The 138,971-nt window shown below is 42.0% G+C and overlaps 4 protein-coding genes across 4 annotated transcripts; all 4 read right to left on the bottom strand.

Annotated features, from left to right (window-relative positions):
• Positions 1-31,687: 31,687 nt before the first annotated feature.
• On the bottom strand, positions 31,688-38,281 carry LOC139475486 (uncharacterized). The gene is made up of 6 exons (XM_071258687.1): positions 38,278-38,281; positions 36,345-36,507; positions 35,181-35,293; positions 34,438-34,534; positions 32,445-32,557; positions 31,688-32,065 (listed from the first exon to the last, which is right to left on the bottom strand). The coding sequence occupies exons 1-6, from the start codon at positions 38,279-38,281 to the stop codon at positions 31,989-31,991; spliced, it is 567 nt and encodes a 188-aa protein (XP_071114788.1). The 3' UTR covers positions 31,688-31,988.
• A 3,283-nt stretch (positions 38,282-41,564) lies between these two features.
• On the bottom strand, positions 41,565-54,712 carry LOC139474741 (uncharacterized). Its single transcript, XM_071257857.1, has 4 exons — positions 54,608-54,712; positions 43,998-44,106; positions 43,103-43,218; positions 41,565-41,814 (listed from the first exon to the last, which is right to left on the bottom strand). The coding sequence occupies exons 1-4, from the start codon at positions 54,642-54,644 to the stop codon at positions 41,738-41,740; spliced, it is 339 nt and encodes a 112-aa protein (XP_071113958.1). The 5' UTR covers positions 54,645-54,712; the 3' UTR covers positions 41,565-41,737.
• A 15,051-nt stretch (positions 54,713-69,763) lies between these two features.
• LOC139474208 (uncharacterized) lies at positions 69,764-94,150 on the bottom strand. Its single transcript, XM_071257115.1, has 6 exons — positions 93,969-94,150; positions 85,211-85,319; positions 82,598-82,710; positions 81,896-82,052; positions 79,698-79,810; positions 69,764-70,758 (listed from the first exon to the last, which is right to left on the bottom strand). The coding sequence occupies exons 1-6, from the start codon at positions 94,003-94,005 to the stop codon at positions 70,682-70,684; spliced, it is 606 nt and encodes a 201-aa protein (XP_071113216.1). The 5' UTR covers positions 94,006-94,150; the 3' UTR covers positions 69,764-70,681.
• Positions 94,151-115,749: 21,599 nt separating this feature from the next.
• Positions 115,750-119,554, bottom strand: LOC139474334 (uncharacterized). Its single transcript, XM_071257310.1, has 4 exons — positions 119,445-119,554; positions 117,694-117,814; positions 116,883-117,001; positions 115,750-115,918 (listed from the first exon to the last, which is right to left on the bottom strand). Exons 1-4 carry the CDS (start codon positions 119,479-119,481, stop codon positions 115,839-115,841), a joined length of 357 nt encoding a protein of 118 aa, XP_071113411.1. The 5' UTR covers positions 119,482-119,554; the 3' UTR covers positions 115,750-115,838.
• Positions 119,555-138,971: the final 19,417 nt, after the last annotated feature.

Genomic DNA, 138,971 nt, shown 5'->3' on the forward strand with positions numbered 1-138,971 from the left:
ACTGTCTTTGTTATCAGTACCCACAGATACTGCTGTCTTTGTTCTCAGTACCCACAGATTAACTGTCGTTTGTAATCAGTACCCACACATTCACTGTCTTTGTTATCAGTACCCACACATTCACTGTCTGTGTGATCAGAACCCACTCATTCACTGTCTTTGTTATCACAACCTACAGATTCCACTGTCTTTTGTATCAGTCCCCACACATTTACTGTCTTTATTATCAGTACCCACACATTCACTGTCTTTGTTATCAGTACCCACAGATACCGCTGTCTTTATTCTCAGTACCCACCCATTCACTGTCTGTGTTATCAATACCCAGAGATACTGCTGTCTTTGTAATCAGTACCCACACATTCACTGTCTTTGTTATCAATACCCAGAGATACTGCTGTCTTTGTTATCAATACCCACACATTCACTGTCTTTGTTATCAGAACCCACAGATACCGCTGTCTTTGTTCTCAGTACCCACCCATTCACTGTCTGTGTTATCAATACCCAGAGATACCGCTGTCTTTGTTATCAGTACCCACACATTCACTGTCTTTGTTATCAGAACCCACAGATACCACTGTCTTTGTTATCAGTACCCACCCATTCACTGTCTGTGTTATCGATACCCAGAGATACCGCTCTCTTTGTTATCAGTACCCACACATTCACTGTCTTTGTTATCAGAACCCACAGATACCGCTGTCTTTGTTCTCAGTACCCACCCATTCACTGTTTGTGTTATCAATACCCAGAGATACTGCTGTCTTTGTTATCACAACCTACAGATTCCACTGTCTTTTGTATCAGTCCCCACACATTTACTGTCTTTATTATCAGTACCCACACATTCACTGTCTTTGTTATCAGTACCCACAGATACCGCTGTCTTTGTTATCAGTACCCACACATTCACTGTCTTTGTTATCAATACCCACACATTCACTGTCTTTGTTATCAGTACCCACACATTCACTGTCTTTGTTATCAGAACCCACACATTCACTGTCTTTGTTATCACAACCTACAGATTCCACTGTCTTTTGTATCAGTCCCCACACATTTACTGTCTTTATTATCAGTACCCACACATTCACTGTCTTTGTTATCAGTACCCACACTTTTTCTGCCTTTTGCTGTCTGTAGTCACATATTCACTGTCTGTGTCCTCAGAACCCACAGATACCGCTGTCTTTGTTATCAGTACCCACACTTTTTCTGTGTTTGCTTTCTGTAGCCACACATTCACTGTCTTTGTTATCACAACCAACAGATTCCACTGTCTTTTGTATCAGTCCCCACACATTTACTGTCTTTGTTATCAATACCCACTCATTCACTGTCTCTGCTATCTGTAGCCACATATTCACTGTCTTTTGTAATCAGTATTCACAGATACTGCTGTCTTTGTTCTCAGTACCCACAGATTCACTGTCTTTGTTATCAGTACCCACACATTCACTGTCTTTGTTATCAGAACCCACAGATACTGCTGTCTTTGTTATCACAACCAACAGATTCCACTGTCTTTTGTATCAGTCCCCACACATTTACTGTCTTTGTTATCAATACCCACTCATTCACTGTCTCTGCTATCTGTAGCCACATATTCACTGTCTTTTGTAATCAGTATTCACAGATACTGCTGTCTTTGTTCTCAGTACCCACAGATTAACTCTCGTTTGTAATCAGTACCCACACATTCACTGTCTTTGTAATCAGTACCCACACATTCACTGTCTGTGTTATCAGAACCCACAGATACTGCTGTCTTTGTTATCACAACCCACAGATTCCACTGTCTTTTGTATCAGTCCCCACACATTCACTGTCTTTGTTATCAATACCCACTCATTCACTGTCTCTGCTATCTGTAGCCACATATTCACTGTCTTTTGTAATCAGTATTCACAGATACTGCTGTCTTTGTTCTCAGTACCCACAGATTAACTCTCGTTTGTAATCAGTACCCACACATTCACTGTCTTTGTTATCAGTACCCACACATTCACTGTCTTTGTTATCAGTACCCACACTTTTTCTGCCTTTTGCTGTCTGTAGTCACATATTCACTGTCTGTGTCCTCAGAACCCACAGATACCGCTGTCTTTGTTCTCAGTACCCACCCATTCACTGTCTTTGTTATCAGTACCCACTATTTTTCTGTGTTTGCTTTCTGTAGCCACACATTCACTGTCTTTGTTATCACAACCAACAGATTCCACTGTCTTTTGTATCAGTCCCCACACATTTACTGTCTTTGTTATCAATACCCACTCATTCACTGTCTCTGCTATCTGTAGCCACATATTCACTGTCTTTTGTAATCAGTATTCACAGATACTGCTGTCTTTGTTCTCAGTACCCACAGATTCACTGTCTTTGTTATCAGTACCCACACATTCACTGTCTTTGTTATCAGAACCCACAGATACTGCTGTCTTTGTTATCACAACCAACAGATTCCACTGTCTTTTGTATCAGTCCCCACACATTTACTGTCTTTGTTATCAATACCCACTCATTCACTGTCTCTGCTATCTGTAGCCACATATTCACTGTCTTTTGTAATCAGTATTCACAGATACTGCTGTCTTTGTTCTCAGTACCCACAGATTAACTCTCGTTTGTAATCAGTACCCACACATTCACTGTCTTTGTAATCAGTACCCACACATTCACTGTCTGTGTTATCAGAACCCACAGATACTGCTGTCTTTGTTATCACAACCCACAGATTCCACTGTCTTTTGTATCAGTCCCCACACATTCACTGTCTTTGTTATCAATACCCACTCATTCACTGTCTCTGCTATCTGTAGCCACATATTCACTGTCTTTTGTAATCAGTATTCACAGATACTGCTGTCTTTGTTCTCAGTACCCACAGATTAACTCTCGTTTGTAATCAGTACCCACACATTCACTGTCTTTGTTATCAGTACCCACACATTCACTGTCTTTGTTATCAGTACCCACACTTTTTCTGCCTTTTGCTGTCTGTAGTCACATATTCACTGTCTGTGTCCTCAGAACCCACAGATACCGCTGTCTTTGTTCTCAGTACCCACCCATTCACTGTCTTTGTTATCAGTACCCACTATTTTTCTGTGTTTGCTTTCTGTAGCCACACATTCACTGTCTTTGTTATCACAACCAACAGATTCCACTGTCTTTTGTATCAGTCCCCACACATTTACTGTCTTTGTTATCAATACCCACTCATTCACTGTCTCTGCTATCTGTAGCCACATATTCACTGTCTTTTGTAATCAGTATTCACAGATACTGCTGTCTTTGTTCTCAGTACCCACAGATTAACTCTCGTTTGTAATCAGTACCCACACATTCACTGTCTTTGTAATCAGTACCCACACATTCACTGTCTTTGTTATCAGTACCCACACATTCACTGTCTGTGTTATCAGAACCCACAGATACCGCTGTCTTTGTTATCACAACCCACAGATTCCACTGTCTTTTGTATCAGTCCCCACACATTTACTGTCTTTGTTATCAATACCCACTCATTCACTGTCTCTGCTATCTGTAGCCACATATTCACTGTCTTTTGTAATCAGTATTCACAGATACTGCTGTCTTTGTTATCACAACCAACAGATTCCACTGTCTTTTGTATCAGTCCCCACACATGTACTGTCTTTATTGTCAGTACCCACTCACCCACCGTCCCTGTTGTCAGTTCCCACTCACCCACTGTCCCTGTTGTCGGAACCCACTCACCTACTGTCCCTGTTGTCAGTAGCCACTCACCCACTGTCTCTGTTGTCAGGATCCACTCGCCCACTGTCCCTGTTGTCAGTCCTCACTCACCCACTGTTTCTGTTGTCAGTTTCCACTCACCAACTGTCTCTGTTGTCAGAACCCACTCACCCACTGTCCCTGTTATCAGTACCCACTCACCCACTGTCCCTGTTATCAGTGCCCACTCACCCACTGTCCCAGATATCAGTACCCACTCACCCTCTGTCTCTGTTGTCAGTCCCCACTCACCCACTGTCTTTGGTGTCAATCCCCACTCACCTACTGTCTCTGTTGTCAGTCCCCACTCAACAAATGTCCCTGTTATCAGTACCCACTCACCCACTGTCCCTGTTATCAGTACCCACTCACCCAGTGTCCCTGTTGTCAGTACCCACTCACCCACTGTCTTTGCTGTCAATCCCCACTCACCCTCTGTCTCTGTTGTCAATACCCACTCACCCAGTGTCCCTGTTGTCAGTACCCACTCACCCACTGTCTTTGCTGTCAATCCCCACTCACCCACCGTCTCTGTTGTCAGTCTCACTCACCCACTGTCTCTGTTGTCAGTTTCTTCTCACCCTCTGTCTCTGTTGTTAGTCCCCACTCACCTACTGTCTCTGTTGTCAGTCACCACACATCCACTGTCTCTGTTGTCAGGATCCACTCACCCACTGTCCCTGTTATCAGTGCCCACTCACCCACTGTCCAAGATATCAGTACCCACTCACCCTCTGTCTCTGTTGTCAGTCCCCACTCACCCACTGTCTTTGGTGTCAATCCCCACTCACCTACTGTCTCTGTTGTCAGTCCCCACTCAACAAATGTCCCTGTTATCAGTACCCACTCACCCACTGTCCCTGTTATCAGTACCCACTCACCCAGTGTCCCTGTTGTCAGTACCCACTATCCCACTGTCTTTGCTGTCAATCCCCACTCACCCTCTGTCTCTGTTGTCAATACCCACTCACCCAGTGTCCCTGTTGTCAGTACCCACTCACCCACTGTCTTTGCTGTCAATCCCCACTCACCCACCGTCTCTGTTGTCAGTCTCACTCACCCACTGTCTCTGTTGTCAGTTTCCTCTCACCCTCTGTCTCTGTTGTTAGTCCCCACTCACCTACTGTCTCTGTTGTCAGTCACCACACATCCACTGTCTCTGTTGTCAGTTCCCACTCACCCACTGTCCCTGTTGTCAGTTCCCACTCACCTACTGTCCCTGTTGTCAGTACCAACTCACCCACTGTCCCTGTTGTCAGAACCCACTCACCCACTGTCCCTGTTGTCAGAACCCACTCACCCACTGTCCCTGTTGTCAGTACCCACTCACCCACTGTCTCTGTTGTCAGGATCCACTCGCCCACTGTCTCTGTTGTCAGTTTCCACTCACCTATGTCTCTGTTGTTAGTCCCCACTCACCCACTGTCTCTGTTGTCAGTACCCACTCACCCACTGTCCCTGTTATCAGTACCCACTCAGCCACTGTCCCTGTTGTCAGTACCCACTATCCCACTGTCCCTGTTATCAGTACCCACTCACCCACTGTCCCTGTTATCAGTGCCCACTCACCCACTGTCCCAGATATCAGTACCCACTCACCTATGTCTCTGTTGTTAGTCCCCACTCACCCACTGTCTCTGTTGTCAGTACCCACTCACCCACTGTCCCTGTTATCAGTACCCACTCACCCACTGTCCCTGTTATCAGTGCCCACTCACCCACTGTCCCAGATATCAGTACCCACTCACCCACTGTCCCTGTTGTCAGAACCCACTCACCCACTGTCCCTGTTGTCAGTACCCACTCACCCACTGTCTCTGTTGTCAGGATCCACTCGCCCACTGTCTCTGTTGTCAGTTTCCACTCACCTATGTCTCTGTTGTCAGTACCAACTCACCCACTGTCCCTGTTGTCAGAACCCACTCACCCACTGTCCCTGTTGTCAGAACCCACTCACCCACTGTCCCTGTTGTCAGTACCCACTCACCCACTGTCTCTGTTGTCAGGATCCACTCGCCCACTGTCTCTGTTGTCAGTTTCCACTCACCTATGTCTCTGTTGTTAGTCCCCACTCACCCACTGTCTCTGTTGTCAGTACCCACTCACCCACTGTCCCTGTTATCAGTACCCACTCACCCACTGTCCCTGTTATCAGTGCCCACTCACCCACTGTCCCAGATATCAGTACCCACTCACCCTCTGTCTCTGTTGTCAGTCCCCACTCACCCACTGTCTTTGGTGTCAATCCCCACTCACCCTCTGTCTCTGTTGTCAATACCCACTCACCCAGTGTCCCTGTTGTCAGTACCCACTCACCCACTGTCTTTGCTGTCAATCCCCACTCACCCACCGTCTCTGTTGTCAGTCTCACTCACCCACTGTCTCTGTTGTCAGTTTCTTCTCACCCTCTGTCTCTGTTGTTAGTCCCCACTCACCTACTGTCTCTGTTGTCAGTCACCACACATCCACTGTCCCTGTTGTCAGGATCCACTCACCCACTGTCCCTGTTATCAGTGCCCACTCACCCACTGTCCAAGATATCAGTACCCACTCACCCTCTGTCTCTGTTGTCAGTCCCCACTCACCCACTGTCTTTGGTGTCAATCCCCACTCACCTACTTTCTCTGTTGTCAGTCCCCACTCAACAAATGTCCCTGTTATCAGTACCCACTCACCCACTGTCCCTGTTATCAGTACCCACTCACCCAGTGTCCCTGTTGTCAGTACCCACTATCCCACTGTCTTTGCTGTCAATCCCCACTCACCCTCTGTCTCTGTTGTCAATACCCACTCACCCAGTGTCCCTGTTGTCAGTACCCACTCACCCACTGTCTTTGCTGTCAATCCCCACTCACCCACCGTCTCTGTTGTCAGTCTCACTCACCCACTGTCTCTGTTGTCAGTTTCCTCTCACCCTCTGTCTCTGTTGTTAGTCCCCACTCACCTACTGTCTCTGTTGTCAGTCACCACACATTCACTGTCTCTGTTGTCAGTTCCCACTCACCCACTGTCCCTGTTGTCAGTTCCCACTCACCTACTGTCCCTGTTGTCAGTACCAACTCACCCACTGTCCCTGTTGTCAGAACCCACTCACCCACTGTCCCTGTTGTCAGAACCCACTCACCCACTGTCCCTGTTGTCAGAACCCACTCACCCACTGTCTCTGTTGTCAGGATCCACTCGCCCTCTGTCTCTGTTGTCAGTTTCCACTCACCTATGTCTCTGTTGTTAGTCCCCACTCACCCACTGTCTCTGTTGTCAGTACCCACTCACCCACTGTCCCTGTTATCAGTACCCACTATCCCACTGTCTTTGCTGTCAATCCCCACTCACCCTCTGTCTCTGTTGTCAATACCCACTCACCCAGTGTCCCTGTTGTCAGTACCCACTCAGCCACTGTCCCTGTTGTCAGTACCCACTATCCCACTGTCCCTGTTATCAGTACCCACTATCCCACTGTCCCTGTTATCAGTACCCACTCACTCACTGTCCCTGTTATCAGTACCCACACACCCACTGGTCCTGTTATCAGTACCCACTCACCCACTGTCCTTGTTATCAGTCCCCACTCACCCAGTGTCTTTGCTGTCAATCCCCACTCACCCACTGTCTTTGCTGTCAATCCCCACTCACCCACTGTCTTTGCTGTCAATCCCCACTCACCCTCTGTCTCTGTTGTCAGTCCCCACTCACCCACTGTCCCTGTTATCAGTACCCACTCACCCACTGTCCCTGTTATCAGTACCCACTCACCCAGTGTCCCTGTTGTCAGTACCCACTCACCCACTGTCTTTGCTGTCAATCCCCACTCTCCCACCGTCTCTTTTGTCAGTCCCCACTCACCCACTGTCTCTGTTGTCAGTTTTCTCTCACCCTCTGTCTCTGTTGTTAGTCCCCACTCACCCACTGTCTCTGTTGTCAGTCACCACACATCCACTGTCTCTGTTGTTGTAAGCTATGTGATATGATTTTGCCCACAGAATATACGGCGACTTCAAAAATTGTGTATTAGCCCAAAAAGACTGCGATCTGACTTCAAAACTGAAAACTACCGAAGATCAAATGAAGCGATCTGGTTTTGATTTGGAATCATGTAAGTACTATTATATTAGCTTCACAAAGTTTTATACATAATATCAGAGGAACCAAAAACAATTTCTTCCTCTCTTCATCAATTACAAGAACCATCTTAGCGGGAGGTATTCCGCGAGTTAATTGTCCAAATATCCTGTTACATTGTCTCAAAAGCAATCTTCTAAAGTCCCCATTTCCAAACCATCAACGTGTTTTCCTGATTTACCAGGAGTATTTGTCAATAAACGGTGTGTAGCGGAACAGTGCTAGTCCTTAAAATATGGATCAACACCAAACCTAAAAGCATACTTACGTAGTTTTCAAGTTTTTTTCGACACATACATGTGTGCGTTAGTGTATGTGTGTTTTTGTTTGTGTGTTTTTGTTTGTGTGTGTGTGTGTGTGTGTGTGTGTGTGTGTGAGTGTGTGTGAGCGTGTGTGTGTAGCGCTTTCCCACTAAGATTGCTGCCGCAGTTTAACTTGGAGAGTTTAGCCGATCTTTCCCGATCTTTCTTACTACATTCATCAGCTTCTGTTTGTTTTTGCTCCTACTAGGTGCTGGTGGTGCTGGCGGTGCTGGCGGTGCTGGCGGGGGCCCTGCTGGTGGAAGTGATTGCGACTTCCTAGCTCTCGGGGAATGTTCAGAGATACTAAACAAAAATCAGGGGGCAGAAGACTCTGCAACGTTATGCAGGTAAAAATTATAAATCAAATACACCCACTGTCTTCTGATGTCAGTACCCACCCACCCATAGTCCTTTCGGTCAATTACCCACTGTCCCTGTTGTCAGTAGTCACTCACCCATTGTGCCTGTTGTCAGTATCCATTAACCCACGGTCCCTGTTGTTAGTACTCACTCACCCACTGCCCCTGTTGTCAGTACCCACAAACCCTTCGCCCCTGTTGTTAGTACCCACTCACCCACTGTCTCATTTGTCAGCACCCACTCCCCCACTGTCCATGTTGTCAGAACCCACACATCCATTGTCCATATTGTCAGAACCCACTATCCCACTGCTCTTGTTGTCAGTCCCCACTCACTCAGTGCCCCTGTTGTCAGTACCCACTCACCCACTACCCATGTTGTCAGTACCCACTCACCCACTGCCCATGTTGTCAGTACCCACTCACCCACTACCCATGTTATCAGTACCCACTCACCCACTGCCCATGTTGTCAGTACCCACTCACCCACTACCCATGTTGTCAGTACCCACTCACCCACTACCCATGTTGTCAGTACCCACTCACCCACTACCCATGTTGTCAGTACCCACTCACCCACTGCCCATGTTGATTTTGTATTTTGATGTATATCAGTTTCGTTCATGCTTACTTCTTATCAAAACATGATTTAGAATTAGCTTCAAACCCAATTGTTTCATGATATTGGGAGATGACATCAGCAGAAGATGTAACTGTCAGCCGACTGTGTGTATATGTTGTGTACCCCCTCTGATTCCCTTACAGAGTCTATGGTGAATACGAAGGTTGTGTGTCATCGAAAAAAGGCTGCGATATTGATTCAGTATTGAAAACTATGCAACATAGCATGAAGAAAAGTGGTTTTGATTCCAGTACATGTAAGTATCATATTACTTTCATGTGGCCATGCGCCATGACTCTCTACAGCGCTGTATTACCCCATTCTCCATCCCTGTCGCTCTGCCGAGCACTTTATTCATTCCGCTCTCCATCTCTGTCCTCTGTCTCTAACGCTCTCCTGAACGTTTTATTCATCCCACATTCCACATATTTCTCTTACGCTCTGCCGAGCACTTTATTCATCCCGCTCTCCATCCCTGTCTCCAACGCTCTGCAGAACACTTTTTTCATCCCGCTCTCCATCCCTGTTTCCAACGCTCTCTCAAACACTTTATTCATCCCACTCTCCATCCCTGTCTCCAACGCTCTGACGAACACTTTGTTCATCCCGCCCCCATCTCTGTCTCCAACGCTCTGCCGAACACTTTATTCATCCCGCCCCCATCCCTGTCTCCAACGCTCTGCAGAACACTTTGTTCATCCCGCTCTCCATCCCTGTCTCCAACGCTCTGCCCAACACTTTATTCATCCCGCTCTCCATCCCTGTCTCCAACGCTCTCTCAAACACTTTATTCATCGCGCTCTCCATCCCTGTCTCTAAGGCTCTCTCAAACACTTTATTCATCCCGCTCTCCATCCCTGTCTCTAACGCTCTCTCAAACACTTTAGTCATCCCGCTCTCCATCCCTGTCTCTAACGCTCTCTCAAACACTTTATTCATCCCGCTCTCCATCCCTGTCTCCAACGCTCTCTCAAACACTTTATTCATCCCGCTCTCCATCCCTGTCTCCAACGCTCCCTCAAACACTTTATTCATCCCACTCTCCACCCCTGTCTCTAACGCTCTCTAAAACACTTTATTCATCCCGTTCTCAATCCCTGTCTCCAACGCTCTCTCAAACACTTTTTTCATCCCGCTTTCCATTCCTGTCTCCAACGCTCTCTCAAACACTTTTTTCATCCCGCTCTCCACCCCTGTCACCAACGCTCTCTCAAACACTTTATTCATCCCGCTCTCCATCCCTGTCTCCAACGCTCTCTCAAACACTTTATTCATCCCGCTTTCCATCCCTGTCTCCAACGCTCTCTCAAACACTTTATTAATCCCGCTCTCCATCCCTGTCTCCAACGCTCTGCAAAACACTTTTTTCATCCCGCTCTCCATCCCTGTCTCCAACGCTCTCTCAAACACTTTGTTCATCCCGCTCTCTATCCCTGTCTCCAACGCTCTCAAACACTTTATTCATCTCGCTCTCCATCCCTGTCTCCAAAGCTCTCTAAAACACTTTATTCATCCCGCTCTCCATCCCTGTCTCCAACGCTCTCTCAAACACTTTGTTCATCCCGCTCTCCATCCCTGTCTCCAACGCTCTGCAGAACACTTTATTCATCCAGCTCTCCATCCCTGTCTCCAACGCTCTCTCAAACACTTTGTTCATCCCGCTCTCTATCCCTGTCTCCAACGCTCTCTCAAACACTTTATTCATCCCGCTCTCCATCCCTGTCTCCAACGCTCTGACGAACTCTTTATTCATCCCGCCCCCATCTCTGTCTCCAACGCTTTGCCGAACACTTTATTCATCCCGCCCCCATCCCTGTCTCCAACGCTCTCTCAAACACTTTGTTCATCCCGCTCTCCATCCCTGTCTCCAACGCTCTGCCGAACACTTTTTTCATCCCGCTCTCCATCCCTGTCTCCAACGCTCTCTCAAACACTTTGTTCATCCCGCTCTCTATCCCAGTCTCCAACGCTCTCTCAAACACTTTATTCATCCCGCTCTCCATCCCTGTCTCTAACGCTCTCTCAAACACTTTATTCATCCCGCTCTCCATCCCTGTCTCCAACGCTCTGCAGAACACTTTATTCATCCCGCTCTCCATCCCTGTCTCCAACGCTCTCACAAACACTTTATTCATCCCGCTCTCCATCCCTGTCTCCAACGCTCTGACGAACTCTTTATTCATCCCGCCCCCATCTCTGTCTCCAACGCTCTGCCGAACACTTTATTCATCCCGCCCCCATCCCTGTCTCCAATGCTCTGCAGAACACTTTTTTCATCCCGCTCTCCATCCCTGTCTCCAACGCTCTGCAAAACACTTTATTCATCCCGTTCTCCATCCCTGTCTCCAACGCTCTCTCAAACACTTTATTCATCCCGCTCTCCATCCCTGTCTCTAACGCTCTCTCAAACACTTTATTCATCCCGCTCTCCATCCCTGTCTCTAACGCTCTCTCAAACACTTTATTCATCCTGCTCTCCATCCCTGTCTCTAACGCTCTCTCAAACACTTTATTCATCCCGCTCTCCATCCCTGTCTCCAACGCTCTGCAGAACACTTTATTCATCCCGCTCTCCATCCCTGTCTCCAACGCTCTCTCAAACACTTTATTCATCCCGCTCTCCATCCCTGTCTCCAACGCTCCCTCAAACACTTTATTCATCCAGCTCTCCATCCCTGTCTCCAACGCTCTGCCGAACACTTTATTCATCCCGCTCTCCATCCCTGTCTCTAACGCTCTCTCAAACACTTTATTCATCCCGTTCTCCATCCCTGTCTCCAACGCTCCCTCAAACACTTTATTCATCCCGCTCTCCATCCCTGTTTCCAACGCTCTCTCAAACAGTTTGTTCATCCCGCTCTCCATCCCTGTCTCCAACGCTCTCTCAAACACTTTGTTCATCCCGCTCTCCATCCCTGTCTCCAACGCTCTCTCAAACACTTTATTCATCCCGCTCTCCATCCCTGTCTCTAACGCTCTCCCGAACACATTATATTCATTCCACTTTCCACACAATTATCTGACGCTTTCCCACACAGACACACTGTACTCAGAGAGACTATACAAAAATATGTGAGAGGCATTACCTTTACGAAAGCAAAATTCTTAATCTGCAAAAACAACATATGAAGTTAAAGATCGTGTACCTGCAAGAGACATATATTTACAATGTTAAAATCTAAGGGTATGATGTTGAAGTCTTGACGAAAGTCAGGTCAACGAAACCTAGAGAAACATATCATTATTCATTCTTGGATCACATGGGTTATTTGTATGGTATGTGATTGATGTTCATGTATACAGTCATGTGGACGTTTCTCCTCTATTTACAGGCTCCTCCGCTGGGATGGTTCAAGTGTCCATTGCCTGTGTCCTCCTGGCCCTCATTGCGTCCTTCTTTACGCGATAATTACACCCACTGAGTGCCTTAGTCAACTTTTGTCATCTACTTTTATGTCACCCCATTACTGTTAGTCAACATGTTTACAATCCCACTTGTCAATTACAATTTTCGTGCACAATTAATTAACGTCGTCCAACTGTCTGTCAATATACACGAGAATACATTTTTTTATAAATATTTTACTCTTGTGTCTACAAGTCTGTATATTTCTGCTTGACCACCTCTCTCTCCTATGTGTGCCACGTCCCCCGTAGGTCGCAAATTACTCCCAAATTATTACGAAGAACCAATATTTATTTCACAATTCTTAAGAAAGAAGGTGTTTGAATGTTATTTAATACAGCAGGTAGCAGCCAAAAGGAAATATAGCAGTGAATATTTGTTTGGGTCACTGAAAATCATCGAGGACACCAGGTGTTCCTGAAAAGGGTAAACTCTAAGCCCTGCCCCACCGGAAGCTCCAGCCACTGGCACAATGTGCACAATGACGTAGGATGCCACACAGCAGCACTCCTGCCATACGACGGCTCCCGCAAACAGTCGAGTCTTGACCAGACAATCAAGTGATGGACCAAACAACCCAGTGACACCATAGCGCATCCACCGATTTTGTTGAATCTAAAGACGATATACTAATTTTGAACGTCTGTCGTGTACAACTGTATTGTAAACAAACCCTAGTTTCTACCAGGAATATCACCAGGTGAAATATTTTGTCAAAGACGAGGAATTTGTCTGAATCCCCCTAACTTGTTTTCTTGCCTTAATCAGAAACGAAAGCACCGAGCACCGAATGCATCACAACGACAAGTATAATCATCAGCGCTTCCTTTAAAACTAGTCAAGTCAATGCTTTGTACCCTGCTCCTGTGGGTGTTTATTAACAATAAATTATTCGTCTTCCTCTTTTCCTTACTCTCATAACCCAATCGGTGCCTGTCTGTTGTTCTCATTTCTAAGTCGTACTTCATACCGCGCATCCACTTCGGGATAATGCATTTAGAGCACCCACCTGCCACCGTTCTTTTAGAAGCCTCCGCAACTCGTAGTCGTACTAATTCGTGTACATGACATATTTACACAAAACCTATACGTTAAGGTAAGATATTTTTTATTGCACAAATACCCGTATGGCAGGGTGCAAAATGTCTCTACTGTAAACAGGCAATAATATATAACATTTGATTAGACACAGGTAAAAGAATACTGTGAGTGAGTCTGGTTTAACCCCGCCTTTAACAGTATTCCAGTTATATCACGGCGTGTCTGTTTAATGTGGGAGGAAAGCCCGAAGTGATGCAGGTCAGACGTTTACCTCATTGGTGAAACCCACGAGCACGGGTATGGTGCTGACAAACCTAAAAACATAATCGGGGCGAATCGGGATTCGAACCCACAATCATAGGTTTCTGGCGTGCCCAAAGGGACGCAACTCTGCACAGCGAATTGCGGCGCCTTAGACGACTGGGCTACCCGTGCCCACTATAAGAATACAGAACATAATGTAATACGCAGATTGTAATCATGGATTCCACAGAGGAGAGACCCGTGTTTGAGCTACAACTTTGGAAATTAGAGATGCAGAACATGCGCAGGGGTTTGATAGTATCTTCAGATTTTCGATATGACTATTATTGCCATTAATAAAAATAAAAAATAACTTGTCTTTCTGTAGTGTAACGAGAAAAGAGCCTCAGGTCAATTCGTGAATATACATGTACATGAATCATTAAATTATGCATTCTATCTTAACCTTTACTCTGAAGGGGTAACGGGTGGCCCAGTCGTCTGAGGCGCCGCGATTCGCTGTGCAGAGTTGCGTCCCTTGGCCAAGCCAGAAACCTATGATTGTGGGTTCGAATCCCGGTTCGCCCCGATTATGTTTTTAGGTTTGTCAGCACCATACCCGTGCTCGTGGGTTTCACCGAAGTGGTAAACGTCTGAGACCTGCATCACTTCGGGCTCTCCTCCAACATTAAGCTGACACGCCATGATATAACTGGAATACTGTTAAAAGCGGCGTTAAACCAACTCACTCACTTCACTGTGAATGTCAAAGGTATACACAAAAACGATGAATTTATAAACTTACTCTACACCTGAACACAAAGGGCAAGAGTGGTCGGTGAAAAGGAACACGGGTGTCCAAGTCAGAGACCACTTAAACAAAGGGCAGGAGTGGTCGGTGAAAAGGAACACGGGTGTCCAAGTCAGAGACCACTAAACACAAAGGGCAGGATTGGTCGGTGAAAAGGAACACGGGTGTCCAAGTCAGAGACCACTTACACAAAGGGCAGGAGTGGTCGGTGAAAAGGAACACGGGTGTCCAAGTCAGAGACCACTTACACAAAGGGCAGGAGTTGTCGGTGAAAAGGAACACGGGTGTCCAAGTCAGAGGCCACTTACACAAAGGGCAGAAGTGGTCAGTGAAAAGGAACACGGGTGTCCAAGTCAGAGACCACTTAAACAAAGGGCAAGAGTGGTCGGTGAAAAGGAACACGGGTGTCCAAGTCAGAGACCACTTACACAAGGGGCAGGAGTGGTCGGTGAAAAGGAACACGGGTGTCCAAGTCAGAGACCACTTACACAAAGGGCAGAAGTGGTCGGTGAAAAGGAACACGGGTGTCCAAGTCAGAGACCACTTAAACAAAGGGCAAGAGTGGTCGGTGAAAAGGAACACGGGTGTCCAAGTCAGAGACGACTAAACACAAAGGGCAGGAGTGGTCGGTGAAAAGGAACACGGGTGTCCAAGTCAGAGACCACTAAACACAAAGGGCAGGAGTGGTCGGTGAAAATGAACACGGGTGTCCAAGTCAGAGACCACTTAAACAAAGGGCAGGAGTGGTCGGTGAAAAGGAACACGGGTGTCCAAGTCAGAGACCACTTACACAAAGGGCAGGAGCGGTTGGTGAAAAGGAACACGGGTGTCCAAGTCAGAGACCACTAAACACAAAGGGCAGGAGTGGTCGGTGAAAGGAACACGGGTGTTCAAGTCAGAGACCACTTACACAAAGGGCAGGAGTTGTCGGTGACACACACGGGTGTCCAAGTCAGAGACCACTTACACAAAGGGCAGGAGTTGTCGGTGAAAAGGAACACGGGTGTCCAAGTCAGAGACCACTAAACACAAAGGGCAGGAGTTGTCGGTGAAAAGGAACACGGGTGTCCAAGTCAGAGACCACTTACACAAAGGGCAGGAGTGGTCGGTGAAAAGGAACACGGGTGTCCAAGTCAGAGACCACTTACACAAAGGGCCAGAGTGGCCGGTGAAAAGGAACACGGGTGTCCAAGTCAGAGACCACAATTCGCTGTTCGTCGATCGTGGAAATCTTCGATCGTGGGTTCGAATCCCGGTTCATCCCGATTCTGTTTCCAGGTTTGTCAGCACCATACCCTTGCTCATGGGTTTCACCAGAGTTTGAGCTTTCCTCCCACATTACGCTGACTCGCCGTAATATAACTGGAATACTGTTAAAGCGGCGTGCAATCCAACTCACTCGCTCACCATGGTAAGAACTATCGTTGCTGGTGTTACTCTCACAACATGGATCGAGGCGCTGGCCGTGTCAGTGTTGTATCATGCCAAATTCAATTGAGCGATTTAGTCAGGGAGTTGAGTGCAACACCGCCTTGGACGGTATTTTATTTAAATACGATATACCACTTGAATGTGTGATACAACCGACGAATATTATATAAGCATTAGTATGGTGCAGACAGACCAAATGATCATAATTTCTGGAATTCGAATATCCACACTGGAATATCATTGTAGCGTAGTACCTAGCTTACACCTCTGGGCCACCCGTTTCAGGATAACGTGGGAGAATCCGGGATTCGAACCCATGATCTTCAAATTTGGTCACAGTGAGTCAACTGGGCCTAAAGTTTGTGGAAGAATTACAAGGACGTTGATATATTAAATCCTCTTTCACATTTCCTGATTTAACTATATGTATATAAAGGTGAACATGATACAGGCGTTCCTCACGAAAGTCATAGAGTTAACCCATTGTGTTGTAGCCGTTGTACATCCTGTTGCGATGCCCTCTCTGCAAAGATCTGAGAGGGGAACTAAATTCATCATCCACCAGAGCCCTTTGCAAAAAGTATCTCTAATTTCATTCACAAAATGTTCAGGCAACGAAAATCTGCATCTCCTCCCAAACAATATAATCATAGCAATATTTGTATTCTGTTTTATATGTCAAAGTTTTAATTAGTCATGTTCATGTTTTGTACCCTGCCCCCCTGTGGGTGTTTATGTACAATAAATATTCCTCTTCTTCTTCTTCCTATAACATATGGCCGATGGTTCCAAACTTAACATGGCAGTTGACTTTGACGCGGTGGTTTTGCGAAGTAATATAATCTCAATGTGGCCTCAAGATCACTCATCCTGACCTCTCTCTTCAGCCTGTTTGGCCACCCATCGCCCTCCTATGTCACAATATCATGTGGTATTCGTCAGCCGTTGAAGTGTGTACTTTTAAACTAGGCTAAATCCTCTGACAATTGACAGTGGAAATACACAGAGCATAATGCTAGACTATATGGAACCATTTCTTATAAACAAATTTCAAATGTGATGGAATTTTTATTTTAAAACACTGTAGCTCAAAAAAAGAATTAGCCCTCAGTTGATTTCATCATATGTTTTATTTTCAATCGGAAATAGCTTATATTCAAAACATGAATGTGGTGGCGCTCAGTCAGCACTCGAAGGATACTTCTTCATGGTTTTATCGTTTAAAATATGATTTGAATATAAAACTTTTCAAATTTACAAAAATCGCATCTTACACAACCGCTTGTGGGTATCTTAAACATCTTGTCTTTGAAAAATCAATGTTTTTTTTTCGGCACAAATTTACAATATTTCAAATATGGTAGGGGCAAATCCATTTCGTATCTCAGTCTTCATTGAACCAACTTTTGTTTACAGAAAATTACCCAGCCACAGAATATTTTTCACAAACTGTTGTAGGATTGAGTGATGGTTAAATAGACATAATCAAATTTAAGAACAGATCTTTCATTTTTCAATTACATAAAAAAAGATCTATGTATACTTTCTTTTGCTTCTTAGTTTATCAATGTTCAAATACAAATAATTTCATACTTTAAAGCTTACACTGTTTCGTTCATGCTGAATGGCTGAATGGGTGGTCACCTGATCTGATATTTGGAACTACTTTCCGGGGTTTCCCCAAACTCTCGGTGTTAACAATGAACTCGTTTTTCTTTTTTCTTTTTTAATCCCTGCATTTATCAGCATTATAATTAATTTAGTATTTTAGCCTGGCCTCGTAACATTTTATAGGACTTAAACATAAAAAAAAATATTTCGTTCTGGCGTTGGTTGTCGTATGATAAATGAAACAAAATGGATTGTCCTTACGGTGATATTGATATGGAAGGGCCATCTATGAATACTGGCACCACAAGTGAAGAAAATGAAATCTTGAAAAATTACTGAGGTGAACGAAATTTATTTGTTTGTTGTTTAACGCCGCACACAGCCGCACACAGCCGCACACAGCAATATCCCAGCTATAAGTCGGCGGTCTGTAAATAATCGAGAATGGGCCAGACAATCCAGTGGTTGACATCAAGAGCATCGATCCACGCAGTTGTAATCGATGACATGCATCAACCAAGTCAGCGAGCCTGACCACCCGATCCCGTTAGTCGCCTCTTAGGACAAACATAGTCGCGTTTTACGGCAAGCATATGTTACTGAAGACCTATTCTACCCCGGATCATGTACTTCGGCGAAATCAGAGAACTTCAAAGTAAGCAACCATTGTTGCGATATTATTCAGCGAGACCAGTTAACTAACAAATATGAACTTAAAAAAATAGAACGTTCCCCAAAAGAAGGGGCCATTCAAGGGCTGGATCAAACATTGGAGGTACCACATGAAAGTAAGTGTAAATGAACTGGTTCATCTCACAGAGTACAGAATGGGCCACGCCAGACAAATCGTCCTCTGCATAAGGCCTGCCAGACACCCCCAGAGAGGGTCCAAAAATTTGGGCTGGGTTAAACAATGGAGGTACCACATGAAATCAACATAAAATGAACTATTACACTCTACAAAGTATAAAATACCCATTGCCAGACAAATCGTCTGCCGCATAAGGCTCGCCAGACACCCCCAAATGTTGACCCTTAAGGCACTCAGTGGACACTCTGGTAAAATTTGACTAGAGTATACATTCAAAGTACCAGATGAAAGTAAGTTTAGATGAACAGGTACATGTTACTGAGTACAACACGGCCCATACCTGACAAATTTTCCTCTGCATAAAGTCCGCAAGACCCCCCAGAGAGGGTCCCAAAATTTGGGCTGGGTTAAACATTGAAGATACCACATGAAACCAACATAAAATGAACAATTGCACTCTACCTATTGCACAATACCCATTGCCAGACAAATCATCTTCTGCATAAGGCCCGCCAGACACCCACAAAAAGTTGACCCTTCAGGTATGCACGGGTAAAATTGGTCTGGAATATATATCGATTGTACCACATTAAGGTACGTTTAAATGAACAGGTTCATATCACAGAGTACAGAATGGGCCACACCAGACAAATCTTTCAGAGGTAATCTTTTAGTCCATATTTGTCATTTATCCGCCCCAGATGTCGCAGCTTATGGTTTACACCGGTTGGAATCTGGTCAGTTTCAATGAGATAAAGATCTTCAAACTTTGATATCAGGCTTTTGGAAAATTGCTGAGTGGGATACGATAACATGCATCAACCAAGTAAGCGACCCTGACCACCCGATCCCGTTAGTTGCCTTTTACGGCAAGCATGGGTTGCTGGAGACCTATTCTACCACGGATCTTCACCGATAGTCCAGTAATTAAAAGGACCAGGTTCAACAAAATTGACGGAAAAGGTTTATTGCTGGATTTTGGTGCCTTGGCACCTATACATTAAAATAAAAAATAGTTTACCAAAATAGGACATGGGGAACCATCCGAAAATAGGTCAAATCCAAGATGGCCGCCAACAAAAGTAATAATAGTCATAAACGTGGAACCAATAACAAAAAACCCATTTATGATGAGTCTATCTATATTAGCTTGCCAGGATAAATGGAAAAGAATGTATATTTAACAATTTTGAAAGGAAAATTCACATAGAAATTTAAAATAATGCTTCAAAATGACGAAGAAGTAAATAAATTTGTTAATATCAGTAATTCTTGCAGAACATGAACCGATTTATTATTATGTTGACGTTTTGCATATAAAATCATGCAGTTTATTGTCTTCACGTAAATAATCAAGTTAGAAACAAATATAATTGAAAAAACCCAAAGTATTCCCTTCTTCAAAATGGCGGCCGAGCATACAGTGTCTTAAAGATAGACCTCAAGAACATAAAGGTATGTATAAGCTATTTTTCTTTTATAGCTAAAATGAAAACTTGTATGATATATAGTTGATTGGCTCTAGAGAGGAATAACTGATGAAAATATGAACAAATATAAATATAAAATTTGAAACAGAGCCTTAAAATTAACATCAACATTTGTTTAAAGGAAAATCAAGGGAGATAATCCAAACTCCGGGAAGCAGTTATTTTTCTCAAATGGTATTAGCTTCTCAGAAACTTTACTAAAAGTTAATTCAGAAGATATAATCAAGACATTTAGCACAAAAATCATTTGCTATAATCGGAAAAGCAACATTTGTATCTGGACACATGTCAACCATATTTCTATCAACTGTTACTATTCGCAGGTGACTATTCTCAACTGAAGGTGTCCTATGTAGATCACAGATGGCGACTTGTTTGCTATGTATGGAACCAGTTAACCTGGACAAACCCCAGGATTATGTGAAGTTGACAGCAAAATGCTGCTGTAAATTCGATGCACCAGACATCATATACAACTGTAGCCTGTTGGTACACAGACAGTGTCGAAGTATGCATAAAAATTCAAAGGCAATCAAAGTAGCTGAAACCTTTTGATCATATGTTAAAGCCTTAAATTTTAAAACTCACTGTTTTCTATGTAGTACTTGTATTGACCAGGATGTTGCATACAAACATCCATATAGAAGTGTACTTCAGCCCTGCGATGGCTCTTCAGTTACTCAACATATGTCTGCAACATACTGTGTCAACAGGCAAGATGATTGGACCAAGATGGTACAGTCAAGTATTGTGCCCATATACAATCTACCAGCTGAAGAAGCTATCCATCACCATGCTTGTGATAAGAATTTTCGGAGAGGGACAAGTATACCTGCAGCATGTATTGAACATGGGGAGGCTCCACCAAAGAAATGGAGACTTGGTCGACCGAAGTGTATGTCCTAGATGACAGCATTTGAGATTGCCATTTATTACTTGGAAGAGAATGATGATGAAACGATTCCTTTGGACAATTTGCATCACATTATGAAGTCAATGAGTGCACTGAGTGATAATCAACTACACACTACATCTCAGCTGAAAAGGGAATTCATGAATCACTATGGGAACAAGGTATTCATAACAAATCAGGCAACAACCTAACATTGCATCTCTTACGGCATATGAAAATGTTGCAAAGGTAGACAAATCCGACATGGACAGTTTGATTAAAGTTGGAGGAGGATACATTCATACGCAGGTAGAGAGCATGTCGAAAAATGTTGATGTGTATCTCGACAATGAGCAGATGGCATTGATTGACACCAATCTTGATTACCTCCCACATGCATTACGCATCCTCCTTCAAGCTATCATCAAGAGCTGAGCTGCGTCATTGGGTCAGGCAATAATGCATTCGAAATGTCCCCATCATTTCTGCCTCCTCGACAAGTTTGACAAAGTATCACACTATAACACATATATGGTCATCGTAATTTAGTGGATATGATAAGCCAACTCGGTTTCAGCTCCTCGTAAATTTAGAAAATTCTCGGTGACCACTCATGGTGTTCACCTAATCAGAGACATTGCAGATACATTCGTGCAATACCAGGCTGGTTATATAGATCATGCCAGCAAAAGGTTTGATGGGACTGGCTCAATCCATGCTATGGGCGAGATGGTGAGACGGAGGGTACCAAGAGTTAAGGTGGACTTGGATGATGTTAAAAAAATCAACAGTGTCAAACCATTCTCACAAAGAAATCCAAAGGCAGTGCTGGCGAACATTATCTATTCACCAATTGGTGACTTCTGTCGTGATGAAAAGAATAGCAAACTAGATAATTTGTGGAGTGCGCCACTTCTGTGTGTGTTGACCACTGTGTTCCGGTTGCATGCAGTTGCTCCATTCTGACATTCCATACCCCAGGAAGAGCTCTGAGATATTCTTGTTGATTATCAACGTGACACCATGTGACGAATCCTGTGTCAGATCAATGCTGGAGTATGCCAGAAGACATGGAATCACACCGGTTATTACAATCGACCAGCAACTTTGGTGAATTGCATACATGATCTTCGAATCACGGCCAGCTGAGAGCCCCTTGCATCAAATAGCCCTGGTCTTGGGGGGATTCCATACTTAGATGAGTTTTGTGGGTACAGTTGGGAATCTGATGGCTGGATCTGGGTTAAAGGAGATCATCACTCAAGTATATTCAGAGGGTAGTACAGATCAGATGTTGTCCGGCAAATCTGTGTCACAAGCTGTGCGGGCTCATTTCTTGAGGAACCGCTTCTGCAATGCTTTTATCGTGTTTGATGGTTATTGAGGTGTTTTTTTTACCAAGGATGAGACCCATCAGAGAAGAACTGGAGGCCATCTTTCTTCAGACAAGTACAAAGATCACTGACATCTTCATCCTACAGATGATCCTTGATCCTAATCTCAGCCATTCTTTGCTCTTTGTACATGCATTGTCAGGGACCGACACAACATTGAGGCCATATGGCATAGGGATGGTCTCAGGAATATTCAAAGGTTTTCATGGTGACAGGTGGAAACCATGCAGAAATCGAGCAGGCTGGTAATCAGGCACTTGCAATCCTCTGCGGCTGTATGCCTGGCTTGGATTTGAATTCTGAACGTGTGACAAAATTCACTGAGAAGGTATCTATCAAGCTCAAATTACCTAACCCTTCGACACCTTCCACCGACATCAGATGCTGCCAGATTGCCCAGCCAACGAGTCTGACTCCAAGTGCAGACCTGGCTAGGCAACAATATGTATGCGACAGAATGGGGCTGGACGTTTCACAAGAGCAACAAGGGCACTATATTGAAACCAATCACAAGGCACCAAGCTGTCACTCCTAAATTTCTGTTGAAAATAATCAGATACAATTGCACTGGAAAGTGTGATGAAAACACATGCTCATGCAGAATTTTTTTGTCTACAATGTACCTCAGCATGTGGTCAATGCAAAGGGATGACATTTTCAAATGGACCAAGTCATGACTTCTCTGACATTACTGAATAATCGTCTCTTCATGTCCAATATATGAGTGTGACTGTCTTGAACTTTAGACATTTAAATTGATTGTAAGTTTGACTTGTAAACTGTAGTATTGCAGGGTTATTCCCTCTTTGCTCATGCTCATGCAGAATTTTTTTGTCTACAATGTACCTCAGCATGTGGACAATGCAAAGGGATGACATTTTCAAATGGACCAAGTCATGACTTCTCTGACATTACTGAATAATCGTCTCTGTGTGACTGTCTTGAACTTTAGACATTTAAATTGATAGTAAGTTTGACTTGTAAACTGTAGTATTGCAGGGTTATTCCCTCTTTATAAGGCCGTGTTAAGTATTTTGTAGTCCGATATGGAACAATTGCATTTTTTTCACATTTCGGGCAGCCGTAATTTATTTCTGTGTAAGATTTCACTTTAAAATTGTTAAATATATATTTCCCTGTCTTAATCTTATGAAGTTGATTATAAATAGAGTCATCATCCGTGTTTAGATTTTGATTGATTCTTTTTTTTTTACTTTTTCGATTTTCGTTTGTATTGATGGCGGCCATCTTGGATTTGACCTATTTTGGGTGTTTCCCCAAGTCAAATTTTGGTAAACTATTTTTTTTTTTAAAGTAGACCTATCAAGGCAGTGAAATGTGTTAAAAAACCTTTTCCGTCAATTTTGTTGAACCTTCATGAAAAATAAACCTTTAATTACCGGACTACGATCCAATTTCCATGTGCAGTGTTGCTACGTACTGGAGCTCCGCCATTACCAGCGATGTATCCATGCCAGTGCTGAAGTAGAACTCTGTTAAGGATCCATATAATCCCTTCCCCTCCCTCCCTCCTTTCCACCTTCTAACCTCAGGTGTTTTCCCCTGAAATCCTACATCCCATCCCTACAAGCATCCTATCCCCTCTGTTTCTTCGCAATCGACTTCAATCTTCTCCCTTCTCCACCATTAATTTTTGAACCCATTCCCCATCAATTCCTCTGCTCACTCCGTACCAGTCCCACCACAATTCTTTCCCCATCTCTCAATTTTTCTTCTTCGCCTGTGAAGTTCCCTTCCCCCAATCCTCCTTCCCTTCGTTAATTCATTCTCGATTTTTTTCTTCTCTCCACCAAAATTTCCTACTCTCTCTCCCTCTGATCCATAAGCTCTCTTATCTCAACCCTCCTTCCCCCTTTCAATTCCTTCGCCCCGCATTCCATTTTCCTCTCTCTCTCTCTCTCTCTCTCTCTCTCTCTCTCTCTCTGTGTCTCTATCCCTCCTTATTTGTTTCTGTCTCTGTCTCTCTCTGTCTCTCTCTCTCTCTCTCTCTCTCTCTCTCTCATGTCTAGCCTAATCCTGAAATTAAGGATTGTTCTGGGATCCATCTGTATTTTATTTTGTTTCCATTGTGTAGATCAATATTTTAAAATAAAATAACTTTATTTCTGGGACTAAGTGTCAGTCTATCCGTCCTACACAAAGTCAGTCAGGTTGATGTATCTGTACAGATTATTTATCGTGCGGTCAATAAACAAGGGTTGCCTGGTTGGCCAATCTGCCGCAGCAGCAAAGACGTCAGCCAGTGCAGAATGTGGAGGTTAGCGAACGTATCATCGTAGCTTGGAATCACAACGCATACATTCCGCGTGGCCTACATTCTTCAACACGCTCTTCATTGACGGAACATCTCATCTTAGCTACAAAATCCCTGCTCAATAGTGACACGTTTATTCCAGACAATACACAAGTAATATTCAATACGCTGTCTGCATATATTCAAAGCTGCCTGCCCGTAGGTTACTCTGTTTGCCCTGTTCGCGGGAAACACATCCTCGTGTGTGACAGACAAGTGGCGGGACATACTGTGTGGTTGCATAATACGTATTTATACTTCACCGTATCGCTATGTCCTTGGCTACAGTATTACTAGTCTTGTAACGCTCTCCACTAATTGACAGTGGCAGTGATTTGTACACAAGTTCCCTGTGCGTCGTTATTCTTGCTGGCGTCATTTGGGCTAAGTCCCTTAATGCTGTAGAGATCTACATATTGTATTTCCCGTTCAGACACTTGTATAGGGACCAACAAATGTGAGCACGACAGTAGCTGTTTGTTCTTAATATTCCACCAATGTTTCTTCGCCGTTATATGGCTGGAATATTGTTGAGTGCCGCGTTAAACAAACAAACAAACAAACAATATTTCGTCATATACGATCAGATTTAAAATGTTTAGAAAGCTCGACCTATAAATACGATCAATATATCTACCAATGATTCTGTCCAGGGCTGATGGGACGGCTGTATTCCATCTGCATGGCATTGTGTAATTCAGGACATGTCAACGTTTTTGATTTACTTCGTCAATGATTACAAAGATGCTTTATTTTCTCACTGAGTCGACAAAACCCAGATGGTCGGTCCTTTGTGGGCTGTTTTACATGAACACGGTGTGTGGATTGAGCTCCTGTCTAAATTTATAATTTTGCCATCCCCAGATGGAATCAAGTTATGGAATCAGCAGTTATATCTGTTATGAAATGTTTTCAGACAAGTTACCCGTGTATGGGAGAGCGAACAAAAAGCAAAGAACAGGGCCACAAAGCGATAATAACTCTACGAGTGCCTAAGTTAATGTATTGGAGCTATGTTCATCTTAGCGCTAAGATCGCTCAGTGGAAGGGAGCCCTGGTAATTGATGAATATTCGTACAAGATATTGTTATCTTGCTATCAGATGTGTCCGGGCTAAACGCAAGGCATGCGGTACATTAGGCGTTAAGGCATTTCCCGTATCAAATATGTGCTATCCCCTAAGTACGTAGTCATGTCACGGGATTCGTCATAGGGCTGCGAGTACTGCAGCCTCCATGGTGAACATATTCATCTCAACCTCTTGATGATTGACGTTTGGACCTCTCTGGAATTACGCAATTAAGTACACAGACGTTTAGTGCAAAATGATCTCCATTTATTTAGGTTCATATGTGGCAATTAATGCCAAACAATTATGACAACTCAGTTACATATTGTGTGACTCATATCCAAATCTAAATCCATTTTTCATGTAATTCTCCGTCATTATCTAGATTATAGTGGACAAGGGTGGCCCAGTGGTGTGTGTACTCGCTTTAACAAGACATGGTGGAGGGTTCAAATGCCAGATTTGCCCAAGTTACTATCATTGGTCTGTCTGTGTCATACTAATGGCGACTAACGGGATCGGGTGGTCAGGGTCGCTGACTTGGTTGATGATGCATGTCATCGTATCTCAATTGGTGGATCGATGCTCATGACGTCAGTCACTGGATTGTCTGGTCCAGACTTGATTATTTACAGACCGCCGTCATATATTGCTGAGTTATGCGCTAAGTAACAAACGAACAAACTTACAAACAAACATACTTATGGTTATTGGTTTAACCAAAGTGTTAATGGTCGACCGTCAGCGCTATTTTTGATACTACTCAAAAGTTAGTTAAAATCCGCTTTATGCCATGGACAGATTAACTATAGTAATATGAAAGTATCGGGTGTTCTTTAACTTCTAATAATGTTCCCCACTATTCGGCTGTCACTTCGAAATTAATATGGAATATAGTTCGAAGCGGTGTTTCAAACTGAATCACTAACTCAATGATATATACATTGGTATGGTATGATACAACTCGGATAAGGCCTGCTGGTGTATGTGGAAAGGATTACACCACAAACGATAGTTCATACTATTTAGTTTAATGGACTCTCCCTGACCTTTTATAACAGATTCTCGTATCTTTAAAACGTTATGATAGACTTCGACATCCAATAACTTCTCAGGATGTATGCACACAGATGTATGGTTGAAAGGTTTAGAGTAGCTATATAGAGTTCCTCAGTTTCAATATTAATAGTGAGTGAGTTTGGTTTTACGCCGCTTTTAGCAATATTCCAGCAATATCAAGGCGGGGGACACCAGAAATGGGCTTCACACATTGTACCCATGTCGGGATTCGAACCCGGGTCTTCGGCGTGACGAGCGAACGCTTTAACCACTAGGCTACTCGACCGCCCCAAATATTAATAGGACAGAAAAAGGTTTATCGTAAATGCATGGTTTTCATTGTGATTCAATGATATATTAAACTCTATACGTACACAAATTTCGTGGATAGGTAGAGAACTTCTATATTTTCTATCGCTAAAGCGTAAACATGTAATCGCAAACATGATATTATAGAACAAGTTCATAATTGAGTGTAAGTATACTCTGAATATATTAAGTATAAAAAGATCATTAAGTTTGAGTGTCAACATATCATTTATATATTATTGTAAAAATATCATTGATAGACTAGGTGGAAATAGATCATCAATAGATCTTTTATATCATTTATAAATAGTGTAAATAGATTTCTAATAGATTTAGTGTAAATATACAAATTTTAGGTTTAGTGAAAATATGTCATTTAAAGGTTTAGTGTAACTTTATCATTTAAAGGTATAGTTTAAATTTGTCATTTTAAGATAAGTGTAAATATGTCATTTATAGGTTTAGTATTAATATATCTTTGATAGGCAGAGTGTAATTTCGTCATTTACAGGTCTAGTGTAAATATATCATTTATAGGTATAGTGTAAATTTGTCATTTTAAGATAAGTGTAAATATGTCATTTACAGGTTTAGTATCAATATATCATTGATAGGCAAAGTGTAATTTCGTCATTTATAGGTCTAGTGTAAATATATCATTTATAGGTATAGTGTAAATTTGTCAATTTAAGATAAGTGTAAATATGTCATTTATAGGTTTAGTATTAATATATCATTGATAGGCAAAGTGTAATTTCGTCGTTTATAGGTCTAGTAGTAGTAGTAGTAGTAGTAGTGATTTATTTCAGTAAATCAGGCCACAGGCCCATTTTACAATATATATTCAAGCATTCAAACATGTTGCGCCACAAGTGCAGGTAGTAATATCAATACATATCAGTACAAGGGTATCTGAGACCATATACATATGGTGGTAGAATTAGTAGTTTATATAATGGACAACTGCTTGCTCCTCACTTTAAGAGCAAAGAATGTAAACTTGGCAAGATTGGTCTAGTGTAAATATATCATTTATAGGTTGTGTGTAAATATATCATTAATAGGTTGAGTGTAAATAGAGTATTTATGGGATTAGTATACATTCATGAACTATATGACCTGGCTGTGTGTCGACCGCCAGGACGTACCAGGTATGACGTACACGTAGTAAATAAATGGCAAAGTACAGCACCGTCATGTAAGGGGCAGTTACCGATTACTTAACCAGAGCAATGATATATTATGGACTATCCTACGTGAGCGCTGGTGAATCGTTGTCTGTATCCTCGATGAAAGGAAAGGTTGTTCACTCTGCCTGTGGGATGTGTACTCGGTTGTTAAGGGTCAGAGAAAAGCAGAAAAAGGCAAGAAAGCAGGTGTTGGGACGTAAGCCAAATTCCTGGTTCTGAAATATTTACATCTAATCCCTTCGGGTTACGTCAAATATAAACCTAGTACGACTTGGAATTGTTTATACGGCAGATCTTTCGATGCGAGGAAATATTTACTGATGACATATATATGGACAATACATGGCATGCAAACAGCTACTTAGACAAAGCGACTAAAAATCATTTTCCATAATTATAAGACATCTCTGTACGGTTGTAAGATTACGACTGATTAAGTTTAAAATGTCAACGCCAGAGAATAATCACTCTCGACTGTCTGCCGAAACAGATTCGATTGGGCACGTCATAAACACATGCAAAGGCAAAGTCAATTGTTCAATTGAAACAATACAGGAACGTATGGTAAAGTCAAAATTGAGAACTACATCGGGCCTGATACGTCACTGATGCGTCAAATTTGGAAATATCCACTGCATGTCTACCATAAAACCTTTTGAAACCGTATCTTAGGCCTTGAATGTTTACACTAGGCCTATAACCCTGCTAACACCCTTTATCCAAGAATCGTATGACGCTCCTTAAAATCTTATAGATTTTATATCAATGAGTGAGTGAACATATAAATAATCATTTAGTACGATTTGGGCCATAAAAGGAATTACAGACAGGAGACAGTTTTATCAGGTTCATGTACAGTTTATTCCCAATTCTAAGAGGGATCGATTACGACCAGACGTCAACCTTCCATTCATTGGTTATGCTTCCAAAGAAACCTCTTTTACCCCTAAGAAGGAGAAGAGACAACTTCTTGCCAGCCAGAAACCGGTTAACGATTATCACAATGTTGTTTCACATCTGTGGACTGTGAATTATGTAAATGGAAATGTTAAATGTGATAATACAATATTTTATACAGTGCACATTCTTGTTATCAATTGTTTATTTGATATTTTAAAGTAAACGAATGCTGGAGGTACGGGTGTATGTTAAACATTATTACCAACGTGGTGAAGATACAGGTGGCAAGATACTAAATCCGTATGTCACACGTGTGTCGTACAAGGGTGACCTTGTTTTATTCTTTTTGATTGGATAACCATGACCGCTGTCACACCGGGACTACTTTTTTCATTCATAAAAAAATCGCGAAACGTCATTCATTTTGCAAATTCAAGGCAGAACGGAAGCAATCTCATGAGAGCGAGAGATATTTACTAACACTCTATTAAACCAAACAAGATAGTCACACCCGATAGTCACAAGTCAGTTTAAACTATATGGACATATATCTAGACTTGCTTGGGGTGATCCGGTTGTGCCATCAGTGCCCCCTTCGAAACGTATTTTGTGGCACTGTTTCGGGAGTTGTTGACGACTGCACGAAACAAAGTGAACAATACCGATACAAATTATTCGATGTCAGAAGTGTGCCTGGCTTCTGATTATGTGGCCCAAAATATCCCAAATGTGAACAATAACATTCTCCAGCATAAAATGTGTGAGTAGATCACGGTTGTCTTTCTTATTCCGGTGGTGACCTTGCCCTTCGATCGTTCGAAGCTGTCACTGACATGCAAGCAGACTGGACTTTGTTGATTTTCACGTCTTCATGATCAGTATAGGGTGGTGCAGTTAACATGAATGTGTTTGACGAAAACTCTGATTTCCCTGTTCCAAACTGGTACGGACATGGTATAAATTCAGCTGATAGATCAAACAAACCGAACCATTTTGATTGCACTGACGGGACCCCGGCAGTGCGAGTGACCGACTGTTGGTTCGAAATTCAAAGCGCGGCGCTAATGTGACTTTTCAAATTTTCTTATAGGTGTCCTGCGTACTAACAACATGGCGCTTGAATTACCATTACTTGAAGAAATTCTTCCAAAAGGATCTTTAACGTCGGTGCTGCTTTGTTTGCAAACACAACTGCAGGCGCATATTGTTAATGCTTATGCACAGAAATGTCAACAATGCCCATATTTGGGCATATGCCAGTAATTCATGCGCAACCAGATTTTGCAACCATTTTCAGTTTTGTCTGTCAACGAACGAAAGGTGTTATGTTTTTACACTTGAACATGTATATAACGTCGGTAATAAATAAAATACCACACTCATTCTCGTTAGTTAACATTTTTACGAAACTCGTGAACTTTCTATGGAGAGAAAGCGTGGTCAAAAACCATAGAATGACCACTCGTTTCGTAAAAATGGTATCTAACGAGAATGAGTGTAGTATTTGTCTATATAAATAAACAAAGCTGGACAGGTAGGAAGTTTATGGTCCCCAAATAGGATGTTAGCCTTAAAAAGATCGTTACAGACATTAGATGTTATTTTAATTATTCACAATGACAAGATGAAACATCGTTTCACACATTCAGCAATGTAGGCAATGTTATCTTTTGTAGACTTAACAGAAATAACAACACTTTCAGATTGACCGATTCCTGACGCATCCGTTATGCTACCGAGCATCACAAGGCGGCCAAAATATCAGACAATGAAGACAATTGTCACACATTGCTGCACCGTTGCGCCGGTGGCTTAAATCGCGCCCTCAAATAGTTTTGTTTGGGATTCTGATTACGAAGCGTGTGATTTCGACAATTACACATAGACATTTAAATACGTTCTACGATCTCTTGGGAATTGACTTCATATAGCTGCGACAATTGATATTCGCAACACGATCGCAATAATTTTGTTCACTATACTTGCCTTTTAAACAATATTCAATCTACTTAATGGTTGACGCGTGGAGTCCGAGAGGAGAACAGACCCTAGCATTCCACTACTTTATCAGTCACGTGGCTGATTGTGCGTCATCGTGCCCCAATGGCGAGAATCCTTGCTCATAGTTATATCACTGGCTTACAATACACCGGAACATTCCTGTCACACATTCAACACACAATAGAGGTCGGGTAGCCTAGTGGTTAAAGCGTTCGCTCGTCACGCCGAAGACCCTGGTTCGATTCCTGACATGGGTACAATGTGTGAAGCCCATTTTTGGTGTCCCAGGATATGACTGGAATATTGCTGAAAGTGGCGTAAGACCATACTCACTCACTCAGTCAACACTTAGAAGAACAGTCTTATAAATGCTGTCTGAAGAAGGTGACATTTGTCATCCTTTAATCGCCATTTATGGCACAACGTTGGATACAGAGGGAATTAAGCCTTTATAAAATTTGGCTATCATTGTTCAAATACATACACATATCAAACTTATACACATAAACACAAGAGAAACACATTCATATAAAAAAGATGATTTATTTCGGTGTATGCTGACATTTAGAGACCGTTAGTGTGAGTTTAGTACAAAAACTGTGAAGTGACATTGTGAACATGTGGAATAACAATAATGGAAGTGACAAGAAAAAGTTGACTTAGACACTCAGTGGATGTAATTATTGTGTATCGGTTTATGCTAGTGTATGCTGATATACATTTCGACAACGTTACTTTGTTGAGTAGAAGCAGTTTAACTGATCACTGACATAGAAAGTATGTTGACTAACATATATGGAAGTGACATGGAAGGACACAGCAAAAGTTGACTAAGGCACTCAGTGGGTGTAATTATCGCGTAAAGAAGGACGCAATGAGGGCCAGGAGGACACAGGCAATGGACACTTGAACCATCCCAGCGGAGGAACCTGTAAGATAGAGGGTTAAGTTCACATGAACATGATTCAGACGTGCAACATATATACAGTCGGCAGCTGATCTACATGCATCTGGCAATTACAAAAATGCATGACTTTATGACTGTTCCACAATTTTTCATACATTATAAGTAACAGAATAGCCGTTGGCAAAGATAAATTCACCAAAGACACATATAATGCTTCAGTGGATATAGTTTATCTATTTATGTGCATGTGATACGTGTCATACAAATATTAGCATCGTTCCCCATATGGCTGTTGGAAAAGCAGGCTTATATTTACCTAGACATCTATACACCATGTACATGTTTCTATGGTTGATAAAATGGTATTAAACCTTGGGAAGTCAACATAAATTAATACTTACAGGTGTTTAGATCAATTCCGATTTCCTTCATGCTATCTTCTAGAAGTTTCAAGCCCGTAGAAGTATCACAGTTTTTCTGTTCCGAAAGACAACCTTTGTACTGACCGAAGACTCTGTGAGGAGAATATGCAAGACGTTAGAAAGTATAAGACTTCTCAATACAAAGTGTATATTCACTTGAAATAGTTCATTATGCAGACCAAGATGGATATGCTAAATACATCTGCAAAGGGTAACAATATTGTATACGACTCAAAGGAAGGACGACAGATTCACTATAGTAATATGGAAGAATTGGGTGTTCTTTCAGTGAGTGAGTGAGTGAGTATGGCTTTACGTCGCTTTTAGCAATATTCCAGAAATATCACGGCAGGGGAACACCAGAAATGGGCTTCACACATTGTAACCATGTCGGGAATCGAATCCGGGTCTTCGGCGTGACGAGCTAACGCTTTAACCACTAGGATACCCGACCGCCCCGGGGTGTTCTTTCACTTCTCTTGAGTAGTATACATATCATTCTCAACATACATGTACTTCTGTATGCAAATCCATAAAGTAAGGTATAACTGTTTATACACAGGCAATAATTCAAGTTAAGTTCTTCATCCAACTTCAGTATGTAAGATTTTATCCTCAACACACTTCCTTACATAAAGTTTGTTTGTTTATGTGTTGTTTAACGCCACACTCAGCAATATGCCAGCTATATGACGGCGGTCTGTAAATAATCGAGTCTGGACCAGACAATCCAGTCATTGACATCATGAGCATCGATCCACGCAATTGGGATACGATGACATGCATCAACCAAGTCAGCGGGCCTGACCACCCGATCCTGTTAGTCGCCTCTTATGACAAGCTTAGCCGCCTTTTACGGCATGCATGGGTTGCTGAAGACCTAATCTACCCCGGATCTTCACGGATCTCCTTACACAAAGCCCATGTTAGGTGTTAATTCTATAAATCAAGAATGTAAAATGTCACGCATAACAATCAAAACATGAAGGCTATTCCATAGATTCTACAATTTAAATACAGAATAATAAATTCAAGCGAAAAAGCGCTTTCCATGGTCATACAAAAATGAGGAACACTTGAAGTCCTCAAGGCATCGCCATCTGCAAGAGACATCAGGAAATAATAGTCTGTCGGGACAAGATCTTGACTGTGGTGGGGATGACGGAAGTGTTCAAAGCCATACTCCTTTATAACAGTCTGTGCCGCTGTGGTTTTCAGTGTCTTGCAACAGCAGAACTCCACTCCTCAATTCAGACAATAACGTTGGCATTATATTGACCTGTCATTTCCGTTTTGTGGGGTAGATAATCTACCAGTACCACCGCCTTCGAATCGCAAAATAGTGTGGCCACATTTTTCCCAGCCGGGGGTGGAGTCCGAACGTCTTAGGTATAGGAGTTCATTGCTCAGATTTTGGACGCCCATGATGGCCCATTTTTCTCCCGGCTATCCGAATTTGGTACAAAGTTCTTTCATGTTTATTTTGAAATAATCGAAATTACGAAAAAATAATTGAAATAACGAGAAGAAATTCGAAATTTCGAGTTTTTAAGATAAACTTTTAAGATAAACCTCGATGTAACGAAAATAATTATTGAAATAACGAGAAAATAATTAAAGCAACGAGAAAAACTCGATATTTCGAGTTTGGGAAATAAACTTGAAATTAGTAAAAATTACGACACAAACATCAAAAGTAACTAGAAAAAGATTGAAATATCGAAAATGTAATAGTTGTATCGAAAAATCGAAATTTCGAGAAAATAAACAAATTATTGAAATAACGAGAAGTTTAAAAAAGTGGCACCAATAGGCCACTGTGAAGCTTTTGGTAGAAAAAATAGTTAGCTGATGACGCAAACATGGATGCTAAGTGTGGACTGTTGCTGTAGGGGGCAAGATGATGCTGATGAAAGAGGGCTAGTCATTGCCACTAACTGCGACAGTTGTTGAGTTTGTTTAGATATTTTACCTGCATATTGTGTCCTTGTCTTGTGATCCTCCCTCGTGTGCTTGCATTATCTCTGAGCATTTCATGACGCTCTGGAAGTCGCAAGTATTCTGGTCACCTATGAGAAGTACGGGACATGTAGGTCATGACCGCATGAATATTTTCACCCCTACCATACAATCCATATAAAATGTCAACGCCAGAGGGTAACCAGTCTCGATTATCCCCCGAAACAGATTCCACTTGGCCTAAAAGGCAAACGAGCTGTGACAATTATATGAATGGATGCTAAAAAGTGCTTGTGGCGTCCAATGAGTGACAACTCTCATTTGACATATGCCAACTCATTTTTGCCTGGTCGTAACATTGTGCTCCAGTTCTGATCAAAGCTTTTACCAATCTCGTATGTATCACACATTGGCAGTCTTAGGAGGATGTTTAACATGGGAAGGTAACTCTAGTTACTTTAGTTAATGGGTTTTGTTAACTCTCCAAAGTATTTTCCATGTATCGTGTTTTGTTATGCTTCTTGCATTAACGTTTGCTCAACCAGCACCACAGTCTCTTGTATTTATTCTTTTTATTATGTTATGACAAAAGGTTAAAATTCCATTTCTAAAGTTCCAAGCAGCTTGGACAGTTCTTCAAACAAGAAACAAGAAACACATCATATGCATATGGACAAACTGAGTTTTGTGAAAACGCGACATTTCATCAACATGTCATTATAATTCCTTGCGATGGTGATGTAATGTAATACTCACAGGCAGTTAGGTCCAAATTATATTGCTTCGCAACATCGTCCAAAGTTTTGAGTTGAGCAGAGGTATTACAGTTTGGCTGAGCAGCTAAACAACCTCTGTACTCACCGAAGACGCTGTAAGATAAAGACATTGGCAAACATGTTAGATTTATAAAGCATATTTCCTACAGTGGGATACTAGTAGATAATTATGTAACCAACTTGCTTAAATCTTATACACAGAATATGTTTTGATACGAGGCCAGCATGTCCGATCCTAAAGTCAATCATTACTGGATTTTTATCATTTCTAACACGTTTAGATCATGACATCAGATTACGTTATAAACTGGTAAGTGGGCAACATGGACACAGGGTGAGTCGGTACTGCTAACAGGGACAGTTGGTGAGTGGGTACTGATAACAGTGACAGTGGATGAGTGGGTACTGATAACAGGGACAGTGGGTGAGTGGGTAATGCTAACAGGGACAGTGGGTGAGTGGGTACTGCTAACATGGACAGTGGGTGAGTGGGTACTGATAACAGGGACAGTGGGTGAGTGGATACTGATAACAGGGACAGTGGGTGAGTGGGTACTGATAACAAGGACAGTGGGTGAGTGGGTACTGATAACAGGGACAGTGGATCTAGGGAGCACTGACAACAGGACAGCGGACCCAGGGATACTGACAACAGGGACAGTGGATCTAGGGAGTACAGACGACAACAGGGACAGTGGATCCAGGGATACTGACAACAGGACAGCGGATCCAGAGATACTGACAACAGGGACAGTGGATCTAGGGAGTACAGACGACAACAGGGACAGTGGATCCAGGGATACTGACAACAGGACAGCGGATCCAGGGGTACTGACAACAGGGACAGTGGATCCAGAGATACTGACAACAGGGACAGTGGATCCAGGGATACTGACAACAGGGACAGTGGATCCAAGGATGCTGACAACAGGGACAGTGGATCCAGGGATACTGACAACAAGGACAGTGGATCCAGGGATGCTGACAACAGGGACAGTGGATCTAGGGAGTACAGACGACAACAGGGACAGTGGATCTAGGGAGTACAAACGACAACAGGGACAGTGGATCTAGGAAGCACTGACAGCAGGACAGCGAAACCAGGGGGGACTGTGGTCAGATATGTTTTTTTCAGTTGCTTCACCTGCATAACTTTGACATGTCTGGTTCACCTCCCTGGGTTCTTGTAAGTATATCTGAACAATCCAAAACAGCTTGAAAGTCACAAGCTCCACCAGCACCACCATCAGCACCGGCACCAGCTCCACCAGCAGCACCGGCACCAGCTCCACCAGCAGCACCACCACCTATCAGGACAAGGAAACGTGTAGCGGAGGAATGTAGACATTCTTACCTGACAGGAATATCTATGAAACATATGCTGATAAAACAGGTGGAACATTTTTCCCCATTACCGAAAAAAATCACATTATAATTACACCTGTGCCTGTGCAAGGTGCTGAGCATTCTTCTGGATATATTGAAGGCAATGCTCAGGGTGCAACGGTGACATTATAATCTTTGTAACTGTTGTGCAGTTATAATAAATAATGAGCATGTTTAACCTGTTTGTGAACGTATGAGTACTATATCGGCTTCACACAATGTACCCATGCGGGGAATGGAACACGACCATCCCCGTGACTGTCTGTGTGTTGTTTAACGCCGCACTCAGCAATATTCCAGTTGTAAATAATTGAGTTTGAACCAGACAGTCCAGTGATTGATATCATGAGCATCGATCTATGCAATTGGAATTGACATGAATTAAACAAGTCAGCGAGCCTGACCACCCGATCCCGTTAGTCGCCTCTTTAGACAAACATAGTCGTCTTTAACGGCAAGCATAGGTTGTGAAAACCTATTCTACCACGGATCTTCACGGGTCCTGTTATGCGAGTGCGGAGATAGCAAAGACATTAAAAACAATCGTACATATCCACAAAATGCACGGTACCTTGTCCATATCTAGAAAAGCTTATTACTGCATTATTTGTAGGGTTCACGTTATTTAGGGTTGTCGATATGTTCGATCATGATGTTAGCGTGATCCAGCGTGACTGGCGAAAGCTATCACCAGTAAGCTACCCGGTGACCTGTTGTTTTTGTTATTGATTCTGAATGGTCGTTTGCCTGTGGCATTTGAAGTTACATTTAAACCGGATGCGTTTGGATGAAGCTTACCATGTGAAGGTCATGATGGTGTAAGAGGCGACTATGCTTGTCGTAAGAGGCGACTAACGGTTTCTGGTGGTCAGGCTCGCTGACTTTCGATTTCATCGTATCCCAATTGCGGGGATCGATGCTCATGAAGTCAATCACTGGATTGTCTTGTTCAGATTCGATTGTTTACAGACCGCCGTCATAAAACTGAATTATTGCTGAGTGCGGCTTTAAACAACAAACAAGCAAAACATAACCTTTTCAATATTTGTGATAACTGTATATCATTTTACATAACACTCACTTCTAGATACTTACTGATAGGATGCGTACACATCCATACAGTGAACTCATCGTGGTATCATGACTAACATGTGAGTTGTCTATGTTTCTAGATTTTGGCTATTTTCCACCAACTTGGTGATGTAGCTGTTGTGTTAGGGAGTGACTTCAACGCTCATACTGGCACGGACAAATATGCAGTTGAAGATAATATAATGAGATCTGTGTAAATTGATAATTGTGACTAAATCCGACAGTATGGAAAACTCTGACTTAATTTAAGTTCCGTATTGAACTTGAATATTTTAAATGGTCGTTGTGGAATGGATGTAGTCTGTCTGTCAGACCCTTAAGAATAAATTAAAACTCGAATCAAACTCATGTCTAGAATGATCTGGCACGTCTAGAATAAGCATTGGTCTGAGTTTGTATTTTGTAGATATATATTTTTAAATAATTATAAGATACCTATATATCTTGGAATAAATGTTAATCTAGAACGTGTGCATCAATTGTTGATGTTACACTCCTCGTATGAACAGGAACAATTGTTGTTGACTGAATCATCGTGTCAAGTGATTTGTTTTCACAGTGCTCAGACTTTGAGACCGGATCTCGGACTGCGAACTTGCCCATCCCTCGTTCCTTTCAATCACGTGACTCTGAAATCCGAACTGGCGCTGCACGAGATTCACGCTCTCACGGGGATTGTTTCAAACTTATTTGGGATGTATACTTAACGGAGAAAACATTCTCTTAACATATATATCATCTATGTATGATGACTGCTGCGTTTTAACATATATATTAAAATTGATAAATTTATTCACTGAAGCCATTCAATTCACCACGTTGCGGACTTCATGAAGAAGATGACCCGTGAAGATCCGTGATAGAATTGGTCTTCAGCAACACATGCTTGTCGTAAGAGAAGATCAACGGGGCCGTGTGGTCAGGCTCTCTGACTTGGTTGATACGTGTCATCGTATCCAAGTTCCGTTGATCGATGCTCATGATATCAATCGTTGGATTGTCTGGTCCAGATTCGATTATTTACAGACCGCTGTCACAGAGCCTGAATATAGCTGAATGCGACATCAGATCGTTTCAGGTGCAAGGAGTACGAGAGGCTATTTCGAGTTGAATGCAGCGTTAAACAACAAATATATTAACACACAAACAAAGATGAAGAAGAAACACCATGTAGCAGTGATATCTAGTGTAATCTAGAGGTTAAAGCGTTCACTCGACACGCCGAGAACCAGGGTTCGATTCGCTACATAGGTACAAAATGTGAAGTCCAGTTCTGGTGTTCCCCGACGTGATATTGCTGGAATATTGCTAAAAGCGGCGTAAAACCATACTCACTCACGATGATTCGACTTCCTCGGTATCTCTCTAACTACGCTAACGGTTATTGTCTTAGTATAAACCTCCCTCGCTGTCTCTCCAGGGTCCACTTGCACAAAGCGATCTTAGCGCTAAGATGATCTTAACTCCAATACTTTAACATAGGCTTACAATAGTCTTAGCGCTAAGATCGTTTTGTGCAAGTGGGCCCTGGTCCCTCTTTCTCCCCTCTGCCTGTATTTATCCTTTCGAATACACACTGCATCGTATCCCAAAACCGTGCTCTGATTCATTTATACATAGCGTTCAGTGTTATGTATTGCATTCACAAAGTTTATAGTGGTTTGAGTAGGACGTATATTCGGGGTTGGCGTAAACGTTGATATTTATCACCGGATGTCTCCGGAAACAAGGGTGCTTTGGCTTGAGAACTATGCACAGGTCCATTCACCAATGGATGAAACCGTCTTCACGTGTTGTAGGGAGTGAGTTGGGTTTAACGCCGCTTTTAACAGTTTTCCAGTTATATCACGGCGTGTCAGCTTATTGTGGGAAGAAAGCCCGAAGTGATGCAGATCTCAGACGTTTACCACTCCGGTGAAACCCACGAGCATGGGTATGGTGGCAAACCTAGTAACATAATCGGGGCGAACCGGAATTCGAACCCACAATCATAGGTTTCCGGCGTGCCCAAGGAACGCAACTCTGCACAGCGAATCGCGGCGCCTTAGACGACTGGGCCACCCGTGCCCTCTCACATGTTTGATATTATATGCAGTCGATAAACAAGAAGCAAGGTATATATCCACCCTGACCCATACCGTGATACCCAGGAGCATTAGTTCAAATCAGCCATGATTGCGGATGGTCAGGCTGGGTGACTTGGATGATTTTGTTTCATCGAATCCTGGAGCTCATAGTTCCAAATACTAGTCTGACTGGTGCATATTTCTGACCCATTTCCGAAGGCGATGATGGATCAACGACTGTCGTACGTTTTGAATGAAAGTATGTGTGAGTGAAAGTGAAGGTTTTTAGCACGAGTGTCGTATCGGTATAGTTTGTGGTACTCGTAGTATACCCTTTACTTCTATTGAAAATCATCTTTCTTAAACGTATGTAGGGTCATCGTATGTCACTTGTATTTATTTTCCAAATTGGTTTCAAATGTCAAATTTGACATATTCATATCGACATTGTTTTAACATACATTTACGTTAATATTTTGTATAATTTGATCATTTGAAGTAGGAATTAGGTTTCATCGCAAGGTGCTGTGCTCCAACCCACCCCTTTCTCCCCTCCAAAATACATTTTATTATTTGTTTTCTTTACAGATAAAAAAATTGTATGTTTTAAATCAGTGAGATAAAAGATTATACACTGAGCGGTAAACATAAACCCAGTTAGTTTTTTAATGAAATCGAAAATTGAAAGAACTGTTCTTAAATTTGATAATGTCTATTTAAATCATTCCTGCAACAACTTGTAAAAATTAATATGTGGATGAGTAATTACGTGTAAAACTAAATTGTTTCAGTGATGATTGGGTTAAGAAATTTGCAACAACAAGACCCCTTCCAAGAAATGTAAATTTGTGCCGACAAAATGCAAATTTAATGATTTTCAAAAATAAGCTGCCTAAGTTACCCAATGATCAGTTGTGTATTGAGCGAAAAAATATTTTTATTAATTTGTAAAAGTTTAAAATCAAATTTGTTTTAATCATACTCTTAAAAACATATTGTAGAAGTATTCACTGAGTGCTGACCTGGCGCCAGTACAGTTCAAGGTCAAGGTTAGAACTACAACGCAGCCATACAATTGTCTACAATAAGCTGCAATTGCCAGTCGTTATGTACATAATTATGTGCACGCCCATGGAGGATTCAGAGAATAACCTCCTTATTTATAGGTTCTTTCCACGTAATTTCAAGAGCATATGCTCTCGGTAAAAATATCGCTCGCGATTGACCTCATTGTGATCTGTAACGCGGAAACAGTTTTACTTGTACATGTATGTTCTAAGCTATTAAAGTACAAGGCGTCATTACACGTAAAACTGAGCCAAAACTACATAATTAGTATCTTCAAATGGCACGTATAAAATTAATACTCAGCAGATTGACAAATAAAAATAACTTTCCGACATTAATACTCAGCAGACTGACAACTTAAAACAATTTTCCATTTGGTGCCTTTTACACCAGTGTTTGTTATAAATGGAGTTACGTTTATGCAGTGTGACCCGTACAACCAGTGTTTCCTGGTGCTCTTGGCGTCATGTTCGTTTCCTTTTGAATTGTTAATACACACGAAGTTTAAGTGGATACCGACCAAATCATATCGGTTGTAACGGCATTATATCATATACACATAAAGAAAAGAGTGAGTGAGTATGGTTTTACGCCGTTTTAGCAATATTCCAGCAATATCACGGCAGGGACACCAGAAATAGGTTTCACACATTCTACCCATGTCGGGAATCGAATCCGGGTCTTCGGCGTGACGAGCGATCGCTTTAACCACTAGGCTACCCGACCGCCCTCATAAAGAAAAGAGAAATATATTTATAAAAAATCGTTTTATTCAAGTGTATGCTGATGGACATTTCGACAACGTTACTTTGTTGAGTAGAAGCAGTTTAATTGATCACTGATATAGAAAATATGTTGATTAACAGTAATGGAAGTGACATGGAAGTACACAGCAAAAGTTGACTAAGGCACTCAGTGGGTGTAATTATCGGGTAAGGAAGGACGCAATGAGGACCAGGAGGACACAGGCAATGGACACTTGAACCATCCCAGCGGAGGAGCCTGTAAGATAGAGGAGAAACGTCCATGTGACTGTATACCTGAACATCATTCAAATATACAACATGCAGCTGATCCACATGAATCTCATAATTTGCAAAATTACTTTTGGAGTTACAGGTAGTTTAGTCATCTGATGGAGTATCTTGTTACGTTTGAAATAATGAACTTAAACGTTCAAAATGCACCTGAAACGTACCACTTCTACGAACACTACGCTACGTCCTTGTTATCGTAATTCATAGTTAAAATATGTTTTGCGGAGCCGATGGAACATTGGCGAAAATATTTGTTTTTGCTTTTTATATGTAAATAAAATAAAAACGACAAAAATCTTCCGTATTCTTGAGAATATCTGCCCAAAACACAGTCAATAGCACGAGTCCGACTATAATATTCTTTTCTATGATATATTTTACTCTTCCTTTAAAAAACCCAAATGTAACGACGCCACATCACAATCTAAAAAGCTTAGAAAATATGCTTTGAATTTAAAATCGGTATGGATCAATAATTTCCAAACAATCTCTAGTTTATAACATACAATTTGCAACAAATGCACATGATATCAGTTTTTGAAGAATGCTACTGTATCTCTAGTCTTCTATGCATTGCACCTATAAATTATACTGACCAGTGGTGGTCACAGAGCTTTAGCTGTCGGCGGCTTTTGTGGTTCAAGATTACCCGAAGGCCATAGAACTTAGGGATGTCAGATGACCAGTACAATGACTGGAGCTCGTGGTTGTCTGATGACCAGTATAATCACTTGATATCATGGTTGCCTGATGACCAGTACAATGACTGGAGCTCGTGGCTGCTTGATTACCAGTACAGTGACGGAATAGAGCTCAAGGATGTCAGATGACCTGTACAATGACTGGGTCTCATGGTTGTCAGATGGACAGTACAATGACTGAATGGAGCTCATGGTTGTCTGATGACCAGGACAATGACTGAACCACATGATTATCTGATGATCAGTACAATGACTGAACCACATGATTATCTGATGACCAGTACAATGAATGGAGCTCATGGTTGTCAGATGGCCAGAACAATGACTGGAACACATGATTATCTGATGACCAGTACAATGACAGTCTAATCAGAAATCATGCAAAGATGTTTTGTCCATTTCGTTTGATATAATGCCATATTTAAGACCTTGTAATATGAGTAGTGTTACGTCTCTTTTAGCATTTATTCTATCTGTATCACGGCTTGGGACACCAGGAATGGGCTTCACACATTGTACCTAAAGATCTTGTAAGGGTAATGCAATACTTACATGTGCTCAAGTCAATACCAGATGACTGCTTCAGGCTATCTTCCATACGTGTCAGTGTATCAGAAATATCGCAGTCACTCTGGGACCCCAGGCAGGATTTGAATTCGCCATAAAATCTGTAGGCAAATGCATACATCATGTGAAAGTTATATACAGTCGGCATGTTACTAATACTCTTTTACTCATATGTAACATTAGGTTTAACCTGATACTTATAATATGTTGATAAGCCCCATCCTATACTAAACAATTTCACACAATGCTAGGAGCTGTATTTTCAGTTCAGCATTCTTCTGAAAGGGTGAGCAGGTACTGAGAAGAGGGACAGCAGGGGCGGTGAACGTGTGGGTACTGACAGCAGGGTCGGTTAACGTGTGGGTTCTGACAGTAGGGGGTCGGTGAACGTTGAACGGGCGGGTACTGACAGCAGGAGGGGGGGGGGGGGGGGGGGGGGTGGGGGGGGGGTGCGGGTACTGAGAAGCAGGGGGGGGGGAGCGTGCGGGTACTGACAGCAGGGGCGGTGATCGTGCGGGTTCTGACAGTAGGGTCGGTGAACGTGCGGGTTCTGACAGTAGGGTCGGTGAACGTTGAATGTGCGGGTACTGACAGCAGGGGTTGGGTGGGTTTGTGGCGGGGTCCGGGTACAGAGAAGCAGGGGGCTAGCGTGCGGGTACTGACAGCAGGGCCGGTGAACGTGCGTGTTCTGACAGTAGGGTCGGTGAACGTTCAACGTGCGGGTAATGTGGCGTGCGGGTACTGACAGTAGGGGCGGTCAAAGTGCGGGCACTGACAGCACAACCACATACTGCATGGATACTAATACCACGGGCATTGAGTCGTGGGAAACGCTTGTTGAATAATTATAATGGAGAGTGGAACAAAGGTGTGAACGTACCTGCAGAAAGCTGCCTTATCTTGTTGGCCACTTGTTTTCCTTCCTAGGCTTTCGGAACATTTTCCAATGGCAGCAAAGTCGCAAGCAGCATAACAACTGCAAACCAGACCTGCCGGGTAAATAAAAAACGCATGCTTAGCTTAGATAGAAGTAAACTGGCATCTCAAATCACATGCGCTTACGCTGGGTGTCCTGAATCGAGTACACTGAAAAGTCGGTCATTACGAATTGTCGGTTCTTAAGAATCCGTTTCTACTCTCTGTGTCTTTCTCTGTCTCTCTCTGTCTCTCTGTCGCTCTCTCTCCAATCAATGTCTGACCACCAGACCAGTCTCTCTCTCTCTCTCTCTCTCTCTCTCTCTCTCTCTCTCTCTCTCTCTCTCTCTCTCTCTCTCCCTCTCTCTCTCTCTCTCTCCATGGGAGTTTACTGTTCACGTGTGAGTAACCATTTGTTAAGGGTCCCTTTAAAATGGTTTCATCACGAGTTAGTAGTCACGGGCAGCATCCCCTGATAACAATTAATATTGCTTGTGGTACAAAATGAAATGTAAAGTTTAATGAGTAGCGTTTATAAGCAGACCATTAAATATTCCATATTTTTGTTATATTCTTTTTCAAATGTACTTTCCTGCTGGGTATTCTAAAAAATAATGTTTTTGGGTTAAAAAGAAATATGTGGCTCTTAATTCCAGAAAAAAATGCCTGGTTTGAAGCGCTGACAATTTGTCAGCTACTCATTGTATTCATAATATATCAGCTGCTCCCTGTGCACAATCTGTCAGATACGCTCTGTATCTACAACCTGTCAGTGTCAGTCTGTCATATATTACCTAGTTCTACAATATGTCCGTCTCTCGATCCATCAACAAGCTGCCAGATTACTTCTGTAAACTACTCTCTCCTCACCCTTCTTGTAAGGTTCACATTACTGTATCTCAGAGAACCGAAGGGTGTTTAGCATATTAATTGTGTTCGTCGGCCTACTGGAGTTTATCTGGCGAATGATTAGGCAGTTGTACATTGTATAAGTAATGTCAAGCTTTCACTGATTACGTGTTTACGCTACACCTGTTCAGGCCGCGAAGCCACAGCTAAATAGATTTGGTTCAAGGTAGGAATTCAGGCATATAAGCAACGGCAGGTTGACATTACAGGTTCTACTACACCAAATCAGAACCAGTTTGGACAGTGCGTTTTTACTTCAGTGCAGATCGAGAGGTATCTGAAGGCTGTGATTGGAGGATATTCTGTAGGATTTTTATGTTTAACAAATGTACATCCATCCAGTTATTAAAACTGACCGTGTTTTTCTATATTTAGTACTGTCTTTTTCAACATGATGACTTATGCTGAATGTGACCACAGCTATTTTCAAGTAGGTGACATTTGGTGCGAAACTGGGGGTGGTGTGTTTAGCTTCCTGTACTCGGAAAAGGAGCTGGCTAAGCTAGTCATATTTTATGTTTTTATTGCTGCTCTAAGGCCAAACTGTGCACACACTAGCAGGTAATAGCTGTTGAATGCTTAGTTATTTAAAAAAAAATATAACGTTACTATAGAAGTCTATGGGAAAACATTTAGTTGTCTGTAACCTCTACACAAAAAGTTTTTAGGTTCGAGAGACCAAGAGCTGTCTATGGTGTAGCAAAATCATTTTCACATTTATATTAATGTGCACAGTTATCCTACGAGTATGGAAACAATTGCAAATTGTTGATGACAAAAGTAGTTTATTATCCTTATATACCTGTGCTGTATCATGGTTACATGTCAATTATAGTGAATAGAAACTATGTGATACATGTTAATATATTCGTATACATTTCTCAATAGCAACTTTCATAGCTTTTCAGCATAAACAATATTTTTTGATGTGTCGCAATAACATAATAAGATGCAAATCCAACAGCATTATCCTGTGGCAAGGCGGACGTATCGATTGTCCTAATCACTGGTGTGTTAGTGTCAGTTGAAAAATTTTCTTGACCAAACAGAATCGAGTATATTGATGCATATATCTCATACGCGTTCCAGACTTACATTTCAACATATTCCATTTACGAACCTATCGGTTCTGATATATTTGAGTATGCGTAGAACAGTTCAAATAACCCCCTTTGATGGTTAAGACAGATGTTTCGTTTATCAGGTTCAGCTAACTGCCCATTACATTTTATATTGGTCTACAGAATGGAGATAAACATTTATCTCAACTATTGACATAAGTGTAAATAAGGACCTTATATCAACACGACGGCAATTAAAACTCCACAAACGCGATGGTCAGTACGTTATACGTGTAGAAACATCGGATGTCTGCGGAAAGGGTAGGTTTTCCTCTGTTCTGTTGTTGCCGTGTTTGCAAGGACAATAACAAACACACCTACTTGTGTGTGAACGACGCAGATGTATTGCAACTGATAAACAAGTCTCATATAAACACACAATGCCATTTAGAAAGTGGTCAAATGTAACAAATGTTATACTTGGGTTAACACTTTCTTAGTAAAGTAGAGATTCTTCTATTGTTTTGGGGTTGAGTCCCTTTCGTGATTCTAACCCACACTGCCAGAGTGTGGCTCCTTATCGCCAGCACACAAAGTCAGCGATCTAACCCACACTGCCAGAGTGTGGCTCCTTATCGCCAGCACACTAAGTCAGCGATCTAACTCACACTACCAGAGTGTGGCTCCTTATCGCCAGCACACTAAGTCAGCGATCTAAACCACACTGCCAGGGTGTGGCTCCTTATCGCCAGCACACTAAGTCAGCGATCTAACCCACACTGCCAGGGTGTGGCTCCTTATCGCCAGCACACTAAGTCAGCGATCTAGCCCACACTGCCAGAGTGTGGCTCCTTATCGCCAGCACACTAAGTCAGAGATCTAACCCACACTGCCAGAGTGTGGCTCCTTATCGCCAGCACACTAAGTCAGCGATCTAACCCACACTGCCAGAGTGTGGCTCCTTATCGCCAGCACACTAAGTCAGCGATCTAACCCACACTGCCAGAGTGTGGCTCCTTATCGCCAGCACACAAATCCAGGGAGCCGTGCCAATTTATCACTTGTCAGAGGGGTACACAAAGTACGTGATCTAGACTACCAGTCGGACTTTCATTTTTGTGGAAGTCTCGGTGACCGAGTGGGTTAGATCGCTAACTTTGTGTGCTGGCGATAAGGTGGCAGTGTAGGTTCGAATCCCGGACGGGAATCAATAAAATCTATACTTTACTGAGAAATCGTTATCCCAAATATACCATGTGTTACAAGTATCATATAGACGTGACAAAGATGTTAAAATGCCTATGAAATAGCCTTTGCGCCAGTATTGAGGTAGGATCTAGGCACCAGCAACTGGCTGGAGAAACCGCCTCACGCAGCGAGTGTATATAGGCACTGTGACCTACTCTCAGTCAGTATCAGGCGGCATCTTAAGAGCCCTGGGCGTGGCCCATCCTCCGACCGACACAGGGTGATTTAGCAGGCTATATGTTAACTGAGTGTCATTTATTTACCCTGAGGTAGTGAGGTGGGCCGCTTTATTTCGTTGAAACAAATAATGATGTAATGGGTTTGACACGTAGCTGAATAGTTGCCTGTTTCGTAGCTTCATGTTGGATTGGATGTTCACATTTTCGAATGCTAATGAGTGTCTCACACAAAATAACATCAAGAAACAAAGTTTATGTGTTTCTTTTCGCAATTAATGGTGGTTTGGGTGTGTTATCAAGTTGTTATTCATTGTCAACGTAAAAATCAAATTGTTTTGGTGTGTGTGTGTCTGTGTGTATGTGTGTGCATGTATGTGTGTGTATGCGTTTGAAGTGATGCTTTGCAGTGTTGACAAACCAAATGTTTGTCCACACCAAGAACCATATAGTTGGATTTGTGTTCACGCCAACTGTGCGTGTGTGTGTGTGTGTGTGTGTGTGTGTGTGTGTGTGTGTGTGTGTTCGTGTGTGTGTGTGTTCGTGTGTGTGTGTTTATGTGTTGAATCAATACATTTGTCCCAGTTGTAACAAAGTCACAAACTAATTGGTTTTGTGTAGTCCACTCCCCTGCCATTCAGTGGTAAACCTAGTACGTTCTTTCATGTATATAGAGGAAGCCGTTCTCTGACGTTTCAGCCGGATGAATGAAACACTGGCAAGTAGTTTGGTTGCTGAACATATTCGTTCATGAGGAAACTGATTCAGAGGTTGCCATAGTTCCCGGCGATGGATCCGGTAGGGTGCATCTCCAACTGGTTCAATTACCACAGAAGGGCATCCCACAAAAGACATGGATAATGGTACTTAGTATCAATAGTGTTTCATATACATGTCCTTCTGTCTGACTGTTTATCAGACTGCCTGTCTGCTTGCCTTTCTATATATCTGCTTGTGTGTCTCTATGACCGCATACACCTTGGCATCTATCGTGTCTGACAGTCTGCACGTTAGCCTCTGCCTGTCGTCTGAAAATGTCATAGCTGTCTGCCTGTCTGTCTGTACATGGATGTATACATACCTATCTGTCTGTTCATAGATGTATACGTATCTATCTGTCTGTTCATGGATGTATACATGTCTATCTGTCTGTGCATGGATGTATACATGTCTATCCTTTTGTACATGGATGTATACATGTCTATCAGTCTGTGCATGGATGTATACATGTCTATCTTTCTGTACATGGATGTATACATTTCTGTGTGTCTTTACATGGATGTATACATGTCTTTCTGTCTGTACATGGATGTACACGTATCTATCTGTCTGTTCATGGATGTATACATGTCTATCTGTCTGTGCATGGATGTATACATGTCTATCCTTTTGTACATGGATGCACACTTGCTATCTGTCTGTGCATGGATGTATACATGTCTATCTTTCTGTACATGGATGTATACATGTCTGTGTGTCTTTACATGGATGTATACATGTCTTTCTGTCTGTACATGGATGTACACGTATCTATCTGTCTGTTCATGGATGTATACATGTCTATCTGTCTGTGCATGGATGTATACATGTCTATCCTTTTGTACATGGATGCACACTTGCTATCTGTCTGTGCATGGATGTATACATGTCTATCTTTCTGTGCATGGATGTATACATGTCTATCTGTCTGTACATGGATGTATACATGTCTATCTTTCTGTGCATGGATGTATACATGTCTATCTGTCTGTACATGGATGTATACATGTCTATCTGTCTGTACATGGATATATACATGTCTATCTGTCTGTGCATGGATGTATACATGTCTATCTGTCTGTGCATGGATGTATACATGTCTATCTGTCTGTACATGGATGTATACATGTCTATCAGTCTGTGCATGGATGTATACATGTCTATCTGTCTGTTCATGGATGTATACATGTCTATCTTACTGTACATGGATGTATACATGTCTATCTGTCTGTACATGGATGTATACATGTCTATCTGTCTGTACATGGATGTATACATGTCTATCTTTCTGTACATGGATGTATACATGTCTGTGTGTCTTTACATGGATGTATACATGTCTTTCTGTCTGTACATGGATGTATACATGTCTATCTGTCTGTACATGGATGTATACATGTCTTTCTGTACATGTAGGTACATCTGTCTGTCTGTCTGTACATAGGTGTATACATGTCTATCTGACTGGGCATGTAGGCTGCAGCTAAACTAAGTATACCATCTTCAAAATTCCAATCTCATTTAAAACCATACTGGAAAAAGGATAATTTAAATATGTTGCATCGTACAATGCGACAACGCCGTAGTGAATGGATCTATAATGGTAAATCTCATGATAAAGAGGATGCAAATTATATTGAGTATAAAAGAGCAAAACGTATCTTTAGGAAGCAGCATCGCCGTTCCAAACAAAAACTGAAAGACGAAAAGTTTCAGGAAATATATGAAGCAGCTGAGGTCGATGTAACAGAGTACTTTAGAGTAACCAAGAAATATAAAAGAAAGAAGGAACAAACCCAGACGCTTGTGTATAATGAAGAATCCTGTAATACACAGGAAGGAATTTGTAATCTGTTTTCCAAATATTTCAAGGATTTATCAATGCCAAATCATGATATCAATTTTGACTCAGATTTTACTGATTATGTGAATATTCGCATGGAACAGATTGAAAATGATTCGTATAATGACCAAGGGAACAGTGACGTTAGTTCCACGTTGATTTGTCCTTTCACATCTGATGAGTTATTGGCAACTATAAAACGTCTAAAAAGTGGAAAATCGCCTGGTCCCGATGGCATAGTTAATGAACATATCAAATACTCTGGTAGATCTATTATCCATCACCTTGTTATATTCTATAATAAAATTGTTTCTCATGAATATGTACCTAAAATGTTTAACGTTGGAAAGATTTTACCTATCCATAAAGGCCATGGTAAACGTAAAGACGACCCCACTAACTACAGAGGTATTACCCTCACTCCAGTATTAAGTAAACTGTTCGAAAGACTTCTGCTGAATAGAATTGAAGAGTGGGCAAACAAATCTAAAGGCTTCCCCCATCCCTTTCAATTTGGATTTAGGAGAGGGGCTGGGGCAGAAACTGCCCTGTTTACATTAATGGAAAGCATAGCTTTTTATAACGAAAGACAGTCTCCAGTTTACTGCGCTTTTCTCGACAACGAAAAAGCTTTTGACAGAGTCTGGCTTAATGGTCTTTTCTTCAAACTGTATAACTTTGGTATTAATGGAAAATTATGGCGACTTTTACGCACAATATATACCTCAATGCAATCATGTGTAAGCATTGGAGGTTTTACCTCAAATGTGTTTCATGTTAAGCAAGGTGTTGGTCAAGGTCGCGTTTTATCGGCATGGTTTTTTTACTCTATATATTAACGACTTGTTGTATTCACTTGATGATCTAGGGCGTGGCTTGTGTCTTCCATGGGGTAATACACCTGGCATCCTATTAGCAGACGATACTACGCTGTTGAGCAGCTCCCCTGACGGACTGCAATGTCTACTGAATAATATATACACCTATGCTAATAGATGGCATTTGAAATATAATGCCAGTAAAAGTGCATTTCTACTGTTTGGGAATATTCGCAAATCTGTCTGTCAATGTGTCTACATTGGTTCACAAGTACTTCCTAAAAAGGAAAATGTAACTTATGCTGGATTGCTTCTAAGTACATCAAAGAAAACCTTAGAACGTACCCATCTAATATGTGAAAAACTCAGAATGTTAGTCAATATAAATTATAATCATGGACTATACTTTGGTGGCTTAAATCCTATCCCAGCTGTTCGTATATGGGAAAGGGTAATTTTACCATGTGGACTATTTGCTTGTAGTGTATGGGGTAAACTGTCACCGAAGGAATACGAAATGCTTGAAATTATTCAACGTTATTTTTGTAAAAAGATTCAAGGACTGTCTAGACGCACTCCTTCCGTCGTCACCAGAGATTGTCTGGGTTTAATTTCTCTCCAGGCGTACATTGATCAACGAGCTCTCCTATTTCTGGGAAGACTATGTAATAGTGACATTAACTTTGCCTTTAAAAGACTATTTCAGCACAGACTTGTTCAGTATGAACTCGATACAATTAAAGAAAAAGATGATAAATGTAAAATGTCACCCGTATACCACATGCTTTCACTTGTAAACAAGTATGAACTCAATAATGACATAAACACATATACCATTTATTCTCATTTCCCCTCCAAACATGCATGGGTGAGTCGAGTTAAAGAACAAATAAGCGTATGTGACCATATCATAATTCATGCAGAGATTCATTCAAGAGAAAACCTAAAACGATACTCTCTTATACGATCACCTAAGGTACACAGACTTTGGTTACTTACAGTTGAAAGACCGGAACACTTCTATGATTTAGCATATTTATTATGCCTTAGCACCTACAGTATACAATCTGATGAATGTTTATGCGGCACATTTGCTTTTGATATTATCAAACATGTGTTTATGTATTGTAAAAAGACTGAACAACAAAGAAATATTCTTGTTGAGTCTATTATTGATTTACTAGATGTGACAACTTTTTCTAGTATCTGGAACGATGATGACGATACCTTTCTGTCCTTTTTACTTGGCGGTTTGCCAACAGAAAGTACTATGGCAATTGAATACAATCTATGGGCAAATATAATGCTTCGTGTTTGTAAAACTGTTAAAATGTGGAAAAACCTACTAAGAAACATCATTTGATAACGATGTGAAACTGTCTGTACATACAATATATCAGCTGTTATATATGTATACATTTATATCTCATATCAATGTATCTTCATCAACTGGAGGAAATAAAGATGATCTATCTATCTATCTATCTATCTATTGTGATAGACTGACATTTTGTCCCCGAAATAAAGTTATCTTATGTAAAAATATATATGTACAAAATAAAAAAATAGAATCCAAATGGAGCCGAGAACAATGCTTCAATTCAGAGCTGCGGCAAGCTAGACTTCCCCAATCAAAGTTTTTTAAATATATTTTCTTGGGACAGGGAGACTAATACTGTGCTCGCGTCCATCTGAAGTATATTGGCTCAGCTGAAGTGGTGTCATGACACGAGATTCATGTACAACTCGTCTATGGAAGCGTATGTAGTGGGCCACAGACAAAGTGAGCTTGGTATTACAACTGAAGTAGTTGAGAGTAACAAGTCGCATATCAACACCAAAAACGTCGCAATATGTTTGTGATGTACACAACAAGCAAGATAAGGTTTGTGTGAACAGTGCACCAACACCACACTCACCAAGAGTGTCACCTGCATGTAATGCTCACAGAGCAGCTGATTTGTCTCACGAAGTCACTTGTAGTGATATTATATTTTGTATGGCTATACGTCAATATATGTGTGTTTTTGTGTCTGTCTATGTATGTGGGTGCATTTGTCTATCTGTCTGCACATGGATCATATATAATTGTCTGTCTGAATATGTATGCCTAGCCACTTGCCTGACTACATGTCAGTGTGTCTATACATGTATACCAATCTTCTATATGTCTTTAAGTGAATGTGAGTCCATCTGTCTCATTTCCTATCTGCCTTTCTGCTTTTCTGAAACGAATGATGGTTTTTTTCTGCCCCGTCCCTTTCGGCACCTGTCTGTACATGCATATCTGACTCTATATCGGTATTCCTGCCGCGTCTCTATCGAGTTATATGTCCAGAAGCAATAAGTCTTACACTGTCACCCTCATCTGTCATGCCGCCAAGCACCCTGAGGCGTGTGTAAAGCTATGCGAGTTATGTAGAGTTCAAGTGGGTCAAAGTAAAACTTCAAACCGTTCTTCTCTGTTGGGACGGCCTGAAATAAGTTCCCAATGTTTCGCGTATTGCCCCTCTATGTCTCAATGCAACTTCATATCTTCATATCAAGACTATACAGAACAAATATCGTTTGCTCATTCTATGCTCGCCACTGGCTAGTCTAGGTAAGGCGACGATATGTAAAGGGTAAATTACATTGATATGATAGCCATATGCTAGACTTGCACAAACGTCTAAAGACATTATTATGTACTTACTTCAATTGATTAAATTCAAATCTGCATTGCAGATACTGGGGAAAACGTAAATGTGTAAGACTAAAGATATGCATACAAATAATTATCAATAAATATTTAGTGTTATGTATTGGGTTCTTCTATACAGTTGTCATGGTTTGAGGAGGCATTCAGATCTACTTGGTCACACATTAATGTACATATAAAGTTTTTCATAATCATGGCTATGATCGTCTCATAGTCCCTTCACACCAACCGTAACTGTTATTCAAAAGCCCATAATGAATTCAAGACTATGATGTGATTACAGAAGCAACGATGTACAGACTCCAGGTGATGAACCAATAAATATGCCTGTCCTTAAAACCTTTATATTATGGTGGTACGATGTTATAGACTGTTCTACTAATATTGACTCTGATTTTTAGGCCCTCCCAACACTATACCACGAGATGCCAACAAAATGGCTGACTACCAAAGACCCCGCTAGATACAGCAAGCTATGTAGTCTATGAAATCATTTGTTACGCAATATAATTATCTCCTCTTTTATATTTTCCTGAATCCGATGCGTTAGATTTGCTTGGCATGTTGATAGGTTATAATTTAAAATATTGCATACCCACAGGTATGTTTGTTTGATAGGCATTACTTAGAAGTTGACGGATGACAAGATAGACACAATTTTTATGGATAACAACTTGCTTGACAACGGTATAAGGATCTATACCGAAGCGTCGCCTTTTTACAGTATTAAAGAAGTTGTTATCCATAAAAATTGTGTCTATCTTGTCACAGGTATGTTGCATGACACGGGATACCGCAAAGTTAAACCGTTTGTGTCAGTATACATGAATAAAGCATATGTCCGCCAACTAACACATGGAACATTCATTACAATACATTTCCGACAGTAGGAGTATGTTTCTATCATGATTGCGTTGACACAACGGCGTTTCATGCCAACATGCTAACAAATAGTATACCAGATTGTAAGACCTATAACATTATGAACATCGTTTTAGGTTCAAAGTTAAATATGTATGTTCTTGTATTAACAGTTGTTCTTAACCATAGCAAACCCTACCTGCAACTACGACGATGGAGAAAATAACCTTGTTCATGTTGACTATTCCTCTCTGATAGATGTTATCGTCAGAACTTCCAAAGTTAAATGAAGCTCTCGGCAAGTGAAGGCCTGATATAACGGAGCCCCGCCCACCACTCACTGCGGAAGCGAAGAGCCCCCGACCCGGGCTAGCAGCAGCGCCTCCTAGGATTACCGAATATTTGTTTGTATCTGCCTCAATGGCATGTTCGACATTAGCTTGTTGTCGTGGCAACCGATCGGGATGGTTTTGATTTTCTAATGAAACTTGAATTGCGAGTGCGATGGATGGACATTTTGTGGGAATGGGGAGACTTACCGAGAAGCTTACTACTCCATGTGTAAGAATGTTTGTCAGGAGGTGACGCGAAATCTACAATTCTTGACGGAAACTATATCTAGGCTGCTTATGAGAATGTGAATTACGTAGTTAAGAAGGTATCACTGGAGTGCAGCTAAAGGTCCGACGTGAATGCATTCCTGAAACATGTAGGATGATGCCTGTACAGGAGCGAAATTAGGGATATCTTTCTTGAGGCCAAAGCCTCTACAAACCTGACATAATCACATTTCTGCTGTTGAGTACAGCTGCACCAATTTAAAGAACACGTTCAGGCAATCAATTAATTACTCATACATTTAATGTCCCGTTACTCCATACAATTTACTGAGATTTATTAATCGTCTTTTCATAACCGATGGTTTCTTACATCCACTGGATTCGGCAGATAATTGATACTTATTGTTCTCTGGCGTTCTTGAGTTAACGTTTTGCGTTTACATCCACTGGGGACTACAAATGGCTAAACTAGAAACATTCCAATCTATACAAATGCTAATATGCATGTATAAAATGTGCGGTTCTGATTAGTAAGTTACGCATTGACATTTATGTTAACAGTTTAAGTTTTGTCACCATGGCTGCATGTATTTATAATACTCATACTAATTGAGACATGGTAGATGTACATTACATTTGTTTCGAAAACAAAGCTTCACAGACACCCTATACCCAGATACATGTATGGGCAGACAGTTACCTCACACCACCTTCACAGACACCCTACACCCAGATACATGTATGGGCAGACAGTTACCTCACACCACCTTCACAAACACCCTATACCTAGATACATGTATGGGAAGAGAGTTACCTCACACCACCTTCACAGACACCCTATACCTAGATACATGTATGGGAAGAGAGTTACCTCACACCACCTTCACAGACACCCTACACATAGATAGATACATGTATGGGTAGACAATTACCTCACACAACCGTCACAGATCAGACACTCTACACAGAGATACATGTATGGGAACAAAGTTACCTCACACCACCTTCACAGACACCCAACACCCAGATACATGTATGGGCAGACAGTTACCTCACACCAGCTTCACAGACACCCTACACCCAGATACATGTATGGGCAGAGAGTTAACTCAGACCACCCTCACATAAACCCGACAGGCAGATACGTACACGCATGGGCAGACAGTTATATCACACCACCTAACAACGCCCTATACCTAGATAAATACACTTTGACCTGGTTAACTCGTCTTCACAGACACCCTACAAGTAGATACATGCACATACACCTGGTTGCCTCGTCTTCACAGACACCCTACAAGTGGATACAGGCACATACACCTGGTTAACTCGTCTTCACAGGCACCCTACAAGTAGATACAAGCAGGTACACCTGGTTAACTCGTCTTCACAGACACCCTACAAGTAGATACATGCACATCACCTGGTTGCCTCGTCTTCACAGACACCCTACAAGTAGATACATGCACATACACCTGGTTGCCTCGTCTTCACAGACACCCTACAAGTAGATACATGCAGGTACACATGGTTACCTCGTCTTCACAGACACCCTACAAGTAGATACAAGCAGGTACACCTGGTTAACTCGTCTTCACAGACACCCTACATGTAGATACGTGCACATAGACCTGGTTGCCTCGTCTTCACAGACACCCTACATGTAGATATATGCACATACACCTGGTTAATTCGTCTGCATAGACACCCTACACTTAGATATATGCACATACACCTGGTTAACTCGTCTTCACAGACTCCCTACACTTAGATATATGCACGTACACCTGGTTAACTCGTCTTCACAGACTCCCTACACTTAGATATATGCACGTACACCTGGTTAACTCGCCTTCACAGGCACCCTCTAAGTAGATACATGCACATACACCTGGTTAACTCGCCTTCACAGACACCCTACACTTCGATATATACACGTACATCTGGTTATCTCGCCTTCACAGACACCCTACACTTAGATATATACACGTACACCTGGTTAACTCGTCTTCACAGACACCCTACACTTAGATATATGCACGTACACCTAGTTAACTTGTCTTCACAGACAACGTATACTTAGATATATGCACATACGCCTGGTTAACTCGTCTTCACAGACACCCGGCCTACACCAAGATACATGCGATGGGAGCCATAGACAGACTTTAAGTCCCAAAGATAAATTTATCTTATTTAAAAAATATATATCTATTAAAAATATTAAATGCAAATAGAACCGAGGACAATCCTTAATTTCAGGGATGCGAGGCTTTCCAAATCATTCTAGACTTGAGTTCTCCGTTTTGATTTTTTTTCTTTTCCTCTAGAGTCTGGGAGATAGACTAGAAGAGCCAGTTAACTCGTCTTCACATGCACCCTACACCAAGATACTTGCACGGAGAGTCAGTTAAATCGTCTTCCCTAGCGACCCTGGAACCAGCTTACGGACAGCCATTAAGCCACGATCTCAAAATGAGAATCTCTGGAAAATGTACGTATCTGAGGGTCATGGTTATCTGGTCCGGTATTTGTTGCCGTGGCTCGGCATGTACCTCTGGTCTTACAGGCGAGATTGCCATGTTAAAGTTCACCAAGAGTGGAAGACAGCTGGAGGCTTTTTGTGTGCTTCGTTTAGATAAACAGCGGACATAAGCCAATAGACACTGTGTCCTGCGGTCTGGAGAATGCTCTGTCCGGACCCCCTCCCAAACCCACTCTGGGAGAACATGACACTCATGTTATCAGAATGTGTATACTTGTAGACCGCCTCTCTACAGGAAAAGGTCTCCGAGAGATAGACTTGCTCAAGTCTCTGAGGCAATACTTATAAGTTAATAATTTCTAGATCATATAAACAATAAGAACAAGTTATCCCTATAAGAGACTGGCGTCATATCCGCTTATCTAGACTTGCCTATTATGAGGATAGAAGTACTACACATCCATGGACTTAAATTCCAGTATATCCTCGGAACAAGGCTATCACAGAGAGTATTCGGCAACTTGGAAGGAGATAAGACTAACATCTAGTCTCTGAAATGAACATATTTTACACACAAAAAAGCAATTGTCAAATTATTGTCATAAAATATGATTAAAAGGAGCCCAGAGACGTTCTTCATTTTCAGAGACTGAACAAATCTGCAAATCTATAATTGCCAATCACCCATGATACTGCAGTAATCTAGACTTGCCAAATATTATTGTCTTGCATGGTCTGTATTGGATATATTTGTTTCCTGGTCTGTATGACATGACTAAAGGGAGATGGATACACCTGGCTGTGACCAGACACATATATAGTCTAAGAAATCATTTATTACACAATATATGTCTCTCCTCTTAAATTAAAAAAAAATCATTTCCCTTGTGCTGATTTAGGAGCTGGCCAATTCTGGATAGGCTTTCTTTTTTATAAATCTAGATTGGTTTTGATCTCATAAAATACATATTATAGTCATGGTGCAGGACGAGGCAGTGACTTGTCCGTTATTTATCATGTCAAACATGGCACAATTAGTCAAATTTTAACACGGATTAATTCATTATGAACAAGTACTAATTATTCTGTCTTTTAATCCTTTTCATTATCAACATATATATGCCATACATTCCCTAGATATGACAATTCTAAATATAATGTTAGACTTCAGTAAGTAGTCACTGGGAAGAGAAAAAAGAAATTTCATTTCTTTGTGTCTGTTTTTTTGTGAATTGAACACTGGAAGTTTAGCTGGATCATCATCACACCCTTTGTGAAAAAGAGGTAAAAGCTATATTCATTTGTTTTGGTATCATACAACATGAAACGTCAAAGTGGCGATAAAGTTGTTTCAAGGAATACCAAGGGAAGTTTATTGTTCTTCTTCGATTCAAGTATGGTATACGTTTTACTGAAACTGAAACAGCCTGGACCAAAAATGTGATGTGTCAGTAGTCATGTCACAAGGACGTTAAAATAAGTGGAAGGTTTATTGTACAAAAACACCCACATGACTAACTGAGAAGGAAGTTTCAAACTTTGATGTACACAATGTAACAGAAATATTTTTATTTCAAGGTCTGGGAAAGAAACGCTTGTTTTTTTTGTTGTTTAACGCCGAAAGCAACAATATGCTAGATATATGACGGCGGTCTGTAAATAAGCGAGCCTGAACCAGACAATCCAGGCCAGTGAGTGATATCATTAGCATCATTCCACCCAGTTGGGATACGATGACACGCATCAACCAACTCAGCGAGCCTTATCACCTGATTGTCCTTGCATGAACATTTTGAAAAATGAAACATCCAGACATGACTTTCAGATGAAAACAGATATTGTAACATCGGAAATGCACAACATTAGTTATGACATTTGAAACAGTTCTTGTCAGCTTTAGATAGCGTGCCTGAGTGAGAGAATATACTGGAGTGATGTGTGTAGTAACCCGCATACATTTATCTCTGAAATGTTGCAACAAATCACACCACTTGGCCACGTTCTTGCGCTTGCCACCTGTGACCTGGTAAACTAAACATATATCACGAAAGATTCATAGTATGACAGTATGTCGGACGTAACAGTGTGTTAAAGATTTAAAGGGTAATATATGTAACAGTAAATGACTCATCGTGTTGGCAGTTCCAGCTAGGTGCAATCAATAAATCTTTTGTCCGTTAAGAACCGCTTTATTGTGCTTCAAGTGTTAACGTACTTGAAGATGAGTATCATTTTCTATTAATATGTCGCAAATATATAGATAACAGAGTAAAATATATACATAAATATTATTGGGAAAGGCCATTGAATTAAAACTAGTTAGCCTGCTACAAACAAGTTGTAAAACACAACTGTTATACATTTCTAGATATATTAAACCCTGTTTACAATAAATATGAAATCGCGTCCTACTTCCATTGTCAACATATGTCTTTGTGGTATCTGTTAGAAGCCAGAGTCTTTTTCATGAATATATATCTGTCCTTCTTCTTCTCAAGTTCAGTAGCGTTCTTCGTCGTTGTGACTTTTGTATTTGCTCCGCTGACCTTCGGAACTCAGCTCTTACATAAGCGCGGGGCGGCGGGGTAGCCTCTTGTACTCGTCACGCCGAAGACCCAAGTTCGATTCCCAACATGATACAATGTGTGAAGCCATTACAAGTAGTCCCCGTCCCGTTAAGCTGGAATAGTTCCAAAAGCGGCGTAAAACCATACTCATTCACACCCGTGAATATATGCTACGATGCAGAAGAGAACATAATTACCTTCCTGTATGAACAACAATAGTAATAAGTTAACAAATGTGGAAACTTAACGAGGGAAGCCAATAGTTAATTGCCGCTGATAGGTGATTAGCAATGGACAAATGGAAGCCAACACTTAACATTTAATTAGCGCTGATCGGTAATAGCAATGGGAATGGACAAATGGACAAATGGACAAATAGAAGCCAACTGTATAATTAGCACAAACTTTAAGGTACATTATGTAAGTTCTCTGCTTCGTAGCACATATTCATCCGATGAGTGAGTGAGTGAGTTTGGTTTAACGCTGCTTTTAACAGTATTCCAGTCATATCGCGGCGTGTCAGCTTAATATGGGAGGAAAGCCCCAAGTGATGCAGGTCTCAGACGTTTACCACTTCGGTGAAACCCACGAGCACGGGTAGAGTGCTGACAAACCCAGAAACAAAATCGGGGCGAACCGGGATTCGAACCCAAAATCATAGGTTTCTGGCGTGCCCAAGGGACGCAACTCTGCACAGCGAATCGCGGCGCCTCAGACGACTGGGACACCCGTGCTCCCATTCACCCAATGAAGGAGTAAGCATATACTCCGAAACGTTGTGTTCCTCATAGTAAAGAAGTAGACATCCATAAATTCTCTTCCTTGTGTGTATCACTTTTCATATACATTCAAAGACTTGAAACAAACAAACAAAAAACTGTTTTAAAAATAAATGTTGTGATAGTATACATGATTCTACCAGTTCCTTGGTGTGAGTATGACGTATCTGGGTCTTTTCATTGCAAACTGATAGAACACAATTAAGTCAAAACATGTAAATGGTACTCAAATGTTGGAAAAGATTGGTCGCTTTCAGCGAAAGACATAACAAAATACTTTTTAAATGTCGATAGTCAATCATTGCTAGTTGGATTCAGATGCAGTAAATTTTGCTTGCATATGCATAGACCGGAATATATTCAGACGATCGCAGAAAGGTTATGCATTTTGGTTAATCTGCAATTGTTACATTTGCGATGAAATACGTATTTTATTTGTTTTGAAGTTGATGTATCAAGTTTGATACCCTCATAGTTCCACAACAGAAAACACATCGAACATGATGCCAGTACATGGTAGCAGAAATTAGATGATCCTAACAGCTATTCTATTATATTCTTTTTCTTAAATACATTGAGGAAATCTAGTGAGTGAGTGAGTATGGTTTTACGCCGCTTTTAGCAATATTCCAGCAATATCATGGCGGGGGACACCAGAAATGGTCTTCACACATTGTACCCATGTCGGGAATCGAACTCGGGTCTTCGGCGTGACGAGCGAACGCTTTAACCACTAGGCTACCCGACCGCCCCTGAGGAAATCTAGAATATATCATATAAGTAATGACTAGAATGCAAGACCGGTGACCATAATACTAAATTACACTCATTCTATCTGTAAGTGTAGGATATGGTCCGAAAAGTCACGATTATTTTTGCACGTGGGGTCAGTTCGAGGCCGTCAGGCCGAGAACTTGCCCCACGTGCAAAAATAATCGTGAATTTGAGGACTATATCCAACTTAAAACAAAGTCCCATTCAAAATACATGTTAAACTAATGTCCACCCAATATGCACGTGCATATATAATGGAGGGTCGTTCTTGTTTATGCTGAATCGATTGAAACTGCGCGCATGAACGCGCTAAACTTCGAGCAAAACTATTGGAGGTCTCGTCTAATATGAGCGCGGAAAAGCACGTGCGATTTCTCATTTAGCTTTCAGTCTTTGTACGTGATGAACATTCATTACACGAGCTCGAACCAGGCAGCAATTAACTCAGATTTTGAAAGACTCATTAATGCTCATATTGAAATACTTGACGTGGCTGTACCAGATTTTGATGTGGGTAAAAGTGATATCTTGGAATCAAATGAGTTGTCTGGAAATGATACAGATTTGGTGGAACTCTCTCAACACGAAGAAGCAAGTATTCCCCAGGCCATACAAATTCCCGTTACAACTCATAACATTGATGACGCAGATAGTATTTGGAATTCCTAACCGTTTAGCAAGTCTGTGTCAGAGCAAGATCTTCAAAGTCTAAATTGTAATTCGGCTTTTTCTCAGAACACAGAAAACAAGAGTAGATAAGCCGTCGACGTCTTCCAAGCGCGGGTCAAGGAAAGACAATCCCATAGGTTACGTGATGACGTCGTGTTAAACCCCGACAGTATTGCTCTTTTGCATCGTGAAACAGGTATTAATAAAAAATCTCATGCGTTTCTTGGTGGAAGTACGAAACCTAAAGGGCGAAAAATATCGGGGAAATACGTCATATGAACTGATCGCGATCGCCTCATCGCAATACTATCGCCGAAGATATCCAGATTAACGTCAACGAGTCTCCTTATTTCAAGGGGATGAGAAACGTCTTGCATGCTCGCATGAAGTCATTAGCTAAGCAGGGTATTTGCATTTAGAAAAGACAGGCAAATGTTGTTTCTGTCAGAAATCATGGTAGTTTTATAGTGTTAACACAAATACAGGACGGTTCCTGTATTTGGGGTTTAGTGCCCTTTTGGGATCTGCCGCCTCTGGTCCTGCTATCTCAACTTCGAAAACGTTGACATCCACTGCCTCTACATCGGCTGAGGCAATGTTGACAGCTACAGCGGTGACCTGTGAAGATCCGGGGTAGTATAGGTCTTCAGCAACCCATGCTTGCTGTAAAAGGCGACTATGCTTGTCGTAAAAGGCGGCTAACGGGATCGAGTTGTCAGGTTATCAATCACTGGATCGTCTGGTCCAGACTCGATTATTTTCAGACCGCCGTCATATAGCTGGAATATTGCTGAGTGCGGCGTAAAACAACAAACCAACCAACCAACCTACAGCGGTTCTGGATGAAACATCAACTCTCGCAGTAACTGAAACAACTACAGCCGAGAGTGCAGCACAAAAATCAATGAAACTCGTATTACCAGATTGGGCAACTTTGCCGTCGTCTTTCTGAAATAAATTTATTTCTAATGTGTCTCCGTTTCATTTGCCTCAGATGTCGGAAATCATGGTAGTTTTATAGTGTTAACACATATACAGGACGGTTCTTGTTTTCGGAGTCAAGCGCCCTTTTTAAATACAGAATTTCAGTTATATCACGACGGCATGTTTCATTTCAGAAGAAAAGCCTGCAAAACCAGGTTATGTGTTGCAGGGTAACGTGCGAACGTCGACTGGTACATGCAAACCAATGGGGAGCGTAGTTCCTTAACTGATGGAGCGGGTGCGTTTCTACGTTTTGTCTATCAAAGATCACAAACACGGTTCGACTGACATGATCGGGTAATGGAGTTTAGAACTATTGGAGGTTGAACATTAGTTGATAACTATTGGAGGGTGAACATTAGTTGATAACTATTGGAGGGTGAACATTAGTTGATAACTATTGGAGAGTTTATCTGCAATACACCGACTACTGGAGGATTACAGTATGAATGTGCATGACCAAGTTCACACAAACATCCATGCGACTTTGTTTTAAACATACAAAGTAGTTTATACGATTAAAATAACCAGAAAAAATGTGATACTTGGACCTTATACCATTTGACTGCTGTGAACATGCAAGCATAATACACGAATACAGTCACAGGTGTCCTGCGTCTCTGGTGCATTCGAAAGTAGTGAGCGGTTATGGTTTTACCCACCCCCCACCACCCCCCCCCCCCCCCCCCCCCCCCCCCCTGCATTCGAAAGTAAGTGGACAGCATATTATTACAGCCATGTGATGAAATATGATTCGCACTCAAGCGATCTTCCGCAAGTTCGTCCGTATCACGCAGCAATCACTAAACCACTTACAACTCGAGTAGCTTTCAAACATGGTGTTGTGGCTTCATGGTCAAGAGCATCCGGTCATTGTCATATGCTTGTTGCCTAGAGCCAGGCACCGTTTTCTTAGGTTATTGTTACGATGAGATTCAGAAAGGCAGAAGTGATTCCATATGCTGGTCGAGACGAGCTCGCATAGTCTGTCTTACAGACCCTGATAAAAAATTTATATCAAATACAGCCCATGCAAGTCTATAGTGTTTGGCAAGTCTAGATCACTCCAGTATCAGTATCTGAAAATGAAGAGAGTCACTGGGCTCCTTTTTATTATATTTTTATTAAGATAACTGAACAACTGTTTTTATGTACGATATGTTCATTTCAGAGACTAGATTTTAGTCTAGAGCTCGCATTGCCCGCGTACTTTCAACACTGTGTTCTCCATGTCACGTGTCACGGGTCGGGCGCAATAGAGAGTTAGGCAGTCATATACAAAGTCCCAGGAGTGTCCGTCACTGGTTTAATTGCCAATTAGTAGCTACTTATAACATGGAAATTCCTCACGTGCATTGCCGTGATAAAAGGCCACTACATCAATAATCCACAAGTTCGTCCTATCCGTCAGTTCGTTTTAAGGGTGTTCGTTACAAAACGTAGTTTGCTATCAGTGCACCATGACTGTGGAATATATTTACTTGATGAATGGAAATCTGGAAACGCATACAAAAGCAAGTCTAGCCAGCTCTAGCAAGTTCTATTCCACAATCATGTCATTTTGTGTGAGAGGACCGGTCGAAATACGATGATGAGTGAGTGAGTGAGCGAGTGTGGGTTTTACGCCGCTTTTAGCAATATGTCACGGCGGGGGACACCAGAAATGGGCTTCACACATTGTACCCATGTCGGGAATCGAACCTGGGTCTTCGGTGTGACGATCGAAGGCTTTAACCACTAGGCTACCTGACAATTGGCAATATCCCTGCAATATCACGACGGGGACAGAAATGGGCTTCACACATTCATGTAGTACCCATGTCGGGCATCGAACCCAGGTCTTAGGCATGGCGAGGGAACGTTTTAATGACTAGGATGGTGTTCATATCAATCACTGGTTTGTCTGAGCCAATTATTTACAGGCTGCCTTGTTATAGCTGCAATATTGCTGACTGCAGCATGAGACAACATTCACTCATTCACATATTTTGTGATAAAACAAGTATAAATTCACAAAACATTCTTACTACCCACTATGAAACTGCACGATCTAAAGGTATAACAAATATGTACACTGATCACAATTAGCTATAAAGTGCACATAATGTGTGTTTGTTTGTGTGGTTTTGTGTGTGTGTGTGTGTGTGTGTGTGTGTGTGTGTGTGTGTGTGTGTGTGAGTCACGATCATTAAATGTCCAATTTGATATTCATCAAATCAACGTTAAAGCACAAATATTAACATTTCAAAATGTATATTTGTCACACTATGAATACATACAATCACTTCTACATTCATCATGAACTTGAGACATTGTTACTCTGAAACAAGGGTTAATTTTGTAAGTTTGGCCGCAGTACCAGGTAGAGGCATTTTGTAATGTATGTTAATGGCCTTATGAAAAAGGAATACATACATCCACTGTTAACATTTGCCAAGTTAAAACAGGGAAGTTGATCTTGAATAAATCAGTTAAAAAACTAATCATCTAACAACAATTGTTTTTTGTAATAGAAATGTTGATCTTATTCTATAAGGAGTTGAATTTCATAAAATAATCTGCCAATTTTCAAGCTGCTGATTATTGAAGTTCAACATCAATCATAAATAACAACATACAGAATTTGTATGAATTAGGAATAACAACCAAACCTTAACAGCTTAAGACATTCATAATGCTCGTCTTGACTAAAGTTTCACTTAAATTGTGTATTTTTTCAGCGGAAAATGTAACAAAGGTGAAAACAATATTAGAAATAAAAAGGCCTTTCGACCAGCGTATGGAACACTTGAGAACTCAGGGCACTAGCTCCAGGCATACCAGTGATTGCACTAACAACAACTGCAACCAAGTCAGCATAGGGATTTTTATATTATTTTTAGAGTCAAGAAGGATATTGTGTAAGATTTCATAGACTAAATGTTAGTCAATGTTACCCCCGCGCCACACACATAATTATATAAATTTGAAAAGAGCCTAGGCAAGTCTACATCAAGCTAAAACAAGTCTCGTATCCTTGATTCCACAGCAGAGGAGGGAAGGGTGTATTGAAAACAAGCAAACTACGATTGTGTTGAGGTAAAGTTCTCATAAACTAAGTGTTAGTTTAACCAGCCTGTATCAAAGTCTTGTGGAAACTAGGCCTGCTTTGATATAGGCTAGCGGATACTTTAACCTCCGGAAGTTGAAGCAGCCCCAGAAAGGACTCTGTACACGCTCACTCTCGTCGCCAACAATCCAACATTAGATAGTCCGATGTTCATTGCTTGTGATTAATCTTAAATAATAACTCTTTATTCTTAAACCACCAAACGAACAACATAAATCTTGATGTTGCATCGGGGCTATACACGTGGGAATAAAATGCGTAACAACCACTTCTGGTAATCAATGAATATTGCAACAAGATATCATAAACATGTTATCTGGTGAGAGAATTTTAAATCTGCAGCTGAGTTGATGTGGATTACTCTGAAGAAAGCTAAACACAATGTATGATGTCGGCAAGGATGTGATCCCGTCAACAATGTCTGGACTTCACAGTTAAGGAATCACAATTTCAACATGTGCTTAGCCAGTGTTACAAGACCAACATGGCCGACGTGGAGCGTTGGAGACAGGGATGGAGAGCGGGATGAATAAAGTGTTTGAGAGAGCGTTGGAGACAGGGATGGAGAGCGGGATGAAGAAAGTGTTTGAGAGAGCGTTAGAGACAGGGGTGGAGAGCAGTATGAATAAAGTGTTTGAGAGAGCGTTAGAGACAGGAATGGAGAGCGGGATGAATAAAGTGTTTGAGAGAGCATTAGAGACAGGGTGGAGAGCAGTATGAATAAAGTGTTTGAGAGAGCGTTAGAGACAGGGATGGAGAGCGGGATGAAGAAAGTGTTTGAGAGAGCGTTAGAGACAGGGGTGGAGAGCGGGATGAATAACGTGTTTGAGAGAGCTTTGGAAACAGGGGTGAATCACAGGGGGAGATCTGATAGGCACCCCAGCAGGAGAAGAGTGCCAAGGACAAAGTGTTGGTGAAACCAAAATAACTTTACACTTGACAGAGAAGCATACTCTCAAAAAGAAACCAACAAGATATTATCCCAAAAGTTTCATTAGAACATCTATATTGGAAAAATTGGGGCAAATGTTGTAATATGGTTTTGAAGACTGATATTTCTTAAGTGTATTGACAAGCAATTTTTCAACTCCATTGGCTGTCCAGTGAAACAGGCACAAATAATGGAGGAATGGAAAGAACACAGAGGCGAAACAGGTGCTATGAGTGTAGATTTGATTCTGTATCAAAGCAGTAGGATAAGAAACATGGTATCCTGCATACTTTCATGAACCCAAACAGACGTCATATCCAAGGACCCGTAAAGATCCGAGGCCGAATAGGTCTTCAGCAATCCATGCTTGCCGTACGAGCCGACTGTGCTTGTCGAAAGCGGCGGCTAACGGGATCGGGTGGTCAGGCTCGCTGACTTGGTTGAGGCATGTCATCGATCCCAATTGCGTGGATTGTCTGGTCCATATAGAGCAGCAGCCCAGAGCACTTTGGTCAAACGAACAAGGTACCAATATCCGAACACAGGAACATTTACTGTGTAACCCAACATATTCATAAATGGATGTCTGCCGGGGAGCCCCTGCTGCGTGTGGCCCCTGGCCATGAAAGTAAGTGTAAATGAACTGGTTCATTTCACAGAGTACAGAATGGGCCACGCCAGACAAATCTTCCTCTGCATAAGGCCTGCCAGACACCCCCATAGAGGGTCCTAAAATCTGGGCTGGGTTAAACAATGGAGGTACCACATGAAATCAACATAAAATGAACACTCTACTAAGTATAAGAAGCAAAAGAAAGTATACATAGATCTTTTTTTATGTAATTGAAAAATGAAAGATCTGTTCTTAAATTTGATTATGTCTATTTAACCATCACTCAATCCTACAACAGTTTGTGAAAAATTTTCTGTGGCTGCGTAATTTTCTGTAAACAAAAGTTGGTTCAACGAAGACTGAGATACGAAATGGATTTGCCCCTACCATATTTGAAATATTGTAAATTTGTGCCGAAAAAACAACAACATTGATTTTTCAAAGACAAGATGTTTAAGATACCCACAAGCAGTTTTGTAAGATGCGATTTTTGTAAGTTTTAAAAAGTTTTATATTCATATCATATTTTAAACGATAAAACCATGAAGAAGTATCCTTCGAGTGCTGACTGAGCGCCACCACATTCATGTTTTGAATATAAGCTATTTCCGATTGAAAATAAAACATATGATGAAATCAACTGAGGGATAATTCTTATTTCGAGCTACAATGCCTTATTAAAAAAAATTCCATCACATTTGAAATTTGTTTATAAGAAATGGTTCCATTTAGTCTAGCTTTATGCTCTGTGTATTTCCACTGTCACTTGTCAGATGATTTGGCCTAGTTTAAAAGTACACACTTCAACGGCTGACGAATACTACATGATATTGTGACATAGGAGGGCGATGGGTGGCCAAACAGGCTTAAGAGAGAGGTCAGGATGAGAGATCTTGAGGCCAGATTGAGATTATATTACTTCGCAAAACCACCGCGTCAAAGTCAACTGCCATGTTAAGTTTGGAACCATCGGCCATATGTTATAGGAAGAAGAAGAAGAGGAATATTTATTGTACATAAACACCCACAGGGGGCAGGGTACAAAACATGAACATGACTAATTAAAACATTGACGTATAAAACAGAATACAAATATTGCTATGATTATATTGTTAGGGAGGAGATGCAGATTTTCGTTGCCTGGACATTTTGTGAATGAAATTAGAGATATTTTTTGCAAAGGGCTCTGGTGGATTTAATAGTATTTTTTTAGCGATATTGGGTGCATAGCAAAGCCGGGTGATGAATTTAGTTCCCCTCTCAGATCTTTGCAGAGAGGGCATCGCAACAGGATGTAGCAACGGCTACAACATGGCGAGGCGAGGCGATTCGCTGTGCAGAGTTGCGTCCCTTTGAGCACGCCAGAAACCTATGATTGTGGGTTCGAATCCCGGTTCGCCCCGATTATGTTTCTGGGTTTGTCAGCACCATACCCGTGCTCGTGGGTTTCACCAATGAGGTAAACGTCTGACCTGCATCACTTCGGGCTTTCCTCCCACATTAAACAGACACGCCGTGATATAACTGGAATACTGTTAAAGGCGGCGTTAAACCAGACTCACTCACTCACTGTCTTCTTTTACCTGTGTCTAATCAAATGTTATATATTATTGCCTGTTTACAGTAGTTTAGAGACATTTTGCACCCTGCCATACGGGTATTTGTGCAATAAAAAATATCTTACCTTAACGTATAGGTTTTGTGTAAATATGTCATGTACACGAATTAGTACGACTACGAGTTGCGGAGGCCTCTAAAAGAACGGTGGCAGATGGGTGCTCTAAATGCATTATCCCGAAGTGGATGCGCGGTATGAAGTACGACTTAGAAATGAGAACAACAGACAGGCACCGATTGGGTTATGATATATGATGGAGTAAGGAAAAGAGGAAGACGAAGATTTTATTGTAAATAAACACCCACAGGGGCAGGGTACAAAGCATTGACTTGACTAGTTTTAAAGGAAGCGCTGATGATTATACTTGTCGTTATGATGCATTCGGTGCTCGGTGCTTTCGTTTCTGATTAAGGCAAGAAAACAAGTTATGGGGATTCAGACAAATTCCTCGTCTCTGACAAAATATTTCACCTGGTGATATTCCTGGTAGAAACTAGGGTTTGCTTACAATGCAGTTGTCCACGAAAGACGTTCAAAATTAGTATATCGTCTTTAGATTCAACAAAATCGGTGGATGCACTATGATGTCACTGGGTTGTTTGGTCCATCACTTGATTGTCTGGTCAAGACTCGACTGTTTGCGGGAGCCGTCGTATGGCAGGAGTGCTGCTGTGTGGCATCGGTCACAGTCGGAATCCTACGTCATTGTGCACATTGTGCCAGTGGCTGGAGCTTCCGGTGGGGCAGGGCTTAGAGTTTACCCTTTTCAGGAACACCCGGTGTCCTCGATGATTTTCAGTGACCCAAACAAATATTCACTGCTATATTTCCTTTTGGCTGCTACCTGCTGTATTAAATAACATTCAAACACCTTCTTTCTCAAGACCTGTGAAATAAATATTGGTTCTTCGTAATAATTTGGGAGTAATTTGCCACCTACGGGAGAACGTGGCACACATAAGATAGAGAGTTGGTCAAACAGACATATACAGACTTGTAGACACAAGAGAAAAATATTTATAAAAAATGTATTCTCGTGTATATTGACAGACAGTTGGACGACGTTGATTAATTGAGCACGAAAAATGTAATTGACAACTCGCATTGTAAACATGTTGACTAACAGTAATTGAGTGACATAAAAGTAGATGACAAAAGTTGACTAAGGCACTCAGTGGGTGTAATTATCGCGTAAAGAAGGACGCAATGAGGGCCAGGAGGACACAGGCAATGGACACTTGAACCATCCCAGCGGAGGAGCCTGTAAGATAGAGGAGAAACGTCCACATGACTGTATACCTGAACATCAATCACATACCATACAAATAACCCATGTGATCCAAGAATAAATAATGATATGTTTCTCTAGGTTCCGTTGACCTGACTTTCGTCAAGACTTCAACATCATACCCTTAGATTTTAACATTGTAAATATATGTCTCTTACAGGTACATGACCTTTAACTTCATACGTTGTTTTTGCAGATTAAGAATTTTGCTTTCGTAAAGGTAATGCCTCTCACATATCTTTGTATAGTCTCTCTGAGTACAGTGTGTCTGTGTGGGAAAGCGTCAGATAATTGTGTGGAAAGTGAAATGAATATAATGTGATCTGGAAAGCGTTAGAGACAGGGGTGGAGAGCGGGATGAATAAGGTGTTTGAGAGAGCGTTAGAGACAGGGATGGAGAGCGGGATGAATAAAGTGTTTGAGAGAGCGTTGGAGACAGGGGTGGAGAGCGGGATGAATAAAGTGTTTGAGAGAGCGTTGGAGGAAGGGGTGAAGAGCGGGATGAAGAAAGTGTTTGAGAGAGCGTTAGCGACAGGGGTGGAGAGCAGTATGAATAAAGTGTTTGAGAGAGCGTTAGAGACAGGGATGGAGAGCGGGATGAATAAAGTGTTTGAGAGAGCGTTAGAGACAGGGGTGGAGAGCAGTATGAATAAAGTGTTTGAGAGAGAGTTAGAGACAGGGATGGAGAGCAGTATGAATAAAGTGTTTGAGAGAGCGTTAGAGACAGGGATGGAGAACGGGATGAATAAAGTGTTTGAGAGAGCGTTAGAGACAGGGGTGGAGAGCAGTATGAATAAAGTGTTTGAGAGAGCGTTAGAGACAGGAATGGAGAGCGGGATGAAGAGAGTGTTTGAGAGAGCGTTGGAGACAGGGGTGGAGAGCGGGATGAATAAAGTGTTTGAGAGAGCGTTGGAGACAGGGGTGGAGAGCGGGATGAAGAAAGTGTTTGAGAGAGCGTTAGAGACAGGGATGGAGAGCGGGATCAATAAAGTGTTTGAGAGAGCGTTGGAGACAGGGGTGGAGAGCGGGATGAAGAAAGTGTTTGAGAGAGCGTTAGAGACAGGGATGGAGAGCGGGATGAAGAAAGTGTTTGAGAGAGCGTTAGAGACAGGGATGGAGAGCGGGATCAATAAAGTGTTTGAGAGAGCGTTGGAGACAGGGATGGAGAGCGGGATGAAGAAAGTGTTTGAGAGAGCGTTAGAGACAGGGATGGAGAGCGGGATGAATAAAGTGTTTGAGAGAGCGTTAGAGACAGGGGTGGAGAGCAGTATGAATAAAGTGTTTGAGAGAGCGTTAGAGACAGGGATAGAGAGCGGGATGAAGAAAGCGTTTGAGAGAGCGTTAGAGACAGGGGTGGAGAGCGGGATGAATAAAGTGTTTGAGAGAGCGTTAGAGACAGGGGTGGAGAGCAGTATGAATAAAGTGTTTGAGAGAGCGTTAGAGACAGGGGTGGAGAGCGGGATGAATAAAGTGTTTCAGAGAGCGTTAGAGACAGGGATGGAGAGCGGGATGAAGAAAGTGTTTGAGAGAGCGTTGGTGGCAGGGATGGAGAGCGGGATGAATAAAGTGTTTGAGAGAGCGTTGTAGACAGGGATGGAGAGCGGGATGAATAAAGTGTTTGAGAGAGCATTAGAGACAGGGGTGGAGAGCGGGATGAATAAAGTGTTTGAGAGAGCATTGGAGACAGGGATGGAGAGCGGGATAAAAAAAGTGTTTGAGAGAGCGTTGGAGACAGGGATGGAGAGCTGGATGAATAAAGTGTTTGAGAGAGCGTTGGAGTCAGGGATGGAGAGCGGGATGAATAAAGTGTTTGAGAGATCGTTAGAGACAGGGATGGAGAGCGGGATGAATAAAGTGTTTGAGAGAGCGTTGGAGACAGGGATGGAGAGCGGGATGAACAAAGTGTTTGAGAGATCGTTAGAGACAGAGATGGAGAGCGGGATGAAGAAAGTGTTTGAGAGAGCGTTAGAAACAGGGATGGAGAGCGGGATGAATAAAGTGTTTGAGAGAGCGTTAGAGATAGGGATGGAGAGCGGGATGAATAAAGTGTTTGAGAGAGCGTTGGAGACAGGGATGGAGAGCAGGATGAAGAAAGTGTTTGAGAGAGCGTTGGAGACAGGGATGGAGAGCGGGATGAATAAAGTGTTTGAGAGAGCGTTAGAGACAGGGATGGAGAGCGGGATGAATAAAGTGTTTGAGAGAGCGTTGGAGACAGGGATGGAGAGCTGGATGAATAAAGTGTTTGAGAGAGCGTTAGAGACAGGGATGGAGAGCGGGATGAATAAAGTGTTTGAGAGAGTGTTAAGACAGGGATGGATAGCGGGATGAATAAAGTGTTTGAGAGAGCGTTAGAGACAGGGATGGAGAGCGGGATGAATAAAGTGTTTGACAGACCGTTGGAAACAGGGGTGGAGAACGGGATGAATAAAGTGTTTGAGAGAGCGTTAGAGACAGGGATGGAGAGCGGGATGAAGAAAGTGCTAGAGAGAGCGTTGGAGACAGGGATGGAGAGCGGGATGAAGAAAGTGTTTGAGAGAGCGTTAGAGACAGGGATGGAGAGCGGGATGAATAAAGTGTTTGAGAGAGCGTTGGAGACAGGGCTGGACAGCTGGATGAATAAAGTGTTTGAGAGAGCGTTAGAGACAGGGATGGAGAGCGGGATGAAGAAAGAGCTAGAGAGAGCGTTGGAGACAGGGATGGAGAGCGGGATGAAGAAAGTGTTTGAGAGAGCGTTAGAGACAGGGATGGAGAGCGGGATGAATAAAGTGTTTGAGAGAGCGTTAGAGACAGGGATGGAGAGCGGGATGAATAAAGTGTTTGAGAGAGCGTTGGAGACAGGGATGGATAGCGGGATGAATAAAGTGTTTGAGAGAGCGTTAGAGACAGGGATGGAGAGCGGGATGAATAAAGTGTTTGAGAGTCCGTTGGAAACAGGGGTGGAAAGCGGGATGAATAAAGTGTTCGGCAGAGCGTTAGAGACAGGGATGGAGAGCGGGATGAATAAAGTGTTTGAGAGAGCGTTGGAGACAGGGATGGAGAGCGGGATGAAAAAAGTGTTTGAGAGAGCGTTTGAGACAGGGATGGAGAGCGGGATGAATAAAGTGTTTGAGAGAGCGTTGGAGACAGGGATGGAGAGCGGGATGAATAAAGTGTTTGAGAGATCGTTAGAGACAGGGATGGAGAGCGGGATGAAGAAAGTGTTTGAGAGAGCATTAGAGACAGGGATGGAGAGCGGGATGAAGAAAGTGTTTGAGAGAGCGTTAGAGACAGGGATGGAGAGCGGGATGAAGAAAGTGTTTGAGAGCATTAGAGACAGGGATGGAGAGCGGGATGAAGAAAGTGTTTGAGAGAGCGTTGGAGACAGGGATGGAGAGCGGGATGAATAAATTGTTTGAGAGAGCGTTAGAGACAGGGATGGAGAGCGGGATGAAGAAAGTGTTTGAGAGAGCGTTAGAAACAGGGATGGAGAGCGGGATGAATAAAGTGTTTGAGAGAGCGTTAGAGACAGAGATGGAGAGCGGGATGAATAAAGTGTTTGAGAGAGCGTTGGAGACAGGGATGGAGAGCGGGATGAATAAAGTGTTTGAGAGAGCGTTGGAGACAGGGGTGGAGAGCGGGATGAATAAAGTGTTTGAGAGCGTTGGAGGAAGGGGTGAAGAGCGGGATGAAGAAAGTGTTTGAGAGAGCGTTAGCGACAGGGGTGGAGAGCAGTATGAATAAAGTGTTTGAGAGAGCGTTAGAGACAGGGATGGAGAGCGGGATGAATAAAGTGTTTGAGAGAGCGTTAGAGACAGGGGTGGAGAGCAGTATGAATAAAGTGTTTCAGAGAGAGTTAGAGACAGGGATGGAGAGCAGTATGAATAAAGTGTTTGAGAGAGCGTTAGAGACAGGGATGGAGAACGGGATGAATAAAGTGTTTGAGAGAGCGTTAGAGACAGGGGTGGAGAGCAGTATGAATAAAGTGTTTGAGAGAGCGTTAGAGACAGGAATGGAGAGCGGGATGAAGAGAGTGTTTGAGAGAGCGTTGGAGACAGGGGTGGAGAGCGGGATGAATAAAGTGTTTGAGAGAGCGTTGGAGACAGGGGTGGAGAGCGGGATGAAGAAAGTGTTTGAGAGAGCGTTAGAGACAGGGATGGAGAGCGGGATCAATAAAGTGTTTGAGAGAGCGTTGGAGACAGGGGTGGAGAGCGGGATGAAGAAAGTGTTTGAGAGAGCTTTAGAGACAGGGATGGAGAGCGGGATGAAGAAAGTGTTTGAGAGAGCGTTAGAGACAGGGATGGAGAGCGGGATCAATAAAGTGTTTGAGAGAGCGTTGGAGACAGGGATGGAGAGCGGGATGAAGAAAGTGTTTGAGAGAGCGTTAGAGACAGGGATGGAGAGCGGGATGAATAAAGTGTTTGAGAGAGCGTTGGAGACAGGGGTGGAGAGCAGTATGAATAAAGTGTTTGAGAGAGCGTTAGAGACAGGGATAGAGAGCGGGATGAAGAAAGCGTTTGAGAGAGCGTTAGAGACAGGGGTGGAGAGCGGGATGAATAAAGTGTTTGAGAGAGCGTTAGAGACAGGGGTGGAGAGCAGTATGAATAAAGTGTTTGAGAGAGCGTTAGAGACAGGGATGGAGAGCGGGATGAATAAAGTGTTTCAGAGAGCGTTAGAGACAGGGATGGAGAGCGGGATGAAGAAAGTGTTTGAGAGAGCGTTGGTGGCAGGGATGGAGAGCGGGATGAATAAAGTGTTTGAGAGAGCGTTGTAGACAGGGATGGAGAGCGGGATGAATAAAGTGTTTGAGAGAGCATTAGAGACAGGGGTGGAGAGCGGGATGAATAAAGTGTTTGAGAGAGCATTGGAGACAGGGATGGAGAGCGGGATAAAAAAAGTGTTTGAGAGAGCGTTGGAGACAGGGATGGAGAGCTGGATGAATAAAGTGTTTGAGAGAGCGTTGGAGACAGGGATGGAGAGCGGGATGAATAAAGTGTTTGAGAGATCGTTAGAGACAGGGATGGAGAGCGGGATGAATAAAGTGTTTGAGAGAGCGTTGGAGACAGGGATGGAGAGCGGGATGAACAAAGTGTTTGAGAGATCGTTAGAGACAGAGATGGAGAGCGGGATGAAGAAAGTGTTTGAGAGAGCGTTAGAAACAGGGATGGAGAGCGGGATGAATAAAGTGTTTGAGAGAGCGTTAGAGATAGGGATGGAGAGCGGAATGAATAAAGTGTTTGAGAGAGCGTTGGAGACAGGGATGGAGAGCAGGATGAAGAAAGTGTTTGAGAGAGCGTTGGAGACAGGGATGGAGAGCGGGATGAATAAAGTGTTTGAGAGAGCGTTAGAGACAGGGATGGAGAGCGGGATGAATAAAGTGTTTGAGAGAGCGTTGGAGACAGGGATGGAGAGCTGGATGAATAAAGTGTTTGAGAGAGCGTTAGAGACAGGGATGGAGAGCGGGGTGAATAAAGTGTTTGAGAGAGTGTTAAGACAGGGATGGATAGCAGGATGAATAAAGTGTTTGAGAGAGCGTTAGAGACAGGGATGGAGAGCGGGATGAATAAAGTGTTTGACAGACCGTTGGAAACAGGGGTGGAGAGCGGGATGAATAAAGTGTTTGAGAGAGCGTTAGAGACAGGGATGGAGAGCGGGATGAAGAAAGTGCTAGAGAGAGCGTTGGAGACAGGGATGGAGAGCGGGATGAAGAAAGTGTTTGAGAGAGCGTTAGAGACAGGGATGGAGAGCGGGATGAATAAAGTGTTTGAGAGAGCGTTGGAGACAGGGCTGGACAGCTGGATGAATAAAGTGTTTGAGAGAGCGTTAGAGACAGGGATGGAGAGCGGGATGAAGAAAGAGCTAGAGAGAGCGTTGGAGACAGGGATGGAGAGCGGGATGAAGAAAGTGTTTGAGAGAGCGTTAGAGACAGGGATGGAGAGCGGGATGAATAAAGTGTTTGAGAGAGCGTTAGAGACAGGGATGGAGAGCGGGATGAATAAAGTGTTTGAGAGAGCGTTGGAGACAGGGATGGATAGCGGGATGAATAAAGTGTTTGAGAGAGCGTTAGAGACAGGGATGGAGAGCGGGATGAATAAAGTGTTTGAGAGTCCGTTGGAAACAGGGGTGGAAAGCGGGATGAATAAAGTGTTCGGCAGAGCGTTAGAGACAGGGATGGAGAGCGGGATGAATAAAGTGTTTGAGAGAGCGTTGGAGACAGGGATGGAGAGCGGGATGAAAAAAGTGTTTGAGAGAGCGTTTGAGACAGGGATGGAGAGCGGGATGAATAAAGTGTTTGAGAGAGCGTTGGAGACAGGGATGGAGAGCGGGATGAATAAAGTGTTTGAGAGATCGTTAGAGACAGGGATGGAGAGCGGGATGAAGAAAGTGTTTGAGAGAGCATTAGAGACAGGGATGGAGAGCGGGATGAAGAAAGTGTTTGAGAGAGCGTTGGAGACAGGGATGGAGAGCGGGATGAAGAAAGTGTTTGAGAGCATTAGAGACAGGGATGGAGAGCGGGATGAAGAAAGTGTTTGAGAGAGCGTTGGAGACAGGGATGGAGAGCGGGATGAATAAATTGTTTGAGAGAGCGTTAGAGACAGGGATGGAGAGCGGGATGAAGAAAGTGTTTGAGAGAGCGTTAGAAACAGGGATGGAGAGCGGGATGAATAAAGTGTTTGAGAGAGCGTTAGAGACAGAGATGGAGAGCGGGATGAATAAAGTGTTTGAGAGAGTGTTGGAGACAGGGATGGAGAGCGGGATGAATAAAGTGTTTGAGAGAGCGTTGGAGACAGGGGTGGAGAGCGGGATGAATAAAGTGTTTGAGAGAGCGTTAGAGACAGGGATGGAGAGCGGGATGAATAAAGTGTTTGAGAGACTGTTGGAAACAGGGGTGGAGAGCGGGATGAATAAAGTGTTCGGCAGAGCGTTAGAGACAGGGATGGAGAGCGGGATGAATAAAGTGTTTGAGAGAGCGTTGGAGACAGGGGTGGAGAGCAGGATGAAAAAAGTGTTTGAGAGAGCGTTAGAAACAGGGATGGAGAGCGGGATGAATAAAGTGTTTGAGAGAGCGTTGGAGACAGGGATGGAGAGCGGGATGAATAAAGTGTTTGAGAGAGCGTTAGAGACAGGGATGGAGAGCGGGATGAAGAAAGTGTTTGAGAGAGCGTTAGAAACAGGGATGGAGAGCGGGATGAATAAAGTGTTTGAGAGAGCGTTAGAGACAGAGATGGAGAGCGGGATGAATAAAGTGTTTGAGAGAGCGTTGGAGACAGGGATGGAGAGCGGGATGAATAAAGTGTTTGAGAGAGCGTTAGAGACAGGGGTGGAGAGCGGGATGAATAAAGTGTTTGAGAGAGCGTTAGAGACAGGGATGGAGAGCGGGATGAATAAAGTGTTTGAGAGACCGTTGGAAACAGGGGTGGAGAGCGGGATGAATAAAGTGTTCGGCAGAGCGTTAGAGACAGGGATGGAGAGCGGGATGAATAAAGTGTTTGAGAGAGCGTTGGAGACAGGGATGGAGAGCGGGATGAAGAAAGTGTTTGAGAGAGCGTTGGAGACAGGGATGGAGAGCTGGATGAATAAAGTGTTTGAGAGAGCGTTGGAGACAGGGATGGAGAGCGGGATGAATAAAGTGTTTGAGAGATCGTTAGAGACAGGGATGGAGAGCGGGATGAATATAGTGTTTGTGAGAGCGTTAGAGACAGGGATGGAGAGCGGGATGAATAAAGTGTTTGAGAGAGCGTTGGAGACAGGGATGGAGAGCGGGATGAATAAAGTGTTTGAGAGATCGTTAGTGACAGGGGTGGAGAGCGGGATGAATAAAGTGTTTGAGAGAGCGTTAGAGACAGGGATGGAGAGCGGGATGAATAAAGTGTTTGAGAGAGCGTTGGAGACAGGGATGGAGAGCGGGATGAATAAAGTGTTTGAGAGAGCGTTAGAGACAGGGATGGAGAGCGGGATGAATAAAGTGTTTGAGAGAGTGTTGGAGACAGGGATGGAGAGCGGGATGAATAAAGTGTTTGAGAGAGCGTTGGAGACAGGGATGGAGAGCGGGATGAATAAAGTGTTTGAGAGAGCGTTGGAGACAGGGATGGAGAGCGGGATGAATAAAGTGTTTGAGAGAGCGTTAGAGACAGGGATGGAGATCGGGATGAATAAAGTGTTTGAGAGAGCGTTAGAGACAGGGATGGAGAGCGGGATGAATAAAGTGTTTGAGAGAGCGTTGGAGACAGGGATGGAGAGCGGGATGAATAAAGTGTTTGAGAGAGCGTTGGAGACAGGTGTGGAGAGCGGGATGAATAAAGTGCTTGAGAGAGCGTTAGAGACAGGGATGGAGAGCGGGATGAATAAAGTGTTTGAGAGACCGTTGGAAACATTGATGGAGAGCGGGATGAATAAATTGTTCGGCAGAGCGTTAGAGACAGGGATGGAGAGCGGGATGAATAAAGTGTTTGAGAGAGCGTTGGAGACAGGGATGGAGAGCTGGATGAATAAAGTGTTTGAGAGAGCGTTAGAGACAGGGATGGAGAGCGGGATGAATAAATTGTTTGAGAGAGCGTTAGAGACAGGGATGGAGAGCGGGATGAATAAAGTGTTTGAGAGAGCATTGGAAACAGGGGTGGAGAGCGGGATGAATAAAGTGTTCGGCAGAGCGTTGGAGACTGGGATGGAGAGTTGGATGAATAAAGGGCTCGGCAGAGCGTAAGAGAAATATGTGGAGGGTGGGATGAATAAAGCGTTCAGGAGAGAGTTAGAGACAGAGGACAGAGATGGAGAGCGGAATGACTAAAGTTTTCGGAAGAGCGTAAGAGAAATATGTGGAGGGTAGGATGAAAAAAGTGCTCGACAGAGCGTTTAATACAGAGATGGTGAATTGGGTAATACAGCGTTGTAGAGAGTCGTGGCGCATGGCCACATGAAAGTAATATGATACTTACATGTACTGGAATCAAAACCACTTTTCTTCATGTTATTTTGCATAGTTTTCAATACTGAATCAATATCGCAGCCTTTTTTCGACGACACACAACCTTCGTATTCACCATAGACTCTGTAAGGGAATCAGAGGGGGTACACAACATATACACACAGTCGGCTGACAGTTACATCTTCTGCTGATCTCATCTCCCAATATCATGAAACAATTGGGTTTGAAGCTAATTCTAAATCATGTTTTGATAAGAAGTAAGCATGAACGAAACTGATATACATCAAAATACAAAATCAACATGGGCAGTGGGTGAGTGGGTACTGACAACATGGGTAGTGGGTGAGTGGGTACTGACAACATGGGCAGTGGGTGAGTGGGTACTGACAACATGGACAGTGGGTGAGTGGGTACTGACAACATGGGTAGTGGGTGAGTGGGTACTGACAACATGGGTAGTGGGTGAGTGGGTACTGACAACATGGGCAGTGGGTGAGTGGGAACTGACAACATGGGTAGTGGGTGAGTGGGAACTGACAACATGGGTAGTGGGTGAGTGGGTACTGACAACATGGGTAGTGGGTGAGTGGGTACTGACAACATGGGCAGTGGGTGAGTGGGTACTGACAACATGGGCAGTGGGTGAGTGGGAACTGACAACATGGGCAGTGGGTGAGTGGGTACTGACAACATGGGTAGTGGGTGAGTGGGTACTGACAACATGGGTAGTGGGTGAGTGGGTACTGACAACATGGGCAGTGGGTTAGTGGGTACTGACAACATGGGCAGTGGGTGAGTGGGTACTGACAACATGGGCAGTGGGTGAGTGGGTACTGACAACATGGGCAGTGGGTGAGTGGGTACTGACAACATGGGCAGTGGGTGAGTGGGTACTGACAACACGGGTAGTGGGTGAGTGGGTACTGACAACATGGGTAGTGGGTGAGTGGGTACTGACAACATGGGTAGTGGGTGAGTGGGTACTGACAAGGTGAGGTGAGGTGAAATTGGGTTTAACGTCGCGTCCAAGATTATTGCACTTATATAGCGACGTGCATGCACGTGTGTGTGTGTGTGTGGCTGCTTGTACTAGACCGGACTGATGCCGATTTATAGTGCTAGCCTACTGAGATACCATGTCGCGGTTTAACATGAATACCCCACTCAGAAACAGTATACTGACTCCGAGCCGACCAGTCCTTGCTTTAACCCCTTAATGCCGAGAGCCAAACAGGGTAACAACAAGTGCCATCTTTTAACATCTTTTGGTATGACACGGCCGGGGATCGAACCCCGGACCTTCCGCTCTCCGGGCGGACGCTCTACCACAAGACCACGGATGTGGTTTAGGTACTGACAAGAGTGGATGGGCGAGTGGATGGTGACAACAGAGACAGTTGCGAAATGGGTACTGACAACACGAACAGTGAGTGAGTAGGAACTGGCAACAGGGACAGTGGATTAATGGGTACTAAAAACAGGGACAGTGGGTGAGTTCTGACAACAGGGGCAGTGGATGTGTGGGTACTGACAACAGAGACAGTGTATTAATGGGTACTATCACCAGGGACAGTGGGTGAGCGGGTACTAAGAACAGGGGAAGTGGGTGAGTAGGAACTGGCAACAGGGACAGTGGATTAATGGGTACTAACTACAGGGACAGTGGGTGGGTTCTGACAACAGGGGCACTGGGTGAGTGGGGACTGACAACATGAACAGTGGGTGAGTGGGTTCTGACAACAGGGACACAGGGTGAGTGGGGACTGACAACAAGAGCAGTGGGATAGTGGGTTCTGACAATATGGACAATGGATGTGTGGGTTCTGACAACATGGACAATGGATGTGTGGGTTCTGACAACACGAACAGTGGGTGAGTGGGTGCTGACAACAAGAGCAGTGGGATAGTGGGTTCTGACAATATGGACAATGGATGTGTGGGTTCTGACAACATGGACAGTGGGGGAGTGGGTGCTGACAAATGAGACAGTGGGTGAGTGGGTACTAACAACAGGGGCGAAGGGTTTATGGGTACTGACAACAGGGGCAGTGGGTGAGTGAGTACTAACAACAGGGACCGTGGGTTAATGGATACTGACAACAGGCACAATGGGTGAGTGACAACTGACAACAGGGACAGTGGGTAATTGACCGAAAGGACTATGGGTGGGTGGGTAGACAGTGGGTGTATTTGATTTATAATTTTTACCTGCATAACGTTGCAGAGTCTTCTGCCCCCTGATTTTTGCTTAGTATCTCTGAACATTTCCCGAGAGCTCGGAAGTCGCAATCACTTCCACCAGCAGGCCCCCCGCCAGCACCGCCAGCACCGCCAGCACCACCAGCACCGCCAGCACCACCAGCACCTAGTAGGAGCAAAAACAAACAGAAGCTGATGAAGTATTTGTAGTATTTCTTCCGCTCTGGAGAAAGATCGGCTAAACTCTCCAAGTTAAACTGCGGCAGCAATCTTAGTGGGCAAACGCTACACACACACGCTCACACACACTCACACACACACTCACACACACACTCACACACATACTAACACACACACGCACGCACACACACACATACACACACACACAAAAACACACATACACTAACGCACACATATATGTGTCAAAAAAAACTTGAAAACTACGAAAGTATGCTTTTAGGTTTGGTGTTGATCCATATTTTAAGGACTAGCACTGTTCCGCTACACACCGTTTATTGACAAATACTCCTGGTAAATCAGGAAAACACGTTGATGGTTTGGAAACCAATGTAACAGGATATTTGGACAATTAACTCGCGGAATACCTCCCGCTAAGATGGTTGTTGTAATTGATGAATAGAGGAAGAAAATGTTTTTGGTTCCTCTGATATTATGTATAAAACTTTGTGAAGCTAATATAATAGTACTTACATGATTTCAAATCATAACCAGATTGCTTCATTTGATCTTCAGTAGTTTTCAGTAATGAAGTCAGATCGCAGTCTTTTTGGGCTGATACACAATTTTTGTACTCGCCGTATATTCTGTGGGCAAAATCATATCACATAGCTTACACCAACAGAGACAGTGGATATGTGGTGGCTGACAACAGAGACAGTGGGTGAGTGGGGACTAACAACAGAGACGGTAGGTGAGTGGGTACTGATAACAGGGACAGTGGGTGAGTGGGTACTGATAACAGGGACAGTGGGTGAGTGGGTACTGATAACAGGGACAGTGGGTGAGTGGGCACTGATAACAGGGACAGTGGGTGAGTGGGTACTGATAACAGGGACAGTGGGTGAGTGGGTACTGATAACAGGGACAGTGGGTGAGTGGGTACTGATAACAGGGACAGTGGGTGAGTGGGTACTGATAACAGGGACAGTGGGTGAGTGGGTACTGATAACAGGGACAGTGGGTGTGTGGGTACTGACAACACAGACAGTGGGTGAGTGAGGACTGACAACAGAGACAGTGGGCGAGTGGATCCTGACAACAGAGACAGTGGGAGAGTGGGTACTGACAACAGGGACAGTGGGTGAGTGGGTTCTGACAACACGGACAGTGGGTGAGTGGGAACTGACAACACGGACTGTGGGTGAGTGGGTTCTGACAACAGAGATAGTGGGTGAGTGGGTACTGACAATAAAGACAGTAATTGTGTGGGGACTGATACAAAAGACAGTAGAATCTGTGCGTTGTGATAACAAAGACAGCATTATCTGTGGGTTCTGATAACACAGACAGTGAATGTGTGGGTACTGATAACAAAGACAGTGAATGTGTGGGTCCTGATAACAAAGACAGCGGTATCTGTGGGTATTGATAACAAAGACAGTGAATGTGTGGGTACTGATAACAAAGACAGCGGTATCTGTGGGTACTGATAACAAAGACAGTCAATGAGCGGGTACTGATAACAAAGACAGTAGAATCTGTGCGTTGTGATAACAAAGACAGCATTATCTGTGGGTTCTGATAAAACAGACAGTGAATGTGTGGGTACTGATAACAAAGACAGTCAATGAGTGGGTACTGATAACAAAGACAGTAAATCTGTGAATACTGATTACAAAAGACAATGAATATGTGGCTACAGATAGCAGAGACAGTGAATGTGTGGGTACTGATAACAAAGACAGTGAATCTGTGGCTACAGACAGCAAACACAGAAAAAGTGTGGGTACTGATAACACAGACAGTGAATGGGTAGGTACTGAGAACAAAGACAGCGGTATCTGTGGGTTCTGACGACACAGACAGTGACTATGTGACTACAGACAGCAAACACAGAAAAAGTGTGGGTACTGATAACAAAGACAGTGAATGTGTTGGTACTGATAATAAAGACAGTAAATGTGTGGGGACTGATACAAAAGACAGTGAATGTGTGGGTACTGATAACAAAGACGGCGGTATCTGTGGGTTGTGATAACAAAGACAGCGAATGTATGGATACTGATAACAAAGACAGTAAATGTGTGGGGACTGATACAAAAGACAGTGGAATCTGTAGGCTGTGATAACAAAGACAGCAGTATTTGTGGGTTCTGATAACAAAGACAGTGAATGTGTGGTACTGATAATAAAGACAGCAGTATCTCTGGGTATTGATAACAAAGATAGTGAATGTGTGGGTACTGATAACAAAGACAGTAAATGGGTGGGTACTGAGAACAAAGACAGCAGTGTCTGTGGGTTCTGACGACACAGACATTGAAAATGTGGCTACAGACAGCAAACACAGAAAAAGTGTGGGTACTGATAACAAAGACAGTGAATGTGTGGGTACTGATAATAAAGACAGTAAATGTGTGGGGACTGATACAAAAGACAGTGGAATCTGTAGGTTGTGATAACAAAGACAGCAGTATCTGTGGGTTCTGATAACACAGAGAGTGAATGTGTGGGTACTGATAACAAAGACAGTGAATGTGTGGGTACTGATAACAAAGACAGTAAATGTGTGGGGACTGATACAAAAGACAGTGGAATCTGTAGGTTGTGATAACAAAGACAGTGAATGAGTGGGTTCTGATAACACAGACATTGAATGTGTGGGTACTGATAACAAAGACAGTGAATGTGTGGGTACTGATTACAAACGACAGTTAATCTGTGGGTACTGAGAACAAAGACAGCAGTATCTGTGGGTACTGATAACAAAGACAGTGAATGTGTGGGTATTGATAACAAAGACAGTGAATGTGTGGGTACTGATAAGAAAGACAGTGAATGTGTGGGGACTGATACAAAAGACAGTGGAATCTGTAGGTTGTGATAACAAAGACAGTGAATGTGTGGGTACTGATAACAAAGACAGTGAATGTGTGGGTACTGATTACAAACGACAGTTAATCTGTGGGTACTGAGAACAAAGACAGCAGTATCTGTGGGTACTGATAACAAAGACAGTGAATGTGTGGGTATTGATAACAAAGACAGTGAATGTGTGGGTACTTACAACGAAGACAGTGGTTGTGAGGTTACTGAAAACAAAGACACTCATAATATATTTTCGTAAGCTATTAACGTATTTACCTACAAAACGCTGCCATGTCTTTCATATTTTGGGCTTGGTTTCCAAAGTTTTCGGAACATTTCCCCACAGCGGCAAAGTCGCAGTCAGCACAGCAGCTCCATACCAGACCTGCCAAGAAAAGAACAGAAACCTAACGTGGGAGAATTATTCTGTCGTGCTGTCAAAATCGAGCAACATTGATTATAACGAATTTTCAACGAGGCGGAACTACAGTTGCAGTGCATTTCATATCTTACAGAAGGAAGACATCTCAGAGTGACAAACAATAACCATCCACGAGTCTGTATGACAAGACGGATGACTTCAACTTACCAATAGTCAACATTCCCTTTATGCCTACATTTCGCAGCTTACGAATATTTCAGTGAGTGAATTGTGTTATTTTCTGATTGAACAGTATTCCAGGTACATCACGGGGATGGGGAGAGCATGACTTGGTGCTGGTCTTACAGTCCACTTTGATGAAATCCAAGGCATATGTTCCTGCATGCTGGATAAACTACAAGGGTCGATCCGGGAAAATGTGGTTGATTAAAGAATGTTTTAAAACTTTTGAACGTTTACATTTTTATTAATGTCTACCATAAGCAACCATGGATGCCATGGGAATGATACCATTGTTATGATACCATTGCTAGGATGGATCATTCAAGGGACCCACCAACACCTCCGGATTTAACGACCTATCCGACTGTGTTATAGCAGGAGTGTACCATATGTACCTGCATGTCTAATATTACACGGGGGCCACGGGTGGCCCAGTCGTCGAAGGCGCCGCGATTCGCTGTGCAGAGTTGAGTCCCTTGGGCACGCCAGAAACCTATGATTGTGGGTTCGAATCCCAGTCCGCCGCGATTATGTTTCTAGGTTTGTCAGCACCATACCCGTGCTCGTGGGTTTCACCGAAGTGGTAAACGTCTGAGACCTGCATCACTTCGGGCTTTCCTCCCACATTAAGCTGACACGCCGTGATATAACTGGAATACTGTCAAAAGCGAGAGAGAGAGAGAGAGAGAGAGAGAGAGAGAGAGAGAGAGAGAGAGAGATGGGGATTTTACGTGCGCTTTCCGACTTCAAGCGCATTTTGCACATGGTGAAAACACACGTTGGTACCGATTCGAAAAACGTAAATGATGTTGTACCACAGAGAGGAATCTTCAAGGCTAGATTGTGAATTGCATGTGGGTGGTACAGGTAACTGATGAAGCTGTATTACAATGGTACCACAATTGTAGTTTAAGTTATCGCTACATTAAACTGATGGCAACAATGCAGTGGGACGCATAGCTTGATGTTATATTTTATGTACGTTTCAGTTAACTACAATTCACAACACTGACAATGGAGATGAGGTTAAGTGGGGTTTAACGTCGCGTTCAAGATTATTGCACTTACATAGGGACATGCATGCACGTATGTAGGACCCCATTTACCGCGTGCGTGCGTGCGTGCGTGCGTGCGTGCGTGCGTCGCGTCGGGGGGCAGGTCGGCAACCCATGTTTGTCGTAAGGGGGGAGAAAGGGACACAGAGGGGGAGAGGGAGAAGGAGAGGGAGAGGGGGTGAGAGAGGGAGAGAGAGGGGGAGAGAGAGAGTAAGAGAGTATACACAATGTGACGAGAGCTGTTTTGAGTTCAGTTGGTACAGCGTGTTCAGTCCAACTGCCACTTGCTCGCACAATATACAAACAATTGCTCTTGGCAAATAAGGGATATTATTGAAAAATAATCAACCTATCCTTGAGGTGGCGTTTGACCTCAATCCGTGTTGAGGATCCATATTTAGCTCCAAAAACATTTATTGTTCCATTATACCGGAATACAGTTATACGGAGCTTTATTTGGACCTTTTCTGTCCCTGAAGTCAAGCATGTGAACGAAATGTTCTAAACACCAAAAAACTACAAGACAGCTCGCTAAACACCGAATTAACTGCCACTAGCAGAATATATTTTCCAGCTTACGAGGTCAGTATTGATAACATATTGACGGGTAAATATTATCGGTCAGTGTCAGTTGCGTCATTTGACAATTTTTCTCCTTTTTTATTGTTAGGTCAGACTGACATTTATGGTTTCCCTACGCAATATGGATTGTTCAATGAAACAAAAACTCTCAATAAAGACACAACAACATCTAATCAATGAATGTTTGTTTTTTTCAATTGCGTGATTTTGTCAAAGGATTACAGTCACAAATTGTAAAAATCCATGAGTCGTCCACGTCCATGGGTAGCCTCTCTCCCAGTCCCTAGAGAATAAAATTGAAAAAAAGAGTTCAACTTTAGTCTAGAAGGATTTGGCAAGGATTGATCTGGGCTCCATTTGGATTTTATTTTGTTTATTTTGTGGATATATATTTTCGAATAAGATTCTTGGACTAAATGTCAGTCGAGTACATGGACGGCGCAAGGATATAGAACGTTTACGTCAGTTTACGCCCTATATACATGTAAGTGTTACTTCGCGTCTCATACAAAGATGCATTTCACTGCTGTGCCAAATCAAGGTCGTATTCATATTCATTTGATCGATTGTTCAGTATGCTTCAAAATAACTTCAGAACGATCTGAGCAATTGAAGACAGATATTAAAACACGGACCATTTCCATTCCGTAACTGAAGCATCTTGACCTACCAGTTATCCTTTATGCTGCCAAGCTCACTGCAGGGCCTACTACATATCGTTGTGAGGAGCTTGCTGTGCTAATAATCAACAAGTCGGTACATCGCGAAGTTAGTAGGTCACGATTCACCCAGCAAAGGAGAACAAGCAATCTTGGAATGGTGAGTGCAACATGCATGACTTACAAAATCAATGAGGAGCTCCCATGGATTATTACCACAATCACTATAACAGATCCGTGAAAATGTGTGCGTTATTCTGTAACGTCACCATTCTGTGCAGCTAGTGTTCAGCATGAACTGGAATGATTTTAACTATATAAGCCTCCACATGTCTGCCATTTCAAAGAATCATTTCTTTTCCTGTAAACGTACTTTACGGTGTTGTATTTCAATTGACACAGACGAACGATGGCGGTTAGACCGAGCGACGAAACAGAAGGCCGGGGGATTTCGGGACTGCTACGAAATCCTATTTTCATACTGATGCCGTGCGGTAGACTAACACTTAACGACAGAACCTATCCTCCTCTTCTGCTGTCCTAATCAAGCAGCCTAGACTTGGTTTGTGTGACCTAGACTTGCCTAGGCTTTTAGTAGAAGATAGCTGTTCACTTACTGCTGCTGTTGATGCGGTAGATAGCTGATTACTTGCTGCTGTTGATGTGGTAGATAGCTGATTACTTGCTGCTGTTGATGCGGTAGATAGCTGATAACTTGCTGCTGTTGATGTGGTAGATAGCTGTTACCTTGCTGTTGCTGTTGAAGTGGTAGAGAGCTGTTTACTTGCTTCTGATGAAGGTGTGGTAGATAACTGTTTACCCGCTGCTGCTGTTGAGGTGATAGATAGATGTTTACTCGCTGTTGCTGTTGAAGTGGTAGAGAGCTGTTTACTTGCTTCTGATGAAGGTGTGGTAGATAACTGTTTACTCGCTGCTGCTGTTGATGTGGTAGATAACTGTTTACTCGCCGCTGCTGTTGAAGTGGAGGAGAGCTGTTGAGGTGATAGATAGATGTTTACTCGCTGCTGCTGTTGAAGTGGTAGAGAGCTGTTTACTTGCTTTTGATGAAGGTGTCGTAGATAGCTGTTTACTTGCTGCTGCTATTGAGCTGGTAGATAGCTGTTTACTTGCTTCTGATGTTGGTGTGGTAGATAGCTGTTTACTTGCTGCTGCTGTTGGTGTGGTAAAACGTTGTTTACCTGCTGCTGTTGCTGACGTGATGTTGCTGTTGGTGGCTGTAGATAGCTGTTGGGTACGTGCTTCACGCAGACAATGCTTTAGTCGATGCTGGAGAGATCAGGTTGATGTCACACAACAGGCTCTGTTTATATCGCGTCATAATACACGGTAATGCACTGGCAAGCTATCTTTAACGCGACCTCATTTATACGAGGCTTTAATTGGGTTAAACACCATCAATCCCACGATAGGTTGGCGTTGAACACTTTTCTCCTCATCATCAACCAAGTCAGAGAGCCTGACCACCCGATCCCGTTTGTCACTTCTTACGACAAAAAGGAGCTTCTGAAGATCAATTTGTAACCCGGATCTTCACGTGTACGACCCAATTGTAACTGCTCTTGAACCACTACATGCGGTATTAACCCCCAGCTTCCAAGGTTATTTCAGTACAGCAACATCATTTACACCCGTTTACTTAGGAACGAAAGATAACAAAAGTATAGATGAAGTTGCAGAATCATCTTAGTTACTCTGGCATAGTTTTTTAGGATAAACATATGAAATTAATGTCCCGCGTGGAATCATTTTACCTGCCAGAGAAAAGCCATTTCACGAGGGACATAAACTTGACATCAATAGGAACGTGTTTGTGTCCTATTAAATACCAACGACGCTGTTATTGGCAGAATTACGTCATATCCCCAGACTGAGAGCAAAGTCCGCATGGGCAAAAGAAGTGTAAAATACATAAAGTCGCATTCCTTCCTGAATGCAAAACATCATTGCGAACAGAATACGGACTGCGGAAGTATTTGGGAAATGAACGTTAATGGCAAATCTTTGGCATTACATAATCTCCTTCAACTCCCTATGTATTAACTAAAATGACATTAATTTGCCTACTGTCGACATGATGATAGTCTAGGGAGGATTGTATTATACACAAATTTTTCTCATTTAAAATAAAACAAATATTTTGACGATGATCGTTAACTTGAGCTAAACAGACTTGCTTTTATACACATCTAGATTGGTTTTGTGTTCATAATATACAATTCCACAGTCATAGCACAGGGTTATCTCCAAGTATATCAGAAGTGAGATTCCTTGACAAAACTTTAGAGGCATCAGTGAATACCAGTATGTAAGTATGTATGAGTTGGGAATGACGCCTCTATTAACAGTATGTCAGTTATATCACGGCGTGTCGGCTAAATGTGGAAGGAAAGCCCGAAGTGATGCAGGTCTCAGACGTTTACCACTTCGGTGAAACCTACGAGCACGCGTATGGTGCTGTCAAACCTAGAAACATAATCGGGCCGAACAGGGATTCGAACCTCCAAACTTAGGTTTCTGGCGTGTCCAAGAGATGCAACTCTGCACAGCGAATCGCGGCACCTTCGACGACTGGGCCACCCGTGCCCCACTAGAATGGTACTTCGAAAAGCAGAAACAAAAGCATCCTAAACAGCTTAAACAATATTTCGACGATTTTAATTTAAGAATTGATTTCCACCTTGCTGAAAGAAGACATCTCCCAAACGATAGCTGATTCAGGGTAAGTGCGTCAAAATAAATTAACTTCTTATACAGGATGACGGAATTTCCCAGGGCTTAACCCGCGAATGTGGGAGTTGTCCTTGATATTAAAGTCATTTGCGGAATACAATCTCGTAAAAAAAGTATAAACGTCAAAATGTGTCGTCCATTCGCTCATAAAAGTCAATGGAAAATATGTATATTGTGTAAGCGTCACATTAAAAACATGTTCCTGAGCATGTGCCCTGGTTTATGAAGGCAACATGGAGATGATCTGGGCGGGGAAGACTTATCCACAGGATGTACATTATTACCCCCTGTTGATCTATGAGTGTCGTTGAACATCTCTCGAACATACTGTTCAGCAAACATGAATACCCTTTTGAAAATGAGCCACTATTGTTTGTTTGTTGTTTAACGCCGCACTCAGCAATATTCAAGCTATATGACGACGGTCTGTAAATAATCGAGTCTGGACCAGATAGCCCAGTGATTGACATCATGAGCATCATTCACGCAGTTGGGGCACGATGACATGCATCAACCAAGGCAGCGAGCCTGAACACCCGATCCCGTTACTCGCCGTTTAGGGCAAGCATGGTTGCTGAAGACCTATTCGAACCCTGATCTTCACGGGAAGAGCCACTTTTTAGTCTGAAACATGTTATGGTTGCCGAAAGAATAGAATTTTAAAGTTATTATCGTGGACACTCGGATAAAGATCAAGAATGATTAAGATTGCAAGATCTGGACGGGCACGAGTGTGTTATCCCACCTACCATTCCTGTGTTTGCTTGTTGGCGGTATGACATTTGGACACCATAATTATCATAATCATCACTGTCAACCCGATGAGCAGAGTCTATTGCGAACTTGTTGACAGTGTGTGGGATTTGACATGGCCGGGTTCGTAAACTGATCGCTCTGTTACACGCTTTTAGCAGAGATTTCCTATAACTATGGAAATGGATTATTAAAGAGAACATTATTAAACACAATCACATACTGATGACCGACAGCCACCCCCTGCTCGACAACTATGCACCGACATCATCTAAATTCCGATATATTTCAATTCCTACTCCCATGGATAATAAATTAGATGAAAACAATTTAAATAGAGAACAACATTAAACACAATCACATACTGATGACCGACAATCACCTCCTACTCGACAACTGTGTACGGACATACTTTAAATTATTTAATGATTCAATTCCTACCTCCCACGGATAATAAAACAGATGAAAGCAACTACCAACAAAATACCCAAACAATGATAAAAGACTGAGGTCATTTAGTAAAGATGTTAGGAGATACGTCGACTAACACTTTGTTTATGAAAACATTTCTTTAAAATAATTGTAATTATTTATTCTTCAAACGACCCTTTCTAGAAATCTAGACTTGGGTTTGTTTGATCTGGACGGGCCTATCTATCTCTCTATCTATCTATCTATCTATCTATCTATCTATCTATCTATCTATCTATCTATCTATCTGTCTGTCTGTCTGTCTGTCTGTCTGTCTATTCAACAATCATTCCACATTTGCTTGAACACACACACACACACACACACACACACACACACACACACACATTTTCTTCATTCTTTCATTCTTTGATAGGCATTTAGAAGTTGGAGCACTAAGTAAGGATAAGAATTATGGATGAACAACGTCTTTATTACAATTAAGAGCGACGTTCCGGTGTAGGTTCTAACACCGTTATCAAGCGAGTGATATCCAGGATCTGGCTGACAAGTATATATACAGGTAGGATGCAATTTTTATACAGTAGAGTAGATATCAGATGTAGTTATACTGGATTGGAGAAGCCTGTTATGTACACACAAGGGTAGTAGCGACAATTGTCGGTGAAGTCAGTGACATAAACAAAAGGATTATGGCTGATTGGGGCCTTTGATGAGTTGATGGTATGTATGTATGTATGTGTATGTGTGTGTGTGTGTGTGTGTGTGTGTGTGTGTGTGTGTGTGTGTGTGTGTGTGTGTATGCATGCATGCATGCATGATGTATGTATGTATGTATGATGTATGTATGTATGTATGTATGTATGTATGTATGTATGTATGTATCTTTAGAGGTGTATATAGTATATGTCCTCTGCGTGTCTGTCAGCTTGTCTTTCCCTCTGTCTGACGATATGTCTGCCTGTCTACACAATGTGTGTTCCTGTACCTGTCTAGAAGCAATAAGACGTTTTGACCTTTTAAACTGACAAAAATTGTATTCAGCAACCACTTTGAGCGGGTGTTCCCACGATATCTGATTTTCCCGTACTTTCTAGGACGGATGAGCAAGCAGACGACAAACATGATATACCGCTCAGTGAACAGACGCACACGCACACGCACACGCACACGCACACGCACACGCACACGCTCTGATACAATAGGTCGGATTTGGAAGTGGAATTATTTCTTTGAAATGGGAATCATGTGTGATTTAAACAAGCTACAATACAACATTTGTTTTTCACATGGATGAGTTGGAAAGGAGCTAACATGTGTGACACGGAAAATGGAATGTCACCAATCCAATATTTGAACATCTTTCAAAGCAGTAAACTGTTTTATTTTCAAGTTCTGTAAGGCAGCGATGTCAGGGTATCAGATTTCCCTTAAGTGTTTATCCAATGGGACCCAGAACGAGACTGGAATTCCCTTCTATAATTAGCAGACAGGCCTCAAAGAGAGAGATGTAAGTGAGCCAAACGAAGCAGCGCGCGTGTGTAAAGCTTTGCGAGATATGTTGAATTCAAATGGGTCACAATATGACACTATCCACCAGACCTGACGAACGCTGCCAACCAAGATACCCGACCGCGCCAAAGATATAAGATCTGGGGTAGAATAGAATCTTCAGCAACCCATGCTTGCCGTAAAAGGCGACTATGCTTGTCGTAAGACTCGATTATTTACAGACCACCGTCATATAGCTGGAATATTGATGAGTGCAGCGAAAAACAACAAACAAAACAAACAAACCAGCGATATAAATCCGCTTACACATATTCTATGGAATCCTTTGTTACACAATACAATTCTCTCCCCTTATTCATTTCCCTGATTCTGATGCGCTAGACGTGGTTTTTCTCCTATAATCGACATTGGTTTGGGATTCATAAAATGCATACCCACAGTCATGAAGCATGACTAGGGATACGGCAACATTACACCGCATGTATATGTATGTATAACTGCAGCTTATTTCGGGCAAATACATTTATTTACAAAACATTTATGACACGAAAAGCATTCTTCAATCACCCTTCTATCACACAGCAGCATTTCATACCAACACGCTATAAAACAGTCACGCCAGACTTTATGAAATATATCATGGCAAATGTTCTTAAAGTATCATTTTTGATCATAGCAAACCCTACCTGCAACTACGATGATGGAGAAAATAACCCTGTCCATGGTGACTAGTCCCGGCTGATAGATCAATGTTACCCTTACAACGTCAGGAGTTGAATGAGGATTTCGGCAACCGCAGCGCGTATGTCAGTAGTAACTTAATCTTCTACGCCAGCCACTGAGGATGAAGGCCTATCCTCGCAACAGCCAGCGCATCCTGGGAATGCCAAACATTTATCGACCAAGAACGTGAGTCAGGAGTAGTTGCACAATAACAATATGCACGATAACGTCCCAACTCAGGCTTCACGGCTTGTAAAATTTTGTTGGAATTTCAATTCTCGATATACTACTGTTTAAAGATGAAGCTATTTTCCAAATTGTTCTTGAAAATATGAAGCTATATGCGAGTGTGATTTACACAGTTAATAAAGTATTTGTGTGTTTGCATCTTGTTAAAAAACAAATTAGGGATACTCTTCCTGTTGCCTTTGCTTCGACAAAACTGACATTACTACGTTTCTGCTGAATATCCTTTTTCATTCATTTAAAATATCATTCACAGTGTGGTGTTCAGCATTACGAGACGTCCAGGATATCGACATTTTGGTGTACTAGTTCTATTGCATATACACGTTCCCGTGGTTCTCTCATGACCTGTGGTAGCCTTGAAAGCTTTGCTTCAGAGTAACGATGCGTGGCCCAGCGCTCGACTCGCTATTCTTAGAATTGGGTCGCATGGCTAGGATTAAATTGCAACGGACTCCAGGCCCAGATTCCACAGGCTGTGTTCGAACGGACCAGGTCTTGCAAGGATGGGGACGTGTAAACAAAACACTGACTTGGGTAACAATGCACCAATGTAACACCGAGGAGAATTTCTGTGTTTAAAGCATGGTATGTGTTTTCTTTGGAAGTTTTTTTTGTCAGTGATCGATTCTGGTGAGGAGAATTTTGGTTTCTTGCCAGGATATATCGTGGTCAGGATTGTAGATGGGATGTACCGATAGCGTATATTGATTTTGTATCAGAGGTCTTGTGTCCTTTTTGTTCGGACACTACAACGATACATGTTTACAAATCAGACATTGCAGGCACCGTGATTGCATAGTGGATTATGTGATCATGGGCTGTCAATATGAGTTTATTCTCGGAATTGAAATGGATATTTGTAGGCCATGAAGCTATGTTACTGATATAATCGAGCATACTGCTGATGTGTCATTGACAACTACTAGCAACATGAAAACAAGAAGAATAAACTGCATTACGTATTTTCAATACAACCATTCTGACGTTGAACACTAACCCTGCGGCGTGATTAGATCAAATATTAGACTGAAATTCCCCTCCCCCCCCCCCCCTCTCTCTCTCTCTCTCTCTCTCTCTCTCTCTCTCTCTCTCTCATAATAATAATATTTTAATTTATGTAGCAGTTCACAAACTAAATATGTTCTTAGCGCTTTAGCAACCGTAAGACTGTTATAACAGTTGGTATCGTGCTCAGTTCTTGCATTTGGCACATACATGCATGCTTTATATCATTTTCAAGCATTCTCCTAAACCGTGGAAGCATATTACCTAACCGTTGCTTTTATATTGGATTTGTATTGACTCCAAGCCGTGTTACAGCTAGATTCCAGGGGGTAATCTTTGTCGTTAGAGATGATTATCCTGCCCCTCTCCTGCAGCCTCTAGAGGATGTTGCGGGCTATCTCGTTATTTGATCACAATGCAACAATCCATTTAGCATAAGAGCTGGCATTATTGATTGGCTATACAGCGTTTGGGAGTATCTGTTAGGATATTCACCCCGATATTATGTTTCAGTTATAACTATTTAAACAACAATTGAAAAAAATACATATATCAAAGCTCCTGCTTCGCACTCCGTAGGGTACATGGGAAACGTCAGTTCGCTCTATATGAAAGGTTCCTGTCTGTGTGACTAAAACAAAATCAAACTTTCACATGGCAACTCAACACCATGGACGCTGCATCCACTTCATGGACGCTGCATTCACTTTATGGGTGCTGCATTCACTTCATGGACGCTGCATTCACTTCATGGACGCTGCATTCACTTCATGGATGCTGCATTCACTTCATGGACGCTGCGTTCACTTCATGGACGCTACATTCACTTCATGGACATAGTATTCACTTCATGGATGCTGCATTCACTTCATGGATGCTACATTCACTTCATGGACATAGCATTCACTTCATGGATGCTGCATTCACTTCATGGATGCTACATTCACTTCATGGACGCTACATTCACTTCATGGACATAGCATTCACTTCATGGACGCTGCATTCACTTCACAGATGCTGCATTCACTTCATGGACGCTGCATTCACTTCATGGATGCTGCATTCACTTCATGGACGCTGCATTCACTTCATGGACGTTGCATTCACTTCATGGACGCTCCATTCACTTCATGGACGCTGCATTCACTTTATGGGTGCTGCATTCACTTCATGGACATAGCATTCACTTCATGGATGCTGCATTCACTTCATGGACGCTGCGTTCACTTCATGGACGCTACATTCACTTCATGGACATAGTATTCACTTCATGGATGCTGCATTCACTTCATGGATGCTACATTCACTTCATGGACATAGCATTCACTTCATGGATGCTGCATTCACTTCATGGATGCTACATTCACTTCATGGACGCTACATTCACTTCATGGACATAGCATTCACTTCATGGACGCTGCATTCACTTCACAGATGTTGCATTCACTTCATGGACGCTGCATTCACTTCATGGATGCTGCATTCACTTCATGGACACTGCATTCACTTCATGGACGCTGCATTCACTTCATGGACGCTCCATTCACTTCATGGACGCTGCATTCACTTCATGGATGCTGCATTCACTTCATGGACATCGCATTCACTTCATGGATGCTGCATTCACTTCATGGACGCTGCATTCACTTCATGGATGCTGCATTCACTTCATGGATGCTACATTCACTTCATGGACGCTGCATTCACTTCATGGACGCTGCATTCACTTCATGGACGCTACATTCACTTCATGGACGCTACATTCACTTCATGGACGCTGCATTCACTTCATGGATGCTGCGTTCACTTCATGGACATCGCATTCACTTCATGGACGCTGCATTCACTTCATGGATGCTGCATTCACTTCATGGATGCTGCATTCACTTCATGGACACTGCATTCACTTCATGGACATAGCATTCACTTCATGGACGTTGCATTTACTTCGGGACCCATGAAGATCCGGGTTAGAAAAGGTTTTCAGCAAAGTTCTTCATGCTTGCCGTAAAAGGCGACTATGCTTGTCGTAAGAGGCGACTAACGGGATCGGGTAGTCAGGCTCGCTGACTTGGATCGATGTACATCAGTCACTGGATTATCTGGTCCAGACTCGATTATTTACAGACCGCCGTCATATAACTTGAATGGCAAAACCGCATTATCGGTGCTTGTCGTAAAAGGCGACTAACGGGATCGGGTGGTCAGGCTCGCTGACTTGGTTGATGCATGTCATCGATCCCAATTGCGCGGATCGAAGCTCTTGATATTAATCACTGGATTGTCTGGTTCAGACTCGATTATTTACAGACCGCCGTCATATAGCTGGAATATTGCTGAGTGCGGCGTAAAACAACAAACCAACCAACCAACATAACTAGTACGTTCTGATAGGCAGTCTGTACCTATTCAACCGTAGCTAGGTGATTCTACCAAAAGTGGCAATACTGACAGATGCTCTCATCGCATATGGGGTTAATAAATGTATGTTTTGGCATGATTAATTTAATTAATGATAATTAATTTTCATAAACAAATCCGCAGCCAAGTTTCCACAATATAACTGAGAAAATGTGCAGAACATAAGATCTCTTTCACATGCTGAAGTAGATATTTTTCTGGTTCGAGTAGTGATTTATAAGATGAATAAACCTCAAGGAAAGATGAATTTGTGATTTTGTAATGCCAGTTTGGGAATTCTTTATCTTAACATTGTTGTTTGAATATAACCATGAAGCATTTCATATCGCCGCAATCCTGAGACAACCACACACATGAATATTGTCTTATATCGACAGTAAAGATTTTCAATTTAAATCAGGAAAAAGTTTCCTGAAGCCACCCTAACAAAACCATTTCCAGCAGCTTTGATGTCATCGTTGTCATTCAAGCATTTTTCACGAAGGTGTTCTTTCTGTTTAGGAAACAGGTGGAAATCACTTGGTGCCAGGTCTGGCGAGTATGGGGGTGAGGAAGATCTTCGAACCCACATTGTCGCACAGCAGCCTTTGCAAGAAGAGTCATTGTCAGAATTAGGATCATAATTTAGAAACTTTGGCACCCAAAGAGGAGATATCTTATTCATCTGTAGGTATTCATGAATATTAGTTTCAATGGATCCATGACTTAGACCCGTGTCTTCATCAAGCTCAGCAATGGTAATACATTTGTACGTCTATCTGACATTAAAACTTATTCTATCTCCTTGATCGTTATGGAAGTTGAGGGAAGTCCAGACCTAGGGTCATCTTCAAGGCTTGTTCTCCGATCCTTAAACATAGCTGCCCAGCTTGTAACTGTGGAATACCGAGGGCACTTATGCCCATATACTTTGGACATGTGGTCATGAATTTCTTGGGAAATACTTTTCTCTAAAGTCAAAAGACCCGTGAAGATACGGGGTAGTATAGGTCGTCGGCTAGCCGTAAAAGGCGACTATGCTTGTCGTAATGATGTCAATCACTGGATTGTCTGGTCCAGACACGATTATTTACAGACCGCCGTCATATTGCTGGAATACAGCTGAGTGCGGCGTTAAACATCAAACAAACAAACTCTAAAGTAAAAAAAAATTGCTGACTGCTCGGTACTCGTTCTTTTACAATTCTGTGTCCATTTGGACCCCTATCACGTTCAACTGGGTGTCGCTAATATGAAAACGGCCTCAACAGACCAAATACACTTGCAGTGAACTACTCACAGTATGTACTACATGACTACTTCAATTTGTTATGGACCATAGTTAAGAGTTAGTCAGGCATTGAATTTCTTTACCAGCCACCGTTATGCATTTGTCTAAAAAATACATTCAGGCAACTAAAAGTGGTTCGACAATGACAATAACATGCACCTGTATTATTATTTCGTTTTCACTGTAAATATGGTCCATCATGCCTTTCACGAAATCCTCCCCCCAGAACATTATAGTCGTGTGACCCTATTCAAATAATGATGACTGGAAGTCCAGCAGGTAGGATGTTCCGTTAATGACACGTTTTGTAATGACAAAAAGAATATCTAATGAAGGTTTTGAAAGAAATGTAACAATTCCAGTATTGATTGTAAAACTTTCAAAGAAGCTCTTCTTCAGCTTGTCCTCATAATCATATTTCAATAAGACAAATTAGAGTTCAAATTTCAAACTGCGCTCAGGGTCTTGAAAAATAGGACATCCCTCATCAATTTCAGCTGTCACTGCTGGTCAAATATACACTTGAACACAATAAAGTTTTTGTTGTTTTGTTTGGATATATCCTATTGACAGTCTTGAAACACAGAAGTGAAGCATGTTTTCATGTAAACAAGACGATAATAATATAAGTTGTAGCAGTATAACGACGTGATTTAATATGAGGCTGTAAAATAATAAAAACAAATTCCAAATTTGTAGAAAACAGCTCTTCGGATTTTGCTTCGAAGCGGGGTATAAAAGATTTATACTCCCACTGAGAAATGTATTTCCCTCAAAGGCGGGATACATTATGAGTTATAGCAGGATCACGAGGGTAGCATGGGGTTTTATGCGTCCCGAGTTAGGTTTTATACCACGAACCGGAGGCTTCGTATAAACCCTAACGCTCGACACATAAAACCCCATGTATCCAGTGATCCTGCTACAACAAATTCAAAACTGATAGAATAGAAAACAGCTGATAGACTGAGCTGAGGTTACCTAGTGCTATGTCACGTGACATTCATTGACTCGACAAAAAGCTTGCATTTTTTTTTCATCGAAGCAGGGTATGAGGGATTCATATTCCTCCTAGAAATCCACGTGCAGCCTGTCACGTTCATGGCGGGGTATAAGGGATTAATTCTTTCGCGGAGAAATTTATTTCCCTCCAAGGCGGGCTACATCGTATTTTATCAAGATCACGTGAACCAATCAGATCTCATCATTCTGACATGGAGGTATGTTAAAGTATTTATCAAGGTCACAGAAACCAATCAGATCACATCATGCTAACATGATAACATATTTTAGGTAATCCATTTTGCCATTTTCTGTAGAATGACCAAGCTGGAACCGTTCAAGCGACACGGGATTAAATACCGTCCTGCGGTTAATAAACATTGTGTTTGTTTGTTTGTTTGTTTATGACAACTGTTTGTAGATAAACGAGTCAGAATCAGACAAACCATGGAATCAAGTCATAGATGTTATGAGCAACATCCTGCTTCATCGGATCCTACGACATTCTCCCTAGGGACCGTGGTTCTATGGTCCTGCCATGGCGGCACTCCAGGTCTCCAGATTTAAACCCGATCGAACATTTATAAAAATATAACGACTGCGAGCAAGTCAGAAACCTATGATTGTTGGTTCGAATCTCGGTTCGCCCCGATTATGTTTCTAGGTTTGTCAGCACCATACCCGTGTTCGTGGGTTTCACCGAAGTGGTAAACGTCTGATACCAGCATCACTTGGGGCTTTCCTCCCACATTAAGCTTACACGCCGTGATATAACTGGAATACTGTTAAAAGCGGCGTTAAACCCAACTCACTCACTCACTCACTCACACCAATGGGACGATATTACGACGCAGCCAGTCAGTTTTGGACTCTTATGGTGGCCATGCAGTATATTAAGAACAGATGACATTCGTCTTGAAAATCTACTGATCCATGTGTGCCATACGGACCCTGAGTCAATGACAATGATGTGTTGCAATTTTGAACAATCGATAACCATCACTTTTTTCTTTTCTTTGTTTTGCAGAGCATATAATCAGCTGGATTTTACTGTTAGGGATGTAGATGCATTCAACTCTAACTTTCCAACGGGATCAGTCCCCACGAGACGACGCGTCTGTAGTGGTTTACATTTGCTCCATTATTAATGCATTTCACTGAAACGATAGTTCCTACCCGTCAACGTTACCACTTACAAGGTCCTCAAAACAATTAAGAGAAATTGCGTTACGCAAAGGGACACGGATCCTATTAGTTGAGTGAATGTCATCTCACTCGACATCACTCCGAGGATCGCTGGCCTATATCGTTGGTTATTAGTTGATGACAGAGGCAGCCCAAAGGATTGTTGACAGGCGAAGGAACAATTAAATACAATCATCTGAATGTCTAATTTCCCATATTATGCGACTAGGCCTGTTGACGTAAACTGCATTTTGATACAAATACGGCTTCTTCGTAATTGCCTATGTTCAATTCATAGCTTGCATAACACAGATGAACTGAAGGGAATCTAGATACCTCGTCAGGGGACGTGACATTTTTTCCCTGTTTGTCATTATGATAATATATGCATACAGATATATAGAAATGTATTAACCGTTACAAAGGGATCAAGGTTGCTACTGAAAAAAACGTGTAAAGCAATGATATATTGTGTTTGTGTGTGGTACTTGGTATATCACAGAGTTTATCAATTATGGAATCTTGTTAAAAACAAGTGGTCCATTATAAGCGACACGATCGGAGGCAATCGGTACCTTGTCTGTCTGCCTTTTCCTATTTTGTAGCCTCTTACAACAAGCAAGACCCGTGTTAGAAGATCCGGGAACCCATGTGTGTCCCAAGAGGCGACTAACGGGATCGGGTTTTAGGCTTGATGCATGTCGCAGTATGCATTTGGATCGATGCGTGGATCGATGCACATGATGCCAATCACTGGATTGACTGTTCAAGACTCGATTATTTCCTAACAGCCGTCATATAGCTAGCATATTGCTGAGTACGACGTAAACAACAAACAAACAAAGGGGACAAACAAAGATGTTAACAGGTGGTACTACTTGTTACCCTGCCTGGCGCTCGGCATTAAGGGGCTAAAACAAGGACTGGTAGGCTCGGAGTCAGTATACTGTGTCTGAGTGGGGAATTTATGTTATACTGCGGCATGGTATCTCAGTGAGCTAGCACTATAAATCGGCATCTGTCCGGACTAGTACAAGCAGCCACACACATGCACGCACGCACGCACACACACACACACACACACACACACACACACACACACACACACATACGAACGCACGCACGCACGAACGCACATACACGTGCATGCTATATAAGTGCCATAATCTTTGACGCGACATAAAACCCAAATTTCACCTCACCTCACTGCACGATCCAATGTGGAATAAATGCTATGGAACATAAAAAGTCCCATGTATCCCGGGCTTGTTATTTGCGATATCTGCCCTTTAAACACAGTCCATCAGTGGGTCCACAACACTTTATTTGTGATAAAATAATTACAACATCTAAATGTATATACTCATGATTAAGGTAACGAGACAGACATGGCCAGCCAGCCAGCATCTGAGAACAAGGCGTGAGAGAGCCAACCTGCCCAGCCGAGGGTCAAGTCCCGACCAATAATATGTATTCTAAATTTAACCAGTCAAGTCTCTGTCCAGCTGCCACGTATCGAATACGGTACCCCTCTGGTCAACCTGCAGTATCTTGCACCACATCCACAATGTTAATTAAAAGCTTCAGTGGTCAACCGGCCATTCTCTCGTGCTGATTAGGAGCCACTGCCCTGCACATGACTCCGTGTGGCCATGGTAACAATAGTCCAGCTGCTGTTATGATTTGTTGGGCAGCACTGTGAATATTTATTATATAAGACATATAAACTCCCTGTTAAACCCTGTACCCTGCCAAACTGCCCACGATACGTGTATGAAATATAACGGATGCATATTTTCAAATTGTTTCAACCACGATCTGTAGCAGACACTGTATGTAAACTCTACATAGACATATATTGATCAGAGTGTCAAAGTAAAGGTGCTTCTGATGAGGATGAACGTATTACATACATGTAAGTAATAGCTAGTTATTGATGAGGCATATGAAAGGGGGTGTATTATGCATGTGTGTGTACATTTAAGTTATTGGTGTAACTGTATCCGGTGCATGTGTAAAGGCGTGGTATACATGGTTTGCTTGACAGTGGGTGAGTGAGTGATGGGGACTGACGAAAGGGACAGTGAGTGATGGGGTCTGTGGGTGAGTGGGTAGTTATAACAGGGACAGTGGGTCAGTGGAACTTGACAACAGGGGCAGTGGGTGAATGGATCTTGACAACAGGGACAGTGGGTGAGTGGATCTTGACAACAGGGCAAGTGGATGAGTGGATGTTGACAACAGGGACTGTGGGTGAGTGGGGACTGACAACAGGGGCAGTGGGTGAGTTGGGACTGACAACAAGGACAGTGGGTGAGTTGGGACTGACAACAGGGACTGTGGGTGAGTGGGGACTGACAACAGGGGCAGTGGGTGAGTTGGGACTGACAACAGGGACAGTGGGTGAGTGGGGACTGACAACAGTGACAGTGGGTTGGTAGGGACTAAGAATAAGGAAAGTGAGAATAAGTGAATTATCTGGCCACTGATAACACTAGACTAACATCTAGTCTCTGAAATGAACATAGTTTACATAAAAAAAAACCAGTTGTTAATTATCCTAATAAAATGTACTACTTGCAGACTGTTATAGACTTGTCAGGGCTGTATTGGATATATTTATTTCAGGCTCCGAATTACTGCAATGATGACAAGTACGGTGACATCCTTTGGGCCAATATACTGCGGTTTGTCGCACATGAAGCGTGCGTTATATTGGGGAACCTGATGCGACAAAAACAAGGATCACCATTACCCCTTTCTGTGTAATTTAAGGAACTTTTATGTCAATGTAATAAGTATAAGAATAAGTAAAATAAATACTTATTGCTATATCCGCTCAGCATGTGTATCTGACAACAATAAGGCAGGCACCGCTGTGTTTGTTTGTTTGTTGTTTAACGCCGCACTCGGCAATATTCCAGCTATATGACGGCGGTCTGTAAATAATCGAGTCTGGACCAGACAATCCAGTGATTGAAAACATGAGCATCGATCCGCGCAATAGGGATCGTTGACATGCATCAGCCGAGTCAGCGAGCCTGACCACCCGATCCCGTTAGTCGCCTTTTACGACAAGCATGTGTTGCTGAAGACCTATTCTATCCCGGAATCTTCACGGGTCGGCACCGCTGTGAGTCATGCCGCAATGTTTATGATATTATTCTTGAATGATAGTAAGATGGATGCAATTGGATAATATATATTTACGAGATGACTTTAATAAAGTTTATACAAGTCTCCACCGAGTTCAATGTTATTTCGAGGGGTCGATCACAGAGGGGTCGACATAATGAGAAATCCTTACTTTGTATGTTGGAATGGTGGCCTCGTAGAACGTTCACATGTTCATCTCATATATATTGCTCCGAAGGAAGCAATTAGGTGCAGTCTTATCTATATACCTTGACTAATAGGAATGGCAACCTTCCAATAAAAATATGTATTTCTGATAAATATGATATATAACTTGACACAACAATGCAACAGTTGCCTCATTGAGTCGGACATACAAAATAACCTTTAAACATTGTTAACACGCATGTCGCGAGTCCAGCCCGGATGCTATTTGTAACGCGCGAACCCGAGATCACCAAGCTACTCACAAAGCAAAAATAGAATTCAACCGAACAGTTGCAGGTTCGGAAATATATTTAGAAGCGAAACGTCAATCAATTTAAAGGATTAATATATTCATGTAAAGTATTAAGTATAGTATTAATAGTAAAAGTAGCAATAGTAATAGTAGCAATAGTAAAATACATTTGAAAGATACGGATGAACGGCGATTGGTTGATTACGATAGTCCCCACAACGTAGATCGCTGCTCATAATATCGATCCCTTGTTCTGCTTGTCCAGACGCGACTATTCACAGGCAGCAGTCATGTTGCTGGAATAGTGCGTTGTGGCGTTGATAACAACAAGTAAAAACTAAATTAGTAAGTGAATTGTCGCCACACTCGTTGTCCTCATCTGCGTGGCACTTCCATGCAGTACTATGCTTCTACTTCATTATACATACACAGCATGAACATGTTGTCAAGGAGTTTAATTGTAGTGCAGGCTGGTTTTATATGGTATGGCTTATCAGGAATTAAACATGTGCGTCAAATTGCTCTTTTTTAGGGTCTTAGGGTCATTATAGGCATTGCGAAATCGGCGTGGCGTCATTCACAGAAGTTTAGAGCTATTAATCCATTTAGTTGGGCGAGCGTCGTGTCCGAGGAAACTGTTATGGAATGTCGGGTTATGCATATGACCTGTTTTAGTTAATTTGGCTATGTACCCACGTTTCTCGTTATTTAAGCGTTGGCTCCAAGGGCCAAAGTCCCGGGTTCGATTCCTAACTGATACAATATGGTGAAGCCAATAACTGGTTTCTTTGCTGTTAGATACTTGAAAATTACAAAAGGTGATGTTAAACCCCACTTAATCTCTCATTATTATATCTCGTGTTGAATCCATCATTTTAAAATACCAAGGCTACTAGTTATATAAATATATTTTTCTTGTAATCATGACCCGTGTAGATTCCGAGGTAGAGTAGGGGTTCAGCAAACCACACCTGCCGTAAAAGGCGACTATGCTTATCGTAAGAGGGGAATAACGGGATCGGGTAGTCAGGCTCGCTGACTTGGTTGATGCATGTCGTCGTATCCCAATGGCGTGGATCGATGCTCATGATGTCAATCACTGGATTATCTAGTCCATACTCGATTATTTTCAGACCACCGTCATTTGGCGTCATTTTAAACAACAAACAAACAAACAAACAAATCTTGTAATCATATGCATACCCAACAATACACGGGACCTAACTCTTACTCAACGATATAAACCAAATAAAGCGTTGTAAAATAATATCTTGCTGTCATCAGCGATAACTCCTGCAGTACTTACTGCTATTAATAGCAAGGGTTAAGTTGTGTGTAATTATAGCAAGGCCCTCGTGCTGTAAATTCTACGTTCGATACTATTTGTGAAGATATTTTACATCGTATTTTGTTTGAATAACTTAAACAGCATTGTTTTGTTTTATGTTTATGAATGTATAATTTGGTACGTAATACTTTAATATTCTCATCACATATTGATGTAGAATCGGAATGTTATGCAAAATATGCAATCATTTCAAGAACATTTTGCGATATAATCTGTTTTTTAAACTACATCAAGAAATAATATACCGAATGCGTAAAATAATCATACAAGCACATTACAAGCCGAAAAATTAAAAACAAACTAAATAAACAACGTGTTGTACTCAGGTAAAATATATGTTTATACAAAGATCATAATAAACTGCATTATGCTGAACTTAAACACAAGGAAGTGACATGTCCTACACACATAAACAGACCTGCAAATATTAGTTCAGTTCACTTGCCATCTCCTTAAATTCCTTGAAATGGACTTCGTTGTCACATAAAGAGTTTGTTGGAAGCCACGGAGCCCCGAAACTGACAGTTCACTCAAATCGATATCTTTGGATGGTTGAGATGTACTTTCGTTGGTTATGTTTGGCCTTCTCCCCTGTCTCACTTCATTTATTCATTATCTTCCCAATACACAAGCTTGGCGCTTTTCTCGATTCACATCGCTATGGTTTTCCAATCGTTTCCGGACTTTCAGTGCCTCAACAGCTGCATCCCATTCATTTCATTTGGGTTGATGTATTTGTTTTATTCTTTATTAGTTGTTTCAAGGACCTGACAACTGAAGTCACGAAGCGAGCAACAAAACCAGGGACGTGGTCAACCAAACTGTGAATATATGGTGTTATTCGAATCTTTGGTACAAATTCCTTTGAAATGAATAACAAAACCAAACTTTTAGATACTTGAAACATCTCCATTGCTGAGGTACCTGGACTGCACATTTTGGAATAAATTTCTGAAAGGTTTTGCCAAAGATTGATGAAGAGGTGTCAGGATTTTTTTGCTTCAGCTATGAAGGTATATATTTCAAAAGCTTTTTTCATTTCCTGACCTGAGAGACTAGTCCCACTTCCCAAACGGAAGATGAATCTCCTCAGGACCTGATACAGTGAACTATCTCGTCAACATGACCTGCCTTCTCGTTCTTCGCAAACAGACACTTGTCCATGTCGCATGCCTCCATTTTCAAATCATTTTCAGTCTCATCTATACTTCTAAGTAGTAGATGCAACTCATCCCCAATGGATTTTCGAGCTTCAAGGTTAATAAGCGAGGCATGGAGAGCACATGGGATCCTTTGTGTGTACATTTTGTAATGTTCTCTACCATACGCTTAGAGTTCCCCTGTGTCATAGTAATCCCAGGGCTTAGTCACGTCGTGTCTTTCATTCTCATGGACTTTTCACCGGGGACAAGCATAATTGCCAGTATCGGCACCTTGGCCTAACAATGTTGAGAATGTCTTGCTAGAAATGAATGTCAATGCCAATCTCTCTGGAACCCAATTGGCAAACAAAAGCGGCTAAATCCTTTCCTTATTCATAGGAAATCTCAGACAAAAGCAGAGTCAAATAAGCGATTCCGACTATTTCATGAGCATGCGAGCATGACACCACAGAGTGCCCGTTGAAAGGTGAGCGTATCCTGCCCCAGCGGTGGCACGCGTCACAAACACATGCAAAGGCAAGTAGATAGGGGAGAATACATTTTGTTCAATATCACTAAAGCTGTCATTCGGAACCATCCGTCAGATATATTATCTCATAATATAAGACGTATTTATCTGCATTTAAGTTGATTAACCGCTTTTACCAGCACTGAATGAATTCGACAGCATAAACAAATGAATACAAGAGACGTACCTAACGTTTTGCATTTTATCCAGCAAAGTACAAAATAAGGTAAAAAAGCAAGTTAATAACGCGAACCTGGAATTTTGGGAATTCAATTTTATTCAGATATCAGTGCTATAGTCTTCTACGAGGGAGTGGTGGTTAAAAGCTAGACACTACTCTGTCACCAAAAAGTAAACTTCAGCTATGTTTGCATATTATATCTCATTTATTATATCTATGTAATTTAATATAGCGCCAACAGCCACCTTAACCTTGACGTGTTTAAAAAAACATTATCGTTATTTCAATTATTATTATTTTTATTTGAAACTTCGAGTTTTGAGTACATTTTTTCTCATTATCTCAAGTTAAGTATTATTTTATTATTAAAAAATCGATTTTTAAAATAAATTGAAATAACGAGAAAATGATTGAAATAACTACATAACAATTGAAATAACGAGAAACTAATTGAAATAAAGAGAAAATGAGTGAAATTTCGAGACAAATAAACCAAATTTCTAAAAATATTAAATGATTGAAATAACGGGAGAAAAATATGACACCAAAGTGGCGAAGTATGAGCTCGAGGCGACTGGAAAAACGCATTCTACGAGCGCTTCATCTACATTTATGTAATGGCTTCTTGACTGGGAATGACTTCACGTGCTTCTAGGACACGACACCATGTATGTGATTTTAACTGCTATTTTGCCTTTTACGCCCAATATAATGTGTTTCAGCAGATAATCGAGACTTGTTATTCTCTGGAGTAGAGGTCTGATATTACCAACGATGACGTCGGCTTCAAAGGCGTTGCTGATGTCGCGGTTGGGGAATCAGAAGACTGCGTATCCTTGGCTACCGTTAATGTACAATATTCTTATCTGAAAGGATGGACTTAAATAATTCATGTCTTCACAACAAGATATTTTTTCGTTTGGACAATAAGTATGTCCAACCAACATTTCTATTTGATAGTCAAACGTGACGCAATTCGTTATGGCCTATTTTCTGGTACAAATTATTGTAAAGAATCATTTAATTTGGTTTGTGCATAATCACTGATTATGATAATCCCTGATCTGCGTGTTATATGTCTTTGGCTGTTAAATTTGTCGTTGTATAAATGTGTGTATATTAAGAAAACACATGCTTTGATAACAGAGAGTTATCTGGTATGGTACTAACAACGCACCGTGACGCATGTGTTACTTTTATAACGTTCATTGTGATTACGTGTACATTGTATATTTCACTTGAAATTGAACATGACCGCTAAACACGCCAAGGAACCCCGGTACAGAATTGCTTGTGAAAACACGACAATATAAAAGCAGTTGAAGACGGGTGTCATTTTTTATTTGCATGTCCTGTTTACTCCGACTTAAGGTAGGATCTTTTCCGTAAAATTTCTTAATTCGAACCCTGTTGATAAATTATGTTATTAATGATGAATTATTTTTTTTCACAACTCTCTACGCCATGTACAAACGTAAAAGAATTATAAGTTATAGGATTGCAAAACCCGATAAAAATGCATTACAGTTTTAAGTATGGAAAAGTTGCCTACGTGCAAACATTTTTTTAAATAAGTGCGGCAAGAGGCTTTATATACGTGTCACAGTTCATTAAGAACACTGTCTGGTCCACAGGAGAGAATGAAATAAATATAGGATCAGACTTTATAATTCTCGACCATACATCATATGGACAGTTAATGAGAAAATGTATCTCGTCTTCTACAGCTTTATTATTACATAATTTACAAATTCTATCCTGTAAAGTGCATGTGATAGCTTTGGGATGAAGGGCCCTGCCCGTGGCGGGCTATTGTTTAGAGGTGTTACGCCGAACGTTTGTTCTATTCATTCAACAGACAAAGAGGATACATTTTCGTTGCACTTCGGAAACATATGGAAACTAGTAGGTGTTTTATTCCTATATGTGATAATTGGGTTAGACAAACATCTAATCAAATTATAGTTATGAATTATAATTAAAATGGGCGCCATTAAAGAGACTTACTTTATTCCTTAAACTGCAGTAATCTAGACTTGACAAATATACACTCGTATGGGCTGTATTGGATAAATTTGTTTCAGGGTCTGTAGTCAGACAGACAGACAAGTTTATTTTTGTCTCACTCGTAGAATACACTTATAATATATGTATGACAGACTAGGATTCGGTGCACGGTTATCGGTAGGAAGTGATAGCGTGAACTTTATAACTCGGATCATATACGAGTTTACAGGTAGATTACTTACTTACTTATATTGGAGATTTTAAGTGCGCCTTCCGACTGCAAGCGTTTGTCGCAGACGGGTCCGTCATGCCATTTCATGTGTTTTCGAAAGGGGAAAAGGACGTAGTGGAGCAACCAAGGAGGGGGGGGGGGGGGGGGGGGGTTAAGGGATGCTTATATAGTAATTTTTTGAGATTTGGAATGAATGCCAAGAGTGGGTAGAGGGCGAACTAAGGGAGCTGTGTGGGGTGAGTGGTTTGTTAGTTTATGTGATTTTGGTTTTATTAGTTTATTTGGGGTTTAAATGCGACTAATTAGTCCTGTTTTAATTATGTACATGCCAAAGGCTTTGAATTTTTCTAATTTATTTTGTGGGTTCAGGATTGATTCTAGAGTAAGTGCAGTGTTAAGATTTAGGGTGGTTTGTAGTGTTGTTCGGTGTGTTTGGTAGTGTGCGCAGTGGATGAGTACGTGTTCTGGTGTTTCTTGTTGTTTGCAGTGTGGGCAGGTTCTTGTTGCGTGTAGTTTAGCTATTTTAAGGTGGTTATTTAGTTTGGTGTGGCCTGTTTGTAGTTTAGTGATTATTCTATCGATTTTTTTGGATGGGTGTAGTATTTTTTTAAGAACTTTTCTCATTTGGCTATTTTAGTTTAGGTATATATTTTGTTTAGTGACACGTTTAATTTCTGATTTTGAGATAGGTAGGTTTAAGCTTATTTCTGGGAGTTTAAGAGATAATTTGGCTGCTTTATCGGCGTTTTCATTGCCAAAAATTCCTACATGGGCGGGGATCCAAATGAATACAGGTAGATACATGCAAGGAGCACTATATACCAGGTCAGCACAGAGTGATAGTATTGGGGGTGCTAGTACCTTGCCTAACCTTAGCTGGACAGAGGGTGTGACTTCATCTCTAGTCTAACACACGTGCATGCACGTCGCTATATAAGTGCAATCTTCTTGGTCGCGACGTTAAACGCAATTTTACCTCACCTTACCTGACACGGATTAAGTCATAAATATGCACATCGGTAATTAATGAGATATCACATGTCGTCTAGGTTGTCTGACAGTAAATATGCTATCCAATGGGGATGATGATTAACAATGTGGAAGAGGATTTTAGTAATGGCTTTTAAGATAGACGTATACATACCATGGCTTCATAAGCCTTTGGAATTATATGTTCATTAGGACAAACGTTGTTAATCGGTAGCTATGACAATACACATCGATGAAAAAAAATCTGCTGTTGTATATTTTTGTCTGTTGAAATTTTAAATCTAAAAATCGAAACACCTTATCCTGAGATAGATACGTGTAGGAACGCTAGGAACGCTTGACACTAGTAGACAGATAAAAAGAAACACACTGATACCCGTCATGGCCAGCCTCCTACCCTCGCTTAAGGCTGAGGCATCGCTGGTTTTCGGGATTGCCTAAAAGTCGGGCCGAGCCTGGCCAGCGGGTAATGCTAAAAATGGATTGCAGAATAATAAAACGAAACGTGCATATCTAGGCAGAACGCAAATGTCCACAATCGTATAGTTTTGATCATTTAATTGAGTTTGAATCGAAATGCATCTTCGACTATGTAATAAACTGATAATTATGATTACATACCGTGAATCCTCAAAGAAAAGTCAGTGTCTTGACTGTATGTTTTCTTTGATGAGAAAGTTTCTCACCGACCTTAGCGTGTAGGGGTGTGATGTCCCGGGCAGGAAACGACAGTGTTTTGACTACTCTTCTTTCATTCATTAACGTGTTGGGCATCCCTAATTAACCTTTACTAATTCATGTGAAATCAACACAGGATGTGGATATTCGCGAATGTCATAGGGCTGACACGACACGTGTTAATAACTGTCCTAACACTTCTAATGTTACTAAACATTCTTTATGTCTAACGACAAGTATGATATCTACCTATAAACCACTTTATTGTCTCATATTGTGGTAGTTAAAGAAAACAAGGGGCTCAAAGTGAAGCCCTTTTCCCTCTACATTCTCAACATAGTCTCTATCAGAAGTGTTTGGCTTGTGTTGGGTTCGAACTGGCCCGGGCTGTCAAAACAACTTTTAACACACAGATGTATCATCAAATGTGTTTACATCTATAGATTAGTATTATATCTACCTATATACCACTTTATAATGTCAGAGTACATCGTATTTAAAGAAAACTAAGTGCTCAAAGTAAAACCCTTTTCCCTTATTCTCAACATAATCTCTATCAGACGTGTTTGGCTTGACGTTGGGCAGACTTGGCCCGGGCCAAAGGTTTTCGCGTATGCTACATTGTGAGAAGGGGGTCATCGTTATCTAGTACTGATTGACTGTCGAGCTATGTACGTCGCCTTTCCACCTCCCACACCTCAACCCTTCACGTGGTCAAAGATGACACGTTGAGTGCTGTCTACAAGATATAAACATGTTTAAACAACGAGACAACGGAGCGAACAAGCAATAGACATGACACAGAAGGGGACGAGACACAACCACGTGGCGAGACCCGAAACACCGCCACACCCCTAAGACAGACTCATTTTCGTTGTGTGTCCTGTTCAGCTCAACACCGTCCACACCTGTAAAAGATTACCATATCTGCTTAGTGTAACCTTTGCACAAGCGGTGTAACCTTGTATGTACAGAGGAACGGTGTAACGACACAAGACAGAGATTTCACTTTTACAGAGTAACACGAATCGTTATTCATGATCCTATAAACATACAGCCTTCCTTAGAATGTCTTGTTGGGACAGACGCGTGTCCCTGTCGCTGGATACTGTATATGCACGCTGTACACATGCTGTTAGACTAACTTCTAGTCTCTGTAATGAACTATTTTGCCGAAAAAAGTTGTTGTTAAATTATAGTTATAAAATATAATAAAAAGGAGCCAAAAGACTTTCTTCATTTTCCTGACATTGCAGTTATCTAGCAATAGATTTGCGAAATATTATAGACTTGCATGGGCTGTAATGGATATATTTGTTTCAGGGTTCGTATGACAGACTTGCAAGCTGTGTTTTTGTTGCTGTTTTTATTTACATAACGCTTTACGGCGATCTATAAATAATGCATTCTGAACCAGACAATTCAGTGATTGACATCATGAGCATCGAGCCACCCCAATGAGATACGATGCCATGCAATCAACAGTTTCGTCGAGCCTTATAATATTGTGCATGCTTTTGATGCACTAAATCTAGATTGTAAATCTTGCTCAAAATATTTTACCCCGGTCAATGGATCAATGAGCAGTCGACTCAACCATCTCACCCTACCAGGTACCCATCAACTGCTGTATACCTGTGACTGAAGGAATGCGCCATTTCGGTTTCTCTAAAATTGGAGCGTTTAAAGTGAAGTGAGTGTTTTAATCTGGACATGTTTTAATCAATCGTCTGTCACATTCTGTGACTTGAGCATGTTTCGTAATGTGGATAATCGATCATATTTGTTCATTTTGTTTTGATTTTTTTTAATGAGGAAATATATCTACTTTCACAAAATTCGCCAGGTCTATATTTTGTAAGGATAAAGTATTGGCATTGACTGAGTTTCTAGATTAGCTATATGCCTGCATCTTTATCGCGTACTTCCCATGCAATGTAGCACGTCGTATATGTATTATTCAAACTGTAAGCTGCCTGAGTGAACATAATTCTTCTGGTCAGTTTATTTCCTTCCACCAGGTGAATCAAAATGAAAGAAATACACTTTTTTAAATTTCATTTCCATAGGAACCGCCTCCGTGGTCTAGTGATGGGCTAAAACAAGGATTGGTCGGCTCAGTATACTGTGTATGAGTGGGGTATTCATGACAAACTGCGGCATGGTATCTCAGTGGGCTAGCACTGTAAATCTGCATCAGTCCGACCCGATGCCGGTTTTATAGTGCTAGCATACTCAGTTACCATGCCGCAGTTAAACATCAATATGCCGCTCAGGTACATTATACAGACTCCAAGTCGACCAATCCTTGTTTTATCCAGTTAATGCCGAGCACTATGGAGGGTAACAACAAGTCTATATACCAGCATGTATGTAAGTAAATAAAGTATGAAAAGTAAAAATAAAAAATAAAATAAAATAGAGCCCATGACAATACTTAATTTCAGGCTTCACAAATTAATCTACACTTGAGTTGGATTTCCTTTTTATTTCTGGGAGACTGACTCTTGGCAGGACAGAAGCCCTAGAAGCTTTCAGGAGTCAAAATGCGAAGGCGTGTGCCCATATCCAGCTACTTGCTCGATCAACATGACCACGTGTCGATACCCCGTATGAACTCGTGTACACTTTATCTGTACAAAGGTCGTATTTCGTCTATCAGTAATACGGACACATACCGTCCTGTCAGCAGAAATTATAGCTGATAGCTGTACCACATGTGATGCAATGGTGCAATACAAGACATGAGAACGCGGCCATGTTCTGTTGAACATACCGTGTAAGATGGAAGTGTTGATTTTTGAGGATAGTGAACTTTTCAGGGCTCACTCTAGTGTCATCTATATCATGTAAATCAAATGCTATTTGGGCATGGATTTAGCTATGTGTTGACTGATCCGTTCAGTGTAACCCCAGAAGGGTTTTATAATGTCTTCCAGGAACGTCTATTGTTAGTCTAAAACTGGGGAAGGGATGTATCATCCATGAGTAAATAATGGTTGTATAAAAACAAACCAAGCCTACTTTTATGTACGAATTTTATTTAGACATATTGCGTTATACGAGAAAACACGTCCATGGAAAATGAATATATATGTCACAGCGTAACTCAAACGCACGCAATTCTGAAGCGTCTAACCATATACCCTGTGTTTGCATCAGTAAATTTATATATGTCGGCAGTTTTACCCTACTTTAATAATTTTCATCTCTTATTCCATCTGCTAGCTTAATTTATTCTTTTCATTTTAATTTGGATCTATTTTGTTCTTATGAAGATGAACTTATGTAATTAATTAAACATGTTTTGACAATGAATTGATTCTCTCTGCAAACATGAAAGAATTAACGAGTTCTTTTTTATCTTTATTGACAAAACATGCCGTTCAGTAACAAATAATGACTGCTAAAAATTCATCCATGTGTAATCTGATACCAGTTTACATGCACACGTATATCAGGATATCAAATAAGATAATAACAGTCATTGTGCCAGGCAGATATCTGTTTGTTCAGAAGGGTAGTTGTATGTCATGTGTTTGTACCCTAAGTTCCCATCCCAAAGTTCATGCGATTATCACAATGTTAGATTAAACAATCTAATCAGAGATGAACTTGATGTTAATAAACATGCTGTTCGCCAGAGACACGTGTTGAATAATTCAAGGGAAACAGAATTGAACACATTTCTTTCGAAACCACAAGCTGTTAGTACTTCTAAGAGATGCATACCAAATAGTTCATAACTACAAATCTCCACATAATCAAAACCAAATTCACGACTCATTGTAATAACACTGCTGACACAAGATGTGAAGTGAGATGTGAGATGCTTTCACTGTTAAAGAGCTGTGCTTGAAGACTGAAGTCACATTTCAGATGACTATCAAAGTAATAATGAACTTCAATATAAAATGATTGATTGGCATTTATTCACATTCAAAAACTATACATTTGAATACTAGTATGTGTTTGTAGATATAAATAAATGGTTATAATCTATTTCATGCAGATATAGGCCATGAGAAGAGACATGATTGTAGCAACCACCGACATCTGTACAGAACCAGCCGCTGAAGCTGAAATATAATAGGAACTCCATTAATTGAACAGGTAATAATAAGTGAAGAGGTGAAGTGAGGTGAAATGGGGTTTAACGTCGCGTCCAAGATTATTGCACTTATATAGCGACGTGTATGCACGTGTATGCACCAGCGCGCGCGCGTGTGTGTGTGTGTGTGTGTGCTTTACTAGTCCGGACTGATGCCGATTTATAGTGCTAGACCACTGAGATACCATGCCGCAGTTTAACATGAATAATCCACTCAGACACAGTATACTAACTCCTAGCCGACCAGTCCTTGTTTTAGCCCCTTAATGCCGAGCGCCAGACAGAGTAACAACAAGTACCATCTTTAAACGTCTTTTGGTATGACGCGGTCGGGGATCGAACCACTAGACCACTGAGGCGGTCTAATAAGTGAAGAACACCCATTCCAAACAATATGTCATAACGGCTAATTTCAAAGTTAAAAATACCCTAATAGTCAAATGACTTGCTTTCCAAATGTGTCAGAAAATCCTATTCCATCGGGATGCTATCTGGATATTCGGGCACTGCTGTCATGGGCACCAGTACTAGGTTACTAGTGACTAGATGGGGTGAGGGTGGAAGTCCTGTCATGCAATAACATCTCATTACAGCTTCATTTCAAGTTGACCGCCTCCGTGGTCTAGTGGTAGAGCGTCCGCCCGGAGAGCGGGCATTGTATCTCAGTGAGCTAGCACTATAAATCGGCATCGGTCCGGACTAGTACACGCAGCCACACACACAAATACACGTGCATGAACGTCGCTATATAAGTGCAATAATCTTGGACACGACGTTAAACCCTATTTCACCTCACCTCACCATTTCAAGTTATTATGTCAGTATTCAAGTGCTCTCTAAAGATTGGGATAGTATGAATGCATTCTTATCCACGCTTATTACTGTCGTAATGTATCAACCATGCGCATAATTAGAAATCATAAAGAACCTACTTGAACATCCGAAACTTGCCACTTGACTCTTTATCTGGTTGACTGCCTGACTGAATGATGGGTCACTCTTACAACCGCTGCTCACTTTGTTGATGCAGGTGATGAATGCATCAAACGCGCTGAAAGATGGGTACACACATTGCTGCAAATTTGATCATGACTGGACGTTGTGTCTGATGAATCATACCGTTAACTAGAGAAGTGATGTGACGACGGAAATACGCTTAAGAAACATTTAATTTACAACATATAGTTGGTTGGTTGGTTGGTTGTTTTACGCCGCACTCAGCAATATTCCAGCTATATGACGGCGGTCTGTAAATAATCGAGTCTGGACCAGACAATCCAGTGATTAATATCATGAGCATCGATCCACGCAATTGGGATCTATGACATGCATCAACCAAGTCAGCGAGCCTGACCACCCGATCCCGTTAGTCGCCCTTTACGACAAGCATAGTCGCCTTTTACGGCAAGCATGGGTTGCTGAAGACCTATTCTACCCCGGAATACAACATATAGCATCATGGTTGTGGATCATGATGAACATTCACAATGGCCACTAAACGTTGCAAATTAAGTACTAAAATACACGTATTTGCAACACGTTTTGGGTTATTTGAGACTTGAGGTACATAGCAGAACGGCACTGCATCAAAGAAAAGATCAAATATCAAATATCAAATATGATCAATGTATGTAATTCAATAACATGCGTTACATAGAGTATACATTTTATATGTATACGCATTTGAAATTATGGGACATCTTTTAAGAAAAAGGGATTACGAAATTTACAAACACTACTTACGCACAAGCTTTAGATTTATCCGTCCCAGCTGCAGTAAAGGCGGTTCCAAATTGGGTTGCACACGTAGTGATGACTGACAGGTCGTCCACTGAACAGTCAGCACTGGCACTGCCCACACAAACTGCAATGATAAACATTACAGTTAGTAGGAGGCGTTTCGTAACAGGAACAAGCGTTTCAGTTGCAGCAAAACATATTTACTGTGGTGAAACGGTAATAGTCATGATTATACATGATGAATATGAAAATACATATCTTGCTCAAACTGATTTAATGTAAAAAAAAGTTGTGCTTCAGAGTGAAACTGACATATTCGAGTTATCCATATTTCGCGACAATGAAATGTCGATATTATAAGGATCCTGGTTTCGCCAGGACGATAACCTAAGCCATAATCGATATCATGAGTTACTAGTATGTTTTATGATCGTAATGATTATTTTTTAAAAATTAACCAATATCAAACGTTCGATATTTGCATTGTTATACGTTTGATACATATATCTGTCTTAGTGATGTAGCATTCAAATTATGCAGCTGCACGTGTAGGTTAATAAAGCCGTAGCAGTGATATAGAGTTATCCTTGCTTCCATTAAGCAGAGGATGAACAATGTGATGGTTACAATTTGGCAAAAACATGTAATGTTATTCAGTAAATATAGTGTATTCTAATTATAACATAACTGAAAATGGACAAAAATATAGCATACATCCTTTTTGTAATGGAACAAAGTTTTGGAGTTTGTTTAATAACATGTATCAAATCTGATTTTTTTTTACCTGTATATTTTAATTTCGGGAATTTATTGATACCTAATATTATTCTAGATCACAGAATAAATACTGTGTAAGAAATCAGGCGAATATATTGTTTACAGACATATCAAGCTCCAAAGTACGATATCAATATGGAATGGTTGTTCAAGTTCTCGGGGGAGGGGGGGAGGGAGGAGGGGCGGTCGGGTAGCCTAGTGGTTAAAGCGTTCGCTCGTCACGCCGAAGACCCGACATGGGTACAATGTGTGAAGCCCATTTCTGGTGTCCCCCGCCGTGAAATTGCTGGAATATTGCTAAAATCGGCGTAAAACCATACTCACTCACTCACTCAAGTTCTCTGAATGACAATTTATAAAAGTAATCACAGTTTAGAGAAATAATGATAATTTTGACAATGTAAAAGGAATGTGATCAGGGGAATTAGCTTCTTTCATGACAAACTAGTTTGAATATATACAATAATTATTACTTGTCGTGAACAGTGAACACGCCGAATCTATGTTCCGTGTATGGTCTTCCTGGAGGGGGCACGGGTGGCCCAGTCGTCGAAGGCGCCGCAATTCGCTGTGCAGAATTGCGTCCCTTGGGTGCGCCAGAAACCTATGATTGTGGGTTCGAATCCCGGTTCGCCCCGATTATGTTTCTAGGTTTGTCAGCACCATACCCGTGCTCGTGGGTTTCACCGAAGTGGTAAGCGTCTGAGACAAGCATCACTTGGGTCTTTCCTCCCACATTAAGCTGACACGCCGTGATATAACTGGAATACTGTTAAAAGCGGCGTAAAACACAACTCACTCACTCACTCTTCCCGGAAGAGCCTCGTGACAACATGTGACACGAAATATGGCTCAGCTACGGAACCTTTCTTGACCATTGTATATTGGGAATACTTGTCAACTTGCACCAGGTCTTTCATTACGTTAATAGGAAACGATGAACCGCAGCCCGAAAGTGACTAGTTTATATGCCTTACCTGCAACTACAAACGCAGAAATGATCCACTTGTTCATGGTGAAGGGCTTAGTGATGATGTGCCAGTGTCTTCTTGGCTCGTGTGTATGTGCATAAGCTTATATCATGCAAATAGATTTTGCGTCGACCAATGAGAAGAGTCCGATAAGAGATACATATTCATCGCATTGTCAAGTACCGCGTCATGTATTATAGGATGGGAATGAAGTTCAATGCAACGCATGTCGCAGATATTTATAACTTTAGGGAAGTATTGCGCAAACGTTTGTAATCTTGTTTTGCAGTAAAATTGAAGTGAAAGATTATTGAGAAAACTAGCACTACGGCCCTATCTTAGGTGACTAACATACATGACAATACTATCTGATAAAAGCAGTCCGAAATGTATATATATGCCTCGCAGGTTTATCAGAAATAGATTAGGTCGTTTATCAAAATCAACAGGTCAAGAAGTGACGAAAACAGATTATCACAGTCACAATTATTATCACACAGATTTTAGAATATCGTAAAAAGAAACAAATCGGTTTTCATCGTTTCACGCATTTTTATACAAGTAAGCATCTTAACACCACTCACTCACGAAATATACACGGATTCACTCTGTGTGCGGTAAAAGATGCATTCTGTTCCAAAAATGAATTGAAGAATATGAATATTAACTTACGTCCAAAAGAAACTGCACTACTTTGACATTTATCTTAAAAAGAAACAAATCGGTTTTCAGCATTTTCATTTAAACAAGTAAGCATCTTAACACCACTCACTCACGAAATATACACGGCTACACTCTGTATGTGGTACAAAATGCATTCTGTTCCAAAAATGAGTTGAAGAATATGAATAGTAACTTACTCCAAAAAAACTGCACTACTTTGACATTAGAAAAGGTGATCGTTTCATTCCAAAGGGCAATAACTCTCCTTTTGAAAAGATATAAGTGACGGTCTAACCTGTGGCTTCCCTGTCTGGCGCTCGGCATTAAGGGGCTAAAACAAGGACTGGTCGGCTCGGAGTCAGTATACTGTGTCTGAGTGGGGTATTCATGTTAAACTGCGGCATGGTATCTCAGTGAGCTAGCAATATAAATCGGCATCAGTCCGGACCTCTACAAGCAGCCACACACGTGCATGCACGTCACATTAAGTGCAATAACAGACGTTTCACCTCACCTCAACTCTAGTATTTAGAAATTAGAGATACGCTAACATCAATTTTGCAGCACATACATGTAGGCACACTCGACAGGCCTTTATACATTCGTGCCTTTACAAATAATTGAAGAAGAAATTACGTTCAGAATAAAACAACTGATTTAAAATTTTAAATTTATATCGAAATTGAAGTTACATCTGATTTTTTTATTTTTTATTCTGACAATATTTTTTAGAAAGATGCCAAATGAAAATGTACCATGCATCTATCAAGCAACCAGTTACTCAGTTGCAATATACATACCAGTTATCATCCTTTGGAATAAGAGATTTACCTATATTTTTCTTCCCCTTATACAATATGTCCCACCATTAGGTGCTTTGAGTCATCGGAGGTGTTAATTCATTGGTCCATCATTTCTTACAGAAATCACTCATGCTCATAATTTTTTTTACAGAAGTTTGTCCCAACAAACAACACATCATACTGACTACCCCACAAGATGTGTATGATACAGAGAAATGTAAATCATAGTTGTATCTTCTTGGTTAAGTAACACAATATTTATTATTATGTTGACAAGTTATTTCCCTAACAACCCATACACTATCCTGCTAGCGATGTAGCTATGTATACTTATTTTCATTTAACAGTACTTCTACACAAGATAATAATTTTTATCATATAGCAAATATGATTTTAGAAAGTTTATAATCAAATGTTCTGATGATGACAAATGCAACCCCCACAGTCATTCCATGTAGATATATGCATTTATTTTTGTTATTTGTTCTTGCATATTATAGATTATACTTATATGTGTTACAGTCGGTGTCTATAATCAGGCAATATGTGTATAGACTTTGAGATGAGAGGAGTATGCTTTTTGCATGACACACTTGTTTGAATATATTATACAATTTTCTTGTCGTGAACAGTGAACATGCCGAGTCTTTGTTCTGTGCATGGCCTCGTCACAAGATAACATGTTTGCATAGTTTGGATTATGATTATAATTAGTATAAGGAAGAGAGTGAGTGAGTGAGTGAGTGAGTGAGTGAGTGAGCGAAGTTCTACGCCACGTTTTGCAATATTTCAGCAATATCACGGCGGGGGACACCAGAAATGGGCTTCACACATTGTATCCATGTCCATAAGGAAGAGAAATAACCAGCTTAATGTCATTATAAAGATCATGTATTAATTCGGATCCACTAAACTTACTGAACAGCATATTATGTAGCCAGTGTCGGTATATTATTATTATTATACGGCCGTGATATTGCTGAAATATTGCAAAACGTGGCGTAGAACTTCGCTTACTCACTCACTCACTCACTCACTCACTCACTCACTCACTCACTCACTCACTCTCTTCCTTATACTAATTATAATCATAATCCAAACTATGCAAACATGTTATCTTGCATGTTCAAAGGATGGTAACGTCTTCAGGAATGGCATTTGGAGACAAAAAGTAAACATTTTATTTCATCATTCTTGCTTTAGTTATTATTTGCCAGAAAACAAAACGGAGCTTACATACATCAACATTGAGCACAACATAATATTCCCCAGTCTTCAGCACGTGGAGATGATAACAGTGTTAGAATCTACTTATGTCGCTACAACTGTCATTAAGTAATTGAACATTCTTACTAAGGGGTCATCAGGTATAGATTGTTGTATCATTCACGGAATGTTTGAGGTAACATCAGGATGTCGAACACGTGTTCTAACATATTGAACTAGCAAACTGTATTTGGATAAAAATAATGAATCAAAATTATTATTCATGCAGATAATTTATGCCGTGAAAATTAATCCTTTAACTATATATGAATCCATTGTATATATGCAGTCCAAACCACGTTATGACGTGATGGGATGTCCCCATTGAACACCGTCATTATAGATCGACCACGCCTTCCAGTCAACTGACAAGAGCTGGTGCAGGCTCTCAAAGACGAATGATAACGTATTCCACGTGACGTCATCCGCCGATTAACCTCGTATGTGCAATGGAGAGGATATACGTGTATCGAGGCAAGGGGTGGTCGTACACGCTTTTATTTTAAAGTGACTTGTATTCTGTCTGAGGCGTCCTTTAGTGTCAGTGGGGTAAAACAAACTGATTTTTCTGCCCCAGCTGTCTGACTTTATCCTTGGTATCTGAATCACAATCATTTCCCGTATGGATTACGTGGATATAATTATCTATTATAAACATTTTTTATTCCATGTTGTTTTTAATGGGTGATTTATCTCTGGTAAAGTTTGTTTTGGGCGTCAGTTGGAATGATAAATCCGACCCTCATGGAACGAGATTACGGGCCTATCGGCTTTTCAAAATTAGGTAAGGATAAAATGTATGAATGAACAACTTCTTTATTATTATTAGCTTCTATTTGTAATAAAGAAGTTGTTCACCCATAAGTCTTATACTCCCTTAGTACTCCCACTTGTAAATGCCTCTCAAAGAAGGTTTCCAAAATTGTTCCAGAAATTGTTCCGTCGCACCGTCATGTCAAGACATCTTGAGGATTACTTCTCAAGATTACGCTATATAAGCTTCTACCCCTACACACAGAGACAGGTCAACACAGAAGACACCCAACAGACACCCAACACACAGACACACAACAGACACCCAAACAAACAGACACACAACATACACCCAAACACACAGACACACAACAGACACCCAAACAAACACACGCAAGGGCACTTGTCATGCCAATGGTGTAGCGGTGGAAACAAAAGTTACATTCTCAATGAAAATGTAGTTCCACTAAGATCTAAGGTACAATAAGAATAATGTCTCACCACTTTTGGAGTATGATGCATTTTAGATATCAACAGTTCGTCTAATTGTCTCTCCTTGAGTTTCCTACTATGTGGGGCGGTCGGGTAGCCTAGTGGTTGAAGCGTTCGCTCGTCACACCGAAGACCCGGGTTCGATTCCCGACATGGGTACAATGTGTGAAGCCCATTTCTGGTGTCCCCCGCCGTGATATTGCTGTAATATTGCTAAAAGCGGCGTAAAACCATACTCACTCACTCACTCCTACTATGTGTATATTAGCAGTGTATTAGGGTGCATATATTATGATCTATCCAGTGTTATAACAGTGCCTCTCAAAAGCCAATACATGTCTGATTGTTAACGATATTTCATGATTTACAAGCGACTTTATCCTTCAGTTGTATGTTCCACTCGTTACTTTAATAAACTCTGTCTGTCCACCTGTCTGTCTTGTATATGTCCTGTCTGTCTGCTGTATAAATAAACATTAGTTTATAGAATACTCCTGTGATGATATTAATTTCCGTTAGTATTCGTTACGAGAATAATGTATGTATAAGCAACTTCTCTTGTACAAATCTACAATGCATTTGTACTTGCAAATAGCAGTTTGATAAATATCGCTGTGTCAATGTAGTGTCAGACCAGGAGCTCAAATTAAAAAAAGAACACAGTAGAACCGCAACATAAAAAAAACTGATAGGGACTGGGACATGGAATAGTTAAAATCACTGAAGCATAAAATATTACACATTTCCACAGTACTGTGTGAGTATGGTTTTACGCCGCTTTTAGCAATGTTCCAGCAATATCACAGCTGGGGACACCATAAATGGGCTTCACACATTGTACCCTTGTGGGGAATCGAACCCAGGTCTTCGGCGTGGTACCCTTGTGGGGAATCGAACCCGGGTCTTCGGCGTGACGAGCGAACGCTTTAACCACTAGGCTATACCACCACCCATATTCCCACAGTACCGCTTCCGTGGTGTAGTGGTAAATCGTCTGCCCGGACAGCGGAAGGTCGGGGGTTCTATCACGTCCGCGTCATAGCAAAAGATGTTAAAGATGATACTTGTTTTTACCATGCCCGGAGTCGTCATTAAGGGGCTAAAACAAGGACAGTGAGGTATTTATGTTAAAATGCGGCATGGCATCATAATGTCAGTGGGCCTGCAGTATAAAATCGGTATTTGTCCTGACTTGTAGAAGCAGACACACACGGGCATGCACGTCGCTATATGAATGAAATAATCTTGGACGCGACGTTCAACCCCATCTCACCTTGCTTCACATATTGCCACATAACATTGTAGGCTAGGCTATCAGTTGATGCATTATCTGGTCACTCTAAGATAGGTTGATGCCCCACGTGAGTATGGTGACCGAGAGAGGATAACGCTTTCTCGCATTATCGCCACGCGCTGATGGCTGGATAGTCTCAACAAACTTCTAGATAGGGCCATAAATCAATCAATTACTTTTTACACTAAAATCCCTGGATTGTTTTAAAATCACCTGCGTCTGTACAGTTAGATTATGTTAAAGTAGATGGTGAGAATGATTCACCATCCCCTCCATAGTCATCATCTGAAATGTGAAAGAAAACATCTCAGCTCTCATTTAAGAAAAAAAACACCTCAGCCCCCACCCCTCCCCCGAATGATGACAACAACAACATTCCCACCCTACACCCACACCCACCCCACTTTTATATCCGAATATTCAATGGCGAAGGGGTGTACACAATATTAATGTTGTGTGCATTAGTCTCCTGTTTACAAGTTGGGACCGTTTGTTTTTAATCATAGACAGACTGATATGCTCTATACAGACATGGTATTGAAGGCGGATAGGTGATCACATGGTTATTGTGTGTTTTTTTCTAGCTGTTGACTGAGCTAATTGTTGGACATTGAACGGAAGATCACCGTTAACGAGTACAAATTTGGCTTTTATGAATCTGATTTATGGAAACGTTAATGTTTTCCTTAGTGTGTTTAAACAGTGGCGTATTGTTATCTATAACCAACATGGATTCCGAAATTGAACGATTACACCCAGCATTATTCGTGTTCAAGAGACCGCCTCCGTGGTCTTGTGGTAGAGCGTCCGCCCGGAGAGCGGAAGGTCCGGGGTTCGATCCCGGGCCGCGTCATACAAAAAGACGTTAAAAGATTGTACTTGTTGTTACCCTGTCTGGCGCTCGGCATTAAGGGGCTAAAACAAGGACTGGTCGGTTCGGAGTCAGTATACTGTGTCTGAGTTGGGTATTCATGTTAAACTGCGGCATGGTATCTCAGTGAGCTAGCACTATAAATCGGCATCAGTCCGGACTAGTTCAAGCAGCCACACACACACATACACGTGCATGCACGTCGCTATAAAAGTGCAATATTCTTGGACGCGACGTTAAACCCAATTTCACCTCACCTCACATCGTGTTCAAGGAACAGGGTGTTCGTTTTGTGATCATATGAGAAGACAATTGTTACCAGATTTCTAAGTAATATATGCTACTAACTAACCTAAAAATGTTGTTCATGAATAAAAGTTTATTAATAATCTTGCTAAGTTTCTATCCTTACCGTTTATTAAAGAAACTTTTTATTGTTAGACATGCTGTTTATACTGTACCTATATTATACCTATATATTGTAGCCATACATTTGTCGCTTCAAAGATATACTGTAGCTTATAATATATTGTGTCTATAATCTAATTTGTGTAGCCAGTGTGAATCAAACTGTCCAAGTGGGAGGTTAGGCACCCGACCACAGTTCAGTGGATTTGCCTCCCTTACACCAGTGTGTGGGTAATCGCAATCCGATCACGTGACGCACGTGACTTCATTAATTATAAAGCAGTGTATAATGACACATGATGGACTGGAGCTCACGCCTCACGTTGGTTTTAGCCACGGAGGATGAACTGAACTGAACTGAACTGTCATCTCAATTCGGCCCATTGGTCATGATGACTGTGTAGATTCCGTTATCTTGTTACCCTGTATCCTGTTGTATTGTTTCATTCACGCTTAAACAGAGGTTATCACATGAGTGTGTTTGGGGATGGTCAATATCCATTGTATTTAGCGAGTCTTGGCTATCCTAAAACAGGATATTTACCATCCCCAAACACACAAGGGTGATAAACTCTTCAACATATAATGTCATTCTTCAATTCTGTGCTCGAAAAAACTCTTCCCAACTCTCACAAACATTACCTAAACATTGCTAGTTTTCCTTGAATGTGCGCATAAATATATATTACGTTAGAAGGTAAGTGCATGACGTGTCCGTCGGACAGTGACGAAAATCAACATATAGTTCCATCTGAAACTTGTTTCATATACACTAGCGCAACTACATATAGGCAAAAGAACAGTTGCCCATACAAATTGTTTCTACTTACCTTTCGCGGCAATGCATCGGTCTGTCCGCTCGAGTAACTGCCTTTATCAAAGGGAAGCTACTCTAACCCTAATCTATGAGACATCACGTTTGTTTAGAGTCTGCCTGTCCTACCATAACGTTACGAAGTGCCGTCAGATGTACACACAACGACAAAACGAAACAAGGTAAGAATTCGTACACAATTCTGCCAAATCCAACTGTTGGGAAAAAGGTTCCAAACCGCAGAGACCTGTCTACAAGCACAGATATGAAAACTGATCCCGCATCTCTTGTGTCCTCGCTAAATTGTTTCGCAATTTATATCTCCAAAGTTGCCAAAACTTGTAAAATGCCTCACAGTCACAGTTAGACACAGTGACTGGTATTCAGGATATCATATCTCTCGATAATTTTAGCAATTATCCAAGCGGTTTACCGGGATTGCCGTTGATCAGAATTAACTCGATCGGCAAATGACAAGTGTGACGCCATGTTTGTTTGAAAACATTGACAGTAGTCCCTACTTTGGATGTTTGCATCTCTATCCGCATATGACCCCAACGGATATCGTTTTTTTTATCCTGCCGAGAAACCTATCCATTATATATATAAAATAGGCCCGTGGCATACTTACGCAAATATCAGCGTGTCCACACTTTAACCTCTTCTAATTCAAACACGAAACAATGGTTAAGATAATAATATTTTATTCAAACATTAATAAAACTTTCAAACATTCACCAATCCAACAATATGTAGGTGTTAGCTATGTTACCACCTGGGAACTGCGTGGTTCTTGTTGTAGGTCATAAAATGTTGGCTGGGCGTAGGTAAATATTATGCAGGGTAATATAAGGGTAACGCTATTTTTCAGGGCATTATCATTTGCAGAAGCCCGAAGTCTTCCATTAACTGCCCGACGAAGGAGTTGAAAAGACCGAATGGTTCTGCAAATGATAATGCCCTGAAAAATAGCGTTACCGTTATTATAGCTAAAATGGATGGTTTTTGTTTATCATCAGATGAAAAGAAACAATAATATCGGTTTTGAAACATTTACTGCAATCAACACAAATGTCACTGACCAACTTTTACAAATATAAAAACGTCATAGAACAAACCAGATGACGTCACTATTGAACGTGACGTCACTGATCCTATCCCATGACGTCACCTAACAACGGGCGTGATAATGGCCCGTCGTCAAGCAATATGAGGGCATTATCAAGTTACAGTGGCGCGCTCATTTTTTATAACATGCGGGTGGCTTAATGATAATTCTATCCATTTTAGCTATAATGGGCGATATGCCAGCTATCAGTAACGCGCGAAGAGAAGCAGCAAAAAGGAGCCTATTATAAGCGGCAGCGATGTGAACAAACGACATCCTGAAAGAAACAAAACAAACAAGTTTCAAATGATATGTAACGTGAAAATATGCAACATTAATTTGAAAACAAAGACATATGCTTCCTCTGCTTCCTTGCATCACATGATGTGAAGCAGTATTTGTATCCATCCAGTAGAACATACAGACTGCGTGTTTTTTCGCCAGTGTTGTACCAGGTGTCGTTCTCAAGTATAAGGTACACACTGTTTGATAAGTGATTCACGCTCACATACACGTGATAACTCGGAATCGTACAATGGATTTGTTATGACTATAGAAAGGTTTTCTAATGAAGATAACACAGCGTGGGGTGTAATGTTTCAGGGGTATATAGAGATTATTAGCCGAGTGTGCTTCCGTACGGTATATATATGTATTACGAATCCAAATTGTATTAAGCGAGTCTCAGGCGTAAAGTAATTTAAAAGAAATCTTAATATAACTTATATATTTATTGTACGGGAAAACACGGTTAATATAACGTCTTTATCATATAATGTTATTCGTAAACTAACATAAATTCACTCAATGAAATAGCTTTAGGAACCGTGTAAGAACACATTTTTGGGTGAACCGCCCAGGTTTATCATAAAGTGCCAAATGACTAGCAGCCATGTTTTTCGCCATGTTTCGGACATTAGCTATCCCCCAGCTAAGCGTATTGGTACTAGTTTAGGAAGAAAGAAGGCACCGTATTAATATAGAGCTTGAAAGTAGTTCCAGCTAGGCAACCTAATTTGCATATTTATAGGACCATTGGATTGGTTTGTAGCATCGATACACCAAGCCCTTATATAATATAATAGGCTACCTTGATGTGGAAATGTGGTACCTACCGTCGCAACCATAGGTGTTGACGGCTCCCTGCAGAGTCGTGCTGTCGCCCGTGCATGAGGCTATCTCACTCGTGAGGCATCTAAAGAATGAAAATAATGTTCAGCGAGTGCTTGAGGTGGTGAGGGATAACTTGATATACATGACAGTGTTTATTACACTGGCATGTTCCACGTAGTTGTCCTTCATGTTCCTCAGTGGGACGTCACGTATACGTTACGTAAACAAAGATTTAAGAAAATATTATTATACATTTCATGGCGATAAGTGTCTACAATACACCGGAGACGGTGGTAAGTGACTGTATGGTAAACAGGTGATGGTGGTAAGTGCCTGTATGGTAAAGAGGTGACGGTGGTAAGTGACTGTATGGTAAACAGGTGACGGGGGTAAGTGACTGTATGGTAAACAGGCCTCGGTGGTAAGTGACTGTATGGTTATCTGGCCACAATGGTAAGTGACTGTATGGTAAAAAGGTGACAGTGGTAAGTGACTGTATGGTAAAATGGCCACGGTGGTAAGTTACTTTATGGTAAACAGGCCACGGTCGGTGGTAAGTGACTGTATGGTAAACTGGCCACGGTGGTAAGTGACTTTATGGTAATCAGGCCACGGTGGTAAGTGACTGTATGGTAAACAGGCCACGGTGGTAAGTGACTGTATGTTAAACATGCCCAGTGGTAAGTGACTGTATGTTAAACAGGCCACGGTGGTAAGTGACTGTATGGTAAACAAGCCACGGTGGTAAGTCACTGTATGGTATATGCCACGGTGGTGAGTGACTGTATGGTAAACAGGCCACGGTGGTAAGTGTCTGTATGGTAAACAGGCCCATTGGTAAGTGACTGTGTGGTAAACTGGCCACGGTGGTAAGTGACTGTATGGTAAACTGGCCACGGTGGTAAGTGACTGTATGGTTAACAGGCCACGGTGGTAAGTGACTGTATGGTAAACAGGCCACGGTGGTAAGTGACTGTGTGGTAAACTGGCCACGGTGGTAAGTGACTGTATGGTAAACTGGCCACGGCGGTAAGTGACTGTATGGTAGACAGGTCACGGTGGTAAGTGACTGTGTGGTAAACTGTCCACGGTGGTAAGTGACTGTATGGTAGACAGGCCACGGTGGTAAGTGACTGTATGGTATAAGATTCACCATGGTCAGCGAGTGTACGGTCAGTCGGTCAGTGATATTGCACAGTACAGGTCATAGTGATCAGTGGTTGTGCAGTAAACAGGCCACAGTTGTCAATGACAGTACACATAAGGCGCCCCAGTTAATGTGTATGGCATTGAAGTCGGTAACCGAGAGTCACAAAGTATCACAAAGGCGAGGCCAGAGTTATTTACCTGCACTTCTCACTCGCTATAGGACGGAGAATAATAAGACTTGGTTGCCGTACCAAGCGTTTCTCCAGTCAACAATAGTTTTGTTAAACCTTATCATGCGTACATATGCATAATGAACTGCTGTGGAGATAAGCGGCACAGATAAGTGGCATAGATAAATGGAATAGGCGCATGGCTCAGGGAAGAGATGATGAACTTGCAAGATTTAGTGGCAAAGGCGAACTGCACAGACAAGTGGCACACATAAGAGGTATAGATACATGTACGTGACACCGGTGGCTGGCCGAGATGGGTGGCATAAATGAGTGGTACCAACGAGCGCTTCGCTATAAAACATCAGCATTGATACATACGTGCAGTAAGCTTGAATGTTCGTGATACTGCCAACACAGGTCGTTAGATCACATGCAGCGCTGTTAGCCGTTCCGAGGAGGCCTGCAAGTAAGAAATACACATCTCTGTAAGTAGAGAACACATCTTCTACGAAACAACATCATTCTATTTTACTTGTAAGGATATACGCAGGATTATGTGTTGTTTTAATTACTTATGGATATGTCCGACCACACATCAACGTATGGAATCCCAAAAGAGACACAATCGCGTTGTCACGCGTACAAAACCAAGCCAGAATTGACAATTAACCACAGCGCCACATCGCGAAAATGCTACAAGGGATGAACTCGGTCGACGTGTACGTCAACGTCAGAACACGCATAAGACACTACAACTGGCCAACGCGTTACAAGCAGAATGGCGCAGAATTCCGCAGGACAGAATTCGTACACTTATCCAGTCACTGCCAAGGAGATGCAGAACCGTGATTGTGCTGCCCGGGCCGGTCACACGAGATACTGAGTTCAGCGCAACCTTGTGGCCTTATGTGATATGACAATGAACAGTTTTCAATGCCGTTGTACGTCGACAACATGTTTCTATGATATAAAATGAAATATATCGACTTTATTAGACACAATAAATTAACTAGTATTCTTTTTTTAAGAGTATATGTTAGACACATACAGCAATAAATAAACTCGATCGTGACATTTTGATGAAATGTCGCGTTGTAGCAATGTCGTGGTTGGAAATATATTAAAAATGAATGAAAGCGAGGCAATTGAACGCTGTTTGAAAACATCTTCAGAGGGGACGACAAAGGCGACTCACAATGACCCTGAAAAGGTTGTCACGTTGTCGCTTTTTGGTAACCAACAAAAATAATCTTTAAAGCGTATCAATGCAGCGTTTGGTGAAACAGTCACGTTTATGCATTGAGGCATAATTTCGCTTTGGTTATTTTTGTGGTGTTTTGGTTGGTTTTGCTTTTGGACAACAACGCGAAATTCTCCCTTCTAGGTACGTCTGGTGATTGCCGTTGTATGTTGTCGTGTCAGTGCCATTTGCATACATTGATGGTTCGATCACTCGTAACACATTTACAGGAGTTGAGGTGAGGTCAAATGTGTTTGACGTCGCGTTCAATATTATTGCACTTAAATAGCGACGTGCATGTGTGAGTGTGTGTGGCTGCTTGTACAAGTACGGACTAATGCCGAGTTTATAGTGCTAGCCAACTGAGATACCATGCCGCAGTTTAACATGGATATCCCACTCAGACACAGTATTATGACTCCTAGCCGACCAGTCCTTGTTTTAGTCCCTGTATTGTAAACAGGTGACGGTGGTAAGTAACTGTATGGTAAACAGGTGACGGTGGTAAGTGACTGTATGGTAAACAGGTGACGGTGGTAAGTGACTGTTTGGTAAACGGGTGACGGTGGTAAGTGTCTGTATGGTAAACAGGTGACTGTGGTGAGAAACTGTATGTTAAACAGGCCACAGTGGTGAGTGACTGTATGGTAAATAGGTGACGGTGGTGAGTAACTGCATGGTAAACAGGTGACAGTGGTAAGTGGCTGTATGTTAAACAGGCCACGGTGGTGAGTAACTGCATGGTAAATAGGTGACGGTGGTGAGTAACTGCATGGTAAACAGGTGACAGTGGTAAGTGGCTGTATGTTAAACAGGCCACGGTGGTGAGTGACTGTATGGTAAACAGGTGACTGTGGTGAGAAACTGTATGTTAAACAGGCCACAGTGGTGAGTGACTGTATGGTAAACAGGTGACTGTGGTGAGAAACTGTATGTTAAACAGGCCACAGTGGTGAGTGACTGTATGGTAAACAGGTGACGGTGGTAAGTAACTGCATGGTAAACAGGTGACAGTGGTAAGTGGCTGTATGATAAACAGGTGACAGTGGTGAGTGACTGTATAGTAGACAGGTGACTTTGGTGTGTGACTGTATGGTAAACAGGCCACGGTGATGCGTGACTGTATGGTAAACAGGCCACAGTGGTGAGTTCTGTATGGTAGACAGGTGACGGTGGTAAGTGACTGTATGGTAAACATGTGACGGTGGTATGTGACTGTATGGTAAACAGGCCATGGTGATGCGTGACTGTATGGTAAACAGGCCACAGTGGTGAGTGACTGTACACCGACTCCTAGAGAATGAGTCCTTGTTTTAAGCCCTGAATACCGGGCGCCAGGAAGGGTAACAACAAGTACGATCTGTTGCCGTTTTTTGGTATGACGCGACCGGGGATCGAGTCCACGATCTTCCGCTCCCCGATGTGACACTCGGACACCAGACCACGAAAGTAGCCTCCTCATATGAACCTTTCACCTAACGTATACACAGTTCCTGTCAGACGAAGGGGGCACGGGTGGCCCAGTCGTCGAAGGCGCCGCGATTCGCTGTGCAAGGTTGCGTCCCTTGGGCACGCCAGAAACCTATGATTGTGGGTTCGAATCCCAGTTCGCCCCGATTATGTTTCTAGGTTTGTCAGCACCATACCCGTGCTCGTGGGTTTCACCGAAGTGGTAAACGTCTGAGACCTGCATCATTTCGTGCTATCCTCCCATATTAAGCTGACACGCCGTGATATAACTGTATTAGTGTTAAAAGCGGCGTTAAACCCAACTCACTCACTCCTGCCTGACGGGCAAAAGGATTTTTTTAACCTACCATTAACGAATATACTTGTAGGTGTATGTACAGGTATTACAAGAAACGTAATACAACTACCTGTAAGATATCACATCTACACAAACCGCCCTCTTGGTGGAGTGGATGTGTACACCTCAAACTAGTGAGTGAGTATGGTTTTAAGCCGCCTTAGCAATATTCAAGCAATTTCATGGCGGGGAACACAAGAAATCGCATTTCGAACAAGGCCGAGGGCGCTTTAAATATTATATATCTGCCCGTTTATTTTCTTTCAGTCCGCGCTGTTAATGTACAAACTGTTTATACGCTGTTAAATTAAGTCGCCTGACAGCCGATTCTCACCTGGATTGTATCCAAGTGACCCAAAGGCAACGATGATGGTTATCGCTTACAGTTTGTTTGTTTGATTGTTTGTTTGTATGTTTAACGCCGCAATATTCGAGCAATACGACGGCGGTTAGTACAAATCGAGTCTGGACAATCCAAGGATTGACATCATGAGCCCCGACCCAAGCAATTGAAATACGACGACATGCATCCCGTTAGTCGCCTCCTATGACAATCATAGTCGCCGTTTACAGCAACTATGGGTAGCTGAAGACCAATTCTACCCCGGATCTTCACGGATAATTATCGCTTGCAAATGGATATTTCTTAAAATACGCACTTTGCAATGTTTGTCATTACTGTACCTGTAAGTAATTTATTCCTGATCGGAAATGGCATGTTTTCACTTTGTCGATATTGGCACTTACAGCTGTCTTCGTTTATTAATATTCGCGATATTTCGTGATCCTATTTCAAGTGGCGAGGGGTTGGTTGGGTAGCCTAGTGGTTAAAGCGTTCGCTCGTCACGCCGAAGACCCGGGTTCGATTCCCGACATGGGTACAATGTGTGAAGCCCATTTCTGGTGACCCCCGCCGTGATATTGCTGGAATATTGCTAAAAGCGGCGTAAAACCATACTCACTCACTCAAGTGGCGAGGACTATAGTACTAAGCAGCCGCACACACACACTGACATGGACGTCGTGGTGCCATTGCAATGCTCTTAACGCAACGTTAAACCCTATTTCACTACATCGATTTAACTGTATATGCAAATAGGGTACCGTTATCTTAGATGGTTGGCTGTCCCACTGCAGTATATTCCGTTAGAATTATTTGGTCTAAGGTCACATAGTCGCCGTTTATAACAAGCATGGGTTCTCGAAGACCTCTACTGGCCCGGACCTTCACGGGTATCCAAATAACAATGAGTGAGTGAGTATGGTTTTACGCCGCTTTTAGCAATATTCCAGCAATATCACGGCGGGGGACACCAGAAATGGGCTTCACACATTGTACCCATGTCGGGATTCGCACCCAGGGTTTCGGCGTGACGAGCGAACGCTTTAACCACTAGGCTACCCGACTGCCCCAAATAACAGATGTACTTACTGAGCAGCAACACAGAGGCCAGGAGTAGACGGTGCATGGCTGGTTGGTTCTGTGATAGTGACATGGACACCCTTGGTACAGCTTTATACGTCTGACCCAGTAACTTGGTCCCTTTACGCCCTTATAACAAACAATACACAAAAGGAGGTCAGTTGACCGCTCCTGAAGTCAACCAATCAGATGTGTTCAATTGTCGAAAGAGGCTAAGCCGCCCTTTTAGACCAGTGCCCAACTGGTACAGATCAATATAATTGAACGTATAGATCCATTATGCGTTTTACTGAATGATCACGGACTTTGGTAGTATGGGTGTTTGAACAGTGAATGACTGTTATTCCTTCGTTTCTATAAACAACTCTGGTAGCCAAGAAAAGAGTACATACGACTGATTGAATTTTTTGTTATTGGGTTGGGTGTTATTTGATATAAGTTAGTCAACCCTATGGTGGAAGCAGGGTATTTGGTGACGCTGGGGTGGTGATTTCACCATGAGTGAGCGGGTTGTGTGAGGCCGCGTTGTACGTCAGTATTTGAGAATTCAAATATTACGACGGAGGAAGAAACGAAATAACACAGAATCAAAACCTGCATGTCATGACTTGCCCCCGGGGTTTAATAGATATATGGCACATGTAAATGTAATCAATAAAAAGTTCATTACAAAAATGTATTCCATGAAAGATTACAACAATTACATATTCAAATCTCGGTGACTTAAATGAATGAATGATTTAGGAGATAAACATGCTGTGTTTTCAGTGTAGATCTAGGTTAATTATCGAAGATAGCTGTATGTGTGCTAATACTTATCTAGTGAAGACAAGCCATTCTGCCGTTCAGATATATTACATACAGTGAAGACCAAAAAGGCGAAGTGCGCATTTAGCGAGACACATCCTCACTGAGCTTTGGTCACGTGGTTATTATCCAGGTGAGCTTCAACAGTCAGGTGTAATGATGTCATACGTAATTTCGATATCATCGGGGTGGCAAAGAATACATATTAGCTCACAGACATAATGTATTAAGTGATCTATCGCAATCTAACTGGAACTGGCTCCGTGGTCTAGTGGATAGAGCGTCTGCCCGGAGAGCAGAAGGTCACTAGTTCGATCATCGGCCGTGTTAAATTAGATTACGCTAAAAGATGGTACTTGTTTTTACCCTGCTAAAACAAGGACTGGTTGGTTCGGAGTCAGTAGACTGTGTCTGAGTGGGCATTAAGTCTGGATTGATACTCGCCATTCCTCTCTCTGTGTCTCTCTATCTATCGGGTATATATCTCTTTGTCTATCTCTCTCTATATGTATTTCCCTTCCTTTCTCGGTGACTCCGTCTCTCCTCACTGTCAGCCTCTATTTCTTCAATCTTTCTCCTCCACCTTCAATCCTCCATCTCTTTCATTTTCACACTACCTACTATTATCTGGTATATATATTCATATATATAAATCTCCCCCTCCCCTCCCTCTGTCTCTCTCCTCCCTACATGTATCTAATGTCTATCTCTCACTCTCTCACGACGCGTCTCCCTCCTCGCTCTCTGACTCCTCCTCTCTCCCTCTCTCCTCTTTTGCTCCCTCTCTCTCTCTCTCTCTCTCTCTCTCTCCTCTCTCAACATGTTTTCTCCCCCTCCTTAACTGTGCATGTATCGTCCTTACTCTGTGCGTCTCTCTTTCTATCTCTCCCATTTGCTCTATCATTATCTTTCTCTCTTTCTAACCACATATTCCTTTCATATGGCCAAACCGATATCTCGTATTCGTTTTACATATCCCTTTCTCTCTCTAGATCTATCTTTTTCTGCCTCTTGGGGCACGGCCCAGTCGTCTAAGGCGCCGCGATTTGCTGTGCAGACTTGCGTCCCTTGGGCACGCCAGAAACCTATGATTGTGGGTTCGAATCCCGGTTCGCCCCGATTATGTTTCTAGGTTTGTCAGCACCATACCCGTGCTCGTGGGTTTCACCGAAGTGGAAAACGTCTGAGACCTGCATCATTTGGGGCTTTCCTCCCACATTAAGCTGACACGCCGTGATATAACTGTAATAATGTTAAAAGCGGCGTTAAACCCAACTAGGTCACTCACTCACTCTTTCTGCCTCTTCCAATCTCCGTCTCTGTGTACTCCCGGTTGTATATACAGCGACGTTAATACCTGGTGTCCTCTAATTGAATGTCACTGACGCATGGTACCTACTTTACCGAGTCACCCACTTCTATATTGTCAGCGCGTGAAAATGCTAATAGTATATAAAGTAGCAATTCAATACTACCATTGAATTATATTGTAAACCAATTGTGATTCTTAATATGGTTCAAGGAACGTTATTGAAATACATATTATTCAACAAGCGGGTTCTGGAGGGAAACTACTATTGACAAAAGGTAGATCCGTCCCTAGGTACAGGTTTCAAGTCGTGTAATTACTATTTGCCCGTTTGAAATGTTGAGAAACGTCATTGATCTATGGGGCTGAAGTAAATACTTGCTCATATACCCAACAACAAAAGTCCCTGTGAGACCAAAATTTTAGTCTATTTTTCAAGCAAGTTAAGTTAGGTTTTCAATATTGTATTACATGTATGGAATCAAGTCACAAAAAACGCAACTGCAACAGAAAAGCATGCATTCCATGCAAAAGTTGACTTTTAGGCATGCCCCATGCATTTCACTACCCAAGAATGGGTATACAAACATGTGCGTTAGCGGGATTCCATATGCATTGTTTAGCATCGTGCTGACAACAACCAAACAGAAAAACAACAAAATTACGCAATTATTCAACATTACGAAATGCCACGCCTGTCCGAAAATGAGCGTCTGCGAGCCATTGGTATGCTATAAGCAGGATCGAGTCAACGTGATGTTGCAAGACAATTTAACGTCCACAGAAAATATCATTTGGTGTTTATGGCAACGTTGGCAACAGACGAATGCAGTCAGAGACCATCCTCGGAGTGGCAGGCCACGCGTAACCAACGATCGACAAGACAACTGGATTCGAACAACACACTTACGAAATCGATTCCAGCCAGCCACAGTGACTGCAAAAAGCATCCCTGGTCTTCGACGAATATCCCGGGGCGACCGGGTAGCCTAGTGGTTAAAGCGTTCGCTCGTCACGCCGAAGACCTGGTTTCGATTCCCGACATGGGTACAATTTGTGAAGCCGATTTCTGGTGTCCCCCGCCGTGATATTGCTGGAATATTGCTAAAAGCGGCGTAAAACCATACTCACTCACTCACTCGACGAATATCTTCACAAACCGTACGTCGCCGCCTCAGATGTGCAGGGGTTGTCGCCAGAAGACCCGGCAGACGTCCCATTTTGACAGGAAACCACCGTCAAGCACATCTACAGTGGTGCAGACAGCGTCTACGCTGGACAGCCATGCAGCGGGGACTCGTTCTACTCACTGACGGGTCTCGTTTTCACCTCAGCAACAGTGATGGACGGATTCGAGTGTACCGACGTCGAGGTGAACGTTACGCCAATCATTGTGTCATGGAAGAAGATCGGTTCTGGGGCGGCAGCGTGGGATTACAGCAAACTAGAGGACCCGTTTGATAGTGGTAGAGGGAAATCTCAGTGGACAGCGCTACCGCGACGAGATCATCGGCCCTGTTGTTCTACCGTTTTTGCGTCGTCATAGCCCAGGCATTACCTTTCAACATGACAACGCCCCACCTCATATTGCTCGACTTGTTCAGGATTCTCTTCAACAAAACCACGTGAATGTCATCCCCTGGCCGGCTCGCTCCCCTGATCTCTCATCAATCGAGCACATGTGGGATGAGATGGATCGGCGCCTACGACGTCAACCACGTGTTCCACAGACACTCCAGGAACTTCGAAACGTGCTCCAGTAGATATGGACAGATATCCCACAGGACTTTGTGCGACGCCTGGTCCATTCCATGAGACGAAGATGTGTTGCTCGCATCGCAACCAGAGGTGGACACACACGCTATTGATTTGTAAATTGACATTTTGACATGTTCAAGTCTTTTTTAATGAAATCACGCATTTTCTGAAGTCAGTATGGCAAATTAAACCATTTGAACACTTACATGAGTCTTTTATCTTTTGCAAACCGAGATTGTTTCAGATTTGGTAAAAAACATAACTTTGCATTAAATCTTATTC

Source organism: Haliotis cracherodii, unplaced genomic scaffold, assembly GCF_022045235.1.
Source record: "Haliotis cracherodii isolate W230 unplaced genomic scaffold, xgHalCrac1.p SCAF_3, whole genome shotgun sequence".
NCBI lineage: Eukaryota > Metazoa > Mollusca > Gastropoda > Lepetellida > Haliotidae > Haliotis > Haliotis cracherodii.

Excerpts from the sequence above, each read along its gene's own strand:
- LOC139474741 (XM_071257857.1), bottom strand. The coding sequence starts at position 54,644 with ATGAACAAGGTTATTTTCTCCATCGTCGTAGTTGCAG. Across the intron at positions 43,219-43,997 it reads GATAAGGCAGCTTTCTGCAG|ATTTTATGGCGAATTCAAAT; the intron begins GTACGTTCACAC and ends ATTTGCCTACAG. Across the intron at positions 41,815-43,102 it reads TGGTATTGACTTGAGCACAT|GCTCCTCCGCTGGGATGGTT; the intron begins GTAAGTATTGCA and ends TCTATCTTACAG.
- LOC139474334 (XM_071257310.1), bottom strand. The coding sequence starts at position 119,481 with ATGAACAAGTGGATCATTTCTGCGTTTGTAGTTGCAG. Across the intron at positions 117,815-119,444 it reads TTCTGCGTTTGTAGTTGCAG|TTTGTGTGGGCAGTGCCAGT; the intron begins GTAAGGCATATA and ends TTATCATTGCAG. Across the intron at positions 117,002-117,693 it reads GATAAATCTAAAGCTTGTGC|CGCGTTTGATGCATTCATCA; the intron begins GTAAGTAGTGTT and ends CCCATCTTTCAG.
- LOC139474208 (XM_071257115.1), bottom strand. The coding sequence starts at position 94,005 with ATGGACAGGGTTATTTTCTCCATCATCGTAGTTGCAG. Across the intron at positions 82,711-85,210 it reads GACATGGCAGCGTTTTGTAG|AATATACGGCGAGTACAAAA; the intron begins GTAAATACGTTA and ends TTTTGCCCACAG. Across the intron at positions 82,053-82,597 it reads TGGTTATGATTTGAAATCAT|GTGCTGGTGGTGCTGGCGGT; the intron begins GTAAGTACTATT and ends TGCTCCTACTAG.
- LOC139475486 (XM_071258687.1), bottom strand. Across the intron at positions 34,535-35,180 it reads TAATTTGGACCTAACTGCCT|GTGACCAGAATACTTGCGAC; the intron begins GTGAGTATTACA and ends TACTTCTCATAG. Across the intron at positions 32,066-32,444 it reads CGGAATTGATCTAAACACCT|GTTCCTCCGCTGGGATGGTT; the intron begins GTAAGTATTAAT and ends TCTATCTTACAG.